This window comes from Lithobates pipiens, unplaced genomic scaffold (assembly GCF_037356315.1).
Source record: "Lithobates pipiens isolate NorthernLeopardFrog02 unplaced genomic scaffold, aLitPip1_a1.2 Scaffold_25, whole genome shotgun sequence".
In the NCBI taxonomy this organism is placed as follows: Eukaryota; Metazoa; Chordata; class Amphibia; order Anura; family Ranidae; genus Lithobates; species Lithobates pipiens.
The window spans coordinates 38,549,737-38,656,273 of NW_027507787.1; the positions used below are offsets into that span (position 1 = coordinate 38,549,737).

Here is a 106,537-nt window from a genome sequence, read left to right on the forward strand (position 1 = left end):
TTTGTTTGCCTTACCTTTTAATAAGTACATGTTGTGGCTGCAGTTTGTAGAGTCACAATACGGCAATCAGTGTAGTCAGTACAGACTTTCTGGTAATGTCAACAGCAGACCATACCTGTGCAATATGAGCAGAGGTGGCCGATTTTATTCTCCACAAGGTGCATAACAAACGCACTACATACAGTGCCTTGCGAAAGTATTCGGCCCCCTTGAACTTTTCAACCTTTTGCCACATTTCAGGCTTCAAACATAAAGATATAAAATTTTAATTTTTTGTGAAGAATCACCAACAAGTGGAACGAAATCTATTGGATATTTTAAACTTTTTTAGCAAATAAAAAACTGAAAAGTGGTGTGTGCAAAATTATTTGGCCCCTTTACTTTCAGTGCAGCAAACTCACTCCAGAAGTTCAGCGAGGATCTTTGAATGATCCAATGTTGTCCTAAATGACTGATGGTGATAAATAGAATCCACCTGTGTGTAATCAAGTCTCTGTGTAAATGCACCTGCTCTGTGATAGTCTCAGGGTTCTGTTGAAAGCACAGAGAGCATCATGAAGACCAAGGAACACACCAGGCAGGTCCGTAATACTGTTGTGGAGAAGTTTAAAGCCGGATTTGGATACAAAAATATTTCCCAAGCTTTAAACATCCCAAGGAGCACTGTGCAAGCAATCATTTTGAAATGGAAGGAGTATCAGACCACTGCAAATCTACCAAGACCTGGCCGTCCCTCTAAACTTTCAGCTCAGACAAGGAGAAGACTCATCAGAGATGCAGCCAAGAGGCCCATGATCACTCTGGATGAACTGCAGAGAACTACAGCTGAGGTGGGAGAGTCTGTCCATAGGACAACAATCAGTTGTACACTGCACAAATCTGGCCTTTATGGAAGAGTGGCAAGAAGAAAGCCATTTCTCAAAGATATCCATAAAAAGTCTCGTCTAAAGTTTGCCACAAGCCACCTGGGAGACACACCAAACATGTGGAAGAAGGTGCTCTGGTCAGATGAAACCAAAATCAAACTTTTTGCCCACAATGCAAAACGATATGTTTGGCGTAAAAGCAACACAGCTCATCACCCTCAACACACCATCCCCATTGTCAAACATGGTGGTGGCAGCATCATGGTTTGGGCCTGCTTTTCTTCAGCAGGGAAGATGGTTAAAATTGAGGGGAAGATGGATGCAGCCAAATACAGGACCATTCTGGATGAAAACCTGTTGGAGTCTGCAAAAGACCTGAAACTGGGACGGAGATTTATCTTCCAACAAGACAATGATCCCAATATACAGCAAAATCTACAAGGGAATGGTTCACAAATAAACATATCCAGGTGTTAGAATGACCAAGTCAAAGTCCAGACCTGAATCCAATCGAGAATCTGTGGAAAGAGCTGAAAACTGCTGTTCACAAACGCTCTCCCTCCAACCTAACTGAGCTCCAGCTGTTTTGCAAGGAAGAATGGGCAAGAATTTCAGTCTCTTGATGTGCAAAACTGATAGAGACATACCCCAAGCGACTTGCAGCTGTAATCGCAGCAAAAGGTGGCTCTACAAAGTATTAACGCAAGGGGGCCGAATAATTTTGCACGCCCCACTTTTCATTTGTTTATTAGTTTAAAAAGTTTCAAAAATCCAATAGATTTCGTTCCACTTCACAGTTGTGTCCCACTTGTTGGTGATTCTTCACAAAAAATAAAATTTTTATATCTTTATGTTTGAAGCCTGAAATGTGGCAAAAGGTTGAAAAGTTCAAGGGGGCCGAATACTTTCGCAAGGCACTGTATGAGCACAGATGGAAAACAGTTGTAACCCCTATAACAGGAAGTGCAAGAACAAGGATCTTCATGGCAAAATCTCCACTTTGAAACCAGGTCCTAGACTACGTAAACATGGAGAAGGCGAGATTCCCCTCTTAAAGCGGTTCTGCACCTTTAAAAAAAATATTAAAAGCCAGCAGCTACAAATATTGCAGCTGCTGACTTTAAATAAATTCACACTTACCTGTCCCAGGGTCCAGCGATGTCGGCGGCAGATGACGAGCGATCGCTCGTCTCTCTGCTGCCCCCACCGCCATCCTCTGTCAGGGAATTGGGAAGTGAAGCATTGCGGCTTCACTGCCCGGTTCCCTACTGCGCATGCGCGAGTCGCGCTGCGCGTCTCTGCTGGTCCCCGCTGTGTCCTGGGAACTGTGTGTTTCCCAGAACACAGCGGGGGGCGGGTCATCCGCAGCGGTCTGTCCCGGAAGTGGGTGCAGATACCTGGATTATCCAGGTAACTGCACCCCCTCCTCCCTGAAAGGTGCCGATTGTGGCACCGGAGGGGGGGAGGGATCACATGAGCGGAACTTCCACTTTAGGGTGGAGAACCGCTTTAACAGCAGAAAGTGAAAGTAAACTGATTGTATTGCTGAATGTTGTGTTGTACTATCACCACCAGTCAGCAGAGGGAGAACTATAGCCAGAAAAGCCTATGGATCCTATGCAGCATGCTGAGGATCATGGGATTTGAAGTCCAGGAAGTAAGCCATATTGTGGCGCTTATGAACCCTTTGCACTATAATTCCCCAGACACTGGGGCAAGGAGGAACAGTTGAGCTACTTTTCTGAGACTGTTCAGCTAGGCATTCTGTGGAGAGACTAAGGGGGGCCCCCCTTTCTACAGCAAGAGTTTACAGCTGCACCACAGGGACTGGTGAGAGAGCTCACTGCCTATTGTTCACACTGCTAGCAGGGACTGAGTTACTGGAGGCAGGATATAAAATATATAGCGCCCTTACTGCATGTTGGTTTACTAAAACGCTTATTACACCAACGCTCCGTAAAGAGGAAGTAAACCCTGATGAGTTTACTTCCTCTTTCATTCCCTGCAAAGGCAAAGCATAATGGACTACTATGCATTGCATAGTAGCCCATTATGTGTCACTTACCTGACACAGGAGCCATCAAAGTCACTGCTGTCCCCTGTAGTCCACCGCATCGATCTTCTCGGTAGGTCTCGCACCTCCGCCGCTGTCATTCGGTGAAGCCGTGATGACGTCACTCCCGCACATGCGCACGGGAGCTGAGACGCGCGACATTGCGCGCAATCTTAGTTATCGAGGATGCCACGCTCAGTGCGCCTGCGCAACGCTGTCTACGGTGCATGCGCCCTGGACAGCGGTGGCTGTCTTCGGGCAAATATCTCCTAAACCGTATAGGTTTGGGAGATATTTCTTGGACCTACAGGTAAGCCTTAATCTAGGCTTACCTGTAGGTCAAAGTGGTTTGTAAGGGTTTACAACCACTTTAAAGGACCCCAATGATAGCTGGCAAAAAAACATCATAAGGACTGCCCCATAAAAAACATTTTGCAAGCCCCCTTTTGTTCCCTCTGCCCTTTCCTTCATTTCTGTGGAAAGTGCACATCCAGTCTGTGTAGGCCTAGCAGAGTCACCATTAATATAGAATATATACATAGAATCAAGAATAACTGGTTTCAAATATAACATGGGCAAGAAGATGTATTACAGTATATAGTCTGTTAGCAGAAACTCTTGCAAATAATACAGGCCACAAACCAGTATAGCAAAGTAAAATGAGACATAAAGCAAAGGAAAAATCGGTAAGGAGTCTTGGTGAGGGTATCAGCAGTCCAATGGAGCCACTGTGAGACTTATCTTATCCAGGTGGGACAAAAGGCATGTGACACTTGACAGGGGAGACAGTCAGTCAGTGATCCGACCTTCTGTAAATGAAAAGACACGGAAGCCTGTGCTGTAGTGGGGATTACACCCCGTGTCTAATTGCAGATAATAGTCAGAATACCGAAACACCAGCCAAGGCGACCATAATGTGTTAAATTTTTCAGAGGATTCCTTAGCAATGGCCACTGTTTCCTCCATATGGTAAATATCCTCCATGGAGCGAAACCATTCAGGGATTGAAGGAGCACACTTTGATTTCCAGTGCCCGGGAATCAGGATTTTTGCTGCATTTAGCAGTTGTCTGGTTACAGACTTTTTATCACATCTCATGGAGCAATCTGCGATGTGTAAGATGCAACACACAGGGGTGAGAGAGATTTTGGTTTCAGTAATAAGTGTAATTAACTCACGCACTTTGTTCCAGAAAGGCACCAACTGAGGGCAGTCCCACCATATGTGCAAAATATGTGCCCTGTGCTCGTTCACACCCCCAGCATGAGTCCGAGGGTTACATCTTTTTTTTTTTATAGAAAGTTCAATTTGTGGGGACAAAAAGGATATCGGTTTTGTTTGGGTACAGTATTGCACGACCGTGCAATTGTCAGTTAAAGCGACACAGTGCCATATCGCAAAAAACAACCTGGTCATTAAGGTGGTAAATCCTTCTGTGGTTAAAACTGTAGATTTTAAAATATGAAAACTTTTAAAATGTCATTAACATGTTAAAAGTTGTATAAGATTTTCGTGATTACGTTTAGACTTAAAGCGGGAGTCAGGCGGGACTCCGCGTTTTTTTTTTTTAAAAAGCCAGCAGCTACAAATACTGCAGCTGCTGACTTTTAAAATAGTGACACTTACCTGTCCAGCGCGCCCGCGATGTCGGCACCCGAAGCCGATCTCTAGATCGTCACTCGGGTGCTGCCACCGCCATCTTGGGTATGGGAATCAGGAAATGGAGCCTTTCGGCTTCATTTCCCGGTTCCCTACTGCGCATGCGCGAGTCGCGCTGAGCAATAAGGACGGTCCCCGCTGCCTCTGGGATCTGTGTGTTTCCCAGCAGGCAGCGGGGCACTTGCGGAAGGGGGCGGGCACTTGCGGAAAGGGGCGTAATCTACGCCCCTTTCCGCAGAGAGCTATCCCGGAAGTGGGTGCAGTTACCTGGATTATCCAGGTAACTGCACCCCCCTCCGACCTGAAAGGTGCCAATTGTGGCGCCGAAGGGGGGGAGGATTCCGATGAGCGGAAGGTCCATTTTAGGGTGGACCTCCGCTTTAATTAAACCCACAGCTCCTCTCACTTCACAGCAGAGCTCTTGATAGCAGTTTACTAGCTTTTCCTTTTCTAGCAAAATCAGATCAGCACCAAACACTAAAAAGTGGTTCAGCTAAGAAAACACTAGTGAGTTTATGCAATCTGGTGCATAAATATCTAGGGATGTATTGCTCCAATAATTACACATCTAACATCAGATTGTTCTACACTACCATCAAAGTCAATTGCAGTTTATCTTTTTTTTAGCATGATAAGACGGAGACCGTATTCTGCATCAATAAGTGATGTCTGGAGCAAGGAAAAGATAAATTTACACCGTCATCTATCTGCTTTTCCTATAAATAGAATCCTCCCCATTAATACTATTTCACTGCACAGCACTAATCTTACAACCCTCTTATGATCAGCGGAAATTATATTTTACTCAAATGCTTGTGTGGCTTTCTAATACAGTTACACTAACTTGCCATATGCACTGCTGTGTAATCCTGATGTTTAATACTCACTAATGCTCTGTTGCAAAAAACCAAAATAATTGGAATCTTTCTCGTTCAAACGTTTTTATTTTATGTTAAAATAAATTACATGTACAGAATATAAGACAAATTATGTGATACCAGAAATAAAAAGTAGACATATTGAAGTACGGATGATACAAAGCAAAGAAGAATTTCAAGATATTCTCGTGGGAATGACAATAAATGGCCTTATATATTTTAGAATTTGAAAACATTCTTATAGCTGAGTTTTAAACATTTTAATCCCAAGAAAATATAAATATGTCTAAAAGAAAATATATGATTTTAAAGTTTTGACCATAACTTCTAAAGTATGTTTATAGTAAGTATTATATAGTAAGGGAAGAACATAAAAGGTATATAGGAGGGGAAGGGGAGGGAATAATTCTCCGGAGGAGGTTTTATATATCAGCTAATGTTGTAATTATATAAAAAATCTTAATTACCATAACAATAAAACCTGGTTGTCAATGTTATCTGACGTATAATATTTAATCCAAGGTTTCCATATTATATCAAACTTTGTCATCTGGTTTTTATCTATAGCGTCCATTTTAGCATGGATGAAAGATTGATTCATTCTACGTTTGGTTTCTGCAATATTCACCACATCTGTTTTCCACGCATTGGCTATAGTCTGCTTTGCGGCTATCAGGAGAGTAAGAACTAATTTGAATTGTTTCTGATTCAGAAAGGCTGGTTTTAAATTAAGGAGAGCTATAATTGGGTCTGGAAAAATTGGACGATCAAAAAATTTTGTAATTATCAGAAAGATATTTTTCCAAAATGATTGTACAATTGAGCAATGCCACCAGGTATGTATATAGGTACCTTTTTCTGGACAGCCACGAAAGCAGAGGCCAGTGTTGACTGTTGAGAATTTGGCGATTCTCGCAGGAACCAAATACTAGCGTGTGAGAACTTTATATGATGATTCAGACGCCAATATATTTATAGAGGAAGATTTTGTGAAAGACCATATGTTGGACCAAGACCTAGAATCGATCGTACAATCCAAATCTTTTTCCCACTTGGCCACATATTTAGGTATAACAGTATTAGAATTAGATATCAATTTTGTATACAATGATGTAATACGACCTTTAGCATGTGGTTCCTTGAGACAAAATCTTTAAAATTGAGAAATATTATGTAAGTTTACATTTAAATTGAGAAGAGGAGTATAAAAAATTTTGATTTGGAGATATCTGAATATTTCTGATTGTGGAAGTTTATATAATTTACATAGATCTGTAAAAGATTTTATTGATGTAGTTGAAGTTAAATTATATAGACAGGTGATACCAGCCTTAGACCAAGCTTTAAAGGTTTTGGGATATTTCCAGGCTGGGTAAAAAGTCGGATTCTTGTGGAAAGATAATAGCGGATTTTGTGGAGATTGCAGACCATGTGAATTTCTATACCTATCCCATATAGATAGAGAGTGCTTAGAAATGGGGTTATTTATAGACTTACGATCCGCAGGTTGTAACCATAATATATTGTTTATAGGAAGAGGATCACAGTCTACAGCTTCAATGAGGACCCATAAAGGAATCTCTGTAGAAGAGTGATATTTTGTTAATTGAGATAATTGAGCTGCCTTATAACATATGTTAAAGTCTGGAAATCCCAAACCACCCAAAGCTTTGGGGAGAACAAGTGTTTTTTTGTGAAGTCTGGGTTTTATTTTCCCCCCAAGTAAATTTCGTTACTTTTTGTTGAATCAGCCTAAGAAAATATGCAGGAATATGAATCGGGAGAGTTCTGAATAAATATAAAAATTTCGGAAGAACAGACATTTTTATGATATTGATTTTCCCAAACCATGATATCGGCATTGATGACCAATTAGATAATGACCTTGTAATATTTTTTAATAGAGCTGGGTAATTATCTTCAAATAAATCGGAGGGGTTAGGAGTAAACTGCACACCCAGATATGGGAGGCTATGATCTACCCACTTAAAGGGTAGTGAATTTTGTAAAGATTGTTTATTTTTCTCGACAAGTGAAATGTTTAATGCTGAAGATTTTTGAATATTGACCTTAAGGCCCGAAATAAATGAGAATTCTTGTAGTACAACCATAAGATTTGGGGCCGAAACATGTGGAGAAGATAGAAAAAGGAGAATATCGTCTGCGAATATACAGAGCTTATGATGAAAGCCATCCATTTCAATACCTGTTATAGTGGGTTCCATCCTAATTCTTTGTGCTAAAGGTTCAATGAGTAAAGCAAATAATAATGGTGAAAGTGGACATCCTTGACGAGTCCCCCTTAGTATATTAAACTCGTCCGATTTGTACCCTGCATATCTGATATAAGCTTTGGGATCTTGATACAAATTAGAGGTCCATCGTAAAAAATGAGGGCCGAATCCCCATTTGGAAAGGGTATAGTTCATATATGACCATGATACTGTGTCAAAAGCTTTCATAATATCTAAAGAAAGAAAACAAGTGGGAATACGTCTTTTTTTAGCGGCATGTGACAGGGGTGTTGCACGTCTAATATTATCTCCTGCTTGACGTAATGGAATGAAGCCCACTTGATCATGATGTATAAGATTGCCTATAATAGTATTTAATCTGTTAGCTAGAATTTTGGCTAAAAATTTTATGTCCAAATTTAGTAACGAAATAGGGCAATAATTAGACCATATTGAATCGTCTGTGTGAGGTTTAGGGAGCATCCAGATAATTGCAGTTAGGGTTTTTTCTTCTAAAAGAATGACCTTCCAAAAGGGAATTAAAAGTGTTTGCCAAGACTGGAGATAGGGTGTCTACAAATGTTTTGTAATACAGCGCAAAAAAACCATCAGGACCTGGCCTTTTATTTAGTTTCAGATTTTTGATAACTTCAGATACCTCTATAATTGACACTGGTTCTTCTATCATTTCCATTTGTGTTTTAGATAGTGTCGGTAGAGATATATGAGAGAAAAAAATAATTCGCTCTAGAAGGGTCCAACTCATTATTAGAAGAGTATATATTTTTTAATTGTGTTTTGAATTTTTATAATATTTTTAAAGGATTATTTGTGTATACCCCCCTAGAGACGTATCGGTTTCGTTGGGTTCTGGCAGGATTTTAATGCCCTTGCTAATAGTGTGTGAGGTTTATTCACATTGATATAGAAATTGTGTTGTGATCTCTTGATGGTTTTATCCGCTGCTTCAGTAAGGAATAGATCAAATTCCAATTTAGCTTTGTCAAGATTTATTTTAGATAAAGAAGAAGGGTTATTTTGGAATGCTGTGTGACATTTATTGAAATTTGTTTCTAAAGTCTGACAAAGGATTTTCCGCTCTCTGTTGAATATGTTTGCTTGCTGTAGACATATGCCATGGAGAACAGGTTTGTGTGCTTCCCATAATGTAGTAGGAGAGACGTCAGGTGTGGAGTTATATTTTATATAATCTTTGAGCGCAATTTCAATATTATTTTTATGAGCTGGATTTTTGAGTAGGAAATCTCTTAATATCCATGTTGGATCTTTTTTTTTTGGAATTATAGAGGCAACAGTAATGTAAAGTGCACTAAGATCGGACCATGGGATGGGAATAATTTTTGTAGATATTATTTCTGGAATTAGCCCTATGGACATAAATATATGGTCTATCCTAGAGAATGAGCGATGAGGGAACGAGTAATGTGTGTATTGTCTCTTGGTTGGATTCAATTCTCTCCAAGTATCTACTAGGTTATGTTTTGTAATTAGTTTTGATAAGAGTTGTTTGTCTGCTGTATGTGACTGTGGGATTGGTGATTTATCCAAAAATGGAAATATGGTCTGATTAGAATCTCCACATAGAATTGTAGTACCTATTTTGTGGTGTTCTATAGTTTGAAATAAATGAGAAAGAAAAGAAATAGGATTTTTGTTAGGGGGGTAGTATGATGTAATGGTGATAGCGGTATCAAGTAGGTGTCCTTTAAGAATCAAGTAACGACCTTCTGGATCCTTGATTTCCTTCATTTGTGAAAATGGTGTATTGCGATGGAAAGCTATAAGCACGCCTCGTTTTTTAGAGGAGGCCGAAGCTGTGTATACTTGGGGGTAGTCTTTACTAAAAAATTTGGGAGTGGATTGTGACGCAAAATGAGTCTCTTGGAGGCAAACTATATGTGCTTTTTTGGATGAAAATGTGCGGAAGGCTTTAGCGCGTTTGTGTGGAATGTTTAGTCCCTGAGTATTTAATGATATGATGTTTAATGGGGCCATGGAGTTGGGAAAAGTAAATATATGTTGGTGTTTATGTTAGAACGTGTGCCATATAAGAAATGATTTGTCTCCAGAGTATAGGAGTGGAGGGAGGGGAAAGGAGATAATGACTGAAAAAGAAAATACAATTAATATACAATATTGAAATATATCTTAACATATCTATGTTCTTAATGTGTCCATTGGGAGGAGAAAAACTCTCCCTCCAAGTGTACATGAGCCACTGTCAACTGCTCGGTGTACACCGAGCTGCTGAGGGTAGCAAGAGGGTGCAAGGAACTTCCCTGCAGAACACCAAGAGCCAATCATATAATTTAATTTTTCAAGCAAAAAATAAAAATGTAAGATTAAGGCAACCTCAGAGACAAAGAAGAAAAGAGAGAGAAAAAAAAAACAGTTATAATAAGGTGCATAAATTATTAGGAACATTTCTTAAATAAGATTATGATAAAAATATTGATTGGAAGTCAGAGAAAAAACTCGGCAGTAGCCATTCTGTTAAAAGGCAAGATAGTAGCCTCAGTACAGGTGTTTATCAGTCCATAGTGTCAGCCAGATCTGGATCCGGAGGTGGAGATTGTATGCAACTTCTTTTCTGGGGTTGTAGTCTTCTTCTCTTCTGGAAGCAGAGGAGGGATTATCAGCATATGAGGATGATTTTTGGCGAGTGTCCGCAGCATCTCTTGATGTGTTTATCATCCCTAGTTTCTGTAAGGTAGTTTGCAGGTCCTTAGCTGTTCGGCACATATATTTGCGACTTTGGAAAGTAAAACGCACTGAGAAAGGAAAGCCCCATTGGTGGATATGTCATTTCGCTGTAATATTTGCAGTAGTGGTTTCAGGGTTCTTCTTTTGTTGATTGTAATTTGTGAGAGGTCTGTGAATAATTGATATTTATGACCCTGGAAAATTAGGGGATCTTTATTTCTAGCTGTATTTAGCAGTAGTTAATTAGTGCGGTAGAAATGCAATTTTGCGATAATGTCACGGGGAGGACCATGTGTTTTCTTTGGTGCTAGGGCTCTATGAACCCGGTCCATTTCAAGACGCTCTAGTGGGGTAGCTGGTTGTAATTCTTGAAAAAGTGCAGTAATAGCACCGTTTAAATCAGTCGCAGATTCGGGTATTCCTCTAATACGTATATTGGAGCGTCTTGCACGATTTTCGAAATCCTCCAATTTGGATTGTAATATGTCATTTTCCTCTTTAAGAAAATCAATTTCTGAGGCAATGTTAGATGTATCATTTTCCAGATCGTCTGCTCTAATTTCCAGTGCTGATGTACGCTGACCAAGTTCTTTAATTTCTTTAGTAAGTTTTGTGGTGATGGTATCTGCAGTGGATTTTAGTGATTTTTGAAGCAGATTTTCTATTTGTTTTAGCGTTACAGGAGGGGATAAGTCTTTTTGTGTGGAAAGTTCTAAATTCTCCAGAACTGACATATTTTTCTCAGGTATTTGGTTAGAGAGACTATGTGCCTTTAATGAGAACATCTTTATGTAAAGCAGCAGAAGGGGCTGTCTGTTTGTTCTCCTCACTGTGTCTCCCCTCAGAGGGGGAGGGTTTCAGTGCCATACTGCTGTATGTGTCAGGCGGCGCTTTCTTGTTAATTTTCTCCCTCACGAGTCTCCTCTGACCCCCCCGAATGTCACCTATGTAAGGTAGGTATATTTATCTACCGTTTGGTATGATATGTGTGCGGAGGGTCAAGTTACTTCCACCGTTATATGGTTCCGTTGTCCTGCTGAGAATGGAGCTCTAAGCCAGCATTACCTCTCGGCTCGGCTCCGCCTTCTCCCTAAATAATTGGAATCTTAACACAGTTGCTTTTCCTCTTATTTTTATTAGGCCTCATGCACAATTGAGCTCAAAAACACCTGTTATAGGAGCGTTTGGTGTTTTTTTTTCTGCCTCCAAATGACCCTCTATGTTGGCCTATATGTGTCTATTCACACATAGGTGTTTACCGGAGTTTAGAGGCAGAGGTGTTTAACCACCTTCAGACCGGACCATTTTGCTGGTAAATGACCAGAGGTCTTTTTACAATTTGGCACTGCGCTGCTTTAACTGGTAATTGCGCGGTCATGCAATGTTGTACCCAAACAAAATTTGCGTCCTTTTCTTCCCACAAATAGAGCTTTCTTTTGATGGTATTTGATTGCTTCTGCGATTTTTATTTTTTGCGATATAAACGTAAAAAGACCGCAAATTTTGAAAAAAAATGATATTTTCTACTTTTTGTTATTAGAAAAATCCAATAAACTCAATTTTAGTCATACATTTAGGCCAAAATGTATTCAGCCACATGTCTTTCGTAAAAAAAAAAGTCAATAATTGTATATTTATTGGTTTGCGCAAAAGTTGTCACATCTACAAACTAAGGTACGTTTTCTGGAATTTACGCAGCTTTTAGTTTACGACTGCCTATCTCATTTCTTGAGGTGCTAAAATGGCAGGGCAGTACAAAACCCCCCCAAATGACCCCATTTTGGAAAGTAGACACCCTAAGGAAATTGATAAGTGGCATGTTGAGCCCATTGAATATTTTATTTTTTTGCCTCAAGCGATTGAATAATGACAAAAAAAAATTTTTTTTTTTTTTTTTACACAAAGCTGTCACTAAATGATATATTGCTCACACATGCTATGGGCATATGTGAAATGACACCCCAAAATAAATTCTGCTGCTTCTCCTGAGTACGGGGATACCACATATGTGGGACTTTTTGGGAGCCTAGCCGCATACGGGGCCCCGAAAACCAAGCACCGCCTTCAGGCTTTCGAAGGGCGTAAATTTTTGATTTCACTTCTCACTACCTATTACAGTTTTGAAGGCCATAAAATGCCAAGATGGCACAAAACCCCCACAAATGACCCCATTTTAGAAAGTAGACACCCCAAGCTATTTGCTGAGAGGCATTTTGAGTCCATGGAATATTTTATATTTTGCCACAAGTTGCGGGAAAATTACAAACTTTAATTTTTTTTTATTTTTTTTTCACAAAGTTGTCACTAAATGATATATTGCTCACACATGCTATGGGCATATGTGAAATGACACCCCAAAATAAATTCTGCTGCTTCTCCTGAGTACGGGGATACCACATATGTGGGACTTTTTGGGAGCCTAGCCGCGTACGGGGCCCCGAAACCCAAGAACCGCCTTCAGGTTTTCTAAGGGCGTAAATATTTGACTTTACTCCTCACTACCTATTACAGTTTTGAAGGCCATAAAATGCCAAGATGGCACAAAACCCCCACAAATGACCCCATTTTAGAAAGTAGACACCCCAAGCTATTTGCTGAGAGGCATGTTGAGTCCATGGAATATTTTATATTTTGCCACAAGTTGCGGGAAAATTACAAACTTTTTTTTTTTTTTTTCCACAAAGTTGTCACTAAATGATATATTGCTCACGCATGCCATGGGCATATGTAAAATGACACCCCAAAATAATTTCTGCTGCTTCTCCTGAGTACGGGGATACCACATATGTGGGACTTTTTGGGAGCCTAGCCGCGTACGGGGCCCCGAAAACCAAGCACCGCCTTCAGGCTTTCTAAGGGCGTTACAGTTTTGAAGGCCATAAAATGCCAAGATGGCACAAACCCCCCCCCAAATGACCCCATTTTGGAAAGTAGACACCCCTAAATTTAGGGGTACACTAGTGAGACTAGGTAATAAATGGCGGGTGCCCTGAAACTATAAAAAAAATAACTAACCAACCAGCGTCACCTGTAACAGTTATATGCAGTGCGGTGCGAATCACATCCGTTCTCATAAACCGCTGCAATGTGAACCCAGCCTTAGTGACACTGGCGACGGGGGGTGATCACGGGGTTAAACCTTTATTGGGGGGGTTAGGGGGGTACCTTAGAACTAAAGGGGGCTAACCCTAACTGCCCTAACAGTTATTACAGTCACAAATGACACCCGCCGGGTGATCAGGGGGTTAAACCTTTATTAGGTAATAAATGGCGGGTGCCCTGAAACTATAAAAAAATAACTAACCAACCAGCGTCACCTGTAACAGTTATATGGTGATCACTGGTGAAAGGGTTAACTAGGGGGCAATCAGGGGGCTTTATGCGGTAGTATATGGGGGTCCCTGGCGCTATAAAAAGCTGCGGCGAACCTAAATACCTACCTGCCTAACTAGCGTCACCTGTGACACTAATACAGCGATCAGAAAAACTATCGCTTATTAGGCTGGGTTCACACTGGAGCGATGCGGGAACGCCATGAATCCGCGGCGGGTTCCCGCATCGCATGCCTCCCGGCGGCAGTTCACACTGCCCTATGCGAACTGCTGGGAGTGTCAGTGAAATGTTAATGACACCCCCAGATCAGTTCGCATATCGCAGTGCGATCTGCAAACTCGGATCGCATGGTGTGAACACCCATGCGATCCGATTCTGCTGCGGGCCAAAAAAAGGGTCCCGTGCGAATTTGCGGCGGGTACGGCGGGTGCGACACGAATTCAGCCATACTATCTGTATGGCTGAACTCGAATCGCACAGAGATCGGATGTGATTTGCACTGCAGTGCGGTGCGAATCACATTCGTTCTCATAAACCGCTGCAATGTGAACCCAGCCTTAGTGACATTGGCGACGGGGGGTGATCACGGGGTTAAACCTTTATTGGGGGGGTTAGGGGGGCACATTAGAACTAAAGGGGGCTAACCCTAACTGCCCTAACAGTTATTACAGTCACAAATGACACCAATGCAAAAAAAAAAGCAATTGGTGTCACTGTGACTGGGGGGGCAGGGGTAATTGGGGGGTGATCGGGGGGTAAAGGGGGGGTGTGAGTGTGCCTGGCATGTTCTACTGTATGTGTGGTGTGTTGGTGCAACTCACCGATCCTCTCTCCTCGGTGCCGGAACGAAAAATACCGACACGGAGGAGAGAATACATCACTTCCTCTCCTGTGTTTACATTACAGGAGAGGAAGTGATGTCACGGGACATTTTCATTCGTCGGGAGCGATCGCGAGGGGGTGGCCATGAATGAATGGCCGTCCCCTCGTCTGGGATCGCTCCCGAACGAATATCGACCGCCGCAGGCACCGGGCGGGGGCCCGATCGGGCCCCCGACTGGCGGGCAGGCAAGGACGTACATGTAAGCCCTTATGCCTGCCCGTGCCATTCTGTCGACGTACATCGTCGTGCGGCGGTCGGCAAGTGGTTAAAGAGAAAAAAAAAATACATCACTTGTGCATTCAAGAGAGGAGCATTTTTACAGAAAAAATTCCTGATTCGTCTAAACGCACCCAAGCGCTAGGTGCATTTTGCGCTTGAGCATTTTTTATTTCAATGGGCAGAATAAATATTCTGGCCAATGAAATAAATAAACACCCAAGAGCTTGAAGCTCCTAAACACGTTTGTAAAAATGCGGCTTAGGTAGGTTTTTTAAAGGCACTTTTCTCCTGCTGGGGATAAACGTTTACAAGAGACCCAGTGTGCATTAGGCCTTATACAGAATTTAAATTACATCAACAGTTTTCAAAGCACTGCACAATATATGGTCTTTCTCCTGTATTCTTCCTCCAGCAAACACACATTTGTCTCTCCTCTATATCCCTCCTCCAGCGCGCACACACATTGATCTTTTCCCTGTATCCCTCCTCTAGCGCACACACACATTGGTCTTTCTGTATCCCTCCTCCAGCGCACACACACACACACATTGGTCTTTCCCCTGTATCCCTCCTCCAGTGCACTAACACGCACATTGGTCTTTCCCCTGTATCCCTCCTCCAGCACGCAAACACACACTGGTCTTTCCCCTGTATCCCTCCTCCAGCGCACACACACACACTAGTCTTTCCAGTTTCCCTCTTCCAATGCGCGCGCGCGCGCACACACACACACACACACTGGTCTTTCCCCTTTGTCCCTCCTCCAGCACACAAACACACACACATTGGTCTTTCCCCTGTATCCCTCCACCAGCTCGCACACACACACATTTGTCTTTGCCATGTATCCCTCCTCCAGCGTGTGCACACACACACACACACACACACACACACACACACACTGGACTTTCCCCTGTATGCCTCCTCCAGCGCACACACATATTGGTCTTTCCCCTGTATCCTTCCTTCAGCGTACACACACACACTTTTGTCTCCCTCTTCCAGTATGCGTGCACACACGTGCACACACACACACACACACACACACACACACACACGTTCCCTTGTTTCTCTCCTCCAGTGCACACATACACACACATTGGTCTTTCCCCTGTATCCCTTCTCAAGCACACACACATATTGGTCTTTCCCTGTCTTACTTCACCAGGTCACACACATTGGTCTTTCCCCTGTATACCTCCTTCAGTACACATACACACACATACTGATCCCCCCCCCCATATCCTTCTTACAAAACACATACACACACACTGGCATAGCTCCCAACTGTCTCTAATTTTGAGGGACTGTCCCTGATTTGGAACAATGTCCCTCCATCCCACTTTCCTCCTCATTTGTCCCTCATTTTGGTCTGATCTATAGAGTTGTATAACAAAGCACTTGTGCTTTTAACTTTTTTTTTTTTACAATTATCCTTTAAGGGGGCATGGTAGGGGGTGTGCCCTATGCCTACATACTTGCTAATAGGTGTCCCTCATTCCCATCTCAAGAAGTTGGGAGGTATGCATTGGTCTTTTTCCTGTATCCTTCCCCCAGCACCTCATCAGTGCCTCCCATTAGTGTCCACCTGTGTAATAAGTGGAGACCATTAGTTCTCCCATATAGAGGAGTATATGGCTCCTATGGTTCAGAGAAGCAGGATCTCCCATTCTATGGCTAGTGTAGGACCAACTAACCATAGTGTACTTTGTCGCAGTAAGTGGGCTTAAGCACCATATAGCGATATGGTGTGACCAAATCCCCAAGATTTTTGAAAATGTCTATGTTTTAAATAGCCTCACAGAAGGTAAATGTCTTTTTTGCATGTGTGCGCTGTAATATTTAGTTCTGTTGTATGGTCTTATGGCTGCACCATCTTTAATGCATCTTTTAGGGTGTGCCCCCCAAATATCTTGTTTGTCTTCCTCCAGCAACATTGGTTTTTTCCTGTATATCTCCTACAGCCAACACCCTTCATTTTCTCCTCCCGACTCCTCAGTCTGCAGGCACACTCTCCCCCCGCACTAATTGCATAATGAAGACTGCATAGGTCCTCCCAAAAGACATTGCACACCTAACAGTGAACGCAGATACAGTTTGGAGGTTCAGCACTCAGAATGAAGCCCACTTCAGCAGCAGTCTCTGCCTCCTCTGCACATTTTTTCATTACTTCTCAGTGTGTACTCCAGGATTGTGTTTGTGGGTGCTAGGACAGACATTCATCTTCCACCTATATTCTGCCCTCAGCACACAAACATCACTTCCTAGTATAGTATAGATTCTCCCTCTCATATGCTACTACTCTCAATGTCTCAGGGTGTCTTGGTAATTCCAGATTTGCAAAGATATTACTTTGCCTCTCAACTGGTGTATATGTTATGGTGGCTGTTCGCACAATTTGGCAATGCCGACACTGCCACAGAGGCTGCTGTAGACCCCCCACCCCTCTCCCTTGAAACTTTAAAATCTTATTCATAGACAAACCATGCATACCACTTCTATTTTGACTATGCCTCTTAAAAGTTAGAAAAAATATCAGCAGTTAGTTCCACAAAAACCAAAGCTGTATCTCCTAACAACCCCATCTGGTATAAACCAAGGCTATAATACTTTTTGACAGTTGTACAGATCTCAGTGGGTTAAAGTAGGGCTCAGATATGTCCATCAGTTATACCTGCAAGGTACTTCCAAACCCCTTTATCTATTGAAACAGAAATAAAACATTTCTGATGCCTGGCAATTTAAATACCTTCAACTTTGACATGCCACTGCAGCCCATTTTAGTTTACAAGATGTAGCCTTTCACACATCCACATAAAATTGCTGTTCTTCAACTCATCCATACAAAGCTAAATTCCAGGAATTATGGGACACTATTTCAGGGAAGGTACTCCAAGGTTTCCCTGGTACAAAATCAATGGAATATAGACATTCCAAAATTGACTAAGACTGCAAGGAATTTTCTGGTTTGTAGTTTGACACACTCATATCTGTGAGAAGTAAAATCATCTAAATTAATATGCTTCAACAGTGTAGATCTTCTTGCCCACAGCAGCGACCAGTATGGATATCAGTGTCCCATATGGTAATTTACTGTAATAGTGCATCCAAACTTCCATCATATTCAGACCAGCCAGGGCTCTACCTTGTATTGCCTCTGCCACTCATCTCCAGCAGGATGGTAAGTCTGAAATGCTCACAGCAGCCAATACAGGAAGGCAGACTGACCACTAACAGTGAGTGGAGCCTCCAAAACATTCACACACTGTGTTAATGGACATTGCAAGGGAAAACAGTGTGTCCTGCCTTGGGGCTGCTGAACAATGCGCTGGCAGTGGCTGCTGTGCTTCAACTGGGCTGGGCTTCAGTGCTCTATTATAGGGATGGCCCTGCAAACACCACTGGTTCTGGGGGGATGAGACTTAAATCTGGGGGTGTGCAGTATACAGCAGCACCACCGTAGAGTTGGCACTGAATAAAATACATTAAAATAACATGAAATATACCATAAGACAGTAAACTACAGTAAATAAATGAAATGGATAAAAGTACTGTTTAATCTCATGTTTTATTTTCTTTACTGTAAGTAAACTATATGTACAGAAAGTTACATGACCATAACAAAAATATACTATTGGTATCTTCCCAAACAATTCCATATGCAAAAGGCAGTTTTGCCACCTTACATATACAATACTTGATTGGAAAGCAACCAAGGCCCCATTCACACCTGCACATTACAGCAATGAGCGACGTGCTTGTGGTGCCATTAATTCTTACAGGCATCCCAATTCTTACTAATTGTACTTACTGCCACCCCAATTCTTACTGGCACCCCAAACACAGTTTGGGTTGCAAATTTATAGCAAAGCTATATAGTTAAAATTTGAACTACTTGTTAGACAGTTCCAGCAACCAATGACTGGAGAGAATGGAAAAAAGTGTGTGTGGGGGAGGGGGGTTGCGACAGGGTGTTGAGCAACTTCTATATCTCGTTGGTCCACACTTTTCTCCAATAGTTGTAGAGCCACAGAAATTTGAAGGCAATTCTTGGGGATGGACCTAAAAGCCAACAGGTTCCCCAGACTGCTGTCACGTGTTCTGGCTTACAATAAATAGGAGGGGCATTTTTTGGTTTTCGGTTATGTTTTAAATGTTTAGGCCGATAGGATTCTTATTCTCTTCTCCTTGACTGTGAAAACGTTTGGCCACCGCAGTAATCAGCGCTGCTCCCTTCCCACTCCCATCTTCAGATAGCAAGACAGTCACATCACATTCCGATGCCAGTTTCTTCACGGTTTCCTGCAAAATCCTAGAAAAACTAAGAACAGACAAACATTTGTCAATACCTACAGTATATAGACATATTCAACGCCTGTTTCTTAAATGATTTCGATGGCTTCTTAATTATTAGACATGTGCAATTCGTATACTTCTGAATTAGTTTTTTAACAAATTTACGAATTTTTCAATTTCCCAAATTCAAAATACGGAAATTTAAAATTTTGGAAATTCGGAATTTCCAAAATTTGAAAATAAGAATAAAAACCTGAAAATTCTAAAGAATGAAAATCTGAAAATCTCAAATAATAAATAATAATAACCATTAAATTATAGGTATTGTAATTTCCTTTCAAATTTGGCTGTTTGTGAACGTAACGAGTACGAATTTATCCGAAGTTATGAATTATCCGGAATAATGACTTCCGTATCTAAACGAATGGAACGTAATGATCTAATAATAATAAATAACAATAATAATATAACTTTTTTATTATTGTTATTTATTATTATGTTCCATTCCATTTGTTTAGATGCAGTATTTGTTATTTCAGATAATTCGTAACTTCAGATAAATTTGTATTTGTTACATTCACAAACAGCCAAATTTGAAAAGAAATTCCAATACCTATAATTTAATAGTTAGTTATTATTAGTTAGTTATTATTTCGAACTTTACTGATTTTCTTTCTTTTTTTTATATTTTCAAATTTGGGGATTTTTGAATTTCCGAAAATCCTGAAATTCAGAAATTCGACATTCAGAAAATATGAAAAATTGAAATTTGAAGATTCATAAATCCGAAATTGGGAAATTCAAATTTTTTCAAATTTCTGAAAAAAGCAAAAGAACGAATTAAATGAAAGCGAACAAATTTTTTGTCAGTGCACATGTCTATTAATTATCTGCTAGGCTGCAGTGAGATTACTGATGTACAAAAAACTTTGGAAATGTCAGCTTGCAGTGGTGGCAGTATGATGTGTCTTGCTGTCAAGTCATGATATATTTAAAATCATCAATGACCAATACAACAATGAAACAGTCAGATTATCATTCTAAGAAGATTTGGTAGTATTTTGGAGCCTTTGATGGCTAACTATGCTGCATCATCTGTGGGAAGTAGAAGTAAAAATAATATACAAGGAAGTCGTATAAAAATTCTAAATTAGTCTTTTAAGGTATATCCATATATTTTATATTGTAATGGGTGCTACTTCATGATTCATGTTATTTACTCTCTGATTAAAAGGTAAATATACTGGAAATTCTCTAAAGTGCCATAAGCCCCAACTGTGGCATAAAGTAGGCTGTAATATGTTATAAAGTACAGAACACAGAAAAATGTAAAATTTCATACATACCAATAATACTTGCAACGCCTAACTTATACATTTTTTTAAGAATATTTGCTTGCTGTTCTCTACATATGCAATTGATTAAATAATATTAACTTACTGTGGATGTAATTTGTATAAGGTCCCATCAACACCAACAGTAATTTTGAGATGGTCTAGGCCCCGGTTTTCTCTTATTTTATTTACAACAGCCGCCAACCCAGCTCCACATAACTTTGCTGCTCTTGTTGATACAGCTCCACAAACTTCCTTTACAATGATACTGTCATCACATGTACTGTCCAAACCCAGCTGCTGCAGAATCTTTCTGACTTGAAGGAGGGCTAGACGATCACTGGGTAAAAAAAATACACATATAGGGTTTTGGTGAACTATACATACAAGGAGATGTAAACAGTATAGTCAAAGTATACAACCGAACAAAGCACAGACATGCCACCACAAACCTAGAACTTAAGCCCAATAGCTTCACTTGCCCACTATTACATTTTGTAGCAGCATGTAAAGGCTTGTGAAGAAGAGCAAAAAAGGAAACTTGACTTATTTTCCTGATGCTTAATATGTGCTCTGAAGTGGTCAGGGTACAAAAATAGGATTTTTTGTACTCACCGTAAAACCCTTTTCTCTGTAATTCACCGACCGCAACCTGGTCGTCTGTCCACACATTTACCAAGTTCTACAAGGTAGACGTCAGTGCATCGGCTGATGCCTGTTTTGGCCGCAAAGTTTTGCAGGCGGCCGTATACTTGCAATTGAATATGTGATATATATTATTTATTCCTGGTTTTCGATAAAAACGCAGTACCGTTATGTTAATGCGCTGTTGCATTACATTCTGCAGTTTTTGGTGCGGTTGTGGGTAGTCACTCCTATTGAGGGTACCCTGGTTTTGTGGTGGATTTCGCCACACACTGTTGTTTTTTGTGGGTAAGTTCCCACTTGCCATGGTGGATGACGTTTCTATGCTGTTTTCCCACCCCTTGTTTGGCACTGCTTGGGGACGTCCCAATGGCTAAGAGAGGAGCTGTGTCGGTCGGTGAATATAAGAGAAAATAGGATTTTTTGTACTCACCGTAAAGTCCTTTTCTCTGTAATTCACAGACCCCCGCCCCTCCTTTTTTTCTTTATACTGCTTGTTGACGTACTGATGACTGCATGGCAGGCTGGAGGGTTGTTGCCCAAGGGACCACCCCCTGGGTGGAACTAAAGAGTTCTGAGTATTACATAACAAATAATGCCTAGTATTCTCCTAGTGGTGGGTATAACAACCCAATGGCTAAGAGAGGAGATGTGTCGGTCGGTGAATATAAGAGAAAACAGTGTACAGCAAAAAGGCTTAATAGATGAGTTGTTTAATTTTTTTTTTTTCACTCAGGCCACACATCCTCAGTAAATCATAACCTACCTCACTCAATACTCATGTCTTAAAAAGTAATACTGGAAGTAAACATTCTGTGACTGAGAATAAATGTAACTTCTACAGTATGTACATTTATACTGTTTTATATCAACGAATCACTTAAAAATCTGATTCCACATCCAACTATTCAATACATATAAAATTTTACATGGAGTACCGCAGTTCAGAGCACACAAAAATAATGTTAAAAGCCACAGTATAAATGCATATTCAGTTTTCAACTGTTATTGTCCACCCTTATGTTGCTTTGTTCACCTGCTACACAGTCCTTACATATCTTTCTGTGCTGTGATGCATCTTCCTGCAACGTCAAGGACAAAAACTGAAGGAGATTTACCATTTTTCAGTTTTAGGGAAACCTCCTAATGGAGATGTATCAATTTTCCACGGGACTGGAAAACAAAGTCACTAGCGATGAAAATACTGGGCCAACTTTAAAAAAAAACACTGTCCATTGCTTTATATAAGGGGAGCCCAGAGAGAAGAAGATGACAAAAAGATAAAATTGGAACAAGAGGCCAGATTGGAAGACGTAAGATGGAACAAGAGGAGGGAGGATGGAAAATGGAACAGATGGAAAGATATAATGGAACAAGAGGCCAGGAGTTCTAATACTTCCCCACTCCATTTCAAACCAGAAAAAAATATGTTTTGTCTGAATGTACATGTTATACTGTATGTTTAATCAATTAAGCATTTGAACATTAGTAAAAAGATACTTAATAATGATAATAACCTTTCGATCTGAGACAAAAATTTGGTTTCAAATATGCCTTTTGTCTTCAGCCTTTCAGATATCTGACCACGAAATAAGAGACCTTTTTTAGTTAGGTCAATTAAAATTTGTCTCACAATTTCTCCAAGGTACATGCCACTGGTCATCTTTTCATATCTGCAGCGGAAACATATATATTAAATTAAATGTATGTATGGCAAATATAACAGTTGTATAAGAGAATAAATCTGACTACAGGTACTCTTCAATTAACGACCAGGTTCCGTTCCATAGACCAGATCATTAAACAAATTGGTTGTTAAACGAGGAGCCACAAGTAATTAATATTTTAAGCATTCTTAACGACTGTACTGTATTGTGAAAAAAAGGTCTAAACACAAAACTCCAGCTCAATAACTTTGTTTCAATTTGCATACAAATGAAGATTCAGTACTGTACTGTACAATACAATGATGTATAGCATGTCGTTCTGGTGGGGAGAGCTGGTCGTAAGTCTGAGAGGTCATTAAACAGGTAAGTCGTTAAACGAGGTGTGAGCTGTTACAACCTCCATCTCCTGTTATTCTAGGTGGACAATAGTGAGTAATAGCACCTCTGTATTTGTGTTTTGTTTCTGAAATGCTACAGTGGTGTGAAAAAGTGTTTGCCCCCTTCATAATTTCCTGTTCCTTTGCATGTTTGTCACACTTAAGTGTTTCGGAACATCAAACCAATTTAAACAATAGTCAAGGACAACACAAGTAAACACAAAATGCAATTTGTAAATGAAGGTGTTTATTATTAAAGGTGAAAAAAAATCCAAACCATCATGGCCCTGTGTGAAAAAGTGATTGCCCCCTAAACCTAATAACTGGTTGGGCCACCCTTAGCAGCAACAACTGCAACCAAGCGTTTGCGATAACGTGCAATGAGGCTTTTACAGCGTCCTGGAGGAATTTTGGCCCACTCATCTTTGCAGAATTGTCCTAATTCAGTTACATTAGAGGGTTTTCGAGCATGAACGGCCTTTTTAAGGTCATACCACAACATCTCAATAGGATTCAGGTCAGGACTTTGGCTAGGCCACTCCAAAGTCTTTATTTTGTTTTTCTTCAGCCATTCGGTGGTGGACTTGTTGGTGTGTTTAGGATCATTGTCCTGCTGCAGAACCCAAGTTCGTTTCAGCTTGAGTACACGAACAGATGGTCGGACATTCTCCTTCAGGATCTCTTGGTAGACAGCAGAATTCATAGTTCCTTTTATCACGACAAGTCTTCCAGGTCCTGAAGCAGCAAAACAGCCCCAGACCATCACACTACCACCACCATATTTTACTGTTGGTATAATGTTCTTTTTATGAAATGCAGTGTTCCTTCTACGCCAGATATACTTGGACACACACCTTCCAAAGAGTTCCACTTTTGTCTCATCGGTCCACAGAATGTTGTCCCAAAAGTCTTGGGAATCATCAAGATGTGTTGTGGAGAAATTGAGACGAGCTTTGATGTTCTTTTTGCTCAGCAGTGGTTTTCTCCTTGGAACTCTGCCATGCAGGCCATTTTTGCCCAGTCTTTTCCTGATGGTGGAGGCATGAATGCTGACCTTAACTGAGGCAAGTGAGGCCTGCAGTTCCTTGGACGTTGTTGTGGGGTCTTTTGTGACCTCTTGGATGAGTCGTCGCTGCGCTCTTGGGGTCATTTTGGGCGGACGGCCACTCCTGGGAAGGTTCACCACTGTTCCATGTCTTCGCCATTTGTGGATAATGGCTCTCACTGTGGTTCGCTGGATTCCCAAAGCTTTGGAAATGGCTTTATAACCCTTTCCAGACTGATAGATCTCAATTACTTTCTTTCTCAATTGTTCCTGAATTTCTTTGGGTCTCGGCATGATGTGTAGCTTTTAAGGATCTTCTGGTGGACCTTACTGTGTCAAGCAGCTCCTATTTAAGTGATGCCTTGATTGTGAACAGGTGTGGCAATAATCAGGCCTGGGTGTGGCTAGAGAAATTGAACTCAGGTGTGGACAACCACAGTTATAGTATGTTTTAACAAGGGGGGCAATCACTTTTTCTAACAGGGCCATGATGGTTTGGATTTTTTTTCACCTTTAATAATAAACACCTTCATTTACAAATTGCATTTTGTGTTTACTTGTGTTGTCCTTGACTATTGTTTAAATTGGTTTGATGTTCCGAAACACTTAAGTGTGACAAACATGCAAAGGAACAGGAAATGAGGAAGGGGGCAAACACTTTTTCACACCACTGTATATGAAGCATTTTTCAGGGATCTGAAATAAAACCTTTGAATTTACAGTTGTATTTATTGCTTTTCACATGCATCCCATCAAAATAGCAGCTACATCTCATACAGGACATAAAAAGGACAGTTTTTTAAATAAATAATTAATGCATTGAATGTACCCTTTTGCTTCCCTCTAATGAGATAACATCCACTTGAACACAAGTATTTTTTTAATTACTTTTCTAAACTGGTTCCTCACTTTGATCAAACATCTACATTAGATTGGGCTTGCCTATTCATGACTGCTAATGTCCATAACAGTATACCAATGCAATATTACAAAGAGAACAACACATTCATGTTACCTTTGTTTTCCTGGATTCAGTGACTTCTCGTCCACATGTCTATCATACTGGGTTTGGATGTCAGCCAGGCAACCATTGTCTCCAAAACCTCCCCATTCTGTGTTTATACACATTCTCCCTTCATCTCCTTCCAAAAACTCAATGTTCTTCATCTCTTCCATGTAACACAAATTGCTACCAGTACCTGAAGAAGACACATTACTTGTAGGTTAAACAGTACAACACAACATATTCCAGTAAATTACCAATGTACAGTAATTGGACAGCTCAACTCTTTCGGTATTGTTAGAGTGAAATGAGATGATGGCCAAATGTTGAGCTGTCACTGACATTTAAGATCAACAGATATCCAATTTAATATCTAACTGTCTGGGTGGAAGATGCAATAATTGGTGGGCTCTCAAACTATTACTACCAATGTCTCCAGGACTATATGTGCAGGCAACACCTGACCAGACCTCCTATATGCCCGATTTGACCAACACACCATGTTTGCAGATCGGACCACAGGAAGGAGGCAGAAGTCTTAGTCTAGGCTGCATGTGTATGGACAACCTTACCATGTCCCTAGAAGGTTTGGATCTCTGATATAGCTTTCACATAGTATTCAGCTCCTAAATTCCCTGTTTGTGTGGTATGCATTTTCACTGAGGTATGTCTAATAGAAAAAAAAACAACTATAAACATTACTTCTGATATGGACCACCAGCTTTCTTAAGTACATTTTAATGGTCAATTAAAGAAAATTTTTTTTTTTTAGCCATTTGTCCTGTACGATTAATAACCATTTCCAGATAGATAACAGCACATTCTTAATTGTAGGAACTTATTGATGATCAGTGTAATTACCTGCAATGAGTCCAATCTCACAATTTGGGTCTTCATACCCACAGGTCATCATTGTTCCAACTGTGTCATTGACAATGGCCACAATGTCCAAGTCAAACTCCTTCAAAACAGAAAGGAACATGGGAGTGTGCTGCATGCTCCTTGTGCATTGTAAAATTACTGTCCAGTGATAAGCTTTCATCTTTATTTGTTATCAAATATGTTTACAAAACTGAGATCACTTACATTTCTCCTCTTGATGGCTTCTCGCAACATATCTACTACGTCTTGCCCTTCACAATCTGTGGCCTTGAAACCCTTTGTCCATCCCACCAATGTTCCCTAAAGCAGATATAAATGGACTATTAGAATGGAACGATATTTTTAAAACAAGTTAGTAGATTATTAGATAAGGAGGAGCTGGGCAGTCATAATTAGCAGGTATTTTGTATGAACTTGTGTCAGTTATGAGTTGTGCTTCTTTATCCAGCTTGGTTAATTTATTGCCAAATGAAAAAACTGCAACACTCAGTGGAGCAGCAGACAGTTTAGCCTTACCCTTGAGGGTGGCACTAAGTGCTTATGACTGTTGGCAGCACTAGCTATTTCACACAGACTTTACAACCTGGCAGGGGTCATCTAAAAAATGTTCCAGCACTTTTGAAGTTGGGTAGGGGGTTACCTCACCCTTAATGAAATGTTTACCTGTCCATGACCAGTACTTCACCTATAGATAAGTATTAAAAAAATAAATAATTTGCAATATTTTTAATCTATATATGCCAACTTAATAGTAACATTAGTAACATAATATCTCCAAACCATTTACTGTTCATGATTACACAAGATAACCTTAAATGATACAGGTTTCCCTTTCACAGGGTACCTATTCTCAAAAGATCACTCTAAATGATAAAGGCTTCCCTTTCACAAGACACCTGTTCTTTAAAGAATTTACCATGTGCACATGCTGTAACTCAACTCATAAAAGATTAAATTCAGCTTGGCTGTCCGAACACCCGTACGTGTCAGAGGTTAAATCTCAAATGCAAGGGATACTGCTTAACGAGAAGTTAACAGCAAGACTTCAGGGCTACATGCAAACTTTTTATTAAGTGTGGAAACTGTGGATCTCCCACTACCTATTATGAAATGTTGATTGCCGTTCACTGGAATTGTGATGGTTTCTACCCTCATACCTCATGGCGATTGTGGTCTGTGAATTCTCTCTGACCAACTCCCCTTCCTCTCCTCCTACCACTGAGCTATTTTCTATATTTCCCGTCTCCCTTCTTCCTTCCCTTCGCTCACTCTTCTGAACTATCTACTCCCCATCTTTTTCCTTCGTAATAATATTTGCAATGGTTGTTTCCGATAATTGAATATTACCACAAATAATTTATTATTTTTAATCTACAGTTTTTGTTTTCATGTTGGTTGCACGCATATACAATTTCAGTACTACTCCTAATAAAATAAAAAGCTTGAACAAGGAAAAGATATTAAATTCATTAAGCAATGGTTTGTTTTATTTGTCACAATGATTATTTTTATCAATGTAATTGCAGCCAGGTGCTGGGCTACAGCAATATGGAGAAGGAGACATTTCCTTATTCTTCTCCCCCTCAACTGACATTGATGTTATGCAGCACCATTCTCCTCTGGCCAGCAGGGGGAGAGCAAAAGCCAAGCAAGCCTATAAAATTCTAAGCGGAGCGCTGAAAATGCTGCAAGTTTTAATTTGAGACAGCAGCCATACAATGGCTACACTATAATGATTACACTAAAGACCCAACATGCACTGTGTAGTAGGAGTTGTGGAGAGAGGATTTTTATGAAACTGCTGGGGAAAGTTCTTCCTCTTAGCACCAAGGGAGTGCACCTCTGTCTGGATATTTGTCTGTCAGCTGGAGACCATATTAGCAGAGATCTGAGCCTTAGACCGGGAGTAAGGATACCTGGGGACAGCACAGCACTGCATACATCACAGCACCTGCACCACTGCAGCAGGGAGACTGGAGCATCCACTCAACAGAGAAAAATAGCATATACTAGATCAACTGCTTAATCAGACTTTAGAAGCTGGTGCACAGGCAGGGAAGTTCCATCCCCCAATATGGTATATTCACAATCAAGAAGCTGGCAGCTCAGTGAACTCTTTGTTGCAGAGTCTTTACTGGCTACATACCATCACCCTCTGCCGATTGCCAGAGGGTTTAGGGGAGAGACTGAGGGGCCCTCCTTCTATAGCAAGAGGTCACTGTAGCATTCCGGGGACTGGTTAGAGGGCTATTTGCGTATTGTTGATACTGCTAGCAGGGACAGAGCCACTGAGAGCAGGACACCAAGTGGACACAATCCTTACCAAACAAATACTGCACTCCATACTCTGTTTCAAACCTACACTGCACCTATACCAACCTTAAACCGTATTAAACCGAAACTTTACGGCATCTGAATCACATCTACCTTCCACCTGTGCTGATACTTTACCATACCTATATTGTACCTATACCGCTTGCAAGTTAACTGGAAATGTCTTTAAGTGCACCAACGATAGCCTTCAGAAGAACGTCTCAAAAGACTGCCCCTCCCTTGATAATTATTCTGCAAGTCCCTTTGGCTACCATCTTGCCTTTTTTTTTTTTTTGGACAGTGCATACCCAGTTGGTCTAGGTCTAGGACTAGCATCACCAACATAAATGGGCTCTAGCAGTATAGTTCCAGCACTCGGTAGATTAAGCGTTACTATTACTCACTGCTACACTTGTGGTGGCCTTTCTACTGTTTATGCTGATCTGGTTGGCAAATGTTATTTTATGTCTATACCATATTGTTATTCACTTTGTATGCTAAATTGTGTTATTATCCATTGTTAATCTATTTTATGTTTGCCTAGTTAGTTAACTACCTGGTTTGGTGCCTGTTTTCTCTGATGTAGAACTGCTATTGGGTACTAAAGTATTTCAGGGATATTGTATGTTTGTAGGCAACCTGGTGTGTCAGAGGTTTGTAGATTTGTAAAATTCTGGGAGGAAGAATATAAAAAAAATGCAGTCTCACATATTTATAGTATATTTAAACCCAATAACAAAAAATAAATACATTGAGACTTGCCAGGCAGGCCTTAGATGTGGTGACTATGAAAGCTTTTTTCACTTTATTTTCACCTGGTGAATCTGCTAGTAACAAACTTGCTAGCCTAGGGTGACAATACTCACTCACTGTACAGAACAACAGAAACAGGAGAAGACTACAGAACCCCACTTCTTTGCTCTTTTCCATAACATGGGGAGGCGTGGTTCTGAAAGTTAAAGTGTAAGTTCAGGCAAAACCGAACTAACTCTAAGCCTGCTCTCTGCCACATTCTAAAGCTAATCTATCTAATCCTGTAAAGCAAAAATCGCAATACTTACCTATTCTGCAGCCGATCCAGTTTTCAGCGTCAAAAACTGTGTGCAAGAGGACTGACAACGGCTGTGAAATGGCTGGGATGTGACATCCCCCATAGACTTACTATGGGGCTTCCGTTGTTGGTTGCCTCTCCTGCACACGCCTACACACTGAAGCCGCCGCTGACAGCTGATGCTGGGACCAGCAGATTGGCTCCAAAATAGGCAAGTATAGGGATTTTTGCTTTACAGGGTTAGATAGATTAGGTTTAAAATGTTGCAGAGATCTAGCGAGGTCAACAGTTTTTTTTTTTTTTTGCACTTTTCAAACCAGAGCTTTTTTTCAGCGGGAATGCGGGGGTACATAGTTCCACCACCTCCTGGACTGAATGTAATGGCAAGGGGTGCTGGGGTGTGCAGGGTATTGATGCTCACTGCTGGGGGATCTATTCTAGCTGGAGGGGATCTATTTTTGCAGCGAGGTCTATTGTTGCTGGTGGGGGACCTATTGTTGCTAGGGGTGGGTCTTATGTTGCTGGGTGGTCAGTTGTTACTGAAGGAGATCTACTGTTGGGGGAGGGGTCTATTGTTGATGGCTGCCAGAAAGTCTATTAATGCTGGCTGTGCAGAGATCTGTTAATGCTGCCGGGAGTCTATTGTTGCGGGGGGGGGGGATTTTGTTGTGGGTCATACATCATTGTTAGATGGATCTATTGTTGCTGGCTGAAGGGGGTCTATTTTACTGGAACCAAGGGACAGTGCTCAAAGGTGGGTAGGGGTCCGGGGAAAAGGGGTGACTCGGAAAAGGGGAATTCCTGCACCTATTGTCTAAGAAAAAAAGCCCCGTTTCCAACATATATAAAAAATGTAACACACTAAAGGGAATCAAAGGAAAGTTAATTGTGAAGTGTTTACATACTCTTTAATGTCATGTTTATTCTTTATATATGCAGAAAACACAGTCAACATACTTCCTTAGATATGCCATTGCTACAATAAGGAAAGTTTGGATTTTTATTCTAATATGCTCATTAGGGAGATTATTCCCCATTTCATGTCACAGGTGGCACCAGTCTCTAGGACAGAAGGTTACGAGAAACCTCTGCACAGGAGCAAAGACCCTACTTAAAAAAAAAATGTTTTTGATTTCATTGTTTTTTTCCTGTTGATAAAATTTACCCTTGCTTTCAATTCCGGGTAGCATCAGACACCAGGAGTCGCAAGAAAAATCTTGTGCACTAGTAGCCCTTCCCCACTCTAAAATCTAAAAATGAAAAAATATTGTTTTTACAGTGACTCACCTTGTCAATCCGATCTTGTTTACATGGAAAGGAAAATGTAAATCCCAATGGCAATGGAGCACCTTTAATTCCCATATAATCTAAGAATTCTGCAATGCATTCCACAATATGATCAAATAGCTAGAAACAAAAAAAATAAAAATGGAATATTACTAAATATATGAAAGCAATTGTTATTAACATCCTGCCACCAAAGCATCCAGCTACTTATTACTAGTTGTTACAAGCTTAAAATTGATTCATCAAGGTAGACAATGGGGCTCAAAACAGGCTCTTCACTTTGCAAGGGCATTTTCCTCCTAGCTTAGTATAGCACTGCCCCCTTTGGGGGTTGCTTATAATTGCATGTTCATGCGCCACCTTGACCCTGTGAACTTTCCAGCCCTCCCGACACTCTAGGTTCAGACATGTTGTGTATACCTTTAAATAACACACTGACACAGATTGATTAGCTCTCTCTGGTTTTACCTATTCAAGAGAAGAGTATTGTAACAGGGTATAAATCAGCTAAGTCCTGATAAACAGCCAAGACTCAGTTGAAAAGGTGCCCTAAGGCAATTAAAGAATTTTTTGTCATACCTGTAAAATCCTTTTCTTTGAGTACATCATGGGACACAAAGTTAGGCTAATATTCATTACCTACTGGGTTATACGCCATTCTCTAGGTGAATGGACACTGGTAGACAAAGTCTTAGACAGGAAGTGATCTCCTATATAACCGTTCCCGTACAGGAAGTACATCAGTTTTGTAGTAAGCACTGAACCCTCGAAAAAGAGGGGAAGGATCTTGGTGTCCCATTATGTACTCAAAGAAAAGGATTTTACTGGCAAGTAAGATGAATAAAATCCTATTTTCTTTTTCATACATCATGGGACACAGAGTTAGGCTAATATTCATTACCTACTGGGATGTCCCAGAGCAATAGCCTTGAGGGGAGGGAGACACCCTGCCAAACAATAGCCAACAGACCTTATACGGCAACCCGCAGTACACTGCGGCCGAAAGCCGAATCCTCGGCTGTTTGAACATTCACTTGATAAAATGTTGTGAACGTATGCACTGAAGACCAGGTAGCAGCCTTACAAATCTGAGCCACAGATACCTGATGGCGAAAAGCCCAGGAGTTTCCTACATCCCTGGTAGAATGAACTCTCACCCTAAAGGGAGGAGCTTTATGTTTCAGACCATAGGCCTAAATAACCAATTGACAGACCCAATTGACAATAGAAGCTTTGGAAGCTGCCTGCCCCTTCTTGGGTCCTTTTGTTAAATCAAAAAAAGGTGTCTGATCCTTGTATCTCTGCAGATCTAGACAAATAAACCTTGACTGGTCGGACAACATCCAAGGAATGCAGTCGTCTCTCTTCAGCCGGACAAGGCTGAGAGAAAAAAGGCGGCAAAATAATGTCCTGGTTCAAATAAAAGGCTGCCACCACTTTTGGCAAAAAGGATGGAACAGGTCATAATACGATCCTGTCTTGGTGAACGATCAAGTATGGTTCCCTGCATGAAAGGGCCAACTCCAAAACCCTTCTAGCTGAGGTGATGGCCATCAGGAAGGCTAGCCTGCATGACAGCATCTAATGGAATTTCCTTGATGGTCTCAAATGTTTATTTCTGTAACACAGACAGATCCGGTTCAAGTCCCAAGGACATATAGATGACCTAATGGGGGGAAACAAACGAGTTGATCCCTGCATAAAAGGTTTGGACCAGCGAATGGGAGGCTAAAAAGCCTTTGGAAGAATACTGACAGGGCCGAAATCCGACCTCTGATTGGACTCAAAACCAATCTTATTTCCGCAGCTGACTGTAGAAAAGAGAGAATACTCCCAATTGCATATTTCTGAGGATGCCATTTTCTGGCTTCACACCAAGCAATACAAGTCTTCCAGACCTTATGATAGATCTTCCAAGTGACAGCTTTTCTAGCACTCACTAGGGTAGACACCACTGGTCCCGAGATGCCATGGTTCTTCAACACCCTGGCTTCAATAGCCATGCCATCAAATTTAGAGACTGTAAATTGGGGTGGAATATAGGCCCTTTAGACAGTAGATCAGGGCGGCGTGGAAGCGTCCAAGGCCCGTCTATTGCCAATCTCACAATCTCTGGGAACCAGAGCCTTCTGGGCCACCAGAATGACTGGAACCCCCTCTCTCCAAATCCTGCGCAACAAATGTGGAAGGAGAGGGACCCGGGGGGAAAGCATAAACCAGGGAGTACTGGGCTCCATGGAACTACCAGAGCATCTGCTCCGATTGCCAGAGGATCCCTTGTTTGGGACACAAACTGCTGTAGCTTGTTGTTGAACCTGGATGCCAATTGGTCGACCTCTGGCCATCCCCAACGCTGGCAAATTTCCTGGAACCCCCCTGCGTGTAGGGACCATTCCCCCAGGCAAATCTGCTGCTGGCTGAGATAATCTGCCTTCCAGTTCTCTACTCCCGGGATATGGACTGCTGATAGAATCGGCACATGTCCGTCTGCCCAGGCTAGTATGTGGTTCACATCCTTCAGAGCCGATCAACTCCTGGTAACACCTTGGTGGTTTATATAGGCCACTGCAGTGGCATTGTCGGAACTGAACACCGATAGGGCAGTCCTGAAGCTCCACCGTCCAGGACCGTAGGGCCAGACATACTGCCCGTAACTCCAAGATGTTGATGGGCAGGTTCTGTTCTGTCCCTGACCATCTCCCCTGAGCTGTGAGCCCATCTAGGGTCACTCCCCAGTCTGAGAGACTGGCATCTGTGGTCAGTACTCTCCAAGTTACTGGGAGGAAGGATCTTCCCTTTCGCAGGTTCTGAGGTTCTAAACCACCAGTTTAGGCTTAAACGAGCCTAAGGAGATAAGAACATTGGATAATCCAGGGCTTGTCTTATCCTGTTCCAAGCCAACAAAATGTCTTGCTGTATAGACCTGGAATGGAACTGGGCATAGGGCACTTCCTCGAAGGAGGACACCATCCTTCCTAGAAGACTCATACAGAGCCAAATGGAGGGTTGTCTGGTGCCCCTTATCTGAGGCACCTGATCCTTCAGGGCACAGATCCTTATGGGTGGCAAAAATACCCTTGCTTGGACCGCATGTAGGATCAGATGGAAATACTTCAGACTTTTAGCTGGACTCAAGGCTGACTTTTTGGTATTTATGATCCAGCCTAAGCTTTCCAAATACTGCACTGTGAAGGTTATGCCCTGTTCTAGAGCCTGCATTGAGTGATGTCTGAGCAGGAGGTCGACCAGATACCTGAGCACCAAGATCCCTTGGGACCTTAAAGGACCCAATACTGGTGCTAGGACCTTTGTGAACACCCGGGGAGCTGTGGCAAGCCCAAAGGGTAGAGCCACAAACTGAAAATAACGTTCCTCTACTGAAAATCGCAGGAACCTCTGATGAGGCTGAAAGATAGCTATGTGTAAATACACGTCCTTTATATCGATGGAGGCTAGAAAGTCTCCCATCAGGAGCGGAGCTACAACTGAGTGGACAGACTCCATCTGAGTGGACTGGATTAATAGATACTGGTTCAGGGATCTTAGATCCAAAATGGGCCTTGTGTCCCCATTTGGTTTTTGAACCATAAACAGGTTCGAATAAAACTCTGCGCCCCTTTCGGATACAGGAACCTGTACAATCCCTCCTTTTTTGAAAATTTATGTTTATTGAAGATTTTTCAACATACATATAACATACAAACGTACACAAAGGTCCCCAAAACAAAACCCCAAACCTCCACCCCCCACCCAACAAACTCCTCCTTGTGCAGCCCTCCGCTCAACTTCTTAGCTCATTTTATGAACACCAACCGTATCTCCCATACAACAAAAATGACTCATACCGTTACTGATGATTTAAATACCCGAGATGGGGATGTAGACCAACCTAAATATAGCAGCACCCGCCCTGCCCCTCCCCCACCTCTCAAGGGGTGCACCTCCCGCCTAACAATTAATTCACAGTATCTGCAGCATCAAGCCAGCACCTCCACACCCTCTCAAACTTAGTAGGACACCCTCTACTGAGATAGGTGGCTTTGTATAACGGCAAAGCTTTATTAATTAAACCCTTCCAGTAAGAAACCGTAGGAGGTGCAGGTTTCTTCCAACATAACAGGATAGCTTTACGTGCATAAAATAACGCCAGAGAAATCAGAGTCCTCTGCGCCTTTCGGGGTGCCAACTCCTCCACCAGCCCGAGCAAACACGTCGCGACCGTGACTGGAATCGGCACCGAAAGTACAGACTGTATGACCTGCGTTACACCCTTCCAGAACTCAACAATCTGCGGACACAGCCAAAACACATGATCAAAGTCAGCTCGGTCAGCTGTGCAACGCCAGCATCCCTCCGCACCCGTACCATAAATTCTGGCCAGTCTAGCCGGGGTGTAATATATTCTATGCAGTATTTTGAACTGAATAAGTCTGTCTCTAGCCGAGACTATGGTCTGAAACGGGTAGCCCCACATGTCATCCCAATCCTCCCCGTCAAAGTCTGGTACTAAGGCACTCCAAATGTCTCTACATTTTTGGATAGGCTTTTTTGGTCTGTCAGGGAACAACAGTCTGTACACTACGGAAAGAGGCTTTTTCAGGTCCTCCGTCCGCAGCATCTTCTCCAGAGGCGACACTCCCATCTCCACAGCCCCAGGACCGAACTGAGAGAGAAAAGCGTGCCGCAACTGCAGGTATCGAAAGAAATACCAATTTGGAAGATCATATTGAACCTTAAGCTGATCAAACGTTAAAAGTTTCCCCCTTCCTACCACATGCTTCAATTGTTTAACACCTACTTTGGCCCATATAACCGGATCTGGGATTTCTCCAAAATGCGGCAATTTAGGATTAAACCACAGAGGAGTGTCAGGAGACCAACTCCCCTCTGGTTGTTTCAGCAAGGCCTGCACTTTGTCCCAGGCCCGTATTGTTGCTCTCATCGAGGCCGTCAGCTCCGATGAAGCCCTCGGACCTCTATACACCAAATAAGACAGGCTTCGTGTGAGCCCAAAAGAGCCGCCTCCAGTACATTTGCCGTATCCCCGTCCTCCCGCGTTAGCCAGCGTCCGGCAACCACCATTTGCCCAGCTAGATAATATTTAAAAAGATCCGGCAGTGCCAAACCACCTTGACCCCATGGCTCCTGCAAAACCCTAAGGCTTATTCTGGGGTGCGTAGCGGCCCATAAAAAGGAGCCAAAAAGACTGTTGACCCGCCGAAAAAACGAGCAGGGAACCCAAATAGGAGAATTACGCAGAAAGTAGAGAAATACTGGCAGAACCTTCATTTTAAGCAAGTTAACCCTACCAATGAGGGACAGTGGCAGATGTTTCCAAGCTTCCAACTGAACCTTAGCCCTGGTCAACAAGGGGGAGAGATTCAGAGACATATAATCGCCCACTCTCGGTGAAACTCTCACTCCCAAGTACTTAAATTCCTGCACCCAGGCAATGGAAACTCTAGTGGTTGCCAGCTCTCGCGCCCCCTCGTCGATAGCCATCAAGTTGGACTTCTCCCAATTGACCCGGAGTCCAGAGAACTCAGCAAATTTGTCGAGCACCCCGAACACTGCCTCCAAGGAGGGCCCCGCGTCCTTCAAGAAGAGGAGCATGTCGTCCGCATAGAGCGCTATGCACTCCCTAATACCCCCCACCTCCAGAGCACCTACCCCAGGTGATTGCCTCAAGGCTATAGCCAGTGGTTCTATAGCCAATGCAAACAAGAATGGGGATAGTGGACACCCCTGACGCGTGCCCCTATTGATGCTAAACTGGGGCGAGACTGAATTAGCTATTTTAATTCAATCTTAATTTTATTCAGGAGAAAGGTTGAGAAAGAGAAATTAAACAGTACAAACAATAACAAGATACACCAACAATATGTATCGTATGTGTCTTAACAAAAACATGTCCATGGTGCAGATAAAAGGATTGAAAGCATGCATAGCAAGCCTAACAGGAAACCTTCAATGATAACAATCCTTGTTTGGGGGGAAGAGGGGGCAAAGAGAAGGAAAAAACATGTATATATAGAAATATACATACATACAAACATATAGACTAAACTGGATAAAGCATATAAGCTAAAGAACCCCTCGCCTTCCGCTCAGCCAGGGGGAGCAAGGCTGACCCCCGTGCAGAGCAACAGACGAAATTATATAGCAATCTAAAGAAAACCATTACGTGGGGTTCTTACATTGATGCAGAAACAACAAATAAGCCGAAGCCATGGTACATTAGCTAGATGGATTTCTAGGGATGTATGGAAATATACAGGAAAGAAAAAAGAAAGATCAAGGGCATATAAGAGAGGGCATAGAGATAGGGGACAAAGATCACTCCATCATGGTCCCAAGGCGACGCCATCTAGGCCATGTTCAGCCCAGGAGACAAACTCAGAGGAGTATCGGAACATGGACCATGATGTCCAGGTGAGAGTAAACTGTTCATTTTTACCACATTCCTCTGCCAGCAGACGTTCCAGGTCCCTTATGCGGTCCACCTCCATCGCCCAGTCCCCCAGGGAAGGCATGTCCGCCGATCTCCAATGACGGGGAATCACTACCCTGGCCGCCGCCAGGAAGTGTCGTAGAATATCTCTTTTGATGGATTTGAACGTACCAGGGAGTATAGATAAGAGAGCCACCTCAGGTGAGGGGTGTAGAGAGGTCGCCATCAGCTTGCAGTAAAGTTTGAATATCTGTTGCCAATACCTTTGAAGCGGAGGGCATTCCCACCATATATGGAGCATGGTTCCCCGGGCGCTGAGACACCGCCAGCAGGTATCCGGTACGTTCGGGTTGAAGTGGTGTACAGTTGATGGGCATCTGTACCATCTCGTAACCAGTTTAAATCCCTTTTCCTGGGTCTTAGTGGCGAGGGATATTTTGTGCGTCAGGGTAAAACTTTTTTGCCAGTCAATAGGAGAGATAGGGTGTTGTAGTTCTGTCTCCCAGGCCACCGTAAACGGAGGGAGGTCAGGGAAAGAGATATTAAGCAAGAGGGAGTAAAGTTGAGATACCACATGTGTTGGAGGTTCTGCCTGCAAGATCAGTTCCTCAAACCCTGTCGGTTCAGCAAGGATATCTGGAATGGATGGGAAAGTCCGGATGTAGGAGATAGTCTGTTGTCTCTGCATCCACTGCATGGGATGTCGGGAGGTTAGACTGGTAGGGGTATCTGTCCTTAAAGTGGGATCCGCCCGAAGGACTTGGGCAAGTCTCCTATGGTCTTCTTTTTGCCATGGTCCGAAGTTCGACACCCCCATAGCTGGAGGAAAAGCTGGGGTCCCAAAGAAGGGAGTCATAGGTCCCATGTATTTTGATAAGCCCCTTTTGGTCAGCATACGGTCCCAAATCTGGATTGTGTGACGAGTAAGGTCATTGAGGGGGCCCGACCCCCCCCGGACCGTGGGCAAGGTCCATGGGAGGGCGGAGAGATCTATTGGGTTCATATGCCTTTCCAACTGAACCCAAAGCTTGGTGGAAGAGTGGTGGAACCAATCTAGTATGCGCGTGAGCACTGCTGCTTTATGGTACAGGGAGGCGTCCGGGGCTCCGGCCCCCCCCCGAACCCTTGGACGAGATAATGTTTCATACCGTATTCTGGGGCGAGCAGCATTCCAAATAAATTTGGAGAACAGTTGGCGTAATTTCCTAAAGTACGAGGTAGGTATGTGGATAGGAACGGTTTGAAACAAATACAGGAAACGAGGAAGAACGTCCATTTTCAAAGCGTGTACTCTACCTAGCCATGAGAGCCGTTTGGACGTATATGTAGCTAGATCTGCCTGGGCCCTAAGGAGTAGGGGGGCAAAATTCTGAGCAAAGAGCTGGGACGGGTCCGCCGGTATTTGAATTCCGAGATACCTAATGGAAGAAGAATCAGTTTTAAAAGAGAAAGTAGTCGAGATTCTTCGTATGGCCGACTTAGGCAGGGATATGTTAAGGATTTCTGATTTACTATAATTAACTTTGAAGTTGCTAACCACTCCGAATTTTTGGAATTCCTGCAGTACTGAGGGTAAGGATGTGCGTGGGTGAGTCACATACAGGAGCAGATCATCTGCAAATAGGGCGAGTTTATTATGAGTGGGCCCGACTGTTATGCCTTGGATAGAAGGATTGTTGCGTAGAGCAATAGCCAAGTGTTCCATAGTGAGGACATAGAGGAGGGGGGACAAAGGGCACCCCTGCCGTGTCCCGTTGGAGATAGAAAAGGCTGGAGATAATGAACCATTCAGTCTAATCCTAGCATACGGAGAGGAATATAGGGACATTATTCTCGCTACCATATTAGTTCCCAACCCTATTTGTTGCAGGGATAATCGGAGGAACTGCCAGTCTACCCGGTCGAATGCCTTCTCCGCATCAACTGTTAAGAGGCATAGTGGAATATTATGGGACCGGGCATAATTAGTCAGAAGGAGGGTCTTTAGAGTATTATCCCTAGCCTCCCGGCCACTCACAAAGCCAACCTGGTCTAAGTGTATTATCTTGGGCAGCAAAGGTTGCAATCTATTGGCAAGGATTTTGGCAAAGACTTTCAAATCGACACCAATCAAAGATATTGGCCGATAGTTTGCACAGAGAGTGGCGTCTTTGTCTGGTTTTGGGATGAGGCAGATGTGGGCCTCAAGCGTTTGTGGAGGGAACTTAGATCCCTCTGTCAAGGAGTTGAACATCCTGGTTAGAAAGGGTGTGAGGAGGGTGGCGAAAAGTTTGTAAAACTTAGGAGTGAAGCCGTCGGGGCCTGGGCTCTTTCCACTCGGCGTTCCCGCTATGGCTTTGGCAACTTCGTCCTCAGAGATAGGGGTTTCCAGGTCTGCAATGGTGTCACTATCTAATGTAGGGAGCGCGGTTTCCGAGACATATGATAGTTTGTCCGCCAACTCGTTAGAAGGGGAACCTACTTGTCGAGACTGAGGGATATTGTACAGAGATTGATAGAAGTCCCTGAATTCCTCAGCCATCTTAGAGGGTGAGGAGACCAATTCCCCCCGCGCCCCCCGAATATGGGGCACAAAAGCGGAAGAAGTTTTGGGATGCAGGGATCGAGCCAATGACCTACCACATTTATCCTGAAACTTGTATTGGTGGAAAGCAAGCTTAGCAGAATATGTACGTGCGGAGGTCTCATACAGTTCTCTGAGGTGAGATCGTGCCCTAGAAACGTCCGCCAGCGTGGTCACTGTCGGGGATCATTTATGTTCAGTCTCTAGGTTCCTAAGAGTTTGGATTGCAGCCGTGATAGCGGCCGAACGTTCCTTCTTTAGGCGTGTACCTAGTTGGATGAAGGTTTCACGTAGGACTGCTTTTAATGCCTCCCATTGAAAGGGCAGCGACGTCGTATCAGAGGCGTGGTCAGCGAAAAAGTTAGATATGTATCGTATTCGTAACCCTCACCACACACTCCGAGTTCGTAAGCAACGAATCGTTCAGTCGCCATGTCCACTCCCTAATCGGAGTGGAGGGGATTGAGAGTGTCATGTGAATGGGAGAGTGGTCAGACCAAACCATAGGGTCTATGGTGCATTCAGGGGACCAATCCAGGCAGCTGTGGTCACACATTAAGTAGTCTATGCGACTGTAAGTGTGATGTACGTGAGAGAAGTGGGTATAGTTACGGGATGTGGGGTGTAGCACCCTCCAAACGTCAACAAGACGCAGATCGTAGAATGCACGTTTCAGTGCCCTCAGTTTGGGGAATGAGAGACATGATCGCGAGGTGGAGGAATCCAAGAGAGGTTCTAGAGGTGTGTTAAAATCCCCTCCCAAGACAAGCTTACCCTCCAGGAATCCTGACAGAATCTTCAGGTACTGCAACGCAGATGCTACCGGATTGACATTTGGGAGGTAAATATTAGCTACCGTGAATTTGGTGCCCCATAACATGAATTTCACGAAAACATACCTCCCCTGGGGGTCAGACAGATGGTCAAGCACTTCTATAGGGAGCGTCTTATGAAAGGCAATAGACACTCCCTTGGTTTTCTGGGTCGGGTTAGTACTATGGAACCATCTATTGAAGTATGTGCTGGAACAGGAAGGAGTGGAGGCAGAGTGAAAATGTGTCTCCTGTAGCAGAAGCACATTAACTAGGCGTTTGTGCATCTGGTAAAGGATTTGCCCTCGTTTAGCGGCAATATTAAGGCCATTCGCATTGTATGAACAAAATTGTATCCTGGGTTGAGACGTCGCCGTGTGGGCCATGACAGAGCAACAGAAAGAGAAAAAAAAGACAGAGTGAAAACAATTAAGACAACAGGAAAGGTAGCAGAGCACAGGGAGAGACGGCCAAAGACAGACGGGGAGGGAGAAAGGAGGGGGGAGAGATGGAAAAGAGGCAGGTCAGAGAGAGCGCCTGGGGTAAGGCGGCTCCAGGAGAATCCTAGAGTGTCCGTAAAAACGTAACACTTTTGTGAAATATCACGTAGTAGGCACGAATTGTGCCAATCCTATTGAGGGGGAGAGAATGAGGTTAGAATAGCTGAGTTGTGATCCCGATAACTTAGCAGGCATATATAGCATAAGTGTACCATACCCAAGGACCATGGCGTCTAATGCTCAACTTTGTAGGCACTATAAAAGAATAAAAAAAAAAAAAAGAAAACAAAGAAAAAACACAGCAGTGAAAAACAAGGTAGGAACTGGCTGGGGACAACCTAAAGGCTCAGGTATGCGGTCCCGAGGAGGTTGAACACACCAATTACCACAGTCATAACAGCTTTATCCAAAATCGTTGTCTTAGTCTAGCTCAGATAACAGTGCAATCGTACATCAGTTGTCCCTGACAAAGGCTACTGGGTTCGAGCCACAGATAAATTTAGGGTTGGTTCCGAGGAGAGACCTGGGATCCCCAGGACAAACCAGGGGATCATCAAGTCAATCCGCATGCCCAACGTTGTAAGGAGACATAATGAGTGTGTCCACTGCAACTCAACAAGCAACATCAGTGGTAATGTCCACCCTTCCATAGCCCCAGCAGTACAACTGCACCATCGGAGGGCAATGGAAGAACCCACGAGCCTAGCCAGACAGCTAAACCACCCATAGCATTCAAATTACACAGTTAGCAGGATTCAATGGCAAAAAAAAAAAAAACAGAGCGTAGGGAACATCGTTAAGACAAACCCGGCCTATATCAAGGACAAGACCTCCTAGCGGGGAGAGAGAGTTCAGGTTAGTCTTCTGGTGATGCGGCTCTCCGTATTCTGGGACCAGGGGGAACAAATCTAGGTCGTGAGTGTCTCCGGCGTTGCATAGGAGGACCCGGTAGTCGCTGACGGTCATCTGGAGGATCCAGCCAATTTGGGACGGTGATAGGGTCCCGGTCTAGGAAGAGAAAGAAGGCAGGAAGCTGGTCTGGGTCTGAGAGGACAAATTTGTGGTTATCCTCCTGGGTCACTTTGATGCTGAAGGGGTGGCCCCACGTGTACGTTGCACCTACTTGGCGAATCAAGTCCAGCAGTGGGCGGACCACCCGCCGCATGTACAGCGTGTTGCGGGAAAGATCTGGGTACAGGTGTATGGAGGATCCATGAAAGTCCAGTGGGCCCAGGCACCAGGCCCTGCGTAAGATCTCCTCCTTCAGAGTGTAATAGTGTACCCGGCAAAGGACATCACGAGGGCGATCCCTGCCATCTCCCCCCCTCCCCCAACTCTGTGCACTCTGTCCAATTCGATAGGGGACATAACTTCCCTCTCCAGGACCAAATTTAGGATAGCAATAACAGTGGGTTTGAGGTCAGTACCCGAGGTTGCCTCCGGGACACCCTGCAGCCGGATGTTATTTCTGCGGCTCCGGTTTTCACTGTCTTCTATTCGGAGCTGGTGTTGCCGCAACCGGGAGAGGTGAGCCGTAGATGCAAGTTCAAGTGCCGTTATACGGGCTGAATGGTCTTCTTGGGTGGTGGCCATTGTAGAGATTGCAGCCTCTGATGTCGAAACCCGTTGTTTGAGGGCATTCAGTTCACTTTGGAGAGAAGTTTCCATTTTGGAGGCCCAGGAATCAAAGTCAGCCCTGAAGGCAGAAAGTAAGGCAGTGGATGTGGAGCCCGGAGCCCTGCTCAAGGCTGAGGAAGACATCTCTTCTGGAACAGCTTCTACGTTTGTGGGAGGGGACATTGCAAATCCGGCCAGGGGATCCGGAGGGTCCATCGGGGGATTCGGCTGTGCAACCGAGTTGTTCCCAGTGGTAGGGCAAGCCGCTGTAGTCGGTGGAGGATGCTTCAGTTTGCCTGGGGTACGGCTCGTCGAGAGCCTATCTTTCCCTGCACGGGAGTCTTGTGAGGTTGTACGAAGTAGGTAACGTTGGATAGAGCCTTGTTGTAGTTCAGCAAAGTCAGCAGGATGAGAGCTGGAAGCCGCCATCAGCAAGTCGGGTATGATTAGTGGGGAACACAGCCCGCGGTTGTCGGGATAGCACAGAGCTCAGCGGTACATATCTTCAGCCGGCCATCAACAGCCACACGCACCCATATGTGAAGTGGGAAAGCAGCTAATGTGGTCCGTGTTGGCGGTGGAAGCGGGCTCTTGTTACAGTGTTAGCGTCCGGATGGAGCAAAATAGTCACAAAGTTGGAACTGGGAGCAGCCCTCCTTCCAGGCGTTTGCAAGAGCAGGGGGGAGCTGGAATAAGTGTTGCAGGGCAACGGTATGACAGTCTGTGGTGCTCTTGGGGATGAGGAGGGGGACAGACTATGGCCAGGCATGAATAGCAGCACTGGGTGGAGCAAGATGGCCACTGTAACAGCAATGAGCCAGAAGCCAGGTGGAGCAAGATGGCCACTGCTAGGCCAGGGGCCGTGAAACCTGTTTGCAGGCACTGTGGGGACTGAGGTATAGATGTGCCACACTATAGACAGTGGTGTGGCAGCCTGGGCATTTCCAGCAGGCGAGGGAGGGGCGTGACCTGGCTATGGGCAGGCGGCAGCTCCACGCCCGGGTGTACCAAGATGGCCGCTATACTACCCAGCCACAAGCATTCGGGTGGAGCAATATGGCTGCTTCTCTAGGCCCAGATCGTTCCCCCTTCCCTCCCAGTACTGCATATACCTGGGATGGAGTCTTTTCCGGGCGCAGAGAGGGACGGCCCGCTCCTCCGATCCAAGGCCAGGCCGGTCGCACCTCCGTGGGATGACTTCTGTAGGATACACCGGGGATCCGCAGGCCCCACTAGGCCGCACCAGGCCGGACCAGACCGCGGCCTCCACGAGCGTCCCCGGAGCTCAACCGGGCCACCGGAGGGCACAGAGAGGATCAAGGAGAGGGGTATGAGGGTGGATGAGGATCCCCTACCTCCCGGTTTGCAAGGATGAGGGCCGGTGTTGGCAGGCCTCGGAGCGGCAAAATGGCGGCCGTGATTGTCCAGGGGAAAGGGCTCTCGAGCCGTCTAGAGCAGGATCTCCGGGCAATAGTGGCTCCAAACCCCACAGGGCACCCAGATGGTCAGCTGGGGAAGGTGTCTGGCTCCCAGAAGGTCCCTGTAAGTGCGGATGGCAGCGGATTAGGGTGCAGGAGTAGCGGAGCTCTCACATTAGACGTCCGCCATTGTTTACATCCGGACACGCCCCCCCCTGAATTAGCTATTTTGATACCCGCCTGTGGCGAACTATACAGCAAAGTAATCCAGGTAACATAGCTCTCCCCAAAGCCCATGCTCCGCAGAACCCTCAACAGGTATTGCCAGTCCACCGAATCAAAGGCCTTGGCCATATCCAGGGAGACCACTACTCTAGATCCTTTTTCAGTGGGTGCAATTTGTAGGTGGGTAAACAATCTGCGTAAATTAGTGTCAGTAGAATTCTGCGGTATGAACCCTGTCTGATCAATATCCACCAAAGTCGTGATAACCTTAGAGAGTCTGGTAGCCAGCACCTTCGTGAGAATTTTTAAATCTTGGTTCAGCAATGAAATTGGTCTATACGAAGAACACGCAAGAGGGTCCTTGCCCGGCTTTGGTAGCAGGATCACCTGCGCCTCCAGCAATGAGGCTGGGAGCCACCTGTGTTCCAAGCAGTAGTCATACAATTGTTTAAGTCTAGGAACCAATGCTTCCATATGCTGTCTATACCACTCGATGCAGAAGCCGTCCGACCCAGGGGATTTACGGGCAGGAAAGGACCTAATAGCCTTTTCAATTTCCTCTGTCGTAATATCAGCCTCCAAATAATCCCTATCTGTCTCGGCCAGCCTCGGGATCTGCAATGATGCCAACACCCCGTCCAACTCCGCTATGTCATAGGTCGGTATGGGTGCATATAACGTTTTGTAGTATTCCACAAATGCGTCCAGTATGTCTGTGTACAATCCCTCCTTGATGCACTAAATTATGTAGTACCTGAAACAGTAGGTTTCTTTTTGGACGATCCAAGGGAATGCTGGATCTTAGAAACCTCTGAGGGTGAGCCCCTCGTAACTCAAGTTTGTAACCGTGGGATAAAGTTGAGGTGACCCACTCGTCCTGAACCACTGTTCTCCAAACGTCCGCAAAGTGCAGCAGCCTTCCCCCCACCCAATAGAGCAGGGGCATCCCCTCAAAAGGAGGGCTTGGTGCCAGGTTTAGAATAGCTTTGGACCCATGGGTTTTTCAGGCCCTGGCCTTGCGGCTTACCGCTGGCTCTAGCGCTCTGTTGGTGCCGGTACTGCTTTGGTGCTGAGACACCTTAGGAAGTAGTCCCTTAGGTTTTAAACGGGGGGTGCCTGGTGCTTCTCTTTACAGGAAGTAGAGAGTTCTTCCCTCCGGAAATCTTTTGAATATATTTGTCCAAATCATCACCAAACGCTCCCCATGAAAGAAGAAACCTGCCAATAACTTCTTACAAGGAAGCTCGGCTGACCAGTTCTTAAGCCACAAAAGTCAGCGCATATGTACAGACAAGAGAGACAAACGAGAAACCTGCTGTATTGAATCCTTTAAGGCATCAACAGAAAAACACAGTGCTCAAGGAATATCTGTCTTATTTTCAGCAAGATCAGCCTCCTGGTTAGGCCTGTCATGCCGCCTGACCTGATCCTTTATGGACTGGCAGATACCAATTGCTGCAACAGTTGGCTGAATAGCTGAACTGGCCGAAGAAAAGGAAGCCTTTAATAATGACTCTGGTTTCTTGTCAACAGGGTCTTTCAAGCCCTGTGCATTATTCACCGGACAAATTAACTTCTTGTTTAAGGAAGAGACTGCTGAATCGATGGCTGGTATGCTCCACCGCTTAATGAACTTTTCATTCATGTGATATAAATGGGAAAATCTCTTAGGAGGAACAAATATTCTGTCAGGATGTTCCCAATCAGCATACACCACCTGTTCCAACAGTGAGTGTAAGGGGAAAGCCTATGCGGCCTGAAAAGGCCTCAGGGACCCCAAGGGGGCTCAGTAACCTCTGCAAGAGGCAACTTAAAGGCAAAACGAACCATCTCAGTAAGAGTCTGAATCAAAAGCCTCTGCGACTGAGAGGCAGGCACCAACTGGATATCGTCTTGTCCAGATTGCTCAGGAGCAGACTCATCTGCCAGGCCCTCCACAGAATCCTGAGCTTTTAGCTCTTCCCCATCCCCAACCCATTCCTGCGCCAAACTAGGAGGCTCAGGGAAGGGGGATCTGTCACGCTTCTTGCCACCCTGTGGGATGGAGGCAATCATGCCAGCAATCCTGTGCTCTAACCCAGCTAGGGCCAATGACAGTTCATCCATGGTGATAAAGGGTGAAGCAGCAGCGTTGACTGTAGGCACAATACTACATAGGCGCAGTGGCTCAGATTGCCTGGAAGACTCTGTTCTTTGAGGGGATACAACACTAGGGATGTGACTAGGTTCATCAGGAGCTACTGACAACATAGGTGTGCCCTTCCCTGTAGTGTTAGTCCCGCTCCTCTTTTTTTGAAGACATTTAGACAAGCCACAAAAAGGGAGTACCCTGGGTATAGTATTAACACACCTCAGAAGGGAGACCATTTAATAGGGCTCACCAAGCCCCTATGCAACAATCCTGCTAAGCACCTTAGTCTGAAAAGCAACATCTGGTGACTCACGTGACTCGGGTAAGGAGAAATGAACCACTTCAAATGTCTGGTTCAGAGCCTGCTCTGTGTCCCACAGTTGCCTTCTGGAAGTACTGCATGGCTTGGCTTACACAGCTTAAATAAGCTGGCTGTGCACTGGGATGTTCTGTGCATGCATGTGCACGTGCGTGGTCCCGGCAAATGGGGCGCGGCTGTATTCCCTTATGACGCAGATCTCCGTGCACCCAGATTTAGGCTACAGCATATGCGTGGCTCCAAGTGCGCACAATGCCTATGAAGAAGCCGCGTCATACAACTGCTGAGCACAGCAGTGTTCTTGCGAATGCACGTGTGCCAAGGTGAAATGGTGCACCATCATGTGCCATTAGACAGGTAAAAACCAGCCAGACACAAGCAAGTACACTTTGCAAATACCCGCAGCTAGCCCAAAACTTCCCCGTAGGGTCACTGCACACAGGTGTCCAGCCTCTAGCTAGCTTGATTGATTGTTACAATCAGTGGGACACCCCACAATAAGTAAATAACGGGGTTTCTCTTACCCGTCCAGGCTCAGGGCAGCTTAGAAACTAAGAGCCCAATCTTCATTCATCACAGCAGTTTCCTGTCACTTGAGGACCTTCAAGGACTGGGTACACTTTTCATGTTTAGGGTCCACTCCCTTGGACCTGTACAGCAGCCTGCAGGAATGCCTTAAGGCTGTGGTGACGCAGGATCCAGCGCCCAGAGGTCCCATTACAGGCAAAACCTCGTAGGATTTTGAGTCTTCTTTGCGAGGCTTGGGTACTGTAATGTTTATGCAGAATCACTGTGACCCTTAACCCCTTTCTCCTGATGCATGCTGGGGGAGGGGCTGTACCAGGAAGTCGTCCACAGTGTGTGTGGGATTGCAAGCAGCAGCATGATGCTTAGAGGGACATCTGTTGTATATGAATCCTCCATGTAAGAATGTACATCGCTATCTGAGTGAGTAATAAACCCTTCCCTGGTTAAGAAGTGCATCCAGCCTGTGTGTAACTTGCTGAGCAGACACTGGCAGCATTGCTAGCAACAACCTGAGAGAACCTGTGTATAAGGGACATAACAGATACCATTTATCTAAGCATATAGAGCCTGTGTCAAATGGATCTGATCGGTCAATCCTTTGATTCAATTAGGAAGTGTTTGTGGGACTAGAGACCTGGAGCTCAGAGACCTCAAACAAATGTGCTCATCAACCTTGGTAAAAAAAAAATGATGTACTTCCTGTATGGGAGAGGTTATATAGGGGATCAATTCCTGTCTAAGACTTTGTTTACCCGTGTCCATTCACCTAGAGATGGCATATAACCCAGTAGGTAATGAATATTAGCTTAAATCTGTGTCCCATGATGTATGAAAAAGAAGTTACAGTTTGAAATCACTGATGTAGAATATCAATGTACACAGAACAGACAATAAATGAAGGGATCTCTAAGAAAGGCTACTGGTTGCGGTCTATAATACCACTGCTAAAGGGGAATCCCAGGTCGGCCTAATATACCTTTAATCCTAATGAGAGATGTGGTAATATAGGTATTTGTAGTGTGTCCCTTTAAATAGAAATAGAATAGCAGTATCCATACCTACCCAGAGGAGTCTCGGACCAGGCTCCTCTCTGTGGACCTCGCTCTCCTCCCAGGTTTGGCCCTGCTATCTGGCATCTGAACTCTTACTGGTTAGAGGATGAGATGGTGCAGGGAGAGTGCAGAAAGGGTATTACAGGCTATTGCAAGGACAACTTGGGAACAGTAAACCCCTCCACAGAATCGGAAGCATTTAAGTCCACATTGAGGGGCACCTTTATGTCCATCACGGGATTCCTACGGAATAACAATAGGCAACTTACGGGGGATCTGGAAAAACTGATATGGTACAAGCAGAATCTGCTTATGCCTCTAACCCGACTCCCAACACAAGAGACGCAGGGAGTATGAAATATACCTCTCCCACCCTCACGACTGAACAGAAAGATGAGCTAGAGGCACCTATCTCAGTTGAAGAAATCACAGTAGCTATCTCACAAATGCCTGCTCATAAAACTCCCAGTTTGGATGGCTATCCAATCGAATGGTATACACAATTTAAAGACACACTATCCCCATTTCTTTTACACACATACAACAAGGCTTTAGATATAGGGGTCCTCCCCCCTACTATGCACAAAGCCTTGATTATACTTTTACTAAAACCCCACAAGAACCCACTTAAATGCAAATCATACCGCACGATATCACTCATAAATGTGGATGTTAAGATCCTGGCCAAAGTGTTGGCAAATTGTTTAAACACTGTAGTGATGACCCTGGTACACAGTGACCAGGGGGGATTTATACCCGGAAGGTCCACCAGAATGAACATCCGCAGACTATTCCATAATCTGCAATACCCACACGACTGTTCTGCTACAATGGCCATAGTATCCCTAGATACATGTAAAGCGTTCGACAGTGTGCAATGACCTCTTCCAGGTGTTGAAAATGTACGGCTTTGGCCACAGAATGGTGGCATGGATAAAACTCCTTTATGCTTCCCCGAGGGCCCGTATTCGGGTTAACTCTACAGTCACTGAGTCCTTCTCAATCAATAGGGGCACAAGACAGGGGTGTCCACTGTTCCCCGTTCCTCTTTGCCCTGGCCATGGAGCCGCTAGTGGTATGTATCCGCTCATCTCCATCAATAAAAGGCCTCCCCTTCGCCCCATTGAGGAACGAACCTCACTCTATGCGAATGACACCTTGGTGTACCTGTCGGACACCGATGTGTCACTCAACACATTTTTATCCAAGATCAAAACATTTGGAGACTACTCCGGATTCAGGGTGAATTGGGACAAATCCAGTCTCTTCCCCTTGGACTAAGACGTAACTTCTCATATTCACCCAGACTCTAATCTGCAGGTGGTGTCCTCCTTTAGGTATCTAGGGGTCTGGTGCAGACACCTCTGTCCAATTATATTGTCAATAACTTAGACCCACTACTAAATCGCTTAAAGGAGCAAACTAAATAGTGGATGGACCTGACCCTGGATCTCATGGGGAGGGCAAATACCCTCAAAATGATATATTTACCAAGACTGCTATACATCCTGGCCAACTCCCTGTGCAAAATACCTAAATCTATTTTCAAACATATAGACACAATCTGTACAACGTTCCTTTGGAAGGGCAGATCCCTCAGAGTGGCGCTTGAGACACTAAGGTTACCGACACACCTGGCAGGATTGGCATTCCCACACTTCTTTCTATATTACCTAGCATCTCAACTGGTGCATATCCATGACACCCGATAGCAGCAAATGCATGTACTACCACTGAGGGGGCCATTGCGTCCTCCATGGAAAGCCTTTACAATATTGTTTATAGGGGCAAAGTCCTGCCCCACCCCGGCACCTCTATGCTGGCCACATCCCTTTCATTGTTCAAATACATCACCACCAAAATAACATGGCACACATGGTCGGTATCCCCGAATAACCCTCTATGGTTCAATCCCACCTGGCAGGAACTTTACTCTTTACCTGACCCTAAACATTGGTACTCCAAAGGGATTAAATACCTTTGTCACCTATACACTGCACAAGGCTTTAAATCCTTCCATCAGCTCACACTTGACTTTGACTTGCTGCACTCATACCTGTTTTACTACTATCAGCTCAGACATGCTATCAGAGCACAGTTCAGCTCCTTAGATGACCCAACTAATCTACCACCACTAGAGAAACTGCTGAGACAACCTGACACTACTAAACTTATATTTACTTATTACACTGCCCTAATGACTGACTTTAACCCCAGATTTAGTAGGGCTCAGGAAAAATGGATCTCTATGGACATCTCCCTTGCAGAGGAGGACTGGACGGAGTTTAGTGACATGTACAAAACATCAGTTATTTCATCAAGAGACCACATTATACAGGTAAAAATTTTCCATCAATCTCACCTCACCCCAACCAGGTTTAAAAAGATGGGTTTGTCGCCCATGGCTGAATGTTTCCGTGGCTGAGGCCAAGAAGCCGACTTCCTACACTGTTTGTGGGCATGCCCAATGGTTCAGGACCTCTGGGCAGAGGTGGGCTCCTTTATCTCCACAGCCCTAGGCCTCCCTAACATTATTCACCCCAATAATTGTCTGCTGGGCATCTTTGGTGACCTGCAAATATCGACGCCTGCCAAAAGGCTACTCCACATTCTCTACTTTTATGTTAGAAAAGTTATATTGTTGTCATGGAAGGGAATACAGACCTCTTTAAAAACCTTATGGTTGAAGCTAATCAACGATGCTATCCCAATGTACAAACTTACCTTTGAACTGCGGAAATGAAGCAAAACATTCCACAAAATATGGGACAGGTGGCTGGCTAGCCCCCTGACCCTCCCCTCACAATAGAAATAGATTGCCTGTAGGTCACGTCACTCTACAAACTATATATATAGAATTTTACTGGTGTTAAAGGGGTTGTAAAGTAAAAATTTATATTTTTTTAAAATAACAAACATGTCATACTTACCTCCACTGTGCAGCTCGTTTTGCACAGAGTGGCCCCGAACCTGCTCTTCTGGGGTCCCTCGGCGGCTGTCTCTGCTTCCTCCCGCAGGTGCTTCTCACGTTAATGCGAGCTCCCTCGCATTGGTGAGAAGCACTGCGGGCGCGCTCCCGTGATACAGCCGGCGGCTATAGCCGCTCGCTGTATCACAAGGCCCCGCCCCCCGGCGCGCTGCATCATTGGATGTGATTGACAGCAGCGCGAGCCAATAGCTGCGCTGCTTTCAATCCATCCACTCCAGCCAATCAGCGGCCAGGCTGAGCAGCGAAGAGGACGGCGGGGGCGAGCGCGGGATTTTCGAGGGGTCAGGTAAGTAAAACGGGGGGACTGGGGGCGCCAGCAGTGTGAGATGTTTTTTCACCTTAATGCATAGAATGCATTAAGGTGAAAAAACATTTACCTTTACAACCCCTTTAAGCAAGCGACACCTTGATTGTATTCTACATATGAATGTATGATGCTTAAACAATGTATTATAAGTCTCCCAAATGCACAAGCCTAGTATTTGGTGCTGTATATATATATATATATATATGATTGCCCAAGTTTTGTTCTTGTTTTTGTAAAACATATTGTTTTTTTTGGTTCGTCTGTTTGTCATAAAACGAATAAAAATATCTTTAAAAAAAAAAAAGAAAAAAAAGAATAGCAGTATCCAGGATGCAAGGTCTTGCAATGATCTTCACCAACAAGCTGGAGCTCAAAAAACAAGAATTCTGAGTGTGGTACCGTGATATGTAGCCAAGGCAAAGCAGCTGAGCTTGGCCAGCAGTAATCCTTAAAGCAATTCCAGATGGAAGGTGTCAATATACAGTGTCCTGTGAAATATGATGGCAGGGATTGAATTGGTGGGCAGATGCCCTCTCACCAAACTGGAGAACAGTGTAGGAACATCCTGAAGAGTGAACCAAGTCAATTCTTCTTTCTGCAAAACAGGTGGCGATGACAGTCTAGCTGCTTGGACCTCTAGTATTCTGATCTTGCTATTTACAGTGACACTGAGGTGGTGCCCCTCATGTAGCAAGCGGCGTGGGACCTGCCTCGGTCAGAGCTGGGATCTCCGTGTTGCCGCATGGTAGGCCATAGTCCTCTCGCACAGCAGCGGATGGGTGTCTACTTGATGAGAACTGGGAAGCAAGAGCTTTTGGGCCTGGTCTGCTGACCCTTTTATAGCCTCCCCCAGAGTTCTTTCCCTGGAGCAGATAGTCTGCTGGGAGATGTAATCCAGGGATAGTTCTGCTGATCAATGATGTCTGTTCAGGAGACTACAGTTCTCACAATGCCCTCTGCTTGGCTCAGGAAGAGGATGCATGTAATCCAAGCCCAGCACTAGAGGAACACGGAGACAGTCCAAGAAAGGAGAGGGTAAGTCTGCAGTGCCAGATAACTGTAGTCCGCTGTCGGCTAAATCAGTGAATGTGGTAAAAATTTCATTTGCAGAGAATGCCCAAGCATATGACTGGCTCACCTCAAACTATGCTAAGGGAAAATTACCATGCAAAGTGCAAATTCTATTGCAAAGTGAACAGCCTATTTGCCTTTAGTAAATCAACCTCAATGTGTCACTTATCTTGTAGTTTCACAATAAGACTGGTTGTAACATGCAGGCAGTTTGTACAATTACCTCTTCTCCAGTTCCTTGCATTATCTCTAGAGGAATGGCAAAGATCTTATTATACATTTTCACATAGCGCCTTCTTCCACTGCGGATCTTCACTAGCAATACTCGGAAGTTTGTTCCTCCAAGATCCAAAGCCAGAAAATTTCCTTTCTCTGTAATATATTTTGTACCTATTACTGCCCCTGTACAATAATGTTAATGTAATCAGATTCAACAGTGCTAAATTAATTAAATCTGCTTATTATATTGATGGCCTGCTGGCTGGTTTGAAGCATTTTTTTACATTTTGGGCTCCAAAAATTGTTCAAAATTAAATTTTTAGGTCCCAAAAAATGGAACACCAATATTTTGGATGCTACCCTAAAATATTCAGAACAAAAAATGAGAATTTGAACAGAATTGGAATATTAAACTTAAAAGAAGTGATGTCACCTCAAGCTCCCTCAATGGAGTTTTTAATTATACAGTAGTTTTTAACGTGGATGGATTAGTCAGAGTACAAGATATTCAGATCATCATGAATAAACTTATACATGCTAATTAAATTACCTTATAGCAAGGTTTCTCAACTCGAATATTTAATCATACCCACAACCAGTGGCGTAACTAGAACCTTCAGGGCCCCAATGCAAGAAACCATGAAGGGCCCCCCTGAACCCCAGCCAGGGCCCTTCCCTCCGAGTCCGGCGGTGGAACTCCAGGGCGTGGTCACAGGTATGACCTTTGTGAGCCCTGTAGTTCCACCACTGGTATCAGTATTTTTATTTTTATTTATTTTTAGGTGCCCTGTGCCTGTCCCTAGGCAGGATGGGGTCCCCGTCCCCAGAAGAGATGAGGTCCTTTTCTCCAGGGCAGATGAAGTTACTGCCCCCAGGTGAGAAGGGGTCCCTGTCCCCAGGGGAAGTGGGGGTCCCTGTCCCCATGTGAGAAGGGGTCCCTGTCCCCAGGGGGAGATGGAGGGGGTATGTAATGGTGTGTGGGGGATGGGGTCCTCTCATTCACCATGACCAAGCTGTAGGCCATGCACTCATCCATGTTGGCCTGGGCTCCATCCAGTGTGCTGCACGGGCGATCAGCATATCTCCCAGAAAGACCTTTCATCATCTGTGTATGACGGGGAGGAGGGGGGGCTGGCAGACAAGCCTGCAGTGTCCTCCGGGGAGCCGGCTCTCATAGGGCTGCACTGCATCTGTGTGCTTAAAGTTTGTTTACCCGGGAAAAGTTTGCAGTGCAGAGTGGGCCGGACTCGGGGTGGGCGGGACTCTGGCTGGGGAGAACAGACATCGGACTGAGTGGCAATGCATGGAGAAGGAGAGGGGTACTCTGAGGAGCTGGCTGAGGACACAGGTCATGCGGGGAATGCAAAACTAAAGAGCAGCCATATGTAGAGGGGGCTGCATGGGCCCCCAGCATCACAGGGCCCGGTTGCGGTCGCAACTGCTGCACCCCCTATAGTTACGCCCCTGCCCACAACAGTAAACGTTTTCAGGATCTCTCTAAATTTGGTGGATTAAAGGATAAGTTCACCTTTACAAAAAATAAATACACAGTTTTTTGCGGGTAAAAATGTATGCATTTATTATAATTTTTTTTTTTCAGGGGCCTGTAAAGCGTATTGTGGGTTTAATATCATGGTCCTGCAGACTGTCTGTCTAGCTGTCTGCCCATACCTCCAATACGGGCAGGCAGTTACTTAATGACAGGAAGCTAGATGAACTACCTAGAGTAGTCGCAAAGGCTGTAGTACTTGTAGTTCACAGTTTCACAGGAATCAATGACATGGCTGTGTGGGCAGAGCCCCGCAGGGCTGGGCACTCTTTGAATCGTGACAGAGTGCAGTGCGAAGATCCCCCACTCACTGCCACAAGGAGTGGGAGGGGGTGGAAATCGGGGTCTGATGTTGAACATGTTACACCCTAAATATGGGTGTAATATGTACAGAAAGGTGAACTTACCCTTTAAAGCTGGGCTACGTGCAGACATAAAAATACCCCTCTGAATGAAGATATGCATGTGAATGTATTTTTAAACTAGCAATTTCCTGAATTTGTCTCATCATCAAAAACTGCAATTTTTACTGTGTGCACGTCTTTACTCTTATTATTACATTTTAGGATTACTTCTAAAATATTGTACAGATCAGGAAGGTGTAAAAAGATTTTCTCAGGGTGTCAAATATACTGAGTATGCCATAATATTTATAGTTGTATATAAAAGATCAAAAATGTATTGATTATGCTACTGTACTGCAAACTACAGGATACAATTATTTTAGCAGAGAATCCCAGAGACCTGAAAAATATTTCAAGGGTTCTTCCAAGGTAAAAAAAAAGGTTGAGAAAGGCTGCCCTACACTTTAGAACTAATAGAGGACAGTACTAATAGTCAATCAGGTATGCTACATGTGCATCGGCTGACAAGGATGTTGTCAGCCAATGCATGTTAACATAAGGAGAGAGCAGAGGGAGAAACGGAATAAGCAAGAGAGGCGTTTGCTCCTTTTCTGCTGTGGAGGGCGATTGGGGTGGTGACATAGCTGTATTGCATAACTGCAGTAAAAAAAAATCAGGTCACCAACTCATATGTGTTGTCTAAAAGTGATACAAGGGTTTTTTTTCCCGACTGTATATTTAGCGGTTTGCCTGGGGGTTAGGTTTTTTTTGTTTTGTTTTTTTGTCCTTGAAGCAACAGAGGGAAATGCTGATCTTTTGGAAATTATAGGGGACTGGAAATTAGAAGAATAAAAACCCAGAGAAATACACCCATGTGGAATTTCACACATCATGGAATACATACCTGTCCCATCAGGTGTTCCATAAACATATGTTGGTAGCATTTTCACTGTGGCTTTGTCATGAGTTTCTTTCTGAAGTCCACATTTTAGTTCAGTCAACATTCTCTGCTTAATATCTGCAAGTTTCTCATCACTGACACGGAACTCATCTAGTACTTCATCAATCTCCTTGCGTTGGGTCAGAAGTCTACAAGCCACTGCTGTAACCATAGCTGCCCCTCTCCCGCTGCCACATTCTGAAAGCAGGAAGCGTACATCACAATTGGGGACCAGTCTCCTGACCACCTTGTGGAGCCGTTTAGCATATCTGAAAAACAAAACCACCTAGTAGGTTACCTGGGTAGCGTAATTTTTTTTTGTATAACCCAAATGCTGCATTTTGACAGTGATCACCTAGGATTATTTGGTAGCATGTGACTGGACATACACCAGTTATGCACCTTGGTACGTTACTTAGACCTTGGCAACTAGGGAGTGGGTACATAATAATCAATGCAGTTATTAAATAGAACTTAAACAAGGAGTGTGAGCAACAGAATAACCTCTAGCTCTAATTGGGGAACCCTAATTTAGCTCTAGCAACCTACAAGGAGTTGTTGTCATTGCTCAAGCCCTTTTCACAACATTTCAGTAAAAAAGTTCCTTTAAGTAAGCCTCCTAAGATTTAAAGCAGGCAGAATGGGATGTGCACGACATGACAGGCACACATTTCTTGATAGCAGGGATCATATCCCATTCTGTTGCTATACTCATTTTACACATTTTTTTCTCCTGCATTGTTGGTTATGTCACTAAACATTTGTAGTAAAAAAAATGCATCTCACTTAAATATGTCTTGTGAAGTTAAAGTGATTATCAAGGTGTGTAGGGTTGATGAGCAATGGTGTGAAAAAGACAGACTTTACTAATAGACTTTACTAATTAGATAACGAGATCTAAAAGAGCCCAGGTGGTAATGGTTCTTTTTTTACATTGAGGAGAAAAAATAATAATATATATATATATATATATATAAAAAAGGATTGTCACCAGGTATGATTGCTGTTATTGTCTGGGTCAGGGAGAAGAAAGTGGCAGCTGATCCTAGCACTCTGGGAATATAAGAGGAGATAACTTGATGTCTTATAACATTTTGCTCTTGTTGAGATGACTGCACATAGTGTATATGGTAAACCTAAAGCTACACACATATATTAACAATTCAGCTGCTTAATCATGCATGATTTGGCAAATATACAAGCTTTTGCACAGGAAAAATAGTGAAGAATAGTCAAGGAATAGTGAAGGAGAATAGTTGATATCCCCAATGCTAGCCTCTCTGGGTATAAATATGTTATTGGCTGAAAAAGGTGCAACCCGGCAAACTGATCCTACCTCCTGAGAAAGCATGAGTAGGAGGATGTTTAGAACATTCATTTAATAAATCACGTTTATTCTCCTTTCGCACTACCAGTAATGTTTATCACCCACTCACCCAATATTGTCGCCTCATGATGCTTTTATTTTTTTTATTTTTAAATTATTGCGGAAAAGCAATTTTGCATTGTGGGAAAGCACCACAACTGCGAACAAAGCATTAAGCTTGTGACTGCAGCATGGCCACTGTTCACTTACATGTTAGAGGTACACTGGCAGTGCTGCCTGTCAAACTCATGAAGCGTTAAAATTGCCAATGTGCACGTACCTGAGCAGCACCATGTCCACTTGTACGTAGGTGGGCGGTCAGTAAAAACGGATGAACCACCTGTTTTTACCACCCCCTTTCCCCCCTCCTGGCCACCTGTGTGAACGGAGCCTTAGTCACATCAAAATTAAGGTTTTAGAACAACCTCAGCAGGAAGGAAAACATATGTATCATTTAATATTGCATATACAATGTATTACTCACTGTGGGTGAGTTTTATAGACTGTACCATCCATTCCAACAGTGGTCCTCATCCGCTCTAACTTCTTGTTTTGCCGAAGCCTGGTAAGTATTGCAGCCAGAGCAGCTGCACACAGATTGGCTGATCTAAATGAGACAATGGTGGCAACATGCTGCACAGCAATGCAATCATCTTCTGATGGCTCCAGTCCGAGGTCAAGCAATACTTGCTTGGTGTTATACAGTCCCTCGTTGTATCTGTAATAGTGAAGCAAAGTTATTCATATACCATATTTGGAGGGAACAACAATGAAGCATCACAAAGAGGAGTATGTGTTTTCTTCTTCTCTAAATATCCCTAGTAAACTTAGCTAGCTATGGCCTTTCCTATTTATTCCTGATAATAGAAATGATAAGACTTGCAGTAATTTTCATTATAAATGTACAGTACTTGCTAAACACACAATAAAGGCATACATTTCCCATTAGGTGTCCATAAGTGTAGGTTGATCTTCAGAAAATCCAACCACTGATAAATGTAAGTACCTGAAAAACCTGTGTGTTTCCCTTTTACCCCATTTTTGGTTGGCCAAGTAAGTACAGATTACATAGTGAGTGCAAAGTGTCACAATCACTTCACCAGACTGTCTTATGTCTATGTGCACTTGAGACTGTAAACATTAGAGCTCATTTAATCAATTTTAATAATGTTTTTTGATGTAAACTGTTGGTAATCTCCTTAGACACTGCTTAACATTACCACTGCAAATAACGGTTCTTAATAAACATGCTTACGTCTCCATGGATGCCACATGGCTAGTTTCAATCGTGCCCTTGGTACGGAGAGCCGTTGAGATCTTTCCACCAAATAGAAGACCTTTCTTTGCCATCTCCAGCAGAATAAGTCGGACAAGTTCTCCCATGTACAGACCACTGATCATCTTCTCAAATCTGCCATTCAACAAAAAATAGAATACATCCCTCAAAACATCATAAAGACAGCCAGTGATCTGGCAGGGAGCTAGATCTGTATGGCACATGGATGTACAAAACCCTTACATCAGTATAATTCATTTACAAAAAAATTGAACTATTTAATTAGCAAGTAAGCATTAGTATGAGAAATGTTACAAACACTAAATCGCCTGCGCTTGGGAGTGGGCCCAGAGATATCAATACACTATAATTCCATCCTGGCTTTCATGGACAAGTCTCGCCTTGCTGCCCTTATAAGCCTGGGGAGTCTGGAACCACTGGAACCACAAAACAAAATAGAGGGCGCACCAACCTAGTACATTATACTAAAGCTGGAACTTTATTAATATAAAAGGTGGTAAGTATTATACTCACAAAATGACAGTTATATTAAAGCTCCTCACTAAGAACAACACCATCCAAGTCCACAGTACATCATAACGTGTGGCATGATGTACTGTTGACTGGATAGCACTGTTCTTTGTGATGAGCTTTAGTGCAACTGTCATTTTGTGAGTATAATACTTACTTCCTTTTATATTAATACAGTTATGGTTTTAGGATAATGCACTAGGTTGGTGCGCCCTCTGTTTTGTTTTGTGGTTTCATTAGATTAAGAAATCCCAGGGAAAAAAAAACTATACTAGCTGTCGTTTGAAACACATCTATTCTCAGATACACATACAAGGTCATATGTACAAAGGTGTTCATATGGTGATCTATGTCTACCGTATTAGATTTGTATCTGTAAAACAAAGCATTGTTTTTGGCTGGATGTTTTTAATGCTGTTGCTAGAGTTTTTTTGCATGTGGACTGAAAAATCTGGAATGGGTGCCTGTATCCCATAAACATTCCATATATCTAAACTTGCCTGATTCAGAGTCATTGGACAATGAACAGTAACATCTACCAGCTACCTAGGAAATATATTTTTCTATATTTTGTTCCTACTGCCACGTAAATAAATAACAGTGTCAGGAAAAATCTAAATAAGTTACATCTGTCACAAATCTGGGCAATGAGGCCTAAGCATGTATAGCCCGACTGGTGGCACCTTTAATTCAACCTGGGCATTATTACAAGTTGCATGGTAAATCTCCTGCCCTGTCTGGTCAGGTGCAAGGAGAGGGGTGGAGAGGAATTGGGTTGTCAGGATCTTGCTGACTGGACTTTGGCCCCACCCATGGGTGCTAGAGGACAGACAGAAGTATCCCCAGTACAGAAGATATGACAGACATCTTTTTCAGGAGCCTGACTCTAGACTTTAGTCTTTTAACCAAACTCATGTGCTAACAAAGTCTGTGCTGAGATAAGAGAGAGGACATAAACCTGTGGTGGTGAGTGCTGGGTAGGGATGAGCCGAACACCCCCCGGTTCGGTTCGCACCAGAACTTGCGAACGACCCCCGCGTTCGGTACGAACGTTAGAACCCCATTGAAGTCTATGGGACTCGAACGTTCGAATTGGAAAGTGCTAATTTTAACGGCTAATATGCAAGATACTGTCCTAAAAAGGGTTTGGGGACCTGCCTCCTGCCTCAGGGGACATGGGTCACTGCAAAAAAAAGTTTTAAAAACTGCCGTTTTGGCGGGAGCACTGATTTTAATGACGATTAAAGTGAAAAAAAAAGTGAAATATTCCTTTAAATATGGTGCCTGGGGGGTGTCTGTAGTATGCCTGTGAAGTGTCACGTGTTTCCTGTGTTTAGAACAGTCCCTGCACAAAATGACATTAAACGGAAATAACACCATTTAAAACTGCTTGCGGTTTTAATGTTATATCTGGTTCCTGCAATATGGTTGAAAATCATTGAGAAACATGGCATGGGTAGCCCTCCCTGCCCATTACCAGCCTATTTGGGTCTTGTACGCATATTAAGGGGAACCCCGTACCCATATTAAAAAAAGGAAATGCGTGTGGCCCCCAGGCCCTATATACTCAGAACAGAAGTATACAGGCGGTGCAAACAAGACAGGGACTGTGTAGGTTTGTTGTGTTAAGTTGAATCTGTTTGTCATTTTCAACCGGTACATTTTTAAAGTGTAGCTCCAGTCAAAAAAACTATCTTTAAGCTTTTTGGAAAACATAGGGAAGGGTTATCACCCCTGTATAATTTGTTTTGTCGTCCATCTTTTTTCATCTCACTTGCTGCTGTCTCCTTGCGTTTGCAAGTAGGAGATGTTTGTAAGTTGGATGTTTGAAAGTAGGGGCCTGCCCTATATTATAGCGGTATGTACTGGGTACAGAGCACGCAGACAGCACGCACTATCTCCTAACACTACTGACTGCAAGCTCTATTATTAACCACTTGTTAGCCCAATGTTTGCATAAAGTGAAAGATGAAGTTATGCTGAGTAAATAGATATCAAACATGTCACTCTTCAAAATTGCACATGCCCGTGGAATGGCGCCAAACGTCGCTACTTAAAAAATCCCCATAGGCGACGCTTTAATTTTTTTTTTACTGGTTACATGTTTTGAGTTGCAGAGGAGGTCTAGGACTAGAATTATTGCTCTCGCTCTAACATTCTCGGCGATACCTCACATGTGTGGCACATGCGAGCACATGGGGACATGGGCGCTTTAATTTTTATTTTATTTTTTTATTGTTCATTTTACTTTATTTATTTTAGTTTGACATTTTTTTCCCCAAAAATATATTTTTGATCACTTTTATTCCTATTACAAGAAATGTAAACATCCCTTGTAATAGGAATATGGGGTGACAGGTCCTCTTTACAGTGAAATCTGGGGGGTCAATATGACCCCACATCTCACCTCTAGGCTGGGAAGCCTGAAATAAAAAATAAAAAAAAGATTCTGGCTTTGATCGTAGTGGCGAGTTGGTAGAAGCCCCGGAGGGCGGTGAGGGGTGGGGGGCATCTATGGCTGGGTATTTCAGGGTATCACCGAGTATGGCTGGGTATCTCTGAGTATGGCTGGGTATGGCAATTTATGGCAGGGTATTACAGAGTATTGGCGGGGTATTGGCGGGGTACTACAGAGTAATAGCAGGGTACTGCAGAGTATTGGGGGGTACTACAGAGTAATGGCAGGGTACTGCAGAGTATTGGGGGTACTGCAGAGTAATGGCGGGTACTGCAGAGTAATGGCGGGTACTGCAGAGTAATGGGGGTTACTGCAGAGTAATGGGGGTTACTGCAGAGTAATGGGGGTTACTGCAGAGTAATGGGGGGTACTGCAGAGTAATGGCAGGGTACTGCAGAGTAATGGCAGGGTACTGCAGAGTAATGGCGGGTACTGCAGAGTAATGGCGGGTACTTCAGAGTAATGGCGGGTACTGCAGAGTATTGGGGGGTACTGCAGAGTAATGGGGGTTACTGCAGAGTAATGGGGGGTACTGCAGAGTAATGGCAGGGTACTGCACTGCAGAGTAATGGCAGGGTACTGCAGAGTATTGGGGGTACTGCAGAGTAATGGCGGGTACTGCAGAGTAATGGCGGGTACTGCAGAGTAATGGCGGGTACTGCAGAGTATTGGGGGGTACTGCAGAGTAATGGGGGTTACTGCAGAGTAATGGGGGGTACTGCAGAGTAATGGCAGGGTACTGCACTGCAGAGTAATGGCAGGGTACTGCACTGCAGAGTAATGGCAGGGTACTGCACTGCAGAGTAATGGCGGGGTACTGCAGAGTAATGGCAGGGTACTGCAGAGTATGCACTGGTATTGCAGAGTATTGGCAGGGAATTGAGGGGTTAAATTCGGTGAGCAGCGATGTGGGCACTGCAGATGCAGCCCACATCGCTGCTGACACCGATCTCTTTCCCCTCCGCTGTACCGATCGGTACAGAGAGGGGAGGGAGGAACAGGCGTCATAACATGACGCCGGTTTGTTTCCAAGTGATCACTCCGTCATTTGACGGAGCAATCACGTGGTAAACGGCCGCTATGAGCGGCCGTTTACCGTGATCCGTGATGCGACCCGGCGGTCACGGATGCTCTCGAGTGCGCACACCTCAGGGCACACGAGAGCAGAATTCTGGGAGGCCGTTAATTAACGGCCTCTCAGAGTTAAACAACCCCCCTGAAGCCGTTAATCGGCAATGGGCAGTTGTTAAGTGGTTAAAGCTAGATCACTAGCTATATAGGTGAGGTGAATATAGTGGTGTATACTGCAGTCAGGGCACAGACAACAACCACTACACAGCAGCAAGATAGGAAATCAGCCAAAAACGATTGGTGTGTACTGTGTTGAAGGTACACAGAACACCCACTGCTTCAGATGCTAAGTAACACACTACACGAGGCCGCCTCAAAGGCGGCCTTATATAGTGTGGGGCGTGCACTACACAGCCTGAGCTATGATTGGCCACAGGCAGGATGCCTGTGGCCAATCATGGCTCTCCCCGCTGCCGGCGCTGCGATTGGCCAAGCATGCGGGGTCACAGTGCATGCTTGGCCAATCATGGGGCAGCAATGCACTGCGCCACCGCAGTGCATTGTGGTCCGCGCGCGCGTCACTCGAATTTTGACGCGAACGGCCCAAACGTTCGGAATTCACCGAACGGCCGAACAGCCAATGTTCGAGTCGAACGTACGTTCGACTCGAACACGAAGCTCATCCCTAGTGCTGGGAGAAGAAACTTTGTTGGGAGCTGTGCAGCACAGAGGATTATACTATGGCAAGCTAAGCAGAGTGGAGTGTTGTGTGCACAGAGCTGCAGGGTGGTGGACTGAACTGCAGAATGAAAGCTGCTGTACTCCTGTGCTGAGAGATGCAATGCTGACCCCTGCAAAGAGAAGAATGATCTGCATTTCAATCCCTTGCCCCTGAGGGACAAAGACCATAGACAGAGCTTCAATTTATAATGCAGTCGAGAGGATTGAAAAAACGTGCTTGCGAAGGGATACCTATTGTATGTGGCATGACCCCTCGTCTAGCCCTCAGAGCACAGACTTATACATGCACTTGTGGCAAGAGTCCTCTTAGTGACCAAAATTTACAGTATTTTGATGCCTGTTGCTGAGAGACTTATGCCGCGTACACAAGACCAGACTTTTTGACAGCAAAGGTCTGACGGAACGAGTCCATCGGTCAATTCGATCGCGTGTGGGGCTCCATTGGACCTTTGCTTGCCAAAAATCCGGCGGACTTTAGAAATAGAACACGTTCTAAATTTTCCTGCCGGAACTCTGTCGGACCGAGAAATCCGTTTGTGTGTATGCTAATCCGACAAACAAAAACCAATGCTAGGGCAGCTATTGGCTACTGGCTATGAACTTCCTTATTCTAGTTCGGTCGTACGTCATCACGTTTGAATCCGACAGACTTTGGTGTGATTGTGTGTGTCCAAGTCTGTTCATTCAGAAAGTCCGCCGGAACTCTGCCGAAATCCATCGGGAAGACTGTCAGACCTAGTCCGTCGAAAAAAGTCCGGTCGTGTGTACACGGCATTAGTTGTCTATACTTTGTCACCACTCAGAAAGAGCCTTCCAATGGGAGACGCCAACATTAGCAGACTGTGCTTGAACACTCCAGTAGCCATCGGCATAGTTATGGGGCCTCAGGATCTCAGATAGAGCAGTTGTTGATATCTGGTTATCGCATTGCCTTTTTCCTTTAGATTGTTAAAAAGGTATTCTGTTATTGTAATAAAATAGTTTTGGACTTTTGGCTTTATTCTGGCTTCAATAAAGTCAACTTTACACTACTGGTGTGTTAGTGAGTTAGTGAGTTTTGGGTTTAGTTTAGGATAGGTCAACGCTGAAAGAGGGTAAAAGGACCAATTTTTCCAGCCACTCTTTAGGAGGTAAAGCTACATATATAATGAACATTTTTTCACAGTATACGCAAATGGCATGTTAGAACAATTTTTTTATTTTATTTTTATTGAATTGTCCAGATCTGTGACAGGTTCACTTTAAACTCTTTTCACAGTAGTGGTACAATGTAAACATATGCACATAATGATGGGTGCTATGAATTTTAAAAACCTACTATATGTGGCTATGTGTGTAGTTTATATTACAAAAATGTAGTATGTATTTGAATACTGTAAAACCAGTAAAGGTAAAGCGGGATTAACAGAAAACTGGTTGGTCTAGTGTAGTATACCAATTCTGATGTAACTGTGTTGAATGGAAATAAATATGACCTACTTACAGCTGTTTTCCAGGGTCAACAGATCCTAAATCTATTTCTTTATCAAACTCGGTTCTAATATCTTCGAGTGATCCATCGTCTCCAAATGCTCCCCATTCCGTGTTAATGCACATCCTCCCTTCATCACCTTCAATAAGGTCAATGCTACTCAGGTTCTCCATGTAGCAAGCATTGGTACCAGTCCCTGCAGAGCAATAAAGGAGAAATTTCAGTGCTAAAATCAAACACATTCTCATACTGTGAATCACCAGCTTTCAGTGCGGAGATCTACACGTTGTAATATCTTGGTAAAGGATCAGGTGCCTTTAGCCTGGACAGCTCCAGCACATGATAAGTACATTACATGCACTACATAGTTTAACCACTTCAGCCCTGGAAGGATTTACCCCCTTCCAGACCAGAGCGTTTTTTGCTATTCGGCACTGCGCCTCTTTAACTGACAATTGCGCAGCCATGCGACGTGGCTCCCAAGCAAAATTGACGTCCTTTTTTTCTCACAAATAGAGCTTTCTTTTGGTGGTATTTGATCGCCTCTGCAGTTTTTATTTTATGCGCTATAAACAAAAAAAGATTGTCAATTGTGGAAAAAAAAACGCATTATTTTTTTACTTTTTGCTATAATAAATATCTCCCAAAAGTAAAAAAACGATTTTTTTCCCTCAGTTTAGGACGATACGTATTCTTCTACATATTCTTCTACATAAAAAATTTGGTAAAAAATTGCAATAAGCGATTATTGATGGGTTTGCACAAAAGTTATATCATCTATAAAATAGGGGATAGTTTTCTGTCATTTTGATTAATAATTTTTTTTATTAGTAATGGTGGCGATCAGCGATTTTTATCGTGACTGTGACATTTTGGTGGACACATCGGACAATTTTGACACTTTTTTGGGACCATTGGCATTAAAGCCCTTACAACACACTTTGACCTACAGATAAGCCTAGATTAAGGCTTACCTGTAGGTCCAAGAAATATCTCCTAAACCTATACTGTTTAGGAGATATTTGCCCGAAGACAGGCACCGCTGCCTACGTTGCATGCGCCGTAGACAGCAGCGCGCAGGCGCACTGAGCGCGGCATCGTCAATGACGAAGATGCCGTGTGTGTCGGCTCCCGTGGGAGTGACGTCATTGCGGCTTCGCCGAATGACAGCGGCGGAGCTGCGAGACCCCACCGAGAAGATGGATGCGCCGGACTACAGGGGACAGCGGTGACATTGCTGGCTCCTGTGTCAGGTAAGTGACACATAATGGACTACTATGCGATGCATAGTAGTCCATTATGCTTTGACTTTGCAGGGAATGAAAGAGGAAGTAAACCCATCAGGGTTTACTTCCTCTTTAATACAGAGATTGATGCTATAAAATTGCATTGATTACTGTAAAAATGTCACTGGCAGTGAAGGGGTTAACCACTAGGTGGCAGTGTAAGGGTTAAGTGTTCCTAGGGGGCGTGCTTCTAACTGTATGGGGGCATGGCTGTGTGTGACACCACACTAATCACTGTTCCCGATGACAGGGAGCAGGCGATCAGTGTGCTGTCACTAGGCAGAACGGAGAGATGCTGTTTACATCGGCATCTCCCTGTTCTTGAGTTCCGTGACACGATCGCGGGTAATCCCGCGGCAATAGAGTCCGCAGGACCCACGACCAAGGCCACGGAGCTCTCGGCATGTGCACGCACGCACGGCGGGCATTTCAAAGTAACGTACGGGTATGTTACTTTGCCCAGCTGTGCCATTCTGCCGACGTATATTTACAGGAGCCGGTCGGGAATCGGTTAAGATAAATTTAAAAGAAAATTTAACATATATGGCCAGAGGGTTAGGATTTAAAAGTTTTTTTTATATTTAAAAGGTTTTCTTTAAACTCTGGTTATTAAAAGCAAGGTAAAAACAGTACAAAGGAAAAACACAAAAGTATAGAAACAATCTCATTACATATGACAATGGATGGACAACATCTTTGTGGTAGTAAAATGATAAAAATTAAACAATAATTTAAAAATGTTACTAGCATATTAGTGATTGGGAGGACAAGAGAAGGCCAAATATAAGCTCATTAAACTTCAGCTTTAGCGTGTGGTCCACACCTGTGCAGCTGTGTTCTGCTTATAGGGAAGCCCATTCATTTCATGGGCTGCCCTAATCACAGAAAGGTGGGGAAAACCGTTCCCGAAGTTCCTGCTGTGGCATCATTTGATTTCATGTGCGCAAAAATGCGGGCATATTGCCAATGAGTTCATTCCTAATGGCACCCCTCCATGTCTGCCAATGACCTAGCAAGAAAATGCAGTGGAGTAACAATAGCCATTGCAGCCCGTGCCGCTGCTTTGGGGCATGGAGTAGGAGGTAAGCCCCATTAGGGGTGCTTTTAGGAAAATTTAACTATTTCCAGTAAAGAAAGGCTGAATTCAGACTTCAGGAAGTAACTAGTCACGGATCCCCCTCTATGCAGTAAGATCCATTTGCTTAGCTGTTTTAGCAGTGTTGATTTATTGCCCTTTGAACTTCTGCTACTTACTAAAGCTAACCCTGTATGCATAATGCAATCACAACTTTAAAAATTTTCAGCTTAAACTTTATAGAATGGCTTTAGTTTGTAGTTCTACAAAAAAAAATTAACCACTTAAGGACCGACCCTTTTTTTTGAGATGTGTTGTTTACAAGTTAAAAAACAGTTTTTTTTTTTTGCTAGAAAATTACTTAGAACCCCAAACAGTATACATTTTTTTCTAACACACTAGAGAATAAAATGGTGGTCGTTGCAATACTTTGTCACACCGTATTTGTGCAGCAGTCTTACAAATGCACTTTTTTTGGGAGAAAATACACTTTTTATTAAAAAATAAGACAACATTAAAGCTAGCCCAATTTTTTTTATATTGTGAAAGATAATGTTATGCTGAGTAAATTGATGCCAAACATGTCATGTTACAAAATTTCACCCGCTCGTGGAATGGCGACAAACTTTTACCCGTAAAAATCTCCATATTATTGCTCTCGCTCTACCAATCACAGCGATATCTCACATGTGTGGTTTGAACAGCATTTTCATATGTGGGCGCTACTCACGTATGCATTCGCTTCTGCACACTAGCTCAGCAGGACGGGGCACATTTATTTTTATTTATTTTACCTTTTATTTTTTATTTTTACACTGTTTTAAAAAAAAAAAAATTGTGTCACTTTTATTCCTATTACAAGGAATGTAAACATACCTTGTAATAGAAAAAAAGCATGACAGGACCTTTTAAATATGAGCTCTGGGGTCAAAAATACCTCAGATTTCATATTTACACTAAAATGCAATAAAACATTTTTGAAAAAATGTCCCTTTAAGAACTATGGGCGGAAGTGATGTTTTGACGTTGCTTCTGCCCTGCAATGTTATGGAGATATGTGGGGGCCATCTTCCCCTCACTCGTCTCCATGCCCAGCAAGGGTAAAGATCCGATCGCCTCCTCCGCTGCCGACAGCTCCAGTAAGGAATCTGCCGCAGAGACCACTCTTATCGGAAAGCAGAACGCCAGCCGAAGAAGAGGATACCGAGGTTATAGCAGCTACCTGCTGCCATTACAACGACATTCCTCTTCAAAGTAAGGAAGCATATTGTTGTGCAGTGGTCCGGAAGTGGTTAAAGAAGTTTGTATTGGGGCAGAGAGTAATTAATGCATTGCTTTTGTCACCATATAAAATATCATTATATTTATTATTGCTACTGCAACTATAAACTTTTATTCACAGCACTGGTCCCTTGTAGTTTACTGACTAGATTGAAAGCTCTCCTGCTGCCTGTCCCTAATGTAGAATTTATGTTAAGATTGATGACACATATTGCCACAGTTGACACTGCTACATAGAGAGTTAGCTGGGGGCCCATCAGGGGCTGCGTTGCTAGGCCTACAAAGAACTGGGGCTAAAGCCCATAGCAGCAAAGTAAAGAAAGTCATACATTTGGGCGGGCATACACATCTATATAGTGTGTGTGTGTGTGTGTGTGTGTGTGTGTGTGTGTGTGTGTGTGTGTGTGTGTGTGTGTGTGTGTGTGTGTGTGTGTGTGTGTGTGTGTGTATATATATATATATATATATATATATACACACACACATATATATATATATATATATGTATATATACATAAAGTATCTCACAAATTGACTACACTCCTCACACTTTTGGAATTTTTTTTTATATCTTCTGTTGCATCCGAGTCCTGTGAGAAATAAAGCAGCACTGCTGTTCCTGGGCACATCACTGGTTTGAGATCAGGATCAGGTAGGTATACAAGAGAGGCTGGGGGGAGCTGGTCGCATAGGGTTTTCTACCCTAATCCTTTAGAATTACTTTAAATCACTTCCTTCTCCTGCCCAGGACTATATGTCCCATGAGACATTGCTCCTCACACATTCACATTCTCAGGCACGTATCTTCTCAGGTAGGTATGTGTGTTTCCTTCATGTATACACAGTGCAGCACACATACCTCTCAGTACATCATCCATATAGGTCAGTATACACAGTGCAACACACATACAGCTCAGAACACTTTTCATACTGACAAACAAATAATGGATTATGTATGAAGGTCAACAAACCAGCTGACCAATTAATCGATAATGAAAATTGCGGACAACTATTTTTATTATCAATTATAATTGATTATGTCAGGGACAAACAATGGGTACAGAATCTAAAAATAGATCAAACAGTTGAGACCAGGATCTAACAATAAATCAAACTGTTTAGACAAGGATCTAAAAATAGATTGAAGGTCTAAAAATAGATCCAGTACCTAAAAATAGATTGAGGATCTAAAAATAGATCCAGTACCTAAAAATAGACTTAGGATCTAATAATAGATCCAGGGTCTAAAAATAGATTGGGTATCTAAAATTAGATCCAGTACCTAAAAATAGATTGAGGATCTAACAATAGATTGAGGATCTAAAAATAGATCAAATAGTTGAAACCAGGATCTAAAAATCGATCGAACAGTTGAAACCAGGATCTAAAAATAGATCGAACAATGGAGACTAGGATTACGGTTTTGATCAAATAAAAAAACTCAAAGTGTGGTGTGCAATTTAGTTTATATCTAAAGTTAAAAAAATAAATTATATATAGATATATAATTTTTGTTTCTTTTCTTTATTTACATTTATCTTTTATTATTTAGCATTTATTATAACTATTTTTATTCACACCACGGCAGCATTTGAACCACTTCAGTCACATTATTAATTCGCACACAGCACACGTTTTGACTGTACTGATTGTCAGTCCTTTACACATGCGGGTATTTTTCTAATATTATACTCCTATACACCTTATTAATTAACATAAACTGGAGGGGCGTGGCCTGGAGCGGCATGAGATAGGACGCATGTGAGCTGAGCTCCGCCGGCCGCATATCCTGAACACCTATCCTGAGACGCAGATTGCCTTTTTTTTCTCCGCTCTGATCGCTCCGCTGACCGGACAACCGCGGGGCACATGTCGCCGACGAAGCGGAACAGTGCAGCGGCCGCCAGACTGTCACAATTCAGGCATGAAGGACCAGGCCCCGCAGACCAAGATGGCGCCGCCATACAGGGGGAGGAGGACACGCGGGGCGCAGACACGAACAGGCTCCTCGATGCCATTACGGCCTGCCAGGAAGCGGTAACGAACTGCCAGACTAACCTCACAGCCAGGATTGAGGAGGTAAAGGTAGATATATCGTTGGTTCGGCAAGACTTTCAGAAGCTTAGGGAGAGGGTCACTGAAGTTGAAACCCGCCTGAGTAATGTAGAAGACTCCCTCCCCCCCTGCAGATCTCCTCGGAGGCCATGCAGCACCAAGTACATCAAATCCTTCAGAAACAGGATGACATTGAGAACAGGATTCGCAGATGTAACCTGCGTTTCATAGGCCTACCTGAGGGGGTGGAGGGCAGAGACCCCCCAACTTATTTGGAAAAGTTACTTGTGGATACATATGGAAGGGACTCATTCTCCCCCATGTTTGCGGTGGAACGCGCACATAGGCTGTCAGGCAAACCTCCCCCCCCGGGGGCGCCTCCCCGCACTTTTATTGCCAAATTCCTAAATTTTAGGGATAGAGACACCATCCTTCGGCTCAGCAGGCAAAAGGGGAATATCCCTTTTGAAAACAAAACCGTAGCAGTTTTCCCTAATTTCTCCTCTGAAGTTCAGAAAAAACGCAAAAGTTTTATGGAAGTGAAAAGACGCCTGCGCATCAAGAATATAAAGTATGCCATGTTATTTCCTGCTCCTTTGCGTGTGGAAGGCGCGGACCGGGCCCACTTTTTTGAGGATCCTGAGACAGTGCTGTCGTGGCTGGAGCGTCGGGATGCTGGCAGATGAGTATATGTGCAAAGATGAAAATGCCCTTTCTTTTTCCACCTACACACTTCTGACTGTATTTGTTTCCCTGGATTGGGGCCGTGTCTGTACACCTCCTTACTGACTATGCCATGGTCAGTTCTTCTTGCTAGACACACTACTTCCAGACCTACAATGTTGTGATGCTGACTGTTTCCGTTTTGCTTCATGCAACTTAACATTATCATTGGCGCGCAGGCATGGCTGGACCGGACATGTTGTGACGGGGCACCTGTCCGCCTAGATACACCTTTCACTGGATAATACTGCTGCCTAAGAGAATGGGGGCAGGGTCCCCCACCCCGTATGTGCTGGAACTCCTGACTTTGGTCTGGCGTCCTATGCAGGATGGTAATGGGGCGGTTTTAGTTACCTTGCCTGACGGCTTGGATGGAAGAAGACCCCTGCTTCCTGCGGAGCCCTGTGTTATCTCACTGTGTGCTACGGCTACCCTTACCAATGTCTGTTTTGAAACTTTAACTTTGGTTTTTTTTTACTACTTATTATAGAAATGTATTTTTCTGCGCCCTCCTGGCCGGCGGAGGGGACCACCTAACCAGCAAGCTCACTTTGCTCTGTGAGCACAGTCCTATAGTGTCACATAATACAGCGAAGTTTCGCCGGAAGTTTTACTATGCACCTCTCGGACTGGAACAACCGGCATAACGCCTTGTTTTTTCCTCCTCCTGTCTCTATGGGTGATTCCCAGTTGCGGTGTTGTTCCTTTCCGAGTTGGACATTGTTTATGCCCTGTTGGCAGTTTGGGGTCAATGCCCGCACTAATTGGGGCCAGTGCAGGGCGGGGAGGGTGGATGTATGGTCTTTATGGGGTAAACGAGTTTTTTTTGAGTTTTACTATGATTGTTTTCTATGGTACAATGTATGTCTGGCAGGGGGGGTGGGGCCCTCCTTTATTCGGGGGGGGGCGGGTCTTGGTTGCTCTGTCCTTGTGGGTTGATCTGTCTCCTGGAGTCTCACCATTGATTGATAAGCACCCATGGCCACACTGAAATTTCTTACATGGAACGTGAGGGGATTGGGGGACCCTATTAAGCGGTCAGCCGTTTTCGGGCAGCTCAAAAAAATGAAGGCAGATGTGGTGGCCCTAGTGGAAACACATGCTGAGGGTTCTATGCTCAGGGCGCTCCGGCGTCCTTGGATAGGCTGGGGGTATCATTCTGTTCATACTACCCATTTCCAGGGGTGTCTCCCTTCTGATAGCTAAACACACACACTTTGAGCTCCAGGATTCGGTCATTGACCCCTTGGGTAGATTTGTATTTCTTAAGGCAAAACTGCATGGGGATATGTTTCTTATAATGGCTTTTTATGTGCCCCCACCATTCCAGTTTGGTGTGCTGTCTGAGGGATTTAATTATATGGCTCTTCATCCCGCTGCCTCCGTGGTGTGGATGGGGGACTTTAATAATGTGTTAGACAGGTCCCTAGATAGGATGGCGAACCCCTCTCGAGGCACCCTGAGCCCTTCCCTGACCAGGTTTGCCAGACTTCTCCGCGATTTCCACCTGATGGACTCGTGGCGAACTAGGCATCCAACACAATGCGTTTTCACATGTTTCTCCGCTGCTCATCACTCTATGTCCCGCATAGACCTTATACTCTTCTCTACATCCCTCCTGTCTAGACTTGCTGACGTGGGCCTGCACCCCAGATCGCTCTCTGATCACTGTCCCTACTGGGCGACGCTCTCCCTACGGCATACTCACCCCCTGATGACTTGGCGCCTTAATCCCTTCTGGCTAACTCTCCTTCCTGACGATGGGGACCTTGAATCGGGATGGCGGGCTTTTTTTGAGACTAACGAGGGATCGGCCAGACCGTATGTAGTTTGGGAGGCTTTTAAACTTCATGCTAGAATGACCTTGCAGACCCAAATTAACCGGGTAAAGCGATCTTCTGCTGCTAATGTAGCTGAGGCAACACATACTCTTCAGACACCGGAACAGGATTTCATGCGTGACCCTTCGGCAGAAAAGGAAGATAGTCTTAGGCTTTGCTCTAGAACACTTGACCTATTGCTTTATGAAAAATCCAAACAGAAGCTGTTCTTTCTCAGGCAGAGGTCGTTTGAGCATGGTGAGCGAGCGGGGAAAGTATTGGCTTATTTAGTTCATGGTGAGGAGAGACCTCCTGTGGTGATCTCCCTCCGCTCGCCGCAGGGTGTACTTGAGACTGATCCTATACGGGTCACGCAGATGTTTCGCGACTTCTTTACCTCTCTGTACACCTCTACTGCCTCGGCCGATCCCTCCCTGATGGAATCTTTCTTGAATAGACTGCAGTTCCCCCAATTGACTGAGGAACAGGTCTCTGGGCTGGAGGCACCTCTGACTCGGGACGAAATAGTTTCAGCTATTGCTACATTCCCGTCATCCAAGGCCCCGGGCTCAGATGGCTTACCGATAGAATTTTACTCTACTTACATAGAATTACTGGCCCCTAAGCTGCTAGCAATCTTTGAGTCCATATTTCAGCACGCCGAACTTCCAATGTCTATGACGGAGGCGACAATTGTGTTAATCTCTAAACCTGGAAAGGACCCGCATCTCCCGGAATCTTATCACCCTATTTCCCTCTTGCAGGTAGATGTTAAGATACTCGCTAAGATTCTTGCCATCCGACTCAATAAAGTAATCCTCTCGCTGATCCATGTGGATCAAGCGGGATTCATGCCCGGTAGAAACACGTCGTTTAATCTCCGTAGACTGTTTATCAATCTCCAGACCCCCCACGACGATCCCGGCTCTAGGCTAATAGTCGCCTTGGACACCGCCAAGGCTTTTGATTCTGTTGAGTGGAGATACCTATGGACTTGCTTGGCTCGGTTCGGTATAGGGCCTAAATTTATTAGGTGGATCCAACTGCTTTATCAGAATCCGGTGGCCAAGGTCTTGGCGAATCGCTGGCCCTCGGGGCAGTTTCCTCTGTCTAGAGGGACTAGACAGGGGTGCCCCTTGTCGCCCTTGCTGTATGCTTTGGCGGCGGAGCCATTGGCTATCGCAATACGTGTACACGTGGGCATAGTGGGTTTGGGTAGGGGTGGGATAGTGGAGAAGATCAGCACTTATGCTGATGATACCCTACTGTACCTGAACGATTCGACTCAATCACTCCCCCTTGCTTTGACACTGATAGAAGACTTTGGCAAGTTTTCTGGTCTTAAAATTAACTGGGACAAGTCACAGATTTTGCCCCTGGACAGTTTCCCGCCCCCTAGAGACAGAGCTCTGCTTCCTTTGCAGAGGGTGGACACGCTTAAATATCTTGGCATCATGACCTCCAGATCCCCGTCAGATTATATTAAACTTAACATAACTCCTTTGCTTGACCTGATTAAACAGAAGACGCAGCTTTGGGCACGCCTTCCCTTGGGGGTCATGGGGCGTACAAATCTGATCAAGATGGTTCTCCTTCCTAAAATTTTGTACATGCTTTGGCACTCCCCCGTCTACCTGGTTCTTAAACATTTTAAGGTGCTAGAGGCCCTCTTGAAACCCTTTGTGTGGGGTAATAGTAGGCACAAACTAGCATGGCAAAAGTTACACCTACCGACTGACCTAGCGGGACTGGCAATGCCGGACTTTAATATCTATTATATAGCTTCTCAGTTGTCGCAAATGTTCCATATTGATAAAACAGACAAAGACAGGTTCTTGCACTTCTTGTGCCCGTCATGGATCGGGCCTACCTCAGACCCGATGGTGGCGATTGTTGGGGGGCTGGAGGGGGGAGGGGGTCTGCCACATCTCTTCTTTACCATTACAGGAGGGTGTGGCGAATTGCCTCTCTGAAGTTGTGCCTTCCGTCCCTGCATGAATACACCCCCATATGGCATAATTGGTGCCTCCCAGAATTCAGACGGATTGTGGATAGCGGATCATGGTGCGGGAAGGGCATATTTTACATGTCTCACATGCTTACTGATGGCAAGCTGAAACCCTTCTCTGCCCTACAGGCAGAATACGGGCTCCCGAATCACTTTTATTACAGATATCTGCAGATTCGACATGCCTACCGTGCCCAATTCCCCATGGGTGACCCATCTGTACCCCCCAATCCATTGATGGCGGCAATTAAAAACCCAGATCCCAAAAAATTAATTTCACAATTTTACGCTATGCTATCACTCCCTTCCATGACTGTAGCTGCCTTCTCCCTTAAAAATAGGTGGGTGGGGGAGTTAGGGCCTATTACTGATGATGAATGGAGTGATGCGCTGGAAACCTGTAAACTAGTTTCGCCCAAACTTTCTGACCGGTTAACTCAAATTTTTATAACGCACAAAGCGTACCTCACGCCGCTTACGGTCTCCAGGTACAGGCGCGCGTGCCCTGGCACTTGCCCTATGTGTGCGCGTGCGTCTGGCACTTTTTTTCATCTTCTCTGGGAATGTCCTAAAATTCAAGCGTATTGGTCCCAGGTGGTGAGGTTTCTCCATGATACGATGGGTTCCCCAGTTACACTTCAGCCGAAGCTGTGTCTTTTGGGTATTTTCCCAGACACGGCTTTGAACAAATACACTAAAATATTTTTACATGAAACCCTATTTTCTGCTCGGAAAATGATTGCTAGAGTCTGGATGAGATCTGACCCTCCCACGGTCTTCCAATGGCTTGGGGACATCAATGGTGTCTTGCCTTTTAAGAAACTTATATACCTCCACAGGGGATGCCCTTCCAAATATGAGAGGATCTGGGACAGGTGGCTTAAAAACCCTGCAACATGCATAACTTAATCTGCCCCTTGCGGAATTATGTTTGGTACTATTTGATGGGACTTAGCAGAAGAGTTGGGTATGGGCGGGTGGGGATGGGAAGGGGAGGGGTGGATGGATTTCTGGAGTAGATGATCTGGATCCGGTAACCATTCCATACCATATACTGACTTGAATATCTATGTGAGACGTGTATATACATTGTGTGTGATGAGTGCACCTGTGAATATCATATGATTTGATGAAGACCGCATTTGTTTTTCTGTATGTACCGTACCTCCTTTTTTTCAATAAAAAGAACTCATGTTTAAGTTAAAAAAATTAACATAAACTACCTATATACCTTTATTACATTATCATATTGATTCATTGAATTATTTTGGTAAGCTCTATTTCTGGGACAGAATGACATTGTGATAAATGTATATATTGACAACCCCTATTTACTGACAGTCTCTACATGCATATTTAGAAAGACTCGTATTACAATTGATACTCTGGCAGATCTGCTATGAGTTAATTTATTATTTAATTTACCTAAATTACTAAATGGCTATTTTTGGGTGTTCATTGCAGGCGTGCACCCCTCCGTCCCTCCAAGCGCGTGTACAGTATGGCACCTTGTGAGCCCTTCAGGGTGGGCTCTTCTCCCCTGGGGAGGTGGGGGCGGCCTATAAAGCCATCTGGATTTTTCAAAACGGCTCCCATTATTTCTGGTTACAAGAACACTCTTGAGCGGTAAATATACCATATTGCTTATTCAATGTGACGAATAACGACATATCTCCTCAAATTTTGAATATATGTCATATCTTATAGATCCATTTGGCCCCCTGAAGAGACCGCACAGGTCGAAACGCATTGGGCCCATATACTATACAACATTATGTAATGTAACAATGTGCTTAAATGTATTTGTTAATTGGAGAGTGGAATTTATATTGTATTTTGTACCAGATTTTATATTGTATATACTGTATTCAATTATACTAGACATTGGACATTTTTCTAAATAAATTACTCTTTATATATCAATTAAGAATAACTAATCTGACTCTGTCATATTTCTGTTTTAAAGCCCCACTGGGGAAAACTTTTCCATAACATTTTCATTTTCGGGGTGTGCAGCTTTTTTTATCTCTCTCTGATGTGTCTTTCCCATATAGTAAATAGAAATAACCAGTTATATAGGTAAAATAAACACACACTGTTTTGCATAGTTTTGTTTTTCATATATATTATAAATATTCCCAGAAGTAGGATATACAGGGTTTTTTAACTGGGAGTCAGCTACATGAGTTGAGTTTCATCTTGATAAAGAGCGGTCTTACCCCGTAGGGTCCCGACGCGCTTACAAACACATACACATACACTAGGGCCAATTTATAGACAGGATCTGATTAACCTACCAGCATGTTCGTTGGAGTATGGGAGGAAACCGGAGTACCCGGAGGAAACCCACGTAGGCACAGAGAGAACATGCAAACTCCAGGCAGATGGTGTCGTGGTCGGAATTTGAACCAGCGACCCTATTGCTGCTAGGTGAGAGTGCTAACCACTACACCACTGTGCTGCCCGCATACATGAAGGTGGCATGTATAAATAATTTTAAATTAAAGCAGTAGCATATTTTAAATATAATGCATAACACTGGTGAACTTTTACTTTCAATTTAATTGGTTTGCCTTAATTTACAGTGCTTTGAAAAAGTATTGGCCCCCTTCCTGTTTTTTTTTTTTCTTTTTGCATATTTGTGATTAATGATGTTTTAATTTATTAAAAGGGAAAATAGGCTGTCCGAAACACCCTGCTGCATAATCCAAGTGCCCTTGAGCTTGAGGTCAAACTGATGGCCAGACATTCTCCGTCAGGATTTTCTGGTAGAGTGCATAATTCATGGTTCCATCAATTATGGAAAGTTGTCCAGGTCCTGAAACTGCAAAGCAGCCCCAGACCATCACACTGCCACCACCATGTTTGACTGTTGGTTTGATGTTGTTTTTATGACATGCTGTGTTCGTTGTAACGGGACACACTCAACTTTTGTCTCATCAGTCTCAGAATATTTGCCCGAAGTCTTGGTGATAATCAAGATTTTTTTTTGGCAAATGAAAAGGAGCTTTTGTGTTCTTTTTTGGCCAGCAGTGGCTTTGCCTTGGAACTCTTCCGTGGATGCCATTTTTTCTCAGTTTCTTTCCTATTGTTGAATCATGAACACTGATCTTAACTGAGGCAAATGAAGCCTGCAGTTCTTTAGATGTTGCTCTGGGTTCTTTTATGATCTGCTGGGTGAGTCGTCATTGTGTTCTTGGAGTAATTTTGGTAGGCCGGTCACTTCTGAGAAGGTTTACCACTGTTCAAAGTTTTCTCCATTTGTGAATAATGGCTCTCATAGTGGTTCGTTGGAGTCCCAAAGCCTTAGAAATTGCTTTGTAACCCTTTCCTGATTGATAAATGTAAAAAAAAAATTTCTCATCTATTCTTGAATTTCTTTAGATCACGGCATGATGTGTTGCTTTTTTAGATCTTTTAGCATGCTTTCACTTTGTCAGACAGCTTTTATTTAAGTGATTTTTTGATTCAACAGGTCTGGCAGTAATCAGACCAGGGGGTGGCAAGTGAAATTGAACTCTGCTTTCCAAAAAATAGGGTTAATCATCGTTCATTTATGATTTAGCAAGGGTGGAAGCAATTACTTTTTCTCATAGGGCCAGGCCCTTCATAAATGAAAACATACAGCACTGTATCTCCTGTCTATTAGCCTTCAGTTTGTCTGGGTTCAGATGTTGACCTTCTCTGCACAGAGCCCTTAAAGTGATTGTAAATGTTGGAATTTTGCAATGGTTTTGAACAGAGCACCTCTGATCCTCCTCTTATGGGGTTCCATGCTCGTGCTCCTCCTGCCTTCAGAGTGCCCCTGCACTCCCCACGTGCTATGGGGGCACCCGGTCAGACTCGATCCTTATCTGCAGTGTGTGCTTCTCCCTGCTCACTGGATGCAACAGCATCTGAGTCCTGTGAGAGAAAGCAGCGCTGCTGCTTGCAGGCACAGTGCTGGTTTGAGATCGGAATCAGGCAAGTATACAGGGGAGGCTGTGGAGAGCTGGTTACAGAACTTCTTTTACTCTTTTAAAGAGGAAGTAAACCCTGATGAGTTTACATCCTCTTTCATTCCCTGCAAAGGCAAAGCATAATGGACTACTATGCATCGCATAGTAGTCCATTATGTGTCACTTACCTGACACAGGAGCCAGCGATGCCACCGTTGGCCCCTGTAGTTCCGGCGCATCCATCTTCTCGGTGGGTCTCGCTGCTCCGCCGCTGTCATTTGGCGAAGCCACGATGATGTCACTCCCGCGCATGCGCACGGGAGCCGCCACACGCGGCATATTCGCCATTGACGGTGCCGCGCTCAGTGTGCCTGCACGCCGCCGTCTTTCTGCAAATATCTCGGCTTACCTGTAGGTCAAAGTGTGTGTTTACAACCACTTTAATGCATTAAGGTAAAAAGCCTTCTGCCTTTGGGATCACGTCCCTTATCACATTTCACCCTACACAGTTCTCAGGCACTTACATGTATGGATGGCATACTGAGCTGTATGTATGCTGCACTGTGTATACTGACAGTACACTGTTCATACTGACATGTAAACAAATAATACCTTTTGTATGAAGGCCAACTAAATTTGCTGACCAACTAAACGATAATGGAAATTGTTCACAATTATTTCTATTATTGATTATAACTGATTATTTTGATAAATTGTTTCAGCCCTAGATTATTGATAGGCATTATTAATATGCTATTAGGCATGCTAAAGAAAAACAATGTAGCACAGAACCCTCCCAGCCTGTTCCCCCTCCCCCCCAGTTTAGGAATCCATTGGATAGACTTCATCTTAATTCCTGTCAGGACAAAAAATGGGTTGTCCCTGAGACACCGACAGCCATACTAAACTGACAGTGGTGACAACTCATTCCCATTTTTTAAATAATATGTTGCTGCTATATCTCCATTTTCACAACAGGAAGTGAGGGGAAATTATCCACTTCCGGACCGCCCACTGTATATATACACATCGGCGCTTTAAAGATGGATATCTCGGTAACCGCAGCAGCTGCTGCATCTCTTCGGTGGGCGGTCTGATTTACGATAATGGTGGTCTCTGCAGTGGATTCCCCACGAGATCATCGTTATCAGTGGTGGGAGAGAGGCCCCCCCGCCGCTTACTGAAGTCATCGGAAGTGGCAGTGGCAGAGGCGATCGGGTTCTCTTCCCAGCTGGGTATGGATACGAGTGAGGGCAAGATGGCCCCCATCTGTCTCCATACCATAGCAGGGCGGAAGCAACGTCAAAATGTCACCTCCACCCATACCTCTTAAAGGGACATTTTTTTGGGATTGCATTTAAGTCCAAATATGAGATCTGAGGTCTTTTTGACCTTTAAGAGGACCTGTCATTCTTTTTTTCAATTACAAGGGATGTTTACATCCCTTGTAATAGTAATAAAAGTGACCCAAATTACTTTTTTTTTTTTTTTAAACTGTTTTAAAATCAATAAAATAAAGTAAAATAAATAAGAAAAGAATAAATGAAATGTTTTAAAGAGCCCCATCCCGACGAGCTCACGCACAGAAGCGAATGCATACGTGAGCAGTGCCTGCATATGAAAACGGTTTTCAAACCCCACATGTGAGGTATTGCCACGATCGTTAGAGCTAGAGCAATAATTCTAGCCCTAGACCTCCTCTGTAACTAAAAACATGCAACCTGTAGAATTTTTTAAATGTCGCCTATAGAGATTTTTAATGGTAAAAGTTTGATGCCATTCCACGAGCGGGCGCAATTTTGAAGCGTGAAATGTTGGGTATCAATTTACTTGACGTAACATTATCTTTCACAATATAAATACAAAATTCACAATAATACAAATTGGGCTAACTTTACTGTTGTCTTATTTTTTAATTCAAAAAAGTGAATTTTTTCCAAAAAAAGTGCGATTGTAAGACCGCTGCGCAAATATGGTGTGACAAAAAGTATTGCAATGACCGTCATTTTATTCTCTAGGGTGTTAGAAAAAAATTTATAATGTTTGGGGGTTCCAAGAAATTTTCTAGCAAAAAAACTTGTTTTTAACTTTTAAACACAGAGTCTGAAAAACAGGCTCGATCCCTAAGTGGTTATGCTAATAAGGACACATAACAATAAAAATCGAACTATTCTTCCTACTCAGTCCAAAACTAAAGTTGGGCTTTAAACGTTGATTAGTCAATTGACACCATCATATACTGAAGAACCACCTGCAGTATTATAGTGTGATAGGAGCAATGGATGTAGTCATACTAATTATATTAGGACATGCAGTCTCCTGTCCTACCTATACAATATTAAGTTGTATTTTAATCAGGCTGAGAAAACTGCCTCACTATCTACATGGATGTATTATAATTGAACTAGCCTATCCAATTTACCTCTGTATGGGTACCTTAATTTTAATTACATTACATAACTGTAGCCTTGTCACAATTTGAACATCAATGTTAATTACCTACAATGACTCCAACTTCACACAGCTGATCATCAAATCCACATGTCATCATTGTTCCCACTGTGTCATTGACTATGGCCATGACTTCCACATTTGGAATCTAGAACAAAAATGTAGAATGCATGTTGAAATCCAAAGCATATATGGCTCTGTCTGTGCATTTTGGTTTTGGGAGAACCAACACTTATGGGTTCACAAATTAAGTTATGTGTAATAAAATGGAATAACACAGGGTAAAAGTATTGGACACATGAAGAAAGAGAGGTGCAAAAAGGCATGGAAAGCCAACACACCAGCTATCAGTCTAAGCCCTTGTACACACGGTCAGAGATTCCGACAACCAAATTCGTCGGATTTTGTCCGACAGATTTTTTCCGAAACTGTTGCATACACACAGTTGGACAAAGTTGTCGGAAAATCCGACGTGATTACGTTATTTCGTTACGACGGGACTACGTTTACGCTAGTAGCCAATAGCTTTGGTGTAGGAATTTGATCTGAGCATGCGTGGCACTTTGCCCGATCGGAATTCTCTACACATGATCGGAGTATGTCCGATCGGAGCATTTTGTCCGAAAATTTTACCAACAAGTTGGAAAACTTGGTCCCTCAGATACTCCGACGGAAACAGTCCGATGTAGACCACACACAGTCGGAATATCCGACAAAACGGTCCGATCTGACACATTCCGTCGGAATCTCCGACCGTGTGTACAAGGGCTAACAGGAATTAGAAAAGCAATCCTGCCCCTTGTCGGTGCAAATTAATATCAGCTGGTTCAGTCTCAACTGACCACCTATAAAAAGGCATCTCATTACCAAGGTGTCATACAAGTAGCATGATGAGTAAAAGAAAAGACCTTCACAACCTTATTGTTGCAAAACATACTGATGGCATTGGTTACAGAAGAATTTATAAACTTCTGAATGTACCAGTGAGCACTGTTAGTGCCATAAACCAGAAGAGGAAAGAACATAATTTCCCCATAAACCGGCCAAGACCAGGTGCTCCTCTCAAGATTTCTGACAGAGGAGTGAAAAGAATTATCAGAAGAGTCCAAAACGACCACTTGTGAGGAGCTACAGAAAGACCTGGAATTAGCAGGTACAATTGTTTAAAAATAAAACAATAAGTAATGCACTCAACCGACATGGCCTGAATGCACGCTCACCATGCAAGACTCCATTGCTGAAGAAAAAGCACGTTGAAGTTCATTTAAAGTTTGCTGCACAACATTTAGACAAGCCTGTGAAATACTGGGAGAATATAGTCTGGTCAGATGAGACCAAAATTGAACTCTTTGGAGTTCACATCATGTTTGGAGGTCAAATGGCATTGCACATCACCCAAAAACACCCCAATACCAACAGTGAAGTTTGGCGGTGGAATCATGGTGTGGGGCTATTTTCGAGCATACTGTACTGGAAAACTTCATATCATTGAAGGAAGGATGAATGGAAAAATACCAAGACATTCTTGATAAAAATTTGCTGCCATCTACCAGGATGATGGAGATGAAACGAGGGTGGACATTTCAGAAAGACAATGATCCCAAACCCAAAGCCAAGAAAAATCTCAATTGGTTTAAAAGAAAGAAAATTAAGCTGCTAGAAAGTCCCAGCCAATCACCTGACTCGAATCCAATAGAAAATATATGGAAAGGAATAAAGATCAGAGTTCATAGAAGAGGCCCATGGAAACCTTCAAGATTTTAAGACTGTGTGGAAGAATGGGCCAAAATCACACCTGAGCAATGCATGCGACTAGTTTCTCCATACAGGAGGCGTCTTGAAATTGTCATTACCAACAAAGGATTTTTTAAGAAGCATTAAATACATCTCCGTTAGCTTGTTCAATTCTTTCCCCATGTCATTCTATTTTATTACACTCAACTTAATTTCTGAACTTATTTGGTTTCTTTGTGTGTATGAATTGCATAAGTTGTTACCAACATGTGGTGAAAATTTCATTTCAATAGTACCTTTAGAAATATATTTACCTAGAAAAATGGTGACCTGTTCAATACTAATTTTACGTGCTATATATACAGTATCTCACAAAAGTGAGTACACCCTTCACATTTTTGTAAATATTTTATTATATTATTATATCTTTTCATATGACGACACTGAAGAAATGACACTTTGCTACAATGTAAAGTAGTGAGTGTACAGCTTGTATAACAGTGTAACTTTGCTGTCCCCTCAAAATAACTCAACACACAGCCATTAATGTCTAATCCACTGGCAACAAAAGTGAGTACACCCCTGAGTGAAAATGTCCAAATTGGGCCCAAATACGCCATTTTCCCTCCCTGGTGTCATGTGACTCTTTAGCGTTACAAGGTCTCAGGTGTGAATGGGGAGCAGGTGTGGTAAATTTGGTGTTATCGCTGTTTCATATTGATCACTGGAAGTTCAACATGGTACCTCATGGCAAAGAACTCTCTGAAGAACTGAAAAAAAAGAATTGTTGCTCTACATAAAGATGGCCTAGTCCTAGGCTATAAGAAGATTGCCGAGACCCTGAAACTGAGCTGCAGCATGGTGGCCAAGACCATACAGCGGTTTAAAAGAACAGGTTCCACTCAGAACAGGCCTCGCCATGGTCGACCAAAGAAGTTGAGTGCATGTGTTCAGCATCATATCCAGAGGTTGTCTTTGGGAAATAGACATATGAGTGCTGCCAGCATTGCTGCAGAGGTTGAAGGGGTGGGGAGAGGGGGGGGTCAGCCTGTCAGTACTCAGACGATATGGCGCATGCTGCATCAAATTGGTCTGCATTGCTGTCATACCAGAAGGAAGCCTCTTTCTAAAGATGATGCACAAGAAAGCCCGCAAACAGTTTGCTGAAGACAAACAGACTAAGGACATGGATTACTGCAATGTCCTGTGGCCTGATGAGACCGAGATAAACTTATTTACTCTGACCTTATTTGACCTTGCTTTGTGCACTGGTCCAAATCATTAGGTGGAGGGGGGAATATGGTGTGGGGTTGTATTTCAGGGGTTGGACTTGGCCCCTTAGAGATTGTGACAGTAAGTGGTATTCAGAAAATTTGGTACACAATTCTAACCGGTGACATAATAAAATAGCCAAAAGTATTTGACTGTGCATTAAATTGGTTAATACAACTTCAGAAAAATTAAGCACAGCCACATTTTCAGCCTGCATTGCTTATACTGTATGATGACATCTCCTAGCAATCATTATATCAAGAACCATGCTGGATGATCACTGTACCTTCTTTCTCTTCAATGTTTTGCGTAGTGTCTTCACCACATCCATTCCCTGCATCCCTTTCACTTTAAATTCTTTTGTCCAGTTAATCAAGACCCCCTTAAATAAACCACAGAAGATTACAATTCAATACAAAGTTAAAGACATTGTACACCTTACCTTGGGCTCATATATTGTGGCTGCAGTAGTGTCATGGCCGATTGATTCTCCTATGTCCATGTATTAATTTACTTAGCTTGTCCCTGTAAGTTAAAAGGGACAAGACAACTCCCAGTTCTGAGTCGCAACCCATGTCTCGCCATTTCATCTGTGTTGCATTACAAATGTGGGAGAGCTAATGTGATGAAAGACTGCATGGTGAGTTCTTTTGTTATTGGCTGCCTGCTTGTGTCTGTGTCAGATCAAAATACTATGTAGCTCCCACCTGAACAGCACTGGACTTGGAGACACTGGAATTGTAGAAAATGTAGTTTCTTTACAGGAAGTGTCAGTTATTGCATTAACCTGTGCAGTGCCATGCAGCATGTTTCAGGTTAGCAAGCAAGCAGAAAAAGCTAACACAGGAATGTGCAGATTTACTCTACTATAGACTAGAATAGATAGAGTGTACAGACCAGTAAATTACACCATTAAAAAACATGATCAATGCACATCTTATGAAGATGAAAAACACATGGTGTAGGTAGGAAGGTTTATAACACCTTTAGGCATTGTTCTGTTAAGTATATGATGTGAAATGGACACAAAACTTTATTACTATTTGAAATCTATCATTTATAATAAGAGTGGAGAATATTCCAATATACAGTATATTTGGAAGCTTAAATGGAATGGTTTATTGGCTGGAATGGATGTATCTTGGGATTGAATATCCATGTATTTGCTGTAGTTACTTCTTGTAGTTATTCTTATGGTTCCGTAACATTTTAATAAAGTTTATACTTTGTTGCCAATTAGTATTCCCAGTCTACTGATCACTGTTTACTCCAGTCATTCCTAATATTTGATAGAACCCAGGTGCAGCTTAATGATTTTAAGCCCCCGTTCACACTAAATGCGGCTTTGAAATCACACTACTACAGCACGATTTCAAAGCAGCAGGACAGTGCGATTTCATCTGAGGCTTGCCGACATCTGTGTGAATTCATGCACATATATCAATGCAAGTCGGATATGAAATCGTGAAAAATAGTGCAGGAACTATTTTTCAAATTGTGCTACTTAAAACTACACCTATTAAAACGATGCCATAGGAAGACATTAGATGAGACTTCAGGTGGGATTTGTAAATCCCATGTCACACCGCTGTGAATGGGGGCTAATGGTGTGATGAGACACAGGTTAACTAGCAAAGGTGTACATATCTTTGTTTTAAGCACCAGAAGGTCCAAATGCATTATTCTGATTGAAAATGTTTACTTTGCATATCTGCTGCTGTGATGCTTTTAACATAACAGAATAAAAATATTGCTTTTATAGCAACATTCAAAATATGCTGATAATTATGAATGTATCACTTTACAACATCCAGACACACAGCCTCTTCCTATACATATACTGGAAAGAGCACATTCAGGTGATCTGACTTTAAAATGTGTTGAATTGATTTAAATTTAACACCATCTGAATATTTTAGAAAAACTACAACTAATATAAGAAAAGTAGATAAACGTGATCATGAATACATAATACAGAATTTTTAAATAAGCTTTTAAAATTAACTACAATTAATTGGATGGCAGTTCTATAAAGCATATCCATTACCTGGGAAGTGAAAAAAATGTAATGCTCACATATAAATTAGACATGTGCGATTAGTTTCGTATGAATTTTCCAAAATTAGTACGTTCGGGAGGATCCGAAATACGAATTGCCGTGCGTCCAAATTCTGTACGCAATACGAATTTTTGTTTACGAATTTCGGATTTCGGATCAGTTGTTGTCGCATTGACGACGACTCAGTCATTATGCTTATTATGAGGGGCTCCCACCATCCCTGTGCTATGCTGACGTCCTCCTGGGGCTGCTTATTATGAGGGGCTCCCACCATCCCTGTGCTGTGCTGACTTCCTCCTGGAGCTGTACCTCTGCTGTGCATATTATGAGGGGCTCCCACCATCCCTGTGCTATGCTGACTTCCTCCTGGGGCTGCTTATTATGAGGGGCTTCCACCATCCCTGTGCTATGCTGACTTCCTGCTGGGACTGCTTATTAGCACAGGAATGGCGGAAACCCCTCATAATGAGCACAGCAGAGGTACAGCACCCAGAAGAAATCAGCACAGCACAGGGATGGTGGGAGCCCCTCATAATAAGCAGCCCCAGGAGGAAGTCAGCATAGCACAGGGATGGTGGGAGCCCCTCATAATATGCACAGCAGAGGTACAGCCCCAGGAGGAAGTCAGCACAGCACAGGGATGGTGGGAACCCCTCATAATAAGCAGCCCCAGGAGGAAGTCAGCATAGCACAGGGATGGTGGGAGCCCCTCATAATAAGCAGCCCCAGCAGGAAGTCAGCATAGCACAGGGATGGTGGGAGCCCCTCATAATGAGCATAGCACAGGGATGGTGGGAGCCCCTCATAATATGCACAGCAGAGGTACAGCCCCAGGAGGAAGCCAGCACAGCACAGGGATGGTGGGAGCCCCTCATAATAAGCAGCCCCAGGAGGATGTCAGCATAGCACAGGGATGGTGGGAGCCCCTCATAATAAGCAGCCCCAGCAGGAAGTCAGCATAGCACAGGGATGGTGGGAGCCCCTCATAATGAGCATAGCACAGGGATGGTGGGAGCCCCTCATAATATGCACAGCAGAGGTACAGCCCCAGGAGGAAGCCAGCACAGCACAGGGATGGTGGGAGCCCCTCATAATAAGCAGCCCCAGGAGGATGTCATCATAGCACAGGGATGGTGGGAGCCCCTCATAATAAGCAGCCCCAGGAGGATGTCAGCATAGCACAGGGATGGTGGGAGCCCCTCATAATAAGCACAGCACAGGGATGGTGGGAGCCCCTCATAATAAGCAGCCCCAGGAGGATGTCAGCATAGCACAGGGATGGTGGGAGCCCCTCATAATAAGCAGCCCCAGGAGGATGTCAGCATAGCACAGGGATGGTGGGAGCCCCTCATAATAAGCAGCCCCAGGAGGATGTCAGCATAGCACAGGGATGGTGGGAGCCCCTCATAATAAGCACAGCACAGGGATGGTGGGAGCCCCTCATAATAAGCAGCCCCAGGAGGATGTCAGCATAGCACAGGGATGGTGGGAGCCCCTCATAATAAGCAGCCCCAGGAGGAAGTCAGCATAGCACAGGGATGGTGGGAGCCCCTCATAATAAGCAGCCCCAGGAGGAGCAGGCGCAAACTGGACCAGCGGTGCATGGCAGACAATCCGCTTCTCTCTTTCTCATCTAATGAAACTTCGTATTTCGGATAGGAAATTCTTCAACGGAATTTTGTATTTTGGATAAAAACCAAACTTCCATCAGCATCGACTGTCATATTGAGGTATATTTTTGCCTTTAAATTCATCGTAAAGAACGTTCGTACACGTTAACGAACCTAACGACAATTCGTATTTCGTACGAAACTAAACGGAATTTCGGACACGAAATACGAAGTACGAATTAATTTTAATACGAATCGAAACGGAACAGAACGAAACAAATTTATTGACGGTGCCCATGTCTAATATAAATTGGAACGGCCCACTATTGCGTTAGGAATTGTGTATAGATAGCTGTTAAATGTTGGCAAATACTCTACCTCATCTAGTTTGGTCTGCTGGCATGGAAATGAGAAGGTGAATCCAAGTGGAAGCGTCTCTGTTATTTGTCTCTTCTTTATGAAATCGCCAAGGCAGTCAACAACATATTCAAAAAGCTGTAATCAATAATAACAAAACATTTAAAAAGGGTACTATATTAGTATCAAAGCACACTCCATTGGGGAACTGACACTAAATGCAATGCAACCATTACTGTATGTTCACTACATGATCTCATCCAATGTCTAAGACCTCTCTACTTCTCTTCAGATTTTTTTTTATTTTCTTCTCTTTACACAACCTGTATATAAATACAAGGGGTTATATAAATATCATTGCTAATTAATGTTACATTTTAATTTCTTTTATTCGTGTTCTCTTTTTGGGTAGCCTCTCTCTAACACCTCTAGTCCAAGCATGTTTTAGTGATAAGATAGGTGGCACAAATGCAATGGAGTGGCATGCATACGTGTGGTATTTTACACTGTTTATGGACACTTATGAGTGCTTGTGTTTATAAGGACAAAAACACAAAAGTAGTGGAAACCAGTGAATGGCAGACCATGAAGCAGAAGCATGGCAAGTACACAGGCCAGGGTTGGCAACAGATAAGCAGCTGGGTATCAGTGGCGCCTGGTGCTCAACATTTTTTTGGGGGCACAAACTTAAAAATTATGAAAAATACTGAAAAACAACTAAATTTCAGCCACTGTGCCCCATCAAATGCCTCCACTGTGCCCATGAAATGCCACCACTGTGCCGTGCCCATCAAATGCAGCCACTGTGCCCATCAAATGCAGCCTCATTGTGACTCTCCTCCCCGCCTGCTATGTCTGACCAGCACTTACCCCATCTTGGTGACATTGACAAGCTGTGGGATGGGCAGGGGGTCAGGTGACAGCTTCTGCATCCTACATGCTTTCTGTGTCTCTTCTTCCCTTCTGCTAGATGTCCAATAGGATCGCCTGTGCCTTCAGCCAATCAGGTGACGGTATTAGACCCGTACTTCCTGATTAGGGGAGAGGCGATTCATTGTTAGAAAAGGGTGGGCTTCGAGCGCAATGCTCTGCACCATGAGTCCACCTTTTTTTGAAGCCTATTAGAGCCTATGGCTCTAATCAGGTGCTTCAAAATAACACCCCCACCGCTGTAATTCAGGCTCCTGGCATCCGAAAGGGGGCCAGATGCCTAAATAGGGGGTGGCGATGTATAGATTCATGCTATGCATGAATCTATCCATTCTAGATATAGGGGGGTGGCGTGATTGAGGAGGCGGAGACTGTGCATCCTTAATGGACCCGCCCCTGGTATCAATTACAGGACAGGGCTCAGCAACATGCAGGCCATGAAATACAGAGTCAGCAAACAAAGCCATAGGATCAGGCTGGGGTTGGGAATAAATGTGCAGCAGCTCAGATGAAGTCAGAAGCTGAGAATCCAAAAAAATAGTCACAGGACAAGCTGAATAGGCAAAGGGAGGTGTAGTCACATGATACTGGTGAAAACCAACCAGCACTGATTGCAGGCAAGGCGGACACCTGAAAAGTCCATTTGGTGCAAATGCCAATGCTGGGCATGCAAGGTCGTACATGTACATGTTGTGAAGTATGTAAATGTATGTCCATCAGGGGCCTTGCTAGTGTCCCAATAGGACCAGGGGCTCACATGTTGCAGGTTTTATAGCATACCATGGCAGTAGTGACTCTATATTATTTCCCATGTCAACTTTGTTTCCTCATTTTTATCTTCAGTTGGGCTATTTTCTCTTTTTACTAGGCTGTCCTGTCATTAATTCCCTGGCCCTGTCAGGAATTTCAAACCAAAGAACCTGGACCCACTAAAGGCCTTTCCAAAAGTTAATCCCAAAGCATAGTTTCCACCAGATCTCATTTTGAGCACCTTAAATAAGCTGCATAGTAGTATGCGGATACTTGGGATTGTCTTTCATTGGCATTAAATACTTCATTGGTACGAGATTTCATACAATAAAATCTATTTTTACAATAAGGGACCTATTCTGTTGCTTTGAGAAAGGGACTCTCACAGGTACCTGCACAAGTGTGCACAATCAATCTCACTGTGATTATACACAACGGGAGCTGATCGGTGGGTGCCGTGGGCTTGATGTCTGCCGGCACCTTCCAATCCTTCAGTACAGAGGGAGAATGGCTGTCTGCCTATGTAAATGAGGCAGAACCCCGTTCTGTCAGTACAGAAGGCATGGATGCTGTGTTCATGCAAAGCAGGGACATAGATCCATGCCTTCCCCTAGTACAAGCACCTCCCGCACAGTAAGAAAACACACAGTTAACCCTTTGATCGCTCATGATGTTAAGCCCTTCCCAACCAGTGTCATTATTACAGTGCAGATTTTTATTACTGATCACTGTATTAGTATCACTGATCCCCAAAAAGTGTCAGATTTGTCCACCGCAATATGGTAGTCCTGATATAAGTCGCTGATCGCCGCCATTACTAGTAATAGAAAAATTAAATAAAGAAAAATATCCCATTACTTGTAGATGCTATAACTTTTTTGCAAACCAATCAATATACGCTTACTGGAATTTTTTTACTAAAAATTTGTATCAGAATACATATTGGCCTAAATTGAGGACAACATTTTTAACATATTTTATTGAATGTGTTTTATAGTAGAAAGTAAAAAAAGATTTTTTTCAAAATTGTTGTTTTTTTTTTTTGTTTATAGGGCAAAGAATAAATCAAATACCACCAAAATAAAGTTCTATTTGTGGGAATGAAAATCTTCCGGAATGCATGTGGTTAAAAATGTAAGGTAAATGCCACAAAAAAAAAAAAAGGAGATAAATCATTAAAGGAGAAGTCCAGCCTGAGCTTGTTTGGCTGGGCTTCTCCTATGGATCACAGGGTGCAATTCGTTTTGCACTCCTGTGACCCGTTTTCAGCAGAGAGCAGACTTAAGTCCGCTCTCTGCTGACATCCCAGAAATCAGTCCAGGCTCCGCGTCATCACGCCAATAAAGTCTGGAACTGTCAGGTGCCTGGACTGATACCCGTCTCAGCCTCTCAGCGAGCAGCTGAGAACCTGAGATGTCCAATACCCACCCCCCCACAGCTCAACACTCCAGTGAGTGAAAAGAACACACATTTGTTATTTATCACCTACCAGTAGGCAGTCGGTATTTTAGCAAGAGGGAAATGGTTCTGTGAATGAGAATTCTGTGTGCATTTATTAACCATCTTAGGCCCCTTTCACACAGCCGGACTGATAGGGTCCGTCCGTCACGCATAGGGCAGCAAAGCTGAAATGCAGGGCAAAGCATACATTTTCTGTGCAGTTTGCCATGCGTTCAGAAACACACACATGTGAATGGAGCCTTATTGCTCTTGTGTTAGGACCCACGCACACCTTGCATAGAGGGACTGTACATTTCTTTGCTTGTTTTTCCCACAAAACGCATAGGGCAACCCCATTTAGCTCAATGGGCTGAGCTACACATGGCAAAGCAGCTCATGGGACATTTTGATGTGTCGTGGGTTGCACTTTTCTTACTATGCATTTTGCATTGTTTGTCATTTGTTTTTTCACATGGCAAAATGTGTGTTATCCTATGCGTTTGGTGTACCGTTAACGTGGCATTCCACCCATTTTTGTGTTTATTATACAAAAAGTGTAGCTGCTGACTTCTAAGAAACACCCACTCACCTGTCCCACGGTCCAGCGATGCGGCCGCCCAAAGCCTTGCTCCCCTCCCTCTCTTCTCCACAGCGCCGACTTCACTACTGTGGGCACCTGGCTGCGACAGCTTGCGGCATCACAGCCGGGTGTGCACCGCACGTGTGCGAGTCACGCTGCGTGACCATGCAATCTACTGGGACCTGTGACATGTCCCAGATGATTGCTGGGAAGAAGGGGCCGCCTTGGGGAGAGGAGTCGTGGCCTAGGTGGCCCAGAGCGGAAGTGGGAGACGGTACCTGTGAAAACTAGGTACCCGCGCCCACCCCCCCCCCCCCAAAAAAATTACGTGCCAAATGCGGCATGTCAGAGGGTCAGGATGCCTTAAAGCGGAAGTTCCACTTTTGGGTGGAACTCCGCTTTAACAATTAATGGCACTGAAATTGCAACTAGTTAATTGTCTGATACACATGGGCTATTATCTGATTGTTCAGCTCCTACGCATGATTAACGATCTGTGCAAGATGCAAGGCAGGGCAAGGTGGAAAAAAAAATGATCACTGTGTATTAGGGCTAGATTCACACTTCTGCGTGTGGCTGTGGGTTTTGCAGCAATTCCCCCACCCGAAACCACCCACAGTGAGCACAGCTCTCAGAAAATGCACAGGGCTGCTATTCACTCTGAATGGCACCCCTACAACATGTAAAAGCGAAGTGTGCCTTTTTTTGTGGAAATGCAGGCATGGCATGCAAAAACGCATAGGTGTAAACCTAACAGAGGGAATGGTGATCACTGATTGCGGGTGAACTCATTCATCTTCATTCTCATGCATCAGTTCAATGCTGCATCTGTCCCCCGCTGACCGCTCAGTTCTCAGTGTTCTGTGAGCAGAGAGCTGGTGGCCATCAGTCACCGCTCTCTGCTCTGCCCCCGCCCCCCCTTCTCTTACTGGAGTGCTGGGCTATGGAGGTGGAGGGAGCGGCTGGCCCAGGCTTTCAGTAGCTGGCTGAGAGGCCGAGCCAGGTGCTAGTTCAGGCTCCTGGGCAGATCCCAACTATATGGTCGTGATCTTTCCCTAGACTGGACCGGCTCTGTGACATCAGCTGACAATGGGATTCAGCCCTCTGTCTGCTGAAAACGGGTCACAGAAATGCAGAACAAACTGCACTCCTGTGGCCCACAGGAGAAGTACAGCCAAACGAGCTTTAAAGCGGTAGTAAACCCGCAAATTTTTTTTTTTTAAACCTGCAAAGCAAAAGGCATAATGAGCTAGTATGCACCGCATACTAGCTCATTATGAAATACTTACCTTAGAACGAGGCCCCGACATCTGGCCCGATCCACACCGAGGGAGCTGACATGCTCCCTCGGTGTTTCTTCCGGGTATCGCGGCTCCGGCGCTGTGAGTGGCCGGAGCCGCGATATCGTCACTCCCGCAAATGCGCGCGGGAGATTTCATTCCGGCCGGCCACTGCCGGATTTTCAGGCCGAGAATCCCCTTGTGCGCATGCGCCCCTGCAGTCAGCGGCGCATACCGAGGGGAATATCTCCTAAACCGTACAGGTTTAGGAGATATTTTTTTTACCTACAGGTAAGCCTTATTATGGGCTTTCCTGTTGGTAAAAGTTAAAAATTCGAGTATACAACCACTTTAATAGTCTTCATGTCCTAAAGGTCTGTCCAGGTAGTAATAGAGACGCTTTTCTATACAACAAGTATTGACACTGAGGTAATGGCTGCTGTAGAACAAATATAAAGCTTTTTCTTTTCTGCAAAGGAAGTACATTCATGCTCTATTGGTACATAGGGGAGCTGAAATTTAAAACAAATAAAGAACTCAGCCTTTAAGTGCGACTGCTAGGTCAACTTACTTCTGTTTTATTTCCAGTGGTAATATCCCTGGGAGTTGGATAAAACTGACTGTCCATTTGTACATTCTGCTTTCCATCTTCAGACACATTCACTTTCAGAACTCTGAACATGGAGCCACCCAGATCAAGAGCAAGGAAATTCCCCCTTTCTGTAATACACAGGTAACAATATAAATGACTATATACATTTACAAACACAACACAATTACAATACAAACTGAGATGGTAGAAACAAGACCCACAAGATGTGTACAGTGCATCAACTTTGCATAATGTAAAGGTTTCTATCATCAATAAAAATTGTTGTAATAGTGTAACTAGCCCTCCAGTGGTTCCTCTATAGAAATATTTGGAGAAACACTCAGAAAGCAGGAATCAAAATATATAGCCCACAGCCAGGGGCGGATCTAGAGTCTAGTCTCGGGAGGGGCGCTGCCAGAAAATAAGGTGTTGCTTACGGAACTAAATTTAATGTATAATACAATGTACAGTGTACAGAGGTCAGTAGAATGTAGGGCAGTGTACAGTGAACAGTAGGGCAGAGGACAGGTGTAGAAAGAACAGGGGAAAAAGGGTAAGTAGGGTGGAAAACAGGGGGCAACAAGGCAATGTACAAGGGTCCAGTAGAGCAAAGGAATATGTGTCACTGGGGGGGGGGGGGATCGGGAGGGCATACACTGGGGGGGGGAATCGGGAGGGCATGCACTGGGGGGGGGATTGGGAGGGCATGCACTGGGGGGGGGATCGGGAGGGCATGCACTGGGGGGGGGATCGGGAGGGCATGCACTGGGGGGGGGGATCGGGAGGGCATGCACTGGGGGGGGGGATCGGGAGGGCATGCACTGGGGGGGGATCGGGAGGGCATGCACTGGGGGGGGATCGGGAGGGCATGCACTGGGGGGGGATCGGGAGGGCATGCACTGGGGGGGGATCGGGAGGGCATGCACTGGGGGGGGATCGGGAGGGCATGCACTGGGGGGGGGATCGGGAGGGCATGCACTGGGGGGGGATCGGGGGGGCATACACTGGGGGGGGGATCGGGAGGGCATACACTGGGGGGGATCGGGAGGGCATACACTGGGGGGGGATCGGGAGGGCATACACTGGGGGGGTCGGGAGGGTATAAACTTGGGGGGATTGGGAGGGCATACACGGGGGGAATCAGGAGGGCATACACTGGAAGGGGGGGATCAGAAAGGGCATACACTGGAAGGGGGGATCAGGAGGGCATAAACTGGAAGGGGGGGATCAGGAGGGCATAAACTGGAAGGGGGGGATCAGGAGGGCATAAACTGGAAGGGGGGGGATCAGGAGGGCATAAACTGGAAGGGGGGGGATCAGGAGGGCATACACTGGAAGGGGGGATCAGGAGGGCATACACTGGAAGGGGGAGATCAGGAGAGCATACACTGGAAGGGGGAGATCAGGAGGGCATACACTGGAAGGAGGGGGGGATCAGGAGGGCATACACTGGAAGGGGGGGCATACACTGGAAGGGGGGGGAATCGGGAGGGCATACACTGGAAGGGGGGGCATACACTGGAAGGGAGGGGATCGAGAGGACATACACTGGAAGGGAGGGGATCGGGAGGACATACACTGGAAGGGAGGGGATCGGGAGGACATACACTGGAAGGGAGGGGATCGGGAGGACATACACTGGAAGGGAGGGGATCGGGAGGGCATACACTGGAAGGGAGGGGATCGGGAGGGCATACACTGGAAGGGAGGGGATCGGGAGGGCATACACTGGAAGGGGGGGAATCGGGAGGGCATACACTGGAAGGGGGGGAATCGGGAGGGCATACACTGGAAGGGGGGGAATCGGGAGGGCATACACTGGAAGGGGGGGAATCGGGAGGGCATACACTGGAAGGGGGGGGAATCGGGAGGGCATACACTGGAAGGGGGGGAATCGGGAGGGCATACACTGGAAGGGGGGGAATCGGGAGGGCATACACTGGGGGGTGGGGGATCGGGAGGGCATACACTGGGGGGTGGGGGATCGGGAGAGCATACACTGGGGGGGGGATCAGGAGGGCATACACGGGGGAGAGGATCGGGAGGGCATACACTGGGGGGATTGGGAGGGCATACACTGTGGGAATCAGGAGGGCATACACTGTGGGAATCAGGAGGGCATACACTGGGGGGGGGGATCAGGAGGGCATACACTGGAAGGGGGGGGATCAGGAGGGCATACACTGGAAGGGGGGGGATCAGGAGGGCATACATTGGAAGGGGGGGGATCAGGAGGGCATACATTGGAAGGGGGGATCAGGAGGGCATACACTGGACGGGGGGGATCAGGAGGGCATACACTGGAAGGGGGGGATCAGGAGGGCATACACTGGGGGGGATCATAAGGGCACATACCCTGGGGGGGGGATCATAAGGGCATACACTGGGGGGGATCAGGAGGGCATACGCTGGCGGGGGTCAGGAGGGCATACGCTGGCGGGGGTCAGGAGGGCATACGCTGGCGGGGGTCAGGAGGGCATACGCTGGCGGGGGGGGTCAGGAGGGCATACGCTGGGAGGGATCAGGAGGGCATACGCTGGGGGGGGATCAGGAGGGCATACGCTGGGGGGGGATCAGGAGGGCATACGCTGGGGGGGGATCAGGAGGGCATACGCTGGGGGGGGGGGGGGGATCAGGAGGGCATACACTGGGGGGGGGGATCAGGAGGGCATACACTGGGGGGGGGGGATCAGGAGGGCATACACTGGGGGGGGGGGATCAGGAGGGCATACGCTGGGGGGATCAGGAGGGCATACGCGGGGGGGATCAGGAGGGCATACGCTGGGGGGGGATCAGGAGGGCATACGCTGGGGGGGGGATCAGGAGGGCATACGCTGGGGGGGGGGGATCAGGAGGGCATACGCTGGGGGGGGGGGGAATCAGGAGGGCATACGCTGGAGGGGGGAATCAGGAGGGCATACGCTGGGGGGGGGATCAGGAGGGCATACGCTGGGGGGGGATCAGGAGGGCATACGCTGGGGGTGGATCAGGAGGGCAGGTACATCAGGTGGCACTCATAATGCTTAAGGAGTTCAATTTCTCACTGCTCTACATGAAAAGAAGATGCAATCCCATTTGTCAACTAACAGCACCTCTATGCTAAGCTGCAGTAACTCAGCATAGAGGTGCCTGTAAACTAATCCACAATGTACTGCTAGCAGAGCTCATATCTCCGGGAACATACACTCGGCTCCCTCTGATGAGCTGCTCACACCTCCCACTTCCAGACGAGTGTGATCTCAGGGAGAAAAGGCACATCCCCATCCCGTCCACTTAAGCAGCAGCCTGCAGGAGAGAGGTTGAAAAACTGCTGGGGGGGGGTTTACAGGGGGCGGAGAGTGCAGTCCCAAGGTCTCTGAGCAGTAATTCATGCTTAGAATGGCTGCAAGTTGTCCCATCCGAGGCTCTGGTTACCTAGGGCAAGCTCGACCTTGGAGCTTGTAATATTTTCTCGGGGGAAGCAATTGCCCCATTGCCTGCCCCCTGGATCCACCCCTGCCTACAGCAGATCCATGGCTCTCACAGTTGCATTTGCAGAAAACAAACCTTCTTGCCACGGTCAAAGACCGCAATCAATCCCAGCAGCAGAAATAAAATCCACTTCCAGGAGTTAAAATATAATTGGCAATTGTCTTTATTTTAACCACCTACCTGAACCATCAGGAGTTGACCTGACATAAGTGGGCAACATTTTCAATGATGCTGTTGGGTTTGTGTCCTTCTTCAGACCTTTCTCTATCTCAACTTGAAAACGAGCCATGATATCCAATAAGGTTTCATCTGTCAGACGCATATTGTACAGAAATCGGTCAACCTGTAGGAAATAGTTCATCAAGACTTTACAGTAAATAATCAGTTACTTCTTTTTATATAAATCAAGTGACAATTTAATTGATGCAATTTCAAGGACTCACTTTATTTTGCTCATCTTGCTTAATAATATAACAGTAAAAAGGTAATCCGGGGCAGGTGTGTTTTAGATATCAAAGATGATTGTGGAGGAAAATAAACAGGACAAACATAATACCAATAAGTAGCATAGTGTATTCCTAGTATCTGTATATAGGGCAGGTGTGGGCTGCAGTATATCCTCCAACCTTAAGGTGGCACTGTGCTATTTGGGGATTGCAATGTGACCCAAGCAATACCAAAGCCCCCTCTAAGACCCCTTTCACACTGGGGCATTTTTTTAGGCGCTTTAGCGTTAAAAAAAGCGCCTGTAAAGCGCTTGAAAGAAGCCTCATCTGCAGTCCCAATGTGAAAGCCCAAGCGATTTAAGAGCCCTTTCACAATGTCAGCGCCCGAAAAACAATTGTAAAGCACCGCTTAAACTAGCAGTGCTTTACCAGCATTTTTCGAGTGTTATTGGGGGGCTTTTAACCCCTGCTAGTGGCCAATAAAGGGTTAAAAGCGTCCACAAGACGCTGCTGCCAATAGCGCTTTTCATTCGCTTTTCATGCGTTTTACAGGCACTTCCCATTGATTTCAATGGGAAGGGGCGCTTTAGGAGCGTTGTATTCACCGCTCAGAAAGCGCTGCAAAGAAGCTGCTTGCAGGACTTTTTTTGACGCCCTGCCAGCACAGCGCCTCGGTGTGAAAGCACTCGGGCTTTTACATTTGGATTGCAGTTGCGGCTTCTTTCAGGCGCTTTTTTTTTTTAAAGCTAAAGCGCCTGAAAAACGCTCCAGTGTGAAAGGGATCTTGGTGTGAAAGCACTCAGGCTTTTACATTGGGAATGCAGTTGCAGCTTCTTTCAAGCGCTTTACAGGCGCTTTTTTTAACGCTAAAACACCTGAAAAACGCCCGAAAAACGCCCCAGTGTGAAAGGGGTCTAAGGGAAGTGCTGCTCTCCCATTCAGTGGCCTGTAAGTGCCTGATATATCACTATTAGAAAGTGCCTTGTGGATAAACAGTGCTCTCTTCTGCCTGAAGTGTGTGACCTGTAACATATGTAGTGCTATTGTGCTCATTCAATTTCTACAATAAGAACAAAGGTTAAGTATGCACACGTGTTTACTCAATTCTTGGGCACAATTTTTAGTCTACAATTTTACATACTGTAAGAAATTGCAAGATTATGTCGAGTGCTGAAATAAGTGGCTGAAGGCTTTTTAACTTAAAGCGGGATTCCACCCTAAAGTGGAACCTCCGCTGATCGGATCCCTCCCCCCCTCCGGTGTCACAATTGACACCTTTCAGGGGGGATGGGGGTGGAGATACCTGTCAAAGACAGGTATTTACACCCACTTCCGGGCATAGACTCCCGTGGGAGTCTACGCCATTTCCTGCCCTGCCGCGCTGTCTGCTGGGACACACACGGGTCCCAGTGACAGCGCGGAGATTTCCTATTGCGCTGCGCGACTCGCGCATGCACAGTAGAGAACCGGGAAGTGAAGCCGATTCGCTTCACTTCCTGATTCCCTCACCTAGAATGGTGGCGGCGGCAGCAGCCGAGAGCCGAGCGATCGATCGGCCTCGGCATCGCTGGAACCCGGGGCAGGTGAGTGTCCATTTATTAAAAGTCAGCAGCTGTAGTATTTATAGCTGCTGGCTTTTAATATTTTTTTTTTGGTGGAATCCCTCTTTAATGCTTTCCCTGCATTAAGGTAAAAAAAAACCTTCAGAGAGCAGCCCCTCCCCCCCTTTTACATGTACTTACTCAAGCTCGCTCTTGATCCAGAGCTTTGCACAAGAGCAGCGGCTGTCCCCCTCACAGGCTCAGGCCAATGGCTCCCGCTGATGTCAATCACAACCAGTAAGGAGGAAGTCGGGTTGGTACTGAGCTGCACTCTGTGTCACAGAGCCAGCTAGGGAGAAGGCCTGCACAAGTGCCCTCCCTCCTGTTGAGTGCCCCCACAGCTTGCTATGGGAGCACCCAAGCCGAGGCTCCCCATGTCCATCAGAGCTGCAGTCTGGCCACGCCCACTCTCCTTGTTGGCCCTCTGACTTTGAGTGACAGCAGCGGGAGCCAATTGTGCCACACTGCTATCTCAGGCAATGAGGGAGGGAAGTCCCAGATTTTTCCTTTTTTATTATTAAAATAGTGTCATCTTCCACATACAGAAAGACAAGAGACAATGTAAATTAAACAGTGTTTGTTTAGCATCACTTTAAGCCATGTAATACTTGGTACATACTGGGGAGAATTCCCAAGAGGGTAAGAGCATGTTTACATTGTACAGTAAATATTCACTGAGATTAGTGACTGAATAAAGATGTGAAAACTTCTATGAACTCAAACATAATGTCCTTGATGACGCCCTGGAGGAGGGGCGAAATGCGTCAACGTATTTCCGGTGTAGTGAACCAGTGGCCCACTTCCGGTTCCCATGGAGCGCACGCAGAAGGTGCAGACCCGGAAACACGCCGATGCCTGTTTTTTGCCTATCGTCTTGTGAGTGACATATGTTAGAAGCGCAGTGCGTTTGTGTACTGGCGGTACTTCACATGTATATTTTTTCTCTCTTTTTTTACCTGGTTACATTTTAAATACCCTGGATCCTTCTGAGACCGTTTACTCTGAAAAAGTTTCTGGATAATCTATGCTACATCTCCCCAAAACCTTAAGCCTGTTTGACCCCTGGACTGTAAAGCTGAGGGTCCAGCAACTCTAGTGAGTGGGGTCACAAGAGGGGATCACCACCCTAAAGGAAGAACCTTCTTATCAAATTACTATTGATAACACCTAAGCACTTTAATTTTCAGCCTGTCATATATTGCGGTTTATGCTATTGTATCACGTTATCACAAGGTGTTATATGTTAAAGCACCTTATATGTTAAGCACTTTATTACGCTAGCGCTGTTTATACCTTTCTATTTAACTTCCTAGCACTTTCTTGTATTTTCTTCACAAAGTTAAGTGAACCGCCTCTGTGCCACTAGTGGCTCAATGCCATTGACTTTCTTCGAAATGAATGGAATTTCATCAAATTTAGAAACATTGCCCTAAAGACAATAATGAGTGTGTCCGTTTATATTAATACAGCATGCTCCATTCAGATTATTAACAAACATGCAACTTTTTTTTTTTTCATCACACACACACATACATATACACATATATATTTACATATACATACATACATACATACATACATACATACACACATACACACATTCCATAGATAAACTGGTAAGTGTTAGATTGAAATCCTTACCTTTTTTAATTGATCCTCTTTAAGCTTTGTGAACCAAAATGATATCAAATGTACTGCAAACATTTTTGAAAAATATAAACTTTTCCAATAAGTAGAAAGACTAGTTAGGTCTGTTGAAGTCTGTAGGCTGGGAGTGTCTAAACCCAACTCTGCTTCCAATACTGCTACAATGACAAAAAAAGAAAAGTGGAGGCAAAGGCTACAATGATTCACCGTGGCTCAATCATTAACACTTTATTCCTGGGGAGGGGTTTATTGCTTGGGATCTAGATATTGATTAAGCTGTAGGTGTTACAACATTTGCCTATGCTACATTTAGAACTTCTTCATAATCCTTGCAGGAGATAACATTTTTACTGCATCAGACATTAGGATGTGACACTACAGGAGTACGACTGTTGCGAAAATATGTTACGTGCGTTCGTGCGATGCATGCACCCCAATGCACTAACACACTACAGTGCATTGTGCATGCACCATTTTGTGGTATGTTAGACAGATTATTCAAATGAATGGGCTGCCGCAGTGCGACACGTGCTTTACGTTATTAGATAATTTACAAATAACTAAACTGCTTCTGTTGCAGCTGCATGGGACGGGCAACACTGGTCAAGTGTGGTTCAATAGGTCCATCTGTGGTTTTGAGCTGTGGATGCAATTACTAGATATACACATTTGGACACCTCTGGATGATGGTATTCATGCACATACTAGGGCCAAGTTAGACTGGAGCCAGTTAGCCTACCACTGTTTGTTGGTGGAGGAAACCCACACAGGCAAAACATGCAAATTTCAGGCAGGTAGTGTCATGGTTGGGATTCGAACCGTCAACCTTAGTACCACCAGATGGAAGTGCTAACCACTTAGCTAGCATATTGAGTTTACTTTTGCAAACAGTTTTTGTATCGATTTGATAAAAAAAAGTAATATATACACACATAATGGGGCAGTGGAAGCACAGAATGTTAGCTTGCTTGTTTCCCAATAGAACAGATGTAAGACTTTAGTCAAGTATAAAGAACACTTCCTAGCAGATAAAGGAGAAAAGCGAGTACCAGATTTTATATATAGCAGTCATTTTGATTTATAAATATAAAGAAAAAAATATATTTTTATATGCTACAACCATTTATCATATAACTGGATCCTCCAAATAGAACTGTTTTTATAACCCTCTCTGTAATGCACCTTTGCATGAGACACTCCACATGCCCTGGAGGATACACAGAAAGAACTGACCGAACAAGCAGAGCATGATAATGATCTGGAAATGCCGATATTAAAAAAGGCAATGGTCTTACCAGTTAGTCAGGACAGGAATCCATCCCCCTTAAGTGTACTAGTGGCCATAAATATTCAGAACAAGCCTATTTTATACACTCTGCTGTGTTTGCTCTCCTTGCAATTGGATGATATCAAACTAGTTTTTTTATTCTTTTTTCAGGTGATTGAATCGACTTTACCTGTAATTAGCAGATGCATTGAGAACAATTGAGTACTGTCTGTGATACTTTTTTTTATCTGCATAAACATCTATATTTTCAGACAAGCTTTCAGGGTGTACCCCCTTCGTTAAGGTCCAAGCAGTACCCAACCTTGAAGAAGGGGGTATTACCCTGAAATCTTGTCCTGAAAATTTGGATGTTAGTGCAAATAAAAAAAAAGTATTACGGACAGTACTCCATTGTTTGATGCATCTGCACTATTGAGTACTGTCCGTGATAATGCAAATAAAAAAATAAAAATAAAAAAAGTATCACGAACAGTACTGAATATTGCAGTTGTATCAAGAACAGTACTGTCCCTGATATTTTTATTATTTGAACAAACATCCAGATTTTCAGGACAAGATTTCAGGGTGTACTCCCTTCTGCAAGGTTGGGTACTGCTTGGACCTTGATGAAGGGGGTACATCCAGGTTTGTCCTGAAAATCTGGATGTTAATGCAAATAGAAAAAAAAAATATCACAGACAGTACTCAATTATTCTTGTTAATATTATTGAAACCTAAAAGGTTTACCTGTCACAAACATCTAAGCTTAGATGTGGCTGCCATGCTTATAAACATCCATTGTTACGATACCGTGAGTGACTATATAAAAGATGGATACCCACATCTTTATAAGTAAAGCATTTACCATTGGGACATATTCCATATACAAAATATTGCAATAGAACATGCTTTGATAACATGTAGAGAAGCACTATACTCTGTGGCATCTCTAGCTTTCATATTTAAGAGGGGCACATGGGGGGGGACAAGGACAAATTTAGGGGGGGGGGGGGTCACACCATAAAACGCAAATATATATATTAATATAAATATTTGTAATCCGGCGGTGCTAGGGACTTATGGTCACCCTAGGCTAGTGGCCAGCTCCCAGCAGGACCCACAAGCTGCAGACCTGTGGGTCCTGCTGGGAGCTGGCTGTGGACCTATGGGTCCTGCTGGGAGCGGACCACGGCATGTGGGTCGGAGATCCTGCTGGCCTGTAGGCCATGGGCAGCTCCCAGTAGGAATCACAGGCCATGGGCAGCTCCTACTCCCAGCAGGAATCACAGGCCATGGGCAGCTCCCACTCCCAGCAGGAATCACAGGCCACAATGGGCAGGGTAGAGGAGTTGTATTGGGGGGGGGGTGATCCTGTGGGGGTGTCAGGGTCTCTCAGCTTGCTCAGCAGACTCATTTCAGCACTGCCAGCAGGACGGGTCCTCTCTCTTTCACCTTCTACTTCCTTGCACTGCTGCTTTCTCCAGTCATGGGGGTTAGTCAATGATGTTGGTCCTGGGGTCTCCACTCCACAGTACTCTCTACTGCAGCCACATGACATGGTGTCCAGGCAGGCCAGGCAATATCCGACCGCGGTGATGGGAGTTGTAGCACGCAGGCTCAGGCTGGCTGCGCTGCTCTCCTATCCTTAGACTGACTCCACCCCCCGGGAAGCATGCAGCTGCCGCAGACTACAACTCCCATAAACAACTGCGGTGGCCGCCGGCTGTCGTGCGACGTCACCTGGGCTAGCCCAGTTTACTGGCTCAGAGACTTACAGTCATAGTGAGTTATTCGAAAGGGGCACTGACAATTGCCGGTGTCCTATCATATATGGTCCCCCATCGGATAGTGTCCGCTGTGTACTGCGCATGCGCAGTACACAGCACATACAGATTCCGAAAATAGCCGAGGATGAACGGCGCCTGCGCCGTGAGTCCAGGTTCTATCCCCACCATCCAAGTGGACATAGAGTAGAAATATAAAAGAGCCGAGCGCAGCGAGGCCCAGTCCGATGCGTGGCGAGCAAAGCTCACCCACGAGGGGCCCTATAATTTTCCCAACCCTATGTCCGCTTGGATGGTGGGGCTACCACCTCCACTCACGGCACAGGCGCCGTTCATCTTCGGAGATTTTCCGAAGCTTCTTCTGCCCCGTATTGCGCATGCGCAGTACGGGGCGGACACTATATGATGGCTGGACACTATCTGCCAGAACACCAGGCTGCTGTACCCAAACAAAATTGACATCCTTTTTTTCCCCACAAATAGAGCTTTCTTTTGGTGGTATTTGATCACCGCTGCGGTTTTTTTTTTTTTGCGCTAAAAACAAAAAGAGTGACAATTTAGAAAGAAAAAAAAAAGAAGCTTTTTTTTTACTTTTTGCTATAATAAATATCCCACCAAAAAATATATAATAAAAAATAAATAAAATAAAAAAACACTTTCTCTCTCAGTTTAGGCCGATGTGTATTCTTCTACATATTTTTGGTAAAAATAAAAACGCAATAAGCGTATATCGATTGGTTAGCGCAAAAGTTATAGCATCTACAAAATAGGGGATATACTTATGGCATTTTTAGTATTAATTCTTTTTTGTACTAATGGTGGTGATCTGCGATTTTTAGCAGAACTGCGACATTGCAGCGGACAGATCGGACAATTTTGACACTTTTTTGGGATGATTGACATTTATACAGCGATCAGAGCCAATACTAGCCACTGATTACTGTATAAATGTCATTGGTAGGGAATGGGTTAACATTAGGGGGCGATCAAGGGGTTAAATGTGTGTCCTAGGGAGTGATTCTAAGTGTGGAGGTATGGGACTGCCTAGAGGAGACAACCGATAGCTGTTCATAATTTGTATGAACAACAGATCGGTCTCCTCTCTCCTGTCTGTTTACATAGACAGAATGGAGATCTGTCACTCAGGAGCGATTGCAGGTGTGTGGCGGACATTGAGGCCACCGGTCACACGCAGCGGCTCCGTAGTCGCGGGGAGCACGCCCCCCTGGTGGTCTTAAATCGGCAGACGTGCAGCTACAGCGATTTGCCCAGGGGAGCCAAACTGCCACAGTATAACTGAGGCGGCTGGTCCTCTAGTGATTAAGAATAAATATGTCATACTTACCTGCTCTGTGCAACAGTTTTGCACAGAGCAGCCCAGATCCTCCTCTTTCTTGGGTCAAGCAGCTTGCTATGGGGGGTAACCGAGCCGAGCCACAGCTCCCTGTGTCCATTCAGACACGGAGCCGCAGCGCCCCCCCCCCCCCATCTTTCTCATTGGCGGACTGAATTAGATTGACGGCAGCGGGAGCCAACTGTGCCGCGCTGCTGTCTCAGCCATTGAGGAGAGAAGTCCCAGACAGCCAACTCTCTCAATGCAATATCTTTGGATCTAGATGGACTTCAGGTATTAGGGGGGTTGTGGCACACAGTTTTTTATTTATTTTTTTAATCTTAAAGCGTTTAACCCCCACAAAAAAAAAATCCTGTTCCTTTAAAACATTTTATACAGCACAGTGCTTGTGCTGTGTCATTTGGCCCCCTGTAACAGCTGGCTGATCCTGCCTGGCTATACTCTCCACCGTATGCTGACTCAGATATATCAGGGCTACTGAGCCCTAAATCCGTACGTGCCTCCATCATCCACAGACTGCTGTCTCTTCTCTGCTCTCTCCCCGTCCCCTCTGGTTCTTAAAAAAATAAAATAAAAAAAAACACAAGGAGAAGGGCACCTCTGAATAAATAGTAACCACTTTAATTTTAAAAAAGCATTATCAACTCACATGAGAGATAGCAATGTTGCACATGGATGAACTGGATACTGTCCAAAAACAGGGTCAGGATATCCAGATGATCAGGATACAATAGGATTCTCTTAACACTGTTGCAGTGTAGATCCTGCTGGGACATCAGGTATCCAGAGAGGGGTTGAGGTGGTGAACCGTCAGAGCCAGGGTGCTCAGCGCTGCTGTTCCTCATCTGTCCTCACCGTTCACCGATGCAAGGTGGGAGACGGCCGTGCGGCATCAGGTCTCATTCAAAGTGAGGCTTGGAAGGTACATTGCAGTGCAGGGCTGTGACATCACTAGTATGCGACACATTTCCGAGCTTTCGTACTACGAGTGGTATAACAGCCGTGCTCCTTTTTCAAGCATAGAAGAT

The 106,537-nt window shown here is 44.3% G+C and overlaps 1 protein-coding gene across 1 annotated transcript; it reads right to left on the reverse strand.

The window, feature by feature from the left end:
• Nucleotides 1–18,398: 18,398 nt before the first annotated feature.
• Nucleotides 18,399–101,276, reverse strand: LOC143930209 (hexokinase HKDC1-like). The gene is made up of 18 exons (XM_077454277.1): nt 101,099–101,276; nt 97,591–97,753; nt 93,919–94,067; nt 88,389–88,505; nt 84,628–84,723; nt 81,384–81,483; nt 64,711–64,894; nt 58,406–58,561; nt 57,635–57,868; nt 55,749–56,053; nt 52,956–53,104; nt 30,750–30,869; nt 26,303–26,398; nt 26,078–26,177; nt 25,229–25,412; nt 22,642–22,797; nt 20,586–20,819; nt 18,399–19,170 (listed from the first exon to the last, which is right to left on the reverse strand). Exons 1-18 carry the CDS (start codon nt 101,159–101,161, stop codon nt 18,999–19,001), a joined length of 2,778 nt encoding a protein of 925 aa, XP_077310403.1. The 5' UTR covers nt 101,162–101,276; the 3' UTR covers nt 18,399–18,998.
• Nucleotides 101,277–106,537: the final 5,261 nt, after the last annotated feature.

Bases quoted from the DNA above. Each gene is read 5' to 3' on its own strand.
- LOC143930209 (XM_077454277.1), bottom strand. From the start codon at position 101,161: ATGTTTGCAGTACATTTGATATCATTTTGGTTCACAAAGCTTAAAGAG. The intron at 88,506-93,918 runs GTAAGTTGACCT...TATTGATTACAG, and splicing joins CCACTGGAAATAAAACAGAA to CTTTTTGAATATGTTGTTGA. The intron at 25,413-26,077 runs GTAATTACACTG...TGTCTTCTTCAG, and splicing joins TGAGATTGGACTCATTGCAG to GTACTGGTAGCAATTTGTGT.